The sequence below is a fragment of the Dendrobates tinctorius genome, unplaced genomic scaffold (genome assembly GCF_039654945.1).
Source record: "Dendrobates tinctorius isolate UK_male_01 unplaced genomic scaffold, ASM3965494v1 ptg000353l, whole genome shotgun sequence".
In the NCBI taxonomy this organism is placed as follows: Eukaryota; Metazoa; Chordata; class Amphibia; order Anura; family Dendrobatidae; genus Dendrobates; species Dendrobates tinctorius.
The window spans coordinates 2,538,193-2,682,371 of record NW_027362019.1 but is presented as its reverse complement, the minus strand read 5'-3'; the positions used below and the strand labels follow the sequence as shown (position 1 = coordinate 2,682,371).

At 49.1% G+C, this 144,179-nt stretch overlaps 1 protein-coding gene across 3 annotated transcripts; it reads right to left on the bottom strand.

The window, feature by feature from the left end:
* Positions 1 to 42,813: 42,813 nt before the first annotated feature.
* On the bottom strand, positions 42,814 to 126,290 carry ARHGEF39 (Rho guanine nucleotide exchange factor 39). Of its 3 annotated transcripts, none has more exons than XM_073562501.1 (12): positions 126,114 to 126,290; positions 92,922 to 93,046; positions 92,637 to 92,731; positions 92,414 to 92,534; positions 87,683 to 87,801; positions 74,999 to 75,069; positions 65,606 to 65,734; positions 56,004 to 56,233; positions 48,046 to 48,134; positions 47,469 to 47,583; positions 43,605 to 43,684; positions 42,814 to 43,504 (listed from the first exon to the last, which is right to left on the bottom strand). In XM_073562501.1, exons 2-12 carry the CDS (start codon positions 93,036 to 93,038, stop codon positions 43,435 to 43,437), a joined length of 1,236 nt encoding a protein of 411 aa, XP_073418602.1. In that variant the 5' UTR covers positions 93,039 to 93,046; positions 126,114 to 126,290; the 3' UTR covers positions 42,814 to 43,434. The 3 variants fall into 3 exon arrangements, with proteins under 3 accessions (XP_073418602.1, XP_073418603.1, XP_073418604.1); XM_073562502.1 differs by lacking the exon at positions 126,114 to 126,290 and adding an exon at positions 124,943 to 125,014; XM_073562503.1 differs by lacking the exon at positions 126,114 to 126,290 and adding an exon at positions 124,995 to 125,008.
* Between the last annotated feature and the right edge of the window lie 17,889 nt (positions 126,291 to 144,179).

Below are 144,179 nucleotides of genomic sequence, written 5' to 3'. Positions count from 1 at the left end.
AGCCAGCAGAGGGCGCCCGAGACACGTCACACCGTATACATATATACAGCCAGCAGAGGGCGCCCGAGACATGTCACACCGTATATATATATACAGCCAGCAGATGGCGCCCGAGACACATCACACCGTATACATATATACAGCCAGCAGAGGGCGCTCGAGACACGTCACACCGTATACATATATACAGCCAGCAGAGGGCGCTCGAGACACGTCACACCGTATATATATATACAGCCAGCAGAGGGCGCCCGAGACACGTCACACCGTATATATATATATACAGCCAGTAGAGGGCACTCGAGACACGTCACACCGTGTACATATATACAGCCAGCAGAGGGCGCTCGAGACACGTCACACCGTATATATATACAACCAGCAGTGGGCGCCAGAGTCCTTAGTGGTTGATAACTCCTGACAACGTCTCCGAATTTCCAAGCACTAAATTTTGCATTTATTTTCTGAAAATGAGAAATGGTCAAAATAACAAAACATGCGGATTACTTGTAGACCTCAAATAATGGTAAGAAAACAAGGTCCTAATCATGTAGACACAACAATGCTAATGTTTTACCTCCGGAAGAGTTCAGAGATCAGTTTTCTGTGGAATCCCCATGATTGTTAACCCCGGCTTTCCTGCGTCTCGGCTGCTTTCCTCCAGTCTCTCTCTCGGCTTCTGGGTGACCTTATGCCGCTCCTGGACACATGTCAGGTCTCTTTCACACATCAGTTTTTTGTGTCAGCTAAAATGCGCCAAAATGCCGGATAGAGGATCCGTTGGTAACTGATGTGATCGGATGCCACCGGACCGGTTTTTTTTACGTATCCGCCTAATGAAGAATTTTAAAGGAACCGCTGCCCGAGAAAGAGAGAGAGAGAGAATTTTTTCCGTCCGCCAGAAATGATTTCAGGGTTAAATTTCCGCCTGACTGCCTTCCTCCGGGCATGCGCACTCTAAAATGCGGATCCTGCAGCCAAAAAAACGTTGCAGGGTCCGTCCGGGCATCTCGGCAACGCAAAAAAATTGATGGATCCGCAAAAAAACGGATCCAACGGATAGCCAAGATCTGCCGGTAATGCAAATCAATGGGGAAAAAACAGATCAGCCAAAAAAAACGGCGGATTTTGACTGATGGTCAAAACAGAAGTGTGAAACCGGCCTAAGCAGTTCTTCTGTGTCTGATGGCTTGTGACTCTCCATCTTCCTCCTGATTACATTCCAGAGGTTCTCAGTGGGGTTCAGGTCTGGAGATTGGGCGGCCATGACAGGGGTGTGATGTGGTGCTCCTTCAGCCACACATTGAGTGACCTAGCTGTGTGGCACGGCGCATTGTCCTCAGAGTTGGGGAACATTGCCTGAGCAGAAGGAATCCGCTGTTTCTCCAGGATGACCTTGTATGCGGCTTGATTCATACGTCCTTCACAAAGATTAACCTGCCCAATTCCAGCCTTGCTGAAGCCTCCCCAGATCATCACCGATCCTCCACCAAATTTCACAGTGGGTGCAAGACACTGTGGCTTGTACGCCTCTCCAGGTCTCCGTCTAACCATTAGAGGACCAGGTGTTGGGCAAAGCTGAAAATTAGACTCATCAGAGAAGATTACCTTACTCCAGTCCTCTATGGTCCAATCCTTATGGTCTCTGGTAAACTTCAGCCTGGCTCTCCTTTGCTTCTCATTGATGAAAGGCTTTTTTCTAGCTTTACATGACTTGAGCCCTGCCTCTAGGAGCCTGTTACGGACTGTTCTTGCCGTACACTTCACCCCAGCTGCCATTTGCCATTCCTTTTGTAGGTCACTTGATGTCATCCTGCGGTTGCTGAGTGACATTCGAGAAAGTCTGTAGCTTTGTTGTCTCCAATATCTGCTGCTTGACCTTGTTGTAATGGACTGCCATCATACAAATGTTAAGGATGGAGGCAACATGACGCTCCCTGTATCCCCCCGCTAGTAAAGACAGAATTGAGCCCTTCTTCTCCTCCTCACTCAAGACTTTTCCTTTCAACTCGTTTGCCATAGTTAAAAGTTATTTTTTTCATTAATACTTTTGGGATATTCCTAGCACTTGTTTTGCCGTCCAGCTTGTCCTATTGCAGGAGGATTGTGAACACCACAGCAGGGATTTTATACTTTCCTTCGTTAGATAAGATTTGGTTCAGTTGATCACCGAATCAGAAGCACATTAGGTAGAATGCGGTGGACTCTGGTTGGAATTCAGCTGACACTGGAATGGCCGTCAGACATGGAGAGAAGCGGATCTTTATAGAACACCGCAGTGGGCTCTGGTGCCCTCTGCTGGCTGTATATATACTATATACAGCTCTGGCAAAACTGAAGAGCCCACTGCGGTGTTCTATAAAGATCCGCTTCTCTCCATGTCTGACGGCCATTCCAGTGTCAGCTGAATTCCAACCAGAGTCCACCGCATTCTACCTAATGTATATTAATACACACACAGTATAACATTTCTCTGGTGAATTTATTTCAGTTCTTCACTACAGACAGTGACTCTCCTCTATTCTATAGAGTCATTACACACAGAGGGATCTATGTCATGTGTTTATTCCTGTTAATGTTGATGATTATGACTTACAGCCAATGAGAACCCAAAAGTCATTATCTCAGGAAATTAGAATACTTTATAACACCAGCATGAAGAATGAGTGTAAAATCTGAAATGTTGTCCTCCTGAAATGTGTGATCAGTAAATGCTCTCAATACTTGGTCGGGCTCCTTCTGCATCAATTACTGCATCAATGCGGCATGGCATGGAGGCGATCAGCCTGTGGCACTGCTGAGGGGTTATGGAAGCCCAGGTTGCTTTGATAGCCGCCTTCAGCTCGTCTGCATTGTGGGGTCTGGTGTCTCTCATCTTCCTCTTGACAATACTCCATAGATTCTCTATGGGGTTAAGGTCAGGCGCGTTTGCTGCCAATCAAGCCCAGTGATACTGTTGTGTGTACACCAGGTATTGGTACTTTTGGCAGTGTGGACAGGGGCCAAGTCCTGCTGGAGAATGACATTTCCATCTCCATAAAGCTTGTCGGCAGAGGGAAGCATGAAGGGCTCTAAAATGTCCTGGTAGACGGCTGCGCTGACTTTGGTCTTGATAAATCACAGTGGACCTACACCAGCAGATGACATGGCTCCCCAAACCATCACTGATTGTGGAAACTTCACACTAGACCTCCAGCAGCTTGGATCGTGGCCTCTCCACTCTTCCTCCAGACTCTGGGACCACTGACAACAGTCCAGGTCTCCTTCTCCTTGGCCCAGGTAAGAATCATAGAATCATAGAATTGTAGAGTTGGAAGGGACCTCCTGGGCCATCTGGTCCAACCCCCTGCTCAAAGCAGGATTCGCTAAATCATCCCAGTCAGATGTCTGTCCAGCCTCTGTTTGAAGACTTCCATTGAAGGAGAACTCACCACTTCTCGTGGCAGCCTGTTCCACTCATTGATCACTCTAACTGTCAAAAAGTTTTTTCTAATATCTAATCTGTGTCTCCTCCCCTTCAGTTTCATCCCATTGCTTCTAGTCTTTCCTTTTGCAAATGAGAATAAAGTTGATCCTTCTACAATGTGACAGCCCTTTAGATATTTGTAGACAGCTATTAAGTCTCCTCTCAGTCTTCTCTTTTGCAAACTAAACATTCCCAAATCCTGCAACCTTTCCTCATAAGACAGGGTTTGCAGACCGGTCACCATTCTGGTCGCTCTTTTCTGAACTTGCTCCAGTTTGTTGATGTCTTTTTTAAAATGTGGTGCCCAAAACTGGACACAATATTCCAGATGAGGTCTGACCAAAGAGGAGTAGAGGGAAATAATGACTTCACGTGATCTAGACTGTATGCTTCTGTTAATACATCCTAGAATTGCATTTGCCTTTTTTGCTGCTGCATCACACTGTTGACTCATATTCAGTCTGTGATCTATTAGTATGCCCAAGTCTTCTTCACATGTGCTGTTGCTTAGCCCTATTCCTCCCATTCTGTATATGCTTTTTTCATTTTTATTGCCCAGATGTAGTACTTTGCATTTTCCCTGTTAAAAACCATTCTGTTAGTTGCTGCCCACTGCTCCAGTTTATTTATATCTTTTTGAATCCTCTCTCTCTCTTCTCTAGTATTAGCTATCCCTCCTAGCTTTGTGTCATCAGCAAATTTAATCAGTTTACCCTCAATTCCTTCATCCAAATCGTTGATAAAGATGTTGAACAATACAGGGCCCAGGACAGAGCCCTGTGGTACCCCACTTGAGACATTCTTCCAACTGGATGTGCAGCCATTTACGACCACTCTTTGGGTCCGATCACTAAGCCAGTTATGAATCCACCTAACAGTTGCCTTGTCCATTCCATACTTAGTCATTTTTTCAATAAGGATTGTATGAGAGACTTTGTCAAATGCTTTGCTGAAGTCAAGATATACTATATCTACAGCATTTCCTTGATCCACCCAATCAGTGATTCCGTCATAGAAGGAAATTAAGTTAGTCTGAGATGACTTATTAGTTACAAACCCATGCTGACTCTGTTTAATCACTTCATTCTTATCCAGGTACTGACATACATGTTGTTTAATAATTTGTTCAAAGATCTTTCCTGGTATAGAAGTCAGACTCACCGGCCTATAGTTGCCTGGGTCCACCTTCTTCCCCTTTTTGAAGATAGGAACAACATTTGCTCTTCTCCAGTCTTCTGGGACTTCTCCTGTTCTCCAAGAATTTTCAAAGATTATGGAGAGGGGTTCAAAAATTTCTTCTGCTATCTCCTTCAGTACTCTGGGGTGTAATTCATCTGGACCTGGAGACTTGAATTCATTTAGGTTAGCTAAGTGTTTCCTCACTAGCTTTCTGTTTATAGATATCCTGGATTCTTCTATTCCCTTAATAGGACAGTGAAGAACAGTTGATGTTACATTTCCTTTCTAAGAGAAAACAGATGCAAAATAGGAATTTAAAAGTTTGGCCTTCTCAACATCCTGTCTTACCAGTTCATCATTTTCATCCTGTAAAAATCCTATAGCATCTTTGACTTTTCTTTTACTTTTGACATATCCCCAAAATCCTTTATTATTGCTTTTGACATCTCTTGCAAGCCTCAATTCATTGTCAGCTTTAGATAATCTGATTTGTGCCCTGCAGGTTCTGCAGACAGCATTATATTCTTCTTTAGATATGCCTCCCTCTTTCCATTTTATAAACATTTTTTTCTTCCTTTTTAGCATGTGCTTAAGTTCTGTGTTCACCCATCCTGGTTTCCTTAAATGCTTCCTATTCTTCCCTCTTTTCGGAATTGTTAACAATTGTGCTTTGAGAATTTCATTTTTCAAGATTTCCCATCCTTCCTGGACATTTTTGTCTTTAAGGATATCCAGCCATTGGATCCCTCCAATTCTCTTTCTGAATCCCTTAAAATCTGCCTTTCTGAAATCTAACCTTGACGTCTGAGTCTTCACAGGTCTTCCTCCTCTAGTTATCCAAAATTCTAAAATAGCATGGTCGCTACCTCCTAGGGTCCCAGCCACTTTTACCTCCTCAACCATTTCCTCCCTGTTTATAAGGATTAGATCCAAGGTAGCAGTTCCCCTTGTTTTCTCCTTTACCTTTTGGAAGATAAAGTTGTCAGCAAGAGAGGATAAGAATTTCCTTGACCTGTTAGTTTTGCCTGAGAGAGATTCCCAACAAATGTCTGGATAGTTGAAATCTCCCATGACAACTATGTCATATTTTTTGGAGAACTTGGCCATTTGATGCATAAAGAGTTCATCCATATCTTCAGCTTGCACAGGCGGCCTGTAGTAAATGCCTACAATGGTGTCCTTTCCATTGTTCTGTCCTTGTATTCTTACCCAAACAGTTTCCACAGAACTCCCAGTCTCTGAAGCTTCAATCTCTGTGCAGATATACGCGTTTCTAACATACAATGCGACACCTCCTCCTCGTTTATCAAGTCTGTTTCTTGCAAATAAGTTGTATCCTTCTAGTCTTGTATTCCAATCATGTGTATTGTCCCACCAAGTTTCAGTGATTCCAATGACATCATATTTCTTTTCCTGTGTTAGTAGTTCCAGTTCTCCTTGTTTGTTGCCCATGCTTTGTGCATTAGTATAGAAACATTTTAGTTTGTGATTGGTTTCTCTTTCTCCAATATTTTTATTAATTAGATTCTTTCGTCTTTGTTCTTCCTTTCCACTTCTAATAGCAGAGTTCTCAATAGCATTTGTCAGGTGTATGGCTTTTTCTGGTCTTTTGCTTCCCTTCCCATGTTGTTCTAGTTTAAAGCTCTCCTTACAAGTGTAGCAAGGCGACTTCCAAATACCTGCTTTCCAGTCTTCGTAAGGTGCACCCCATCTCTAGCAAGTAGTCCATCGTAAAGGTAATTCACTCCGTGATCCAGAAATCCAAATCGTTGCTGACGGCACCATCGACGTAGCCAGTTGTTCACCTGCAGAATCTTATTCCACCTCCTTGTTCCATGGCCATCCACTGGGAGGATGGAAGAGAAGACCACCTGCGCTCCCAGTTCTTTCACTTTCTTGCCTAAGTCTTCAAAGTCTCTGCAGATGGTTTCCAGGTCGTTTCTTGCGGTGTCATTTGTCCCCACATGTAGTAGCAGGAATGGGTAGTCATCTGTAGGTCTGAAGAGTCCTGATATCCTGTCAGACACATCTTTAATTTTTGCACCTGGAAGACAGCACATTTCTCTTGAGGTTATATCCGGTCTGCAGATAGCGGCCTCTGTTCCTCTCAGCAGGGAATCCCCCATGACCACCACTCTCCGTTTCTTCTTCACAACATTTTTCTTTCTCCATCCAGGAGGACTCTGAGGGCGTACAAGGTTGCTGTTTGTGGGTAAAGTCTTATCCTGATGTATTTCTTCATCGTTTTCCTGCGTGAGAGCCTGGTACTGGTTCCTGAGCAGTATGGGTGCTGACTGCCTCCCGATCCTCCTGCTTCTCTGGGTCACATGTCTCCATTCCTCTGTTTCTTCAGGTGCACTTCGAATTTCTTCTCTTTCTGTAACATGAAGAGATAATTCTGCTCTGTCCAAGAACTCTTCACCTTCCTTAATGATCTTCAATGTAGCTAACCTCTCTTCGAGACTTTGCAACTTTTCCTCCAACAGGGACACAAGCTTGCATTTGTGGCATGTGAAGTTTGGCTTTTCCACAGGTAAATCTGTGAACATGTAGCAAGAAATGCAGCTCACCAAATGGCTCCTGGCCTCTTCCATCTTGAGATTTCTTAAAAACAATGAAAGATGAGCCAAAATTCGGCGCGCGGTTTTCTGATTTCCTCTTTTCAGCTGCAACGGCCAAAACCCAGTGATCGTTGAGCTCGCGAAGACTCTTCACTTATCCCAGAAGGCACTGGGAATATGCAAATGATCTCCTCAAGACTCCCCATGTCCTGGAGACGTCTGTGTGTGGGGTGAAGCAATGACTCCAGGAGCGTCCACTCCTTGTGAATCTCCCCCACATTACTGAACGGCCTTTTCCTAACAATCCTTTCCAGGCTGCAGTTATCCCGGTGGCTTGTGCACCTTTTTCCACCACACTTTTTCCTTCCACTCCACTTTCCATTAATATTCTTGGATACAGCACTGTGTGAACAGCCGGCTTCTTTAGCAATGACCTTTTGTGGCTTCCCCTCCTTGTGGAGTGTCAGTGACTGCCTTCTGGACATCTGTCAGGTCAGCAGTCTTCCCCATGATTGTGGAGCTACTGAAACAGACTAAGAGGCCTTTATAAACATTTAGGAGCCTTTACAGGTGTTTTTTGCGCAGCCGTCTACCAGGACATGTTAGAGCTCTTCATTCTTCCCTCTGCCGACAAGCTTTATGGAGATGGGAATGTCATTCTCCAGCAGGACTTGGCCCCTGTCCACACTGCCAAAAGCACCAATACCTGGTGTACACACAACAGTATCACTGGGCTTGATTGGCAGCAAACTCGCCTGACCTTAACCCCATAGAGAATCTATGGAGTATTGTCAAGAGGAAGATGAGAGACACCAGACCCAACAATGCAGACGAGCTGAAGGCTGCTATCAAAGCAACCTGGGCTTCCATAACCCCTCAGCAGTGCCACAAGCTGATCGCCTCCATGCCACACCGCATTGATGCAGTAATTGATGCAAAAAGAGCCCCAACCAAGTATTGAGGGCATTTACTGATCATACATTTCAGGAGGAAAACATTTTAGATTTTACAATCATTTTTCCAGCTGGTGTTATAAAGTATTCTAATTTCCTGAGATAATGACTTTTGGGTTCTCATTGGCTGTAAGCCGTAATCATCAACATTACCAGAGATAAACATGTGACATAGATCACTCTGGGTGTAATGACTATTATGTGAGAAGTTCCTGTACCAGATTGGTTCCAACTTGTGAAAGTTTTGTAGATTTTCTCAGATGTCGTTTATCCTCGTACTTTGTTGCTGGTCATTCTGCACATTTACCTTCTGAGGCTCCGACTTCCACAGTAACATTACACGCTTCTAGCAATCATTTTGTTGAATCATTTATACAATTGGCTACAAATTATGTGGAATTACTGAATCAGAATTTTTGCCTAAAATCCAAACATAATTTATCTGCCTTTGACAGAAGACCCCTGATTGATTACAGTGAATAAGGATTGGGCCGACACAGGCCGGACAGTGGTGATTGTGGAGATAAATGATGGATCAGTGCATGAGCAGTCACCTTGTCATCCTTCACCTCATGTACAGTGTGAACTGCAGCCTGTGGTCACACTCCCTACAGTGTGGACTCAGTCACCACGAGCTGGCTGAACGTCTTATGGTTGACTCCCCTATTGTACCTGTATACTCTGCCTAAGATACACAAGAATTTGGACGACCCCGCACAGGGCGCCTGATTGTTTCGGGTAGGGGGTCGATGTTTAGTAAAGCCGCTATTTATCTCGAGCGGCTATTCCGGGCCTTTGCCATTACAGTTTGTCTCTATACTGGGGACACCACTGATTTTCTGAAGATTGGAGATGTCCGGGCTCCTGCTTCCACGGTTCTTGCGGCTTTTGAAGTCGTCCCTTTGTATACAATTATTAAACATGGGAAGGGGCTTCGGGCGGTTGTCTGGTACGCCGTTAGGCTCGGGCATGGCGTCTGTGGGATTGCACTTTTTTTGCAATTTCACCACACTTGGAATTTTTCTCCCGCTTTCCACATGGCAAAACCAATGTCGTTTAAAAGTACAACTCGTCCCGCAAACAACAAGCCCTCACATGGGGCCATATTGATGGAAAAATAAAAAAGATATGGCTCTGTGAAGAAGGGGAGCAAAGAACAAAAACTAAAAAATGGAAAATGGCTCGGGGTGACGGGGTTAATAGATCCGGGGACACGAGCTACTGTTCATAGGCGTCGGAACTGTGACTGTGGTGGTAGATGTGACTTGGTGTTTGTGAAAGGTTCAGAAGCTGCTGTTTGCCTCTTATCAGTCATTGCAGCTTATTGTGCTACCAACTATGGACAACAGAGGGCCTGCCATGCCTGCACAGGAGGAAGAGATAAGGTGTATCAGAAGAACTAGACCACATTTCTAATTGGAGGCATTTGCTAATATTATTATTATGGCGCCTACTACATATTGGGGCAGGATCTTGGTGATGGGCATACCCCTTACATTACTGGGTAGCACCTGAAGGGTTAATAAACTTTAGATTTAGAATGGTGTCACTTTTGGGTATTTATATCATATAGACCCCTCAAAGTGACTTCATATGTGATGTGGTCCCTAAAAATAAAATGGTGTAAAAATGAGAAATCGCTGGTCAACTTTTAACCCTTATAACTTCCTAATAAAAAAAAAATACTTCCAAAATTGTGCTGATGTAAAGTAGACATGTGGGAAATGTTATTTGTCAAAGATGACAGCTGGGCGGGGGTCGCACTGAACCCACCCGCTGATATCTGTCACTAACAGCTCTCTGCTGCCCCCTATCATCAGGACAGTTACAGAGTTGGCCGACAATTAGCGGAGGAGGATTACCACCACTAATAGGCCGCTTACTGGAGAACCAGAAGTGAGTACATGGTATCTACACCTCCGATTCCCACCGATGGACTATAGATACACCCCCGGTACGGCCACTACTCCACGATAACCCCTGACTACTCACTGTCACCACCAGGCGTGTTGTTACAGGATGACTGGATGCCTGGTTCTGATCGCTCATGGATTCGGGGTGCGGCTTACAGAACAAAAGGGTCTGGACTAGAGATGAGCGACTTTGCCCTTTTTCGGGTCGAGTCAGGTTTCATGAAACCCGACTTTCGCAAAAGTCGGGTCGAACTGTTGAGGGAGCTATTTAGGGAGGGCTAAATTAACCCTTCACGGTTGATCCAGTGATATCGAAATTAATTCACAGGGCGTTGCTACCAACTGGGAATGACCACACGGAGACGGGGGTCTCTGTACGGGAGGATCCAGGCAGATCACTAGTCCCCTTTATTTTAGTCACTTCTTTTATAATCTTTTGCTTAATTATGCAAAGTACTCAGCTACCAATAACATCGTCGTAATACATTCACTTTATAAGCCAATAGTATTGCAAGAAAATCGGAATATGTCCCTAGTTACGTGACGTAGAGAATAGAACAATAGCACATTCTTTTAGGGTCTCATATCTCATATCTTGTACAAGCTAGAACAGTCTAGTTTCATAACAGCTGCAAACTTTCACCTAATTACAAAATTTATCTTGTAAACAAAATGGCGTCGCAAGCACAAAAATGGAGTCTGAAGAACAAGATATCCCGTTCATCTGAATACTGTACTTCACAATCCCCCCTAGGTCAATTTTGTTAACACATATGCAGCATCAGAGGTGCTATCCCAAGCAATAAGCTCGAGGGGTACTGGTCTTCACATGACTGATGCCGTGTTATCAGTCATGGCTGTCGCGGCGCACCCGTCCCCCCTGTATACTGCAGTTCACGAATAACAATTTTTGATAACGGTGGTGGTGATCTTTTGTAAGTAGCCATGTGCTTGGCTTCAACATCTTCATTAAGTAGCCTTTTAAGATCGGTGCAGAGAAGAGCAGGGGCAACGACGCCTTTGGTATCATCATTAGCTGTCTTAGTGCAGAATTTCCTAATACATACAGAAATACACCAAAGAACAAGTTTTAGTATCACATATACAACAAGGATACAGGCAGCAATGTGTAACAAGCTCTGTAAGATCCCAGCTATCCAGCCCCCAATTCCCTTAAACCAATTGGCTGGATTGAGAAAGGAGAAGGTGTCTGACCACCAACTGTCCTTAGTACGATCATTGTCTTTATCGTATTGATCTCTGAGTCATTGAATATCTTCTAACTTTAACTTTTAACTTCTAATAATATGGAAAATGCGGAAAACCAAAACATTATGTCCCTTCACTTGCTATTGGCTTGTTGGGTGATGAGGAGGACTTGATAGGGACCGTCATACAAGGGTTCTAGTCCGTGCTTCCTGACATGCCTCTTCACGACTACCAAATCACCAGGCTTCAGGTTATAACAGGTGTCGGTTTCTGCTGAATCTGGAAAAGAAGAGGAACCTAGAGCATGGGTGTTAGCAAGATTTTTACTAATCTGAATACCATATTGAACAGCACGGTCAGTCTCTTCTGATAACTGCTGAGGCTGGAAATTCGCCACTTGTGTCAAAGAAATGGTTAATCTAGCTTCTCTGGGGTTTTTCAAATCATAGATATGAGGTGTAAGGGTTGTCTGCAGCCTTAACATCTGTATAATTCTATACGCCCCATCTCTGGTAGACCCTGGTGATACACCATCAGCCAGGGGTCCCATAGGTGCCAAACACGGGGGAGGACTGATCCCCATGTCTCCACAGATGCAAACCAGCTGACTTGTATATGATGCTTCTCCTCTATACTTATCACCCTTGGGTCGCCACAGGGGTCCACAGACAGTCTCTCCACTCCGGTAAGGAACAGCCCCAAGCAATTCCTACGGAGGGGAGAGATGAGGAAACATTTTACATTACACTTGCAGACAACCCTTACACCTCATAATTATGATTTGAAAAACCCCAGAGAAGCCAGATTTGTAGAAATATGTTACTGACAGGATTGAAGGAAGATCGGAGAACAGAAGTGATGAGAATACGGCCAGAATGTATATACAATCCCTTCACATGTTTAGGGGATAGAGGACCAGATTACCAATAGGAAAGTGAAGAAGCAGCAGAAGCCGACTCCTGTTATGGTGAATTTACATCTGGAGGCATTTAATAATGCTGTGAAAACTGTGGTGCAGGCGGCAGGGTATACATCACAGGGGGAGAGAAGAAAAGGAAAGATAGGATAAGAGACCCAGAGAAGTGGAAACAAGAATAGCGGGTCCCCCACAGGACGGTCCGATCACTAATCACACAATTAAATCTTCCTCCTGGGAAACAATTACAATGCCTGATAGGGGGTGAGCCGTACTATAATATAAGAAAGAGGATATGCCACAACGATCCAGGACAGGGAAGATGGTGCAGGGATTAGGAGCAGGTGGAATGGTTCATCCCTTGTAGGAAACAGAACCCATGAATGTGTGAATAGCGCGTACCACAGACTTGTGGGCCTAATTGTCTCAGATAAATGTCCTATAGTCTTGATAGGTGCTGATATCCTGAGTGCTGTGAATGCAGTTTTTTATTAAGAAGAAAGGCATTACCGTTACTGGCCCGTTGTCTGGAGCAACCCTCTCACAATGATGTTGCTAATTTAGCTAGATGGCGAGAAAAACTGCAACTGACCAAGATGAGGACATTCAGCAAATGTTCGAGCAGATACCACCTGCAGTATGAGTAAAGGCCAAAGCCCCCGTTACACACTGCGATATCACTAGCAATATCGCTGTAAAGTCACCGATTTTGTGACGTTGCAGCGATATCGCTGCATGTGATACTTACCTACGACCCGCTCCCCCGCTGGTTATCGCTGATCACGCGAGAACGTCCAGGACTGTGGAGCCGGGCGGGGGGACGCAGGATCGCCGCGTCTGACAGGTAAGTAGCGATCCCCGTCCCCAGGGATGTCGCTGGTGAGATCTGCCTGTGTGGCAGCTCACTAGCGACCACCTAGCGATGTACCAGTGATCCTGACCGGGTCATATCGCTAGTCGGGATCGCTGGTGCATCGCTAGGTGTAACGGTACCCTAAGACAGGTGTTGGTTTAGCATAGTACCAGTATCCATCAGATTGAAGCCAGGAACTGTACCGGTGCGTACTAGACGATATCCCCTGAGCAGAGATCAAACACTGTATGTCTAATGGAAACTGCTTCCTTGTTAATATTTTTGTGCCATGAAGGATGTAAGTTCTAAAGAGGTAACTGCCAATAGCAGAGGAAAAGGTTGTTTTCTTAGGTCATTGACCTAACACCAGAAGAAAAAGCCATAAGCCAGGCAATGGAGCTCACTTCCATCTGCCACTGAGTATATTCCTGGGGCTGACCAGCTACTGTAGAGAAGCCATGCCAACTGACCCCGGAAGCAAAAGAGGTGTTCAAGGACCTGAAGGAGGCCATTCTCTCAGCCTCGGCTCTAGGAATCCCAAATTATGACCTCCACTTCCATTTGCATTGTCATGAGTTGGGGGGGACATGCTAAGGGTATACTGTATTTTTAACATGGCTACTTGCCAATGTGCAAGAGACACCAATCCCTCATGTAGATCCAGAGTTTTATGTAGATGTGTCACAGATTTACCAAGATGAAGTACCTTATACAGGTTATTTATTCAGTGGTTGATCAACATAAGGTGGTACAACGTAAAGCTTTGCTTTCTAGGATGTGTCCTTGAGAAGCTGAATTGAAAGCACTCGCTGAGGCGTGTGTAATCGCTGAACATTTGACAGCAAATATCTTCACAGATAGCCGCTATGCATTTGGCATCTGCCATGATTATGGTCCCATATGGAAGAGCAGAAAGTTTGTTGGTTCCTCTGGTAAGCCCATTAAAAATTCAGATTTGGTGGCCCAGCTTCCCAGAGCATTGGAGCTGCCTACAGAAAGTTGCTATAGTGAAAGTGCAAGCTCACACTAAGGAGCGCACTAAGGAAGCCGACGGTAATAACCGAGCTGATATTGCAGCCAAGGCTGCTGCTTTGTCCCCTCTTCCCGCAGGAACATACACTGCACAGGTGTCGGGGGAGGTGGATCTTCAATTACTCCAGAGCCTGCAAGAACAGGCCTCTGCACCAGAAAAGGAAGAATGGCAAAGGCACGCAGGTGTGAAGGAAGATGGATTGTGGAGAGCGGACGGTAGGTATTGTTTGCCCAGGGCATTGTTCCCTATGGTGTGCTCCCTCTCCCACGGACTAACACGCCAATCCAAGGATGGAATGGTAAACCAGGTAAAAGCAAGTTGGGTCGCACCAGGGTTCCATTATGCTGCTGCAAAATTTGTACAGGGATGTGTAATCTGCGCATGCCATAATGTGGGGAAAACGGTGAAGGTGCCACCAAAGTGCACCCCCAGGCCATTGCACCCTTTTCAGCGACTGCAGATTGATTTCATTCAGAGTAGGCAACTATGAATGTGCGCTGGTATGTGTGGATCTTTTCTCCAATTGGCCAGAGGCATGGCAAATGCACACACTGTGGTTAAAAAGCTAATGTCAGAAGGGTTTGGAGTGCCAGAGGTAATTGTAAGTGACCGAGGTAGTCACTTCACTTCACAGGTGTGCCAAGGAATCACCCGAGCCTTAGGGATGGAGCAATCATTTCACACTCCCTATCATCCTCAGAGCAGTGGCAGGGTGGAAGGGTTAAATGGTACTCTGAAATTGAAAATTCAGAAAGCAATGGCAGAAACAGGTAAACCATGGACTGAGTGTCTTCCCGCTGCATTGTACACTGTTAGGGTAACTCCCAACAAAAAGACAAGTTTGAGTCCATGTGAGGTATTGTTTGGGAGCCCTCCCAAGACAGGATTGTACTTTCCTCAGCAGATGCAGGCCTCTCATTCAAGTATGACGGCCTATGTGGGCGCATTGCAACAGGTGTTACAGCAAACTCATACGTGTGTTTTCAGTTCCCTTCCAGATCCGTCCTCCTTATCAGGCTCGCATGACATTAAGCCTGGAGACTGGGTGGTGACGCAAAAGCACCTGAGGAAAAGTCTACATCCTCGCTTTGAAGGACCCTACCAGGTCCAGCTGATCACGCCCACATCTGTTAAGCTGGAAGGAAAGTCCACCTGGATTCACGCGTCTCACTGCAAGAGATTTCACAAGAACTAAAGGAGAATGGAATTTGGGAAGTTCTATCCATTCTGGCTTCTCACTGTGATTGTATCTATTCAATGTAAAAAAAGATAATGATCTCTTCAAACCATGGGATAGTGATGTGTCAAAACAGTGGGCTAATAAATTTATCCAGCACCATAATTACATTTGCCAGGCCAGAAATCTATCCAATTGCTGGATTGGTTCACATGCCCCAATTGCTGTAAAAACTATGCAACATTTTGTAACTCCATTGAGAGAGAGAGGCGGTTCATGTAGATGAAGAAACCAGAGAAGGTCAGTATGGAGATGGAGCTGCTGAGATGTCCATAAGTATAAATACTGACCCAGAATGCCAGCCATTACGATATTATAGGGCAGTCACTACAGATTTAGACGACTGTTGGTGTCTTTACACTAGGTTAGAGCCGGTCACCTGGGTATGGAATGAGAATGATTTCCCTTATAAAATGTCCCTGGCCACATGATAGCAAAGCGTCGTGCACCCTCTCCCCAGCCACCCAAGCATTTAATGCACACTCCATGGTATCTTAAAACTAGGATGGTTCTCACTGGTCCTCTGGGAGTTATGTTTGGAACTCTAAGAAATGCTCAGATGATAGAAGAATTGTGTGATATCTTTGATAATGTGACTGAGTATTTGACGCCATCAATGTTGAATCTGCTTATATGAGACCGCTCATTGTTATAACCAACACTCTATGGTGCTCGACTATCTCACAGCATCTCAAGGGGGATTCTGTCAGGTGGTGGGACCCGCCTGCTGCCACTATATCGATCCATCCGGACTGATGAGGGTCACTCATGACATAGAACAAGCTAGGCTGATAAAGGAGGGAATGCGAAAGGTTAATTCCCCGGAGGACCTGCCCCTCCATGATTGGATCGCATGGGTAAATCCTTTGAATTTGTTTAAAGGAATAGGCGGATGAATATCGGGTGTAATTCATTTCCTAATTCAAGCAGTGTTTGTGATATTGATCATTGCAGTGATGATAACGTTATTTGTTATGGTTATAAAGTTCTCGGTTCTAATTGTAAATATTTTCCAGGTAAACGTAAAGCTGGAATCAATACTGACTCTGATATAAAGCAAACCCGAGTGATGACGACCTTCATAACCACTGGTCAGCGTGAATGTATATTCTGCAACAAGCAAACTTCAGTGGACCTGGCTGATTGTCGTCATTGTGGAAAACCGCTGGTCTGAACAAAGACAAAGACAAGAACTTTACAAAGAACTACAACAATGAAGATTTACATGTATTATGGACTTTAAATGATTAACACTAATGAATAAAGATATAAAAAAATACATATATACTAATATATCAAAATATATGTTACAATGTATTACTGTAATGGTCAACGTGTGACTGGACACAGCGCCTCCAGCAGGGTGAATTTATGACACACGTGACCCTGGATACAGCGCCTCCAGCGGGGCGAATTTAAATAATACCGGGACGTGCAGCCGGACACACCGCCTCCAGCTGGCGAATTTAAATAATAAGGGGAAACACAGGAACAATTACAGTGGTGGGCCCTGTAATAGGAAATAGGGAAGTGGAGACCTCCTAAGCTCCCCTGAGGCAGCGTCCCTGCACTCCTTACGTTCCCTATACAGGCTCCTCACCTGTCGCCACACGCGAACCTTATGCCCTGACTCGCCCTGAACCTAGTCCCTCGCTAGGGCATTGGCCGGTGCGGAAACTAATCCCACCACTGCACTAGATCACACATAAGGAAAGTCACAAACAGGGGAAATAGAACTTAGCTCTCTCTGTGCAAATGCTCCAGCACAGAGTCCAGCAACCGACTGCAGCCTTCCTCCTGAATAGCTGCCACCAAGTTCAGTAAGCACTGCAAAGAACTCCCTTCTGTGACTCCTTCCACACCAGGACTCAGACTGAGCTGAGCAATCTCTCCAGCTCCTTCCACCACCAAGGTTGGTTGCAAATGAACAACTATCACCAACCGTGATTGCACCCCCCTAGCACACCTTTATAGGGTGTCACACCAGATACATGATTAAGTGCACAAAAACCTAAAGTGCAATATCAAAACCACCACCGGGGACAGTCAAGACACCTTGGAACTTTCCAAAGTAAAAAAAGTTCACCCAGTGATTTTAATACCGCCAGATCCAAAACTGGATCATGACAGTACCCCCTCCTTAATGAGGGGCCTCTGGACCCTCAAGACCAACCCTCATTAGGGAAACACCTACAGCGGGGACGCCCAGACCCTGAGTTCACCCCACCACTACCTGACACTTCAGGTTTATGACAAACGCACCGCTGGTATTGGCAATAAAGTTCATTTTGGAGGCACCACTCATCTCCACAGCGCCGACCTGGGGAACGAGTTAATGTATGTGTATGTTTGTTTGTTATGAGCTGATCAGGCTCCACAACACACTTCCACAAGATGTTTTTTGGTGGCACACATACACGCTCGTTCACACACAGGTCCGGACCTGAACGTTTATTGCACACATTCGTTTGTCATAAAATAGGTGAACTAATTCTGGACCTGATAACAGAGGCGTCCCCCTGTGTCACCACACTCACACCCCCGCACTACACCATAGGGTACACCACCCTCCAACCCTTTCCACCACGAGGTCTGCCTCTCACAGGGTTTGGTAGCGGCGAGGGCTGAAACTTGCCCCTACTCTCCCGCCGCACAATTGCTGCTCTCACAGGAGAGGAAGGGGTCCCCTGAAGAGAGACGGCAGAGAGGGTAGTCCCAAGGCAGCAGCCCTCACACGACTGCCCCCAGCTAACTACTTCCCTTGCTCGCCAATCTATCCCCGGGTTGTGTTTTTTTAGCCAAGGGAAGCCTAAAACGATAGGTACTGGCATTCCCTCCAAGACGTAGCATGACAAGGACTCCTCATGATGTCCTATACGCAGATGGATGTTTTCTACGACTTGGGTAAGGCTCCCCTGACTCAGTGGAACAGAGTTAATGGCCTGGACGCTTATAGGTTGGGCCAGCGTCCTACACTTCAGGCCATGAGTCTGGACAAAACGAGCATCCACCAGACTAACCCCTGCTCCACTGTCCACAAGCACCGGTACCACCTCCGGTACCCCGCCAGCCAACACTTCCGCTGACATAATACCTTGGGAGGGCAAAATGGAGGAAAATGTACATTCCCTGGTTGTCTTCCTCCAAACGACCAGGGGTCTGCGGCTTCTGAGATGACACCGATATTTTGGCACGTAATGGGCACGCCTTAAGGAAATGACCATTCTGCCCACAGGAAAAACATGCCAACCCCACTCCCTGAACCGTAGGCAGGCCTGAACACAACCCAACACCTCCTACTTGCATCGGTTCGTCCGGAGACTTGGCACGCCCTGGGCAGGCTCCCATGAAATGGCCTGGCTTCCCACAGGAAAAGCATACCCCCCCACCACGGCGAACCCCAGGCAACCCCCTATTTGTACCAACAACCCCGGGCTGCCTGGGTTCCACCAACCGTACCGGGGGGTCCTCCCCCCTGGAGAGGACTACAGGGGGCACATTTTGTGTATGTCTTTCCCTAAGGCGTCTATCCACCCGGATGGCGAGGGACATGGCGGCCTCCAGCGACCTGGGGGCGGCGTACTGCACCAGAGTGTCCTGCAACTTTGGAGACAGACCCTGCACAAATTGACTCCTAAGTGCAGGGTCATTCCACTGAGTGTTAGTGGCCCATCTCCTAAACTCAGAGCAGTACTCCTCAGCAATCCGGGCTCCCTGTTTACACCTACGGAGTCGGGATTCCGCCAGAGAGACGCCATCAGGATCCCCATACACAAGCACCAAAGCCGCAAAAAACTCGTCCACGGACTCTAAAGATGGTGAATCGTCCGGCAGGGAGAAGGCCCAGGACTGGGGATCCCCCTTCAGAAGGGACATAATGATTCCCACCCGTTGCTCTTCGCTCCCTGAAGAACGAGGGCGCAGCCTGAAATATAATTTACAGGCTTGCTGAAATACCAAGAATTGATCTCTCCCTCCAGAAAACCGGTCTGGGAGAGATATCTTGGGTTCTGGCTGAGCCTGTGCCTGAATCAAACCTCCAAAACCCACCAACAGCTGCAGTTGCTGCACCATCTCACCGCGCAGCCCCCTGATCTCTTCAGTAAAGGTCTGCAGTACCTGGGTAAAGGTTTGCATTAGGTCCATGGCTCAGCAGAAGAAAAAAAAAAAAACTTTATTGGTTGGTGATAATGTAATGGTCAACGTGTGACTGGACACAGCGCCTCCAGCAAGGCGAATTTATGACACACGTGACCCTGGATACAGCGCCTCCAGCGGGGCGAATTTAAATAATACCGGGACGTGCAGCCGGACACACCGCCTCCAGCTGGCGAATTTAAATAATAAGGGGAAACACAGGAACAATTACAGTGGTGGGCCCTGCGATAGGAAACAGGGACGTGGAGACCTCCTGAGCTCCCCCGAGGCAGCGTCCCTGCACTCCTTACGTTCCCTATACAGGCTCCTCACCTGTCGCCGCACGCGAACCTTATGCCCTGAATCGCCCTGAACCTAGTCCCTCGCTAGGGCATTGGCCGGTGTGGAAACTAATCCCACCACTGCACTAGATCACACATAAGGAAAGTCACAAACAGGGGAAATAGAAAACTTAGCTCTCTCTGTGCAAATGCTCCAGCACAGAGTCCAGCAACCGACTGCAGCCTTCCTCCTGAATAGCTGCCACCAAGTTCAGTCAGCGCTGCAAAGAACTCCCTTCTGTGACTCCTTCCACACCAGGACTCAGACTGAGCTGAGCAATCTCTCCAGCTCCTTCCACCACCAAGGTTGGTTGCAAATGAACAACTATCACCAACAGTGATTGCACCCCCCTAGCACACCTTTATAGGGTGTCACACCAGATACATGATTAAGTGCACAAAAACCTAAAGTGCAATATCAAAACCACCACCGGGGACAGTCAAGACACCTTGGAACTTTCCAAAGTAAAAAAAAGTTCACCCAGTGATTTTAATACCGCCAGATCCAAAACTGGATCATGACAATTACAGTAATTATGAATTCACCATATATATCTTATTAACATATTACACACAATACAGACATTACTCCCTTAATAAAATCTGCACTCCTCTGAGATAGGGCAAATCAGTAGAAGTGAAACGGAAAGGAGGTCTGATTCACAAGTATATTCTGAATGGATGCACAGCAAAGCTGGTAGCACATGATATACATAGGATAAGCCGTGTATTTTGTGAAGTAGGGATATCTTGCAGGCCTCGGATAAAGGCAAGGAAAGATAGAGGTAGGTAGACCCCCCAGTAGACAGATAATAAAAAGAGGGGAGTTGTCAAAGAAATGGTTAATCTTAGTTCTCTAAAGTATAGAAAAATAACTGAAAAACAACTTATAACCCATGACACCATTTTAATTGTTATCATCTGTCTACGTGGTTAGATAATTCTGCCAGTGGTCAGTTTCCAAATTCCCTTCTCATTCCCTTGAATAATGTCTAAATATGTCAAGGCCAAATATCTATCTGGCCAAAAAGTACTAACAGGATATGGTTCCACAAATTGTTAAATTGACATAAGGGAAATGCCAAAAACTCCCGTCACCTTAAATTAAATATATCTTATAATACATGATACAGTTGACATCTTGTTATATAACTATCATTCTTGCCAATTATTGTGTAAGCTCTCCGCCATTTTTGTCAATTGTTACACAATATTACGGAATTGTCCATATTTGTTCATTTCCTTTTCTGATGAGCTATAAAAGATCTACCCTGGCCCTCCCAATAAATGAGAGTTACTTAATAGACAAGCAACCTGTGTCTCTCGTTTTATGTCTCCCAATCCTAGGTACCTAGGCAAAAGCTCCTCCTGAGCTATACCCAAGGAGACATAGAAATCCCTTCTCCGATACTTGGGGCCTAGCAACAAACCATATCTCATATGGGGACAGGCCATGTTTTGCAATAGGGGTAGTACAAATATGGTATAGTACAATGGGTAGGAGCTCTGGCCATGGAGCCGTAGTCTCCTGCATCATTTTGGTCAATTGTCCTTCAGTGTGCCATTCAGCCTCTCAACTTCCCCACTGGATTGTGGGTGGTACGGAGTATGGAGGGCTACAGTGGATCCAAGCATTATCAGAACTTCTTGGTACACATGAGAAGAAAAGGCCGGGCCTTGGTCACTTTCAACAACTTCTGGAACCCCATATCTGCATATGACTTCCATCACCAGTTTCTTCGCTGTGGTTTTTGTAGTCATGCTGGTAACAGGGAATGCTTCCGGCCAACCCGAGAACCGGGGCCCAGTAGAATTTTTGGCAATAGCAGGGTACATCCGCTTAGGGAGACACATGAGTTGGTCCTTTTTTTCCAGAGACCATATCCATTCGTGCCCCATCAGTCTTCCATTGCTTCACCTCTTCCTTTGGAGACATTCTCTGCATCGTCATTAAGCGGTCTTGCAGGGTCCGACAGAAAACTTCAGTCTGTTGTAGATCATCAGGTTCTTGTAGGGTCAGTGCTTCTTGTAACTGTTTACGCTGAGAGCGTGTGGTCACCATAGTTGGTATGGTTGGTTCAACGGGTAAGAGAGCGGCGGCTTTTGCTTGCATATCCGCAAATGCGGTGCCAACAGTCTGTGGACTGTTCCTAGGACCGTGCGCCTTAATTTTGATAATGGCCACCTGAATAGGTAATTTGATCACATCCATGAGGGTTTTAACAGCTTCAGCATTTTTTACTGGGGTACCGGCAGTAGTAATAAACCCTCGATTGGCCCATAGAGCCCCAAAATCGTGAGCAATACCAAATGCATACCGTGAGTCCGTGTGTATATTAGCCCATCTGTTCTTGGCCAAAGTACATGCAGTAGACAGAGCCTGGAGTTCTGCTTCTTGTGCTGACTGTGAGGGCTGGAGTGCAGCTGCGTGCACTACAGTGTCCTCTGTGGTAACAGCGTATCCCGTGTGGAATCTACCAAACTCGTCAGCATATCTTGAACCATCCGTGTATAACACCAGATCGGGATTTGGGAGTGGATTCTCACTGACATTTGGTGGAGTAGCTGTTTCTTCAGTCAGAAGTTGGGAACAATCATATTGGAGGTAATCCTCATCACTGCCATCTTTCCTTATAGTTCGTTATACCGTCTTTCAAAGCTTTGTAAAGGGGTTGCATTATGCGGAATGCATCCGGTATCCACTGACAACAATAAGTGCATAGTCCAAGAAAATGCTGGAGTTCAGTTTCATATTTTGGGAAAGGAAGGGAGCTGACAGCTATTTTCCTTTCTTCTGCGAGATGTCTGGCACCCTAAAGGAGACAGTGACCCAAGAATATCACTTGACCAAGGCAGAACCGAAGTCTCGAGGCTGAAACCCAACAGTTCAGTGCTGCCAGATACTTAAGGAGGCTAACAATGGCAGCAATGGCAAAAGACACCTGCTCATATTTTTTTTTTTTTTGCAAACTGGTTGGGACTGTTTTGTGCCCCTTGTGGCATCTGTGAGAAAGGCATGCAAAATACAGATTTCCTCACTGTCTTCATCAACATAGGGATTATATAACGTAAGAGCCATCTGACCATCATCTTGGAATTGTATTCTTGAGCGGAACTGTGATACTAAATCTGCTCCTAGTAAATTTACTGGACATGTGGGAGAGATTACAAACTGAGTAGTAACCTCGGGGAAGGGTTTTATGGGGTTTATAAAAGTATATTAATTGGGTCTGCCATCTACTCCGATTAAAATAGCAGGGGAATGACAATCTCTCTGAAAGTGTTCGAGTCGGGCACAGCGCCAGAATTAGCAGGGAGGGGCTGAGGAGCAGGGTTCCCAGTAGCTGAAGTCTGAGGGGGGGCCAGAGTTTGCTGTGTGCTTGAGTGATAAGGAACCAGCTGTGTACTCGCAGCCGTGCTGGGCACAATGGTGGGGGCTGCTGTTATTGGAGGAACTGGAGCTGCTACAGCTGCAGGCTTATTTTTCTGTTTCCCTGCCGCTGCAGAACGGGTTAAATTCTTCTGAAAACTTTTTATGATTTTCAATGCATTGTCCGGAGTGGAATTCTCAATGTCAGGTCTAACTGAAATTATTGCCTCTTGCAATTCGGGTCTGAGGCCGGACATCAAAGCTGCCACAAAAAGATGTGTATGGGCTTCATTATACAGTGAGAATCCCAGATCTCTAAATACTACCATAAGACGCCCATAGAACTTCTCGGCAGTCTCCCCTTTGGCCTGTGTGACATCTGTAAGAGAGAGAGCTTGGTCCGCTAATTTATCTTGTGCCCAAACCTTCAAAGCATTGCAGAAATCAACACCACTCTCATAGGTTTCCCCATCCAGATTCAAATTATACATTATGCCACCCTCAATAATTGGAAAATACCCCTCCCGAACTTTTACTCAAAGTGTGTGTAATAGATCTCTTCGGGGAGTGGAATAAATCTCTCGATTTGCTGCTGTTATGAATGAGTCACCGTAGGAGGCAAAAACAGAAATACTAGCTAAGTCCAGAAAACCAGAGAAGTTGGCAGCTATCGGATTGCAGACCCCTGAACCTATCAACAACAACTAGCAATAGCCGTGGGGGGTTCCTACGGTGCCCTAGACCCCTCGATCACAGCCGGAGAACTACATAGCCTAAAGACAGAAAGGGAAATCTAAACTGCCCCAGAGCAGACCCCAAAGCAATAGGCAGCCCCCAACATATAATGACGGTGAGGCAAGATGAAAAAACACTCACACAGATAGAAAGATAGGCTGAGCAAATGATGGGGCCCAAGCTAACTAGATAGGACAGGATAGGAAGGCTGCTGTCTGCAATCCGCCAAAACCCTATCAAAACAAGAGCCAACAGCTGATAGGGAAAAAAGCCCTGAAGACGCTAGGCTTCAAAAAGACTATATCAGTACTCAGGTATTTTCTGAAGACAGAGCAAAAAGGAATTCAGCTCACCCCAGCAGGGAATGGCAGAAATCAAGAAAAACAATGCAAAACAAAACCAAAACACAAATGCAAAAAGTAGAGCAGAAAACCTAGCTTTTGAGGAGCAGGAATCAGACTGGTCTCCTAGAATCCCTCAGAGAGATCACCAGCAAGGCAGAAGGGCGTCGGCTGCCTTATGTCCAGTCAGTAATTCCTGTTACCCAGTCATCATCATCCTGCCCAGGTGCTTGGTAATCAGCCTCACTACCTTCCTTCACCAGAAGAGGGAGTTCATCAGACCTCAATGGTGAAGGGGAAAATGAACTCACAACATGCTGCCATTTTCCTGTAGAAAGCCATGGGGGAAGTCTCTGGATTGGGTAATTGATTGCAAAGAGTGTCTATTTGTGATGGGGTGAAGGGATTATACTCATAACCACTAGCAATATTAGACATAGCGGGGACTGAGGCTGACAGCGGTGGCTGATAATAGATACCGTGAGCGTTTAACAAAGAAAAGGGGGGGCTACGACTCTCGGTCTCCTTGTACAATTGTCATGAGCAGGGAGACCTCTTCTTTCAAATCATCACTTTTAACTATTTGTCTGCCTGACACATTAGTATCAATCTTGGTTCCTTCTTAATCAATCACTTCCTCACACCACAGTCACTTTCTTGAACCACAATACATCCCATCCCTGTCATAATAGACAATTTTTTCTTCTTCATCATAGCAGTAATAGAAACAATCAGAATTCACTTCCTCTGTTCTTCGTAACACCTTTGACACACAATTCATGTGCCAAGCCACAAAATTCTTTTCCTTCCACGGATTCTCTCATTTAGAGCTAAATATCCTTACTTCAGTTGTGCACAATACTGGAGCGGCCGTCTTAGTTTGTTCCACAGGGTCAACCCCCTGTGGGAAGCCCAAAATTCGCGGTACTCAGTGAAAGGAGGAGGGCGTCTCAGACTATCCCTCCGGACACCTCTGGTTATATATATATAATAGGACCGTGAGGAAGACACATAGTGCTGAAACATGTAGTCCCTTGCTGGAATGCTACTAATTGATTGGAGTTCCTCATACTTTTTATGATATAATGGATTAATAAAGAAGAAGTTTTTACAAATCTGGTGAACTTTCATCCTTTTGCTGGATCCCAATTTCCTCATATTTCTATTTGTTGGGGCATACTCCCTGCCTGGATCCGTGCAAAGTATAGGGTGAACACCGATTACTGCATCAAGAGGAACTCATTTATGGTGAGCTGGCTATATGTTTTTCACATTGTTTGAATATATATATATATATATATATACAGTGGGGAAAAAAAGTATTTAGTCAGTCAGCAATAGTGCAAGTTCCACCACTTAAAAAGATGAGAGGCGTCTGTAATTTACATCATAGGTAGACCTCAACTATGGGAGACAAACTGAGAAAAAAAAACCCAGAAAATCACATTGTCTGTTTTTTTTTCATTTTATTTGCATATTATGGTGGAAAATAAGTGTTTGGTCAGAAACAAGCAATCAAGATTTCTGGCTCTCACAGACCTGTAACTTCTTCTTTAAGAGTCTCCTCTTTCCTCCACTCATTACCTGTAGTAATGGCACCTGTTTAAACTTGTTATCATTATAAAAAGACACCTGTGCACACCCTCAAACAGTCTGACTCCAAACTCCACTATGGTGAAGACCAAAGAGCTGTCAAAGGACACAAGAAACAAAATTGTAGCCCTGCACCAGGCTGGGAAGACTGAATCTGCAATAGCCAACCAGCTTGGAGTGAAGAAATCAACTGTGGGAGCAATAATTAGAAAATGGAAGACATACAAGACCACTGATAATCTCCCTCGATCTGGTGCTCCACGCAAAATCCCACCCCGTGGGGTCAGAATGATCACAAGAACGGTGAGCAAAAATCCCAGAACCACGCGGGGGGACCTAGTGAATGAACTGCAGAGAGCTGGGACCAATGTAACAAGGCCTACCATAGGTAACACACTACGCCACCATGGACTCAGATCCTGCAGTGCCAGACGTGTCCCACTGCTTAAGCCTGTACATGTCCGGGCCCGTCTGAAGTTTGCTAGAGAGCATTTGCATGATCCAGAGGAGTTTTGGGAGAATGTCCTATGGTCTGATGAAACCAAACTGGAACTGTTTGGTAGAAACACAACTTGTCGTGTTTGGAGGAAAAAGAATACTGAGTTGCATCCATCAAACACCATACCTACTGTAAAGCATGGTGGTGGAAACATCATGCTTTGGGGCTGTTTCTCTGCAAAGGGGCCTGGACGACTGATCCGGGTACATGAAAGAATGAATGGGGCCATGTATCGTGAGATTTTGAGTGCAAACCTCCTTCCATCAGCAAGGGCATTGAAGATGAAACGTGGCTGGGTCTTTCAACATGACAATGATCCAAAGCACACCGCCAGGGCAACGAAGGAGTGGCTTCGTAAGAAGCATTTCAAGGTCCTGGAGTGGCCTAGCCAGTCTCCAGATCTCAACCCTATAGAAAACCTTTGGAGGGAGTTGAAAGTCCGTGTTGCCAAGCGAAAAGCCAAAAACATCACTGCTCTAGAGGAGATCTGCATGGAGGAATGGGCCAACATACCAACAACAGTGTGTGGCAACCTTGTGAAGACTTACAGAAAACGTTTGACCTCTGTCATTGCCAACAAAGGATATATCACAAAGTATTGAGATGAAATTTTGTTTCTGACCAAATACTTATTTTCCACCATAATATGCAAATAAAATGAAAAAAAAAACAGACAATGTGATTTTCTGGATTTTTTTTTCTCAGTTTGTCTCCCATAGTTGAGGTCTACCTATGATGTAAATTACAGACGCCTCTCATCTTTTTAAGTGGTGGAACTTGCACTATTGCTGACTGACTAAATACTTTTTTCCCCACTGTATATACCTGAGTTACATATCCTACCCAGTCTTCGATCACTTCACCACGCCTGACTCTAATAATGAATTCAGGATTTCAGGATATTTTGACTATAAAGAGAGTCACAATCACTGGTCAATCTGGGGTGTCCGTCCCTTATGAGGTACGGTTCGAGCACTGGGCCCCCAACGGGACTACACCTCTATATGATTCCACCCATGAATCACCCCACCACGGGGACAAACCTCAGATCCTCTTTGCAGCAACAAGCACAGGAAAACCACACCAACGGTCAGTCTGAACAGTATAACTGCCAACAAACCGTGGTTGTCGTGGGGGATGATCAGTCCCAATTTTCCAGCACCTGTGTCCACTCCGAGGGTCCTTTGTCTTGTTGTCCTCCGGGGGCAGAGGCGTCCTTATTCGGGGGCCCCCCGTTGGGCGCCAAGCTTTTGAGGGAGCTATTTAGGGAGGGCTAAATTAACCCTTCACGGTTGATCCAGTGATTTCCAAATTAATTCACAGGGCGTTGCTAGCAACTGGGAATGACCACACGGAGACGAGGGTCTCTGTACGGGAGGATCTAGGCAGATCACTAGTCCCCTTTATTTTAGTCACTTCTTTTATAATCTTTTGCTTAATTATGCAAAGTACTCAGCTACCAATAACATCGTCGTAATACATTCACTTTATAAGCCAATAGTATTGCAAGAAAATCAGAATATGTCCCTAGTTACGTGACGTAGAGAATAGAACAATAGCACATTCTTTTAGGGTCTCATATCTTGTACAAGCTAGAACAGTCTAGTTTCATAACAGCTGCGAACTTTCACCTAATTACAAAATTTATCTTGCAAACAACAAAATGGCGTCGCAAGCACAAAAATGGAGTCGGAAGAACAAGATATCCCATACATCTGAATACTGTACTTCACAGAACGAAATCGGCCGATTTTTGTGAAAAGTCGAAGGCCGACTGAAACACAAAATCCAATGCAAGTCAAAGGGGAAGCAAAGTCGGCAGGGAGTGGAGGACAGGAAACACACCTACAGTGCCCATTTGAATGCCAAAAACATCAATTCTTATTACTGAAGCATTTCAACCTTAATTTACTTCATAATACTAGTTACGCACTAAAAACTGGGGGTTATTTGGCTAAATTTGTGGGGGGGTAGGGCTGGCTCCAGGTTTTCATGTGCCCTGGGCCCCAAAGAGCGCCCCTTTAACACATAGCACAACTCATGATGCTCTGATACCACAGAGAAATAGCGGCACAGTACAATGAAAAATACTTCACTTTTTACATCTCATGACTGATATCCATTTTAAATTCTCCAATAGCTCCGAAATGGACAGTATATAACTCCATACAGTATTATGGCCACCACATAGTGCGCCATACAGAGTAATGAGGCCCATATATTTCTCCATACAGAATCATTGGTCCCATATAATGTTTGAAACAGTATATGATGAGCTCCACATAATGCTACAGTATATGTTGGTCCCCATGGATGAAGCTCCACTGTCTTATGGGCCCAAATAATGCTCTATATATAATGGATCCCCTTTCTAATGCTCCAGTGTATAATGGGCCCTGTAAATGCTGCTCCAGTGTCTGATGTCCACCTTTGGAATGCTCCAGTGTATGGTGGGCCCCATCTATCATTCTCCAGAGTATAGTGCTCCCCAAAAATTGCTGTCCCAACATTGAAAACAATTAAATAAGTCTCCTCAAATAAGTCTCTTCGCTAGGGAATCCCTGTACTAGTCTAGGCGTACAGACGTGATGTCATTGCGCTCTCTCATCAGAATATCACTGTCAGGAAACGCGGAAGACGTCATGGCGGTGGAGCAGGGAGAGGTATTTCAACTTTGCAAGTGCTGTGATCCTGAGCAAGCAGGGGGGGCCCACTCGTTGGCGACGGCACTGGCACAGGGCCCCTGATAGTACGGTGGTGTGTCTGACGGCGGGTGGGCCGAAACTGCACTTTCATCTGCATCTTCCTCTTTGTCACCGTGTAAGGTGGTACAGTATATGGGAAGGGTAACCTGAGTTTCATCTGAGTCACATTCAGGCTGTGTAGAGTGTGAGGGGAATGTAGTGGTCTGGGTCAATGTACCAGCAGAATCATCTAGCAGTGGCTGGGCATCAGTGCACTTGTGGCGTCCCCAGGAGTGCGGTCGCCAGAGTGGCATTACCTTCCTCCTAGGGAGTGTGTTGTCATGCTTGGGAGCAACGAAGGATCTCTCTAGCAGTTCCACCAACACACAGCACATTTCCCACTCCAGGCCAGCAGGGAGACCTCTGAACCTGACTGCTGAGGAGTTGCTCTCTGTGGTCGGGAGGAGGTAAGTTAGGCCATTCTGTGAAGGGAAGGGGAAGTGTGTGGACGTGAGAAGGGGAGCTGGAGTATGAGCAGAGTTAAGGCTCACTCCTAGCTGGAGCGCATGGTCCGGATTCCGGTCTCCGAGTTTGTAGGGACAGTGATGTTCCTGTAGCAGAAACCAGAGGAAGTAGCAGCTGTAAATGCTCTGTACCCAACTAAGGCTCGGAGGCCCCAGCAGCGACGTGTGGGAGCCAGAAGGAAAAGGCTATGGCTGCCTGCCATACGAGAAAGTTCATAAAGAGAGTCAACAGGGGGAACTTCATTGAACTCAGCACTGCGAGTACCTCAGATAAGCGCTAGAACGTAGGCCACACCACCTATCTGCAGAGAGAGAATTCCATATTGACTTCTAGACTGACCAACTCTTTCTCCATCCGTACTCTGGGTCCTGGACGGCACTTACCAAGTCCAGGTAAAGGAACTGCACGACTGTGTCTGTCCTCTTTCTCCTGCGCCTGGCGCATGGCTCTGCTACATCCTGCACTGCACACCATCTACCAACTCTTTCATCTGCCCTGAAACTACGGCCCTACCTGTGCAGGGCTTCTACATCTTAGCTGCACCACAACATCTGTCCCAGAGAAGCGCCACTGCAGCGCTGGTCAATCTAATCAGAAACCACAGGTGGTGTCACGTATCATTCACCTATAAACGTAATTCACCCCTTTGCCTGGACGCCCAGGGCCACGGAACGGGTCACCACCACCGAGACACATCCCTGTGAGACACAGGCCCGGTACCGATTAACCCCACTGCCCTGGCTGGCCACCCACACTCCATGTCAGATTCATCTTGGACTTGGGAATTCACGATTTGACTTGATAACCCAGGCATGGTATGATAGAAAGAGCTACATGGACTAATGTGAAGTGTGGCCTGCTGCCTCATTCAGTTTGGGTGGGGGTGCAGGACACAAGGAAAGGGGTTCTTCCTGACCAGGAGCCAGCACTTGACAACTCAGTGCTTGCATTTTTTGAAACTTCAGAAGAGGAGGGCATATTTGCTGGAGTCTGTTTCGGCAATGTAAGCCAAAAGCAGTTCCTCATGCTCCGGCTTTAAAAGCGGTTAACCTACTCCCAGAAAAGGTATCATTCCAGGCGTTCCGGAGCCAGACCATGATGCAGGCTCAACACCTCCTGCCTTAGCTGCTATTGTGCTTTTGCCACTACCAGCAGATGCACCACCACCATCAGCACCAGCTGGCCCCCCCACACCCACGTCCGCGGCCACTTCCACCAAACTTCAACATTTAGCACAAAATAACATCACATATATGGTACTGTATCAGAAGCGTACAGCTCTATTCAGTCAAAGGATAATTGTCAATCTCCATATATATTCCATCAGTCACACAGAGACGCTCCCAGGCTCAGTATGGATTAGACAAGAATATAAAAAGTAGACAAAGTGTACAGTATCATCAGATAGCAGGTATATATAGCATAGTTTAAACATTAACAATGTACGTCTATATATCAGGAGTAGTGTTGAGCCACCCCACTAGTGTTTTGGTTCGTCACACAGGAGGCAAGTTCGTCGAATGTTCATCGAACCACACTGAAAACAATGGCAAGCAAACACAAACACATAGAAAACAATTACAAAACACCTTAAAAGGTGTCCCAAAGCCGACAAAATGCTCAGAAGCCAAAAATAACATGGAAAAGGGCAACTACATTTACAAAAGAGGTGGAGGAGTAAAAGGAGGAGGTGGAGGAGACACAGATCTAGGCTTGTCATGCCCTTATGAAGTCAAGAAAGGCTGCACTAAAAATGTAAAAAACAAACCAAAAAGAAAGAAAAAATTAAATTGAACACGATCATATACCGTCGGACTTCCCACCAATAAATTATGCCAACTGGCGATCGGGCGGCGTTATTCCCACGAACCTCCAAACACCGTCCATGAAGGCAAAGTGTTTGCTTTCGGGGGCAGTATGATTGCAAAGCTGAACCTTAAAGGAATGTCCAAAAGGGCACCACCAGGAGTGGAGCCTGCGGCTTAATTGGACTCCACCCGGGAAACCAAAACCATGCCACCTCAAGAAAAGATGCACACATTGAAAGCTTTGTCGATTGTGTGTGTGGTGTGGTATGTCCGTTTGTAGTTGTGCTAGCGATTTGTCAGCTTTATTCCGTTAACGACCGAGACTCCGGCATGCCCCCGCGGTACGCGTCAAGCTTACTAGAGGGATACGCGAGGTTCTGACATGCACGATCGAGCAATAACATGTCTATCATGGCATTACATGTCCGGGGCTGAATGCGCGCTACACTGAAAGGACCAGCTTTTGTCGCTTACAGGTGCAGATAACCCGCTGAACACCGTTAGTGATGGGGATCTGGGATTCCAATTATTCTCCGTGAACGATGATTTCCCAGTAAGTGCAGGTCAACCGCAATTCCTGAATTAGGCTTGACCGGCATTCCAGAAAAAAAGCAAAACATTACGTGTCCAAATCACAGGTGCTGTAGCTTGCTTAACAGCTCGGCAGCCGTTCTCAGGCCCAGTATGGATTCGACAAGATTCTAGAAAGTTGATAAAGGATACAGTTTCACCGGATAACACGTATATATACAGCATAGTTTACACATTTAAAAACCTATGTCTATAGATCAGGAGGCAGAGTCAGACGGTCTCAGGCCCAGTATGGATTTGAACAGCTTGTACAAAGTTGAGATAGGGTACATTATCACTGGATAGCAGGTATATAGAGCATAGTTTATACATTGAAAATTCTCCATGTTCTCAGTATGGATTAGACAACAATCTAAAAAGTCAAAAAAAGGAAATGTATTTGAAGCGTACACCAGTACCAGTCATATATATTTCTGTCTCAGTAAGACAGTCCAGCCTCTCCACAATAGGAAATGAGATGCATACAATTACTGACATAAAGTCTAGTGATTGCAGAAATCTAGGAATTACTAATCACGGGAACAACTTCCGTCACAATTCTCAGAGGCGATGCTGACCCTCAATTAATTAGTGTGTGGACACAGCAAAAACCTTTCTTTGTGAAGAAAGTGTTGCTGTATCGCAGTACCGTTGATCCCATCGCCGTTACTCATATCCATCCAATTTTGATCACAGGGAGAGATGTAAACATGGTGCTCACTGCCTATCATGATCTGTCACGTAACTTTGGAGTGCAAAACACAGAAGCCACAGGCCGTAGGCGATTCTATGGGATTGGCATGAGAGGGCACATTTAAAAACGTGCGCTGGAATGTCACACGTCTGTGTGTAGTAAAACTGTGAAAGCTGATGAGAAACCACCACTGCATGTCATTGTGAGTCGACGTCCATAAGAAATGGAAGCCATTGATCATCTGAAGCTAGATCCCGGCCAGCGGGACAGGGCATAGCTACGTCTTAACCATCAACTTCTATCAGTTCACCAAATTTGTAGTGGCAGTCCCAGTGAAGGATTTGACAGCCCAGACTACACAGCGGAGGAGCAGGGAGAGGTAAACATTGCAAATGCTGGGGCCCTGCCCAAGCAAGGAGGGCACACTCATGGGCATCGGTACTGGCACTGGGCCCCTCATAGTATGGCGATGTGTCTGACGGCGGGTGTGCACCCCCACCGTCAGAGACACTTGATTGCACTATGAGGGACCCTGTGCCAGTGCCCGCACCCAAGAGTCAGCCCACCCACCTGTCCAGGGCAACGGCACTCGCACGGTTGCGTGCGCTAGGTGGTGACCCCGGCCATGGGGAGAGGAGGCAGCCCAGTTAGGGAGGTTTACAAAATGGCATATGTTGATGTGGGACATTCACCTGCTGCTAAAAGTGAAATTGGTCAAGTGCAAGGAAGAGGACAAAAGCAAGCCATTTTTCTGGCAACCTAGGCGTCATCAGGGGAAGGTGGGACAAAATTCTTGGAAAACCATGCATGGTTCATTTTAATGAAGGTTAGATCATCCACATTTTTGGTCAAGAGACGGGTCCTTTTTTCTGTCAGGATTGATCCAGCAGCACTGAAGATTCTTTCCGATAGCACACTTGCAGCTGGGCAAGCGAGCTCCTGTAAGGCATATTGTGCCAATTCAGGCCAGGTGTCCAGTTTAGCAGCCCAATAGTCAAATCGGAATGACCTGTGAGGGAGAACATCGATATGGGATGAGAAGTAGTTTGTAACCATAGTTGACAAGTGCTGTCTCCTGTCACTTTCAATCGATGCAGTATTACCAGTCGTGTGAGCGGGACTTGAAAAATCAGTCCACAACATGGTCATGAAACCCCTGTCACCAACACCACTTCTGATGTGTGCACCACCAACACCTCTTCCAAGTTGCCCCCGGCCCCTACGGCTCGTGTGAGAACCATCACCGCTGCTGTGTGCTGGGAATGCCTCAAGCAACCGATTTACCAGAGTTGCTTGTTTATTAGCCAATATTAGGTCATGGTTCTCCTGTGGCATGTTTTGGAATTTGCCTTTATAGCGTGGATCCAGGATGCTGGCCAACCAGTAGTCATCGTTCATCATTTTGGCAATGCGGGGGTCCCTTTTTAGGATCTGCAAGGCATAATCTGACATGTGGGCCAATGTTCCCGGTGTCAATGATGCACTGCGAGTGCTGGGTGGAGGAGCACTTTCTGGCAAATCCACATCCCTCCAATCATGCACAAAGCCTGTACCTGACCTTGCCACGCCAACATTTTCTCTTGTCCCACCAGAAGCATCCTCCTCCCCTAAATAATCATCCCCATCATCATCATCCTCTTCTTCCTCCACCTTGTCCAGGAGAGGACTCGGAGCAGACAATGGCTGACTGTCAACAAGGCTTCCCTCCTCCTCATCAACCTCGGCTGCAGACGCCTTTTCCTTAATGTGCGTCAAAGTTTGCATGAGCAGACGCATAAGTGGGATGCTCATGCTTATGATGGTGTCGTCTGCGCTTACCAGCCGTGTGCATTCCTCAAAACACTGAAGGACTTTACAGAGGTCTTTCAGCTTCGACCACTGCACACCTGTCAACTCCATGTCTGCCCTCAAAGTGCCTGCCCATGTATCCTCCCACAAATGCATTACAGCCTGCCTCTGTTCGCACAGCCGCTCAACCATGTGCAGGGTGGAGTTCCACCTTGTTGCAACGTCGATAATTAGGCGGTGCTTGGGAAGGTGGAGCAATTGCAGCAGCTTCTGCATATGACTGGAGTGTATCGGCGACCGGTGGATGTGCAAGCACAGTCTTCGCACCTTCTGGAGCAGGCCTGTTAACTCCGGATAATTTTTGAGGAAGCACTGCACCACCAGGTTCAAGGTGTGAGCCAAGCAAGGTTTGTGTCTGAGTTTTGAAAGGGCTATGGCTGCCACAAAATTAGTCCGTTATCACTAACTACCTTGCCTGCCTCAAGATGTAGACTGCCCAGCCATGACTCAGTTTGTCGCTGAAAGTAGTTGGCCAGTACCTCCGCGGTGTGTCTGTCGCCCAAACACATCATCTTCAACACAGCCTGCTGACGCTTTCCACTAGCTGATCGATAGGGGGACACCTCGTGTGCAACACTGGCAGCTGCAGATGGAGTGCTTGTGCGACTTCGCTCTGTGGACAAGCTTTTGCTTCTGGAGGAGGAGGGTCGAACGCCTACAGCCAACTGTTTCCTATACTGTGGGCTAGGCAGCACTGTCCCACCACTGCTCTCCCCTGTATCCACCACATTAACCCAGTGCGCAGTGATGGACAGGTAACGGCCCTGGCCATGCATCAGTTGTGAGGTGCACCTTTCCACTCACTGATTGCTTGAGTGCATGTACAATGCGGTCTTTCACATGAAGGTGGAGGGCTGGGATGGCTTTGCGAGAAAAGTGGCGACTGGGTAGGTCATAGCGTGGTACTGCGTAGGCCATGAGTTCACGGAAAGCTGCGCTTTCAACCAACCGATAGGGCATCATCTCTAACTAGATTAGTTTGACAATGTGGGCGTTCAAACACAGTGTACGTGGATGAGAGAATGAGTACTTTCTTGTCCTTCTCATAGTCTCGGGTAGGGTGAGCTGGACTTGAGAGCTGCATATGGTCGAACTAGCGGTGGACATGCCGGACTGAGAGGCTTGATGATGTTGATGGAGTTGGTGTTCTTTCTGATGGCCTAGATTCAGTCTTTCGTTGCAATAACAGTGTGATTCCCTGACTGATTTACCCTTGTGACGACAACTCAACATTTGCTGCTTGGGGTGTGCTAACCGATGGGCTTACAGTGGGGGAAACAATGTAGTGTTGCTGACTACCTTCTTTGGGAGCAGTTGCACATAAGGTACGTGAGTTTTGGTAGTCCATCCACACTTGCAAGTGCATGGTGGTTAAATGTCTTAGCATGCAACTGGTATTCAAATTTCTCAGATTTTTCCTTCGGCTAAAGGTCTTTGCGCACTTCTTACAGATAACCTTGGCCTGATCATTAGGATTTTGTTCAAAAAAGTGCCACACTGCACTCTTCCTACTATGGAAGACATTTTGAGGCCTTGCACGCTGTGCTATTTTGACCGTCTGGCCAAGCTGTCCTGCAACTCTTTTGGTTTTTGTAACCCGTTTTTGGACTGCTCCGGGCCTGCCAGATAACAGCTGTTGCAATGTCGATGCCTGCTGCGGATGCTCCTCCTCCTCTTCTGAGCTATTGGCAGCGGCACCCTCTTCTCCCAATGGATGCCAGTCTGGGTCAACAACTGGGTCATCCATCACCCCCTCTTCAATGTCATGTGCACCTTCCTGTGTCACCGTGTATGGTGGTATAGTATGCGGGAAGGGGCACTTGAGTTTCATCAGGGTCAGATTCTGGCTCAGTACACTGCGAGGACAATGTAGTGCTCTGAGTGAATGTACTAGCAGATAAATCTAGCAGTGGCTGTGCATCAGTGCACTCCATGTCAGATTCATCTTGGCCTGGGTAATTCACGATTCAACTTGATAACCCAGGCATGGTATGAAAACAGCTCCATGGAGTAGTGTGGCCTGCCACATCCTTCGATTTTGGTTGGGGTGAAGGACACAAGGAAAGGTGTTGTTCCTGACCAGGAGCCTCCTGATGACTCAGTCCTTTTATTTTTTAAAATTTCAGAAGAGGAGGCGATAGAGCTGGAGGCTGAGTCAGCAATGTAAGCCAAAACTTGTTCTTGAAGCTCCGGCTTTAAAAGCGGTTTACCTACTCCCAGAAAAGGGAGCCTTTGAGGCCTTGTTGAGGCAGACGATGACGCAGGCTCAACACCTCCTGCATTAGGTGCTATTTTGCTTTTGCCACTACCAGCAGATCCACCACCAACACCATCATTACCAGCTACCAACCCCCGCCCACTTCCACGGACTCTTCCACCACACTTCCTCATTTTTGGGGAAAATGTACCCAAAAAACCAACAACTGTATGGTCCTGTAAAACAAGGTACAAGGTGTATATAGTAGTGGGGAGAATTGGAATCTCTCTAGACTTCAGGACACTGTTGAATTCTGTCAGGCCCTGTTTATATTACACCACAATGTGACAGTCAGATTCTGAATGGTCTTAGAAAGGTGTATAGAGGACCGTGTAGAATTGGAATCTCTCTAGACTTCAGAACACAGTTGGATACTGTCAGGCCCTGTTTATATTACACCGCAATGTGACAGGCAGATTCTGGATGGTCTTAGAAAGGTGTATAGAGGACTGTTGAGAATTGGAATCTCTCTAGACTTCAGGACACAGTTGGATACTGTCAGGCCCTGTGTATATTACACCGCAATGTGACAGGCAGATTCTGGATGGTATAAGAAAGGTGTATAGAGGACTGGTGAGAATTGGAGTCTCTCTACATTAGACTTCAGGACACAGTTGGATTCTGTCAGGCCCTGTGTATATTACACCGCAATGTGACAGGCAGAAATTGCCTAGTGTATGACAAATTACAAGGTGTATATAGAATTGGGCAGAATTGGAATCTCCCTAGAGTGTAGGTCTGTAAGAATGGACAAACTCCTCGGCTTTTCCTTACAGAGTCACACACGTAAATAGCTTCAATTTGGCCGTGATAACAGCCGTTACATGGTACTGAGAGGAGCGTGCACGTACCCCGCTGTTCGGTGTATGTAAAATTGTCAAGCTCCGTGTTTTTGTATACGGACTGACACACGCTGTTTCTCTAGTTTTGAATAGAGAGACAAACAGCAAATATACTTAAGGTGTAGGTCTGTAAGAACGGACAAACTCCTCGGCTTTTCCTTACAGAGTCACACACAGATAGCTTCAACTTGGCCGTGATAACAGCCGTTACACGGTACTGTGTGAGGAGCGTACACCGCTGTACGGTGTGTGAAAAAATGAACGCTCACTACCTCACCAGGACAAAACAATACAATTAGAATTGTTTTTAAAAAAGCAGTTTGAACACCACTGTGCACACAGCAATGCAGCTAGCCTTAAAAGGCAGGCTAATCAACACCAGCGCTGCTGCACAGAAGCAAAAATCTTCAGCTTTCACTGCACAGTAACTACAGTGAAAAGCGCTATCAGCAGAAGCAGTTTTTTTTTCTTTTTGCCTTCCTAACGCTCTCCCTACAGAATCAGCAGCAGCTCTCACTATTCTGAGATCAGCATGAGTATCATGGCGGTCGGCGTGCACGCCCTTTTATACCCCCTGTGACGCCCCACAAAGCAAGCCAATCACTTGCATGCCCTTCTCCAAGATGGTGGTGACCGCTGCCTATGTCATCACGTTACCCACAGTGTCCGTTCTTCTTGATTGGCTGAAAAAGAGCGCTAAAGCATCTTTTGAAACGCGACTTTGGCGCTAAAGTCGCCGACCTCGTGGCCGACCTCACGCTAAGGTCGGGTTTCGTTTCATGAAACCCGACTTTGGCGAAAGTCGGCAACTTTTGAATTTGTTTGACCCGTTTCGCTCAACTCTAGTCAGGACTATTACATTGTATATTTAATCCAGAACGATAAGTAATGTTAATAAAAAATACAAAAGATTTCACAAAGGGGACAAAACAATACAGTATACACCATTACATAACAAAGAAACTTACTCCGCCGGTCAGAGATGGCTCAGCTAGCGGATGGCAGCTATCCGACTGACAATGTCCGTAAACGTGGATCCTGTCTACACGGTCATGTGTCTCTCTGCAGGAACACACTTCATATATCTCCTTGTCCTTATATCTTATCTGCACCTCCACTACACCCATACACCTCCGCTTGATGACCTCACATGGGGGCTGTGGGATGTGGTGTCAGTTTCAGAAAATTATGATATTCTCAACATTCACGATATTTTTACTCCTAACAATCACAGGCATTCAATATCAAAAGTCATACTTTTTATCTGGATTTTACCTTTTCATAGTTTGGAAACACAGCATGGCTGTTGTCATCCACTATTGATTTGGGGCTTATAGGCAGGTGTCACAGTTATGAAAAAAATGTGTATTCATCCCAGATTAGTCCTAAAGATGAAAATGTACAGTATGTCCCATCAATATCGGATCTATACAAACCCAAATATTCATAACTGGACATTGGAGACACAAAGTCGGGGGGGGGGGGGGGGAAGAGCCCACGTCTCCTCCTTTAATCAAACACCAGACTTGTTCACTTCCACAACAGGTATCCTTGCCATATGCAGTGCCGCCCTTAGGCTGTGTGCCCACGTAGGGATTTTTAAGCGATTTTCGGTGCGAAAACGGTTAAAAATCGTTTACAGATCGCCCCCCATGCATTCCGCACATGCTGTGCTAATGCTGCGCTTTTTTCCGCGGCGGAGTCGCATCGCGGAAATAATCGCATGCTCATTCTTTTGTGCGGAATCGTAAAGAATTGCCACGATTCCGAACCCATAGGAATGCATGAGAATCGCTTACTTCCCGCATGTGGCTATGCCCACCATGCGCGAAGTTAAGCGTCTCATGTGCGGTTGGTACCCATGGTGTGGAGGAGAGGAGACTGTCCTCCAGGCCCTGGGTACCATACCCCTGTAAAAAAAAAGAATAAAAATAAAAAATTGGGGTATATTTACCTTCCGACGTCCCGCGCTGCATTCCCGGCCTAAGCGTTCCCAGTAATGCCTTGCGGCAAGGTCCTGTGATGACGTAGTCTCGCGTGACTCTAGCGGTCTTGTGAGATCGCTATAGCAACGCGAGACCAACGTCATCACAGATCTCGCAAGGCATCGCTGGGAACGGGAGCGTCGCTGAGACTGCGCGGGACTTTGGAAGGTAAATATACCCCGATTTTTTATTTTTTTATCATTTTTAACATTCTTTTACTATTGAGGCCGCATAGCCGGCCTCAATAGTAAAAAGCTGCTCACACTAGTCAAACACTATGTTTGACGAGTGTGACCAACCTGTCAATCACTTTCCAAGCGATGCTTCAAATCGCTTGGAAAGTGCTTGAATATCGCACGCGAAAATCGCGAACGTAATCGCGGTGAAATCGCGCGGAAAAAAACGCTCGATTTCTGGGAAGGAGTCCGGTTTTTAGTGTCCGGAAAAAAAGGCTAAGTGGGCACATAGCCTTAAAGGGGATTAGTTTTATCACTTCCCAATGTTAAACATGTGGTTCTACATCCCTGAGGCTCTTAGACTGCAGTTTTGTCTCCTTGAGCTTCTGTGTGAGAGGAGGGGGGTGAATGCCCCCTCTCTGGAGATGTGTGATGGATTTGACTGCTTTCCAACACAGGATTCACTATTTTGTGCGATATGACTCTCTCATTTAAGGGCACAAAAACTAAAAGTTTGAGAATTGCAAAATTTTCTCCAAATTTCCAACTCATATCGATGAAATTTTACCAATAACATGGAGTACAATAGGTCACAAAAAAAAGTGTCAGAATCACCGGGATCCATGGAAGCTCCAGAGTTATAACATCATAAAGGGACAGTGGTCAGAATTGTGACATTTCGTCTGGCCATGAAGGTGAAAACCGGCTCCGGGAAGGGGGAAAAGTTCTGACACGATTCTTCTTGGTGGGTTTCTTGTTTTTTTTCTACATGTCAGAAGCTGGCCATATTTACAAAGGTGTGCAGACTAGGACTGAGAAGGATACGAGAACTGACTGAAGTCAACTTTTGCAGCGTCGGCTTTTGCTGCACCGAATATTCCTGTATTTTTTGCATCAATCTACTCGCATGTAAACCCCTCCATTACGCCTAGTCCAGACTGTGACATGTTAGCGAGACACGGCCCTCAGTAACCAGTGCTGGCTCAGTGGTTATGTCTGGCATCAGAGAGGCAGTGAGTGGGGGTCTGCATCCCGTGCATCGTCACCCACCAGTAATAATAATAATAAATGATATTTCTATAGCGCCGACATATTCCGCAGCACTTTACATTTCAGAGGGGATTTGTACAGACAATAGACATTACAGCATAACAATAATCACATAGATCATAACAGATACCAAGAGGAGTGAGGGCCCTGCTCGCAAGCTTACAGTCTATGAAGAAAGAGGGAGACACGAAAGGTGGGTGGTAACAGTTGCCCTGATTGTATGGACCAGCCATAATGTTAAGTGTGTGACAGTACAGACACAGAGGGCTAATGGATGCATAAAGCATGTGGGAACATGATGTGGGGAACCTGGTTATGTAAAACTTTTGGCTGTGCCACACAGGGATAGATTAGGTTAATGTTTTGAGGCGATAGGCCAGTCTGAATAAATGCGTTTTCAGGGTACGCTTAAAATTGTGGGGATTGGGGACTAATCGTATTGACCTGGGAAGTGCATTCCAAAGAATTGGCACAGCACGTGTAAAGTCTTGGAGACGGGAGTGGGAGGTTCTGACTATTGAGGATGCTAACCTCAGGTCATCAGCAGAACGGAGGGCACGGGTAGGGTGGTATACTGAAACGAGGGAGGAGATGTAGGGTGGTGCTGAGCCATGGAGGGCTTTGTGGGTGAGGGTAATAAGTTTATACTGAATTCTGGAGTGGATGGGTAGCCAGTGTAATGACTGGCACAAGGTAGAGGCATCGGTGTAACGATTGGTGAGGAATATGATCCTGGATGCAGCATTCAAGACAGATTGGAGGGGGGAGAGTTTGGTAAGAGGGAGACCGATTAGAAGAGAGTTACAATAGTCGAGACGAGAATGAATAAGAGAAACAGTCAGAGTTTCTGCAGAGTCAAAAGTAAGAAAAGGTCGAATTCTAGAAATGTTTTTGAGGTGCAGATGACAAGAGCGAGCCAGTGATCGAATGTGGGGGGCAAAGGAAGCTCGGAATTAAGTATGACCCCAAGACAGCGGGCCTGTTGCTGGGGAGTAATAGTGGCACCACACACAGAAATGGCAACGTCGGGTATAGGTACATTAGTAGAGGGAGGAAACACCAGTAAGACTGTGGCAGGCACCAGCCGTCCGGCTAAGACTGTGGCAGGCACCAGCCGTCTGGCTAAGACCGTGGCAGGCACCAGCCGTCCGGCTAAGACTGTGGCAGGCACCAGCCGTCCGGCTAAGACTGTGGCAGGCACCAGCAGTCCGGCTAAGACCGTGGCAGGAACCAGCCGTCCGGCTAAGACCGTGGCAGGCACCAGCCGTCCGGCTAAGACCGTGGCAGGCACCAGCCGTCCGGCTAAGACCGTGGCAGGCACCAGCCGTCCGGCTAAGACCGTGGCAGGCATCAGCCGTCCGGCTAAGACCGTAGCCGGCACCAGCCGTCCGGCTAAGACCGTGGCAGGCACCAGCCGCCCGGCTAAGACCGTGGCAGGCACCAGCCATCCGGCTAAGACCGTGGCAGACACTGTCTGGCTAAGACCGTGGAAGGCACCAGCTGTCCGGCTAAGACTGTGGCAGGCACCAGCTGTCCGGCTAAGACCGTGGCAGGTGCACTCCACAGCCATATGTTGCCTCCAGGAGTCAGATTCTTAAAAATGTAATGTTTTTAGAAATAAAGAATAATCTTAATAAAAAAAATAATTCAAGTTTCGAAAACAAAGTCTAAGTGCCGTGTGTTATTAACCCATCGGCAGAGGTTACCTGGACATTAGTAAGGCTGTGTCCCTAATAAAGGGGATCTGTCTGCACTTCACCCCCAACCGTTTATATGGGGGAGTCCATCCATAGCTCTGACTAACCAATTCGTTCCTCCATTACTGACAAATCACCATCTGAATTAATGCAAATAAGGCTGAAGTGCTCTGGGCGTACGGTAGATCTTCCTGAGACTTTGTCTTTCCACTCTATTCCTGCCCAGCTTGTCTGACTGATCCTATACTGTGTGACCTCAAGTAAAGGAGCCGTCAGTCAAGCCGCAAAAGGCAGAGCCGAGCACTGTTCATCTCTAATTACTGAAATAACTGATGATGAGATGCGGATATTACAGCTTCGTGTTTATTGAGCAAAGAAGTTGTAACAGCAGCATACATACAGCATAAAAGGTGCACCAAAGTGTAACAGCAGCAGCATACATACAGCATAAAAGGTGCACCAAAGTGTAACAGCAGCAGCATACATACAGCATAAAAGGTGCACCAAAGTGTTATAAAAGTTAGGAGAGACCGTGACTGGCCCATACAATCCCCTAATCCAACACTAGATCAGATCAGAAGCTGAAGACCAAAGAAATGCATGTGATCAGAGCAACAGGAACACATCCAAGAATCAGTCACGGGATCACACACCCGAGGAGCACTCACAGGATCACACTCTGAGGAGATCTCACAGGGTCACAACTTGGAGGAGCACATCTAAAGGAGTTTTCACAGGAGTAAAGCCCAAGGATCACACCCCCAAGGAGAACTCATGGGATTACACCCCTGAGGACACCATGAAGAGTTATCACAGCGTCACAATCTAGAGTAGCACACCTCGAGGAGTTCTCACAGGGTCATAACCTGGAGGAGCACACCCCAACGAGCACTCACGGGATTACAGCCCATAAGAGCACCCCCTCAGAGGAGCGCTCACATAATCGCACCACGGAGGAGCACTCAGAAGATCACACACTTCCATCCGGATCCTTCATTCGACAAGGCAGGTTGTGAAGAGTCTTCTTCAAGTCTGGCAATGGACAAAAACAAAACATTCAAAATTACATTATAGAAACAAGTGAGAAACAACAAACACTTTCCCCCGCTGCTCCAGTGCCAAGACTACGTACAGTTCTGATGTTTTAAGGCGTTTACACAGTGGATCTTCTTGTGAAGCTGAGGGGTGCGCAACATGCACAGGGGAGTCCACCTGGAGGAACCAAAGCGTACATCCAGTCAGACCCACATCCATTAACTCCATCTAATTATCTCGTCTACATCTGTCATGTCCACGTCTCCCTCCTTACATTTGCTCCTTAGTCATGTCCACATTCAGCTCCTCTCTACCTTCATCATCTCCACTCCTGTCATGTTCACGTTCTGCTCTGCTTTACCTCCGCTCCTGTCATGTCCACATTCAGCTCCTCTCTACCTCCATCATCTCCACTCGTCATGTCCACGTTCCGCTCTGCTTTACCTCCGCTCCTGTCATGTCCACATTCAGCTCCTCTCTACCGCCATCATCTCCCCTCGTCATGTCCACGTTCCACTCTGCTTTACCTTCGTTATCTCAGTTCTCTCTACCTCCATCATCTCCGCTCCTGTCATGTCTACGTTCGGCTATTCTCTACCTCCATCATCTCCGCTCCTGTCATGTCTACGTTCGGCTGTTCTCTACCTCCATCATCTCCGGTCCTGTCATGTCTACGTTTGGCTGTTCTCTACCTCCATAATCTCCGCTCCTGTCATGTCTACGTTCGGCTGTTCTCTACCTCCATCATCTCTGCTACTGTCACGTTCACATTCTGAACCACTCTACCTTTGCCATCTCCACTGCGGTCATGTCCACATTCTGCTCCGCTTTATCTTTCTTATCTCTGCTCCTCTCTACCTCGATCATCTACGCTCCTGTCATGTCCACGTTCCACTTCACTCTACCGCCACTCCTGTCATGTTCACGTTCCGCTCCTTTCTACCTCCGCCATCTCCGCTCCTGTCATGCCCACGTTCCGCTCCTTTCTACCACCGCTTTCTTCGCTCCTGTCATGTCCACGTTCTGCTCCTTTCTACCACTATGTTCGCTCCTGTCATGTCCACGTTCCGCTCCTCTCTACCTCCGCCATCTCCGCTCCTGTAATGTCCACGTTCTGCTCCTCTCTACCTCCGCCATCTCCGCTCCTGTAAGGTCCACGTTCCGCTCCTTTCTACCTCCGCTATCTTCGCTCCTGTCATGTCCACGTTCTGCTCCTCTCTACTTCGGTTCCTGTCATGTTCACGTTCTGCTCTCTACCTCAGCCATCTCCGCTCCTGTAAGGTCCACGTTCCACTCCTTTCTACCTCCGCTATCTTCGCTCCTGTCATGCCCACGTTCTGCTTTCTACCTCTGCTATCTTCGCTCCTGTCATGCCCACGTTCCGCTCCTACCTCCGCTCCTGTAATGTCCACGTTAAGGCTCCTCTACCTCCGCCATCTCCGCTCCTGTCATGCCCACGTTCCGCTCCTTTCTACCACCGCTATCTTCGCTCCTGTCATGTCCATGTTCTGCTTCTCTCTACCTCGGTTCCTGTCATGTCCACGTTCTGCTCCTCTCTACCTCGGTTCCTGTCATGTTCACATTCCGCTCCTCTCTACCTCAGCCATCTCCACTCCTGTAATGTCCACGTTCAGCTCCTTTCTACCTCCGCTATCTTCGCTCCTGTCGTATCCACGTTCCGCTCCTCTACCTCCTCCATCTCTGCTCCTGTCATGTCCACGTTCCACTCCATTCTACCTCCGCTATCTTCGCTCCTGTCATGTCCACGTTCTGCTCCTCTCTACCTCGGTTCCTGTCATGTTCACGTTCCGCTCCTCTCTACCTCAGCCATCTCCGCTCCCGTAAGGTCCACGTTCCGCTCCTTTCTACCTCCGCTATTTTCGCTCCGGTCACGTCCACGTTCCACTCCTCTCTACCTCAGCCATCTCCACTCCTGTAATGTCCACGTTCTGCTCCTCTCTACCTCCGCCATCTCCGCTCCTGTCATGCCCACGTTCCTCTCCTTTCTACATCCGCTATCTTTGCTCCTGTCATGTCCATGTTTTGCTCCTCTCTACCTCGGTTCCTGTCATGTTCACGTTCCGCTCCTTTCTACCTTCGCCATCTCCGCTCCTGTCATGCCCACGTTCCGTTCCTTTCTACCTCCGCTATCTTCGCTCCTGTCATGTCCACGTTCTGCTCCTCTCTACCTCCGCCATCTCCGCTCCTGTCATGCCCACGTTCCGCTCCTTTCTACATCCGCTATCTTTGCTCCTGTCATGTCCATGTTTTGCTCCTCTCTACCTCGGTTCCTGTCATGTTCACGTTCCGCTCCTCTCTACCTCAGCCATCTCCGCTCCTGTAAGGTCCACGTTCCGCTTTCTACCACCGCTATCTTCGCTCCTGTCATGCCCACGTTCCGCTCCTTTCTACCACCGCTATCTTCGCTCCTGTCATGTCCACGTTCCGCTCCTTTCTACCTCCGCTATCTTCGCTCCTGTCATGTCCACGTTCTGCTCCTCTCTACCTCGGTTCCTGTCATGTTCACGTTCCGCTCCTTTCTACCTTCGCCATCTCCGCTCCTGTCATGCCCACGTTCCATTCCTTTCTACCTCCGCTATCTTCGCTCCTGTCATGTCCACGTTCTGCTACTCTCTACCTCCGCCATCTCCGCTCCTGTCATGCCCACGTTCCGCTCCTTTCTACATCCGCTATCTTTGCTCCTGTCATGTCCATGTTTTGCTCCTCTCTACCTCGGTTCCTGTCATGTTCACGTTCCGCTCCTCTCTACCTCAGCCATCTCCGCTCCTGTAAGGTCCACGTTCCGCTTTCTACCACCACTATCTTCGCTCCTGTCATGCCCACGTTCCGCTCCTTTCTACCACCGCTATCTTCGCTCCTGTCATGTCCACGTTCCGCTCCTTTCTACCTCCGCTATCTTCGCTCCTGTCATGTCCACGTTCTGCTCCTCTCTACCTCGGTTCCTGTCATGTTCACGTTCCGCTCCTTTCTACCTTCGCCATCTCCGCTCCTGTCATGCCCATGTTCCGTTCTTTTCTACCTCCGCTATCTTCGCTCCTGTCATGTCTACGTTCTGCTCCTCCCTACCTCGGTTCCTCATGTTCACGTTCCGCTCCTCTCTACCTCATCCATCTCCGCTCGTGTAAGGTCCACGTTCCGCTCCTTTCTACCTCCGCTATCTTCGCTCCGGTCATGTTCACGTTCCGCTCCTCTCTACCTCAGCCATCTCCTCTCCTGTAAGGTCCACGTTCCTCTCCTTTCTACCTCCGCTATCTTCCCTTCGGTCATGTTCACGTTCCACTCCTCTCTACCTCAGCCATCTCCGCTCCTGTAAGGTCCACGTTCCGCTCCTTTCTACCTCCGCTATCTTCGCTCTGGTCATGTTCATGTTCCGCTCCTCTCTACCTCAGCCATCTCCGCTCCTGTAAGGTCCACGTTCCACTCCTTTCTACCTCCGCTATCTTCGCTCCGGTCATGTTCACGTTCCGCTCCTCTCTACATCAGCCATCTCCGCTCCTGTAAGGTCCACGTTCCGTTCCTTTCTACCTCAGCCATCTTCGCTCCGGTCATGTTCCGCTCCTCTCTACCTCAGCCATCTCCGCTCCTATCGTGTCCACATTTCACTCCTTTCTACCTTCGCTATCTTCTCTCCGGTCATGTCCACGTTCCACTCCTCTCTACCTCAGCCATCTCCGCTCCTGTAAGGTCCACGTTCCGCTCCTTTCTACCTCTGCTATTTTCGCTCCGGTCATGTCCACGTTCCGCTCCTCTCTACCTCAACCATCTCCACTCCTGTTGTGTCCACATTTCACTCCTCTCTACCTCCGCTTCTACCTGTCATATCAATGTTCTGTTCCTCTCTACCTCCTCCACCTCCTATTTGAACGTTCACCATTCCTATATTTAATATTCCTGGTGTTTTTCTGGATTCCTACCTACCACCACTTTGGTAGTCTCTTACATGGTGTCTCTTTGGAGCTCTTGCAGCCGAAACCTTCTGAATCTCGGTCATTGTTGGCAGGTGTCGCTGCGGAGCTTCTGTCCTCGCTTGTCTGCAGTTCTCTGTGTGAAGCTTCCTACAGAACCAGACCTGGTTGTTAGTAAACTGAACTTTCTGCTGTAGGCCACACAAATGAAGATTCCCTATTCCCTCCATGAAGAAAAATGACAACAAGGATTTGGAAAAATGAGAACTGAAAACAAGAATGTAGGGAAACGAGAAAAAGACTGAGGGTAACTAGGACAGAAAGAAACGGGAACATATAAAGGATAAAGTCTGAGCAGAAAATGAGAAATGACAATGACTGAGGATAAAACAAGGAGCAAGGAAAAGAGAACAAGAACTAATAAGGACAATGAAAAATGGGAACGGATATTAAGAACTGGGGATCACTAACTGAAGACAAGGACTGAGAAAAGAACAAGAACTCACAAACTGAGAAAAACAAGACTGACAAGTACTGAGAAGAAGAGATATCAAGGACTGAAGAAAGTAGGACTGACAGAGGATAGTACAAGACGCGCCTCGGGGCACTGACCTCACCGCCATCACCAGGCTCTCGTACCACCCGTTCATATCCTGCTGATTGCACGACATGAACAGAAGCTTTTCTCTTCTGAATGACAACTGCGGATAGAAAGTGACCCAAAGTGTTGAACAATAAGGAGGACGCCAGGGAGCGGAGAACGATCAGTGATGAGAAAGGCTCTGAATGTTCAGTGGAGACTTTACCGGCCAAGCTACAGAGGGAATTGGACATTTTAATTTTATCTTAGTTTATAAGGCATAAATGAGAAGGCAACAGATGGGGCCACCGGGCGCGAGAGCGAATGAGATCGAACCACCGGGTACGGAAGAGACGGAGCTGCCAACTATGGTAGCAAATGAGTCAGACGAAGCTGCCAGGTATGGGAGCGAACAAGAGACAGAGCTGCCATGTAAGGGAGCGAGCAAGACGGGGCCACCGGGTACGTGAGCAAGCCAGAGAGACGGAGCCACCAGGTATAGGAGCAAGCGAGAGACAGAACTGCCAGGCATGGGAGCAAGTAAAATGGAGATGCCAGGTATAGGAGCAAGCGAGAGACAGAACCGCCAGGTATGGGAGCAAGCGAGAGAGACGGAGCTGCCAGGTATGGGAGCAAACGAGAGACAGACCCGCCAGGTAAGGGAGCAAGCGAGAGAGACGGAGCTGACAGGTATGGGAGCAAACGAGAGACAGACCCGCCAGGTATGGGAGCAAGCGAGGGAGACGAGCTGACAGGTATGGGAGCAAACGAGAGACAGACCCGCCAGGTAAAGTAGCAAGCGAGAGAGACGGAGCTGACAGGTATGGGAGCAAACGAGAGACAGACCCGCCAGGTAAGTGAGCAAGCTAGAGAGACGGAGCTGACAGGTATGGGAGCAAACGAGAGACAGACCTGCCAGGTATGGGACCAAGCGAGAGAGACGAGCTGACAGGTTTAGGAGCAAGTGAGAAAGACGGAGCTGCCAGTTATGGGAGCAAGTGAGAGACGGAGCTGCCAGTTATGGGAGCGAACAAGAGACGGAGCTGCCAGGCATGGCAGCGAGCAAGACGGGGCCACCGGGAACACGAGCAAGCGAGAGAGACTGAGCTGCAAGGTATAGGAGCAAACGAGAGACAGAACCGCCATGTATAGGCGCAAGTGAGAGAGACGGAGCTGCCAGGTATGGGAGCAATCACAATCTCCATTATAATAGGGCTGAGGTCCAGGCTCACAATCTCCATTATAGGTGTCGGAGGGGGCCGAGGCCTGGGCTCACAATCTCCATTATAGGTGTCGGATGGGGCCGAGGCCCGGGCTCACAATCTCCATTATAGGTGTCGGATGGGGCCGAGGTCCGGGCTCACAATCTCCATTATAGGTGTCGGATGGGGCCGAGGTCCGGGCTCACAATCTCCATTATAGGTGTCGGATGGGGCCGAGGTCCGGGCTCACAATCTCCATTATAGGTGTCGGAGGGGGCCGAGGTCCAGGCTCACAATCTCCATTATAGGTGTCGGAGGGGGCCGAGGTCCAGGCTCACAATCTCCATTATAGGTGTCGGAGGGGGCCGAGGTCCAGGCTCACAATCTCCATTATAGGTGTCGGATGGGGCCGAGGTCCAGGCTCACAATCTCCATTATAGGTGTCGGATGGGGCCGAGGCCCGGGCTCACAATCTCCATTATAGGTGTCGGAGGGGGCAGAGGTCCAGGCTCACAATCTCCATTATAGGTGTCGGATGGGGCCGAGGTCCAGGCTCACAATCTCCATTATAGGTGTCGGAGGGGGCCGAGGTCCAGGCTCACAATCTCCATTATAGGTGTCGGATGGGGCCGAGGTCCGGGCTCACAATCTCCATTATAGGTGTCGGAGGGGGCCGAGGTCCAGGCTCACAATCTCCATTATAGGTGTTGGATGGGGCCGAGGTCTGGGCTCACAATCTTTGTGGTGTTAGATGGGGCCGAGGCCCGGGATCACAATCTCCATTATAGGTGTCGGATGGGGCCGAGGTCCAGGCTCACAATCTCCATTATAGGTGTTGGATGGGGCCGAGGTCTGGGCTCACAATCTCCATTATAGGTGTTGGATGGGGCCGAGGTCTGGGCTCACAATCTCCATTATAGGTGTCGGATGGGGCCGAGGTCTGGGCTCACAATCTCCATTATAGGTGTCGGAGGGGGCCGAGGTCCAGGCTCACAATCTCCATTATAGGTGTTGGATGGGGCCGAGGTCTGGGCTCACAATCTTCGTGGTGTTAGATGGGGCCGAGGCCCGGGATCACAATCTCCATTATAGGTGTCGGATGGGGCCGAGGTCCAGGCTCACAATCTCCATTATAGGTGTTGGATGGGGCCGAGGTCCAGGCTCACAATCTCCATTATAGGTGTTGGATGGGGCCGAGGTCTGGGCTCACAATCTTCGTGGTGTTAGATGGGGCCGAGGCCCGGGCTCACAATCTTCGTGTTGTTAGATGGGGCAGAGGCCTGGGCTTACAATCTCCATTATAGGTGTCGGATGGGGCTGAGGTCCAGGCTCACAATATCCATTATAGGATTTGGATGGTCCCGAGGTCTGGGCTCACAATCTCCATTATAGGGGTTGGATGGGGCTGAGGTCCGGGCTCACAATCTCCATTATAGGTGTTGGGATGGGGTCGAGGTCCGGGCTCACAATCTCCATTATAGGTGTCGGATGGGGCCGAGGTCCGGGCTCCCCATCTCCATTATAGCTGTGGGATGGGGTCGAGGTCCGGGCTCCCAATCTCCATTATAGGTGTTGGATGGGGCCGAGGTCCGGGCTCCCAATCTCCATTATAGGTGTCGGATGGGGCTGACGTCCGAGCTCACAATCTTCGTGGTGTTAGATGGGGCTGCGGTCACTCATGTTCTTTCCTCCATGTCTGTATGTTGCTTGTGCACTGGGCACAGTCATGGGGGGCAGATAAGGGTCTTCCCCAAACTGTTCCCACAAAGCTGAAGCTACAACTTAACACAAAGTGTTGTGCTGAAGATTAAGATTTCCTATCACTGGAGCAGAGGCTCTGAGGCTGCCCCGATAACTGCACATAGCATTTTCCCTCTTCATCATCTGTACAGGGGGCACAATGCTGTCAGGGGTTAACATCCTCCTGGAATCACCAAACCCAGACTCGTCCATCTGACGTAGGTACAGAAGTGCGATCGGTCACTGCACAGAACACGTCTCCTCCAGAGTCTAATGGTGGTGGCTTAACTCCACTCCCTATAACAATCAGCATTGTGCTTGGTGATGTACGGATGCAAGTTATGACGGGGCAAAGTTATTACACAATGGGGGAGGAGAGGGGGTGGGGCAGCAGCCATAAATTATAACCGGTGGAGATGGAGGGGCCAGATATTACACACTGGGGGGAGGAGAGGAGGTGTGGCAGCAGCCATAAATTATAACTGGTGGAGATGGAGGGGCCAGATATTACACACTGGGGGGAGGAGAGGAGGTGGGGCAGCAGCCATAAATTATACAGTTGTGGCCAAAAGTATTGACACCCTTGCAATTCTGTCAGATAATACTCAGTTTCTTCCTGAAAATGATTGCAAACACAAATTCTTTGGTATTATTATCTTCATTTGTCTTAAATTAAAAAAACACAAAAATAATTGTCCTAAAGCCAAATTGGATATAATTCCACACCAAACATAAAAAAGAGGGTGGACAAAAGTATTGGCACTGTTCAAAAAATCATGTGATGCTTCTCTAATTTGTGTAATTAACAGCACCTGTAACTTACCTGTGGCACCTAACAGGTGTTGGCAATAACTAAATCACACTTGCAGCCAGTTGACATGGATTAAAGTTGACTCCACCTCTGTCCTGTGTCCTTGTGTGCACCACATTGAGCATGGAGAAAAGAAAGAAGACCAAAGAACTGTCTGAGGACTTGAGAAACCAAATTGTGAGGAAGCATGAGCAATCTCAAGGCTACAAGTCCATCTCCAAAGACCTGAATGTTCCTGTTTCTACCGTGCGCAGTGTCATCAAGAAGTGTAAAGCCCATGGCACTGTGGCTAACCTCTCTAGATGTGGACGGAAAAGAAAAATTGACAAGAGATTTCAACGCAAGATTGTGCGGATGTTGGATAAAGAACCTTGACTAACATCCAAACAAGTTCAAGCTGCCCTGCAGTCCGAGGGTACAACAGTGTCAACCCGAACTATCCGTCGGCGTCTGAATGAAAAAGGACTGTATGGTAGGAGACCCAGGAAGACCCCGCTTCTTACCCCGAGACATAAAAAAGCCAGGCTGGAATTTGCCAAAACTTACCTGAAAAAGCCTAAAACGTTTTGGAAGAATGTTCTTTGGTCAGATGAGACAAAAGTAGAGCCTTTTGGGCAAAGGCATCAACATAGAGTTTACAGGAGAAAAAAAGAGGCATTCAAAGAAAAGAACACGGTCCCTACAGTCAAACATGGCGGAGGTTCCCTGATGTTTTGGGGTTGCTTTGCTGCCTCTGGCACTGGACTGCTTGACCATGTGCATGGCATTATGAAGTCTGAAGACTACCAACAAATTTTGCAGCATAATGTAGGGCCCAGTGTGAGAAAGCTGGGTCTCCCTCAGAGGTCATGGGTCTTCCAGCAGGACAATGACCCAAAACACACTTCAAAAAGCACTAGAAAATGGTTGAGAGAAAGCACTGGTGACTTCTAAGGTTGCCAGCAATGAGTCCAGACCTGAATCCCATAGAACACCTGTGGAGAGATCTAAAAATGGCAGTTTGGAGAAGGCACCCTTCAAATATCAGGGACCTGGAGCAGTTTGCCAAAGTAGAATGGTCTAAAATTCCAGCAGAGCATTGTAAGAAACTCATTGATGGTTACCGGAAGCGGTTGGTTGCAGTTATTTTGGCTAAAGGTTGTGCAACCAAGTATTAGGCTGAGGGTGCCAATACTTTTGTCTGGCCCATTTTTGGAGTTTTGTGTGAAATGATCAATGTTTTGCTTTTTGCTTCATTCTCTTTTGTGTTTTTTCATTTAAGAAAAATTAAATGAAGATAATAATACCAAAGAATTTGTGTTTGCAATCATTTTCAGGAAGAAACTGATTATTATCTGACAGAATTGCAGGGGTGTCAATACTTTTGGCCACAACTGTAGCTGGTGGAGATGGAGGGCACAGATATTACACACTGGGGGAGGAGAGGAGGTGGGGCAGTAGCCATAAATTATAACTGGTGGAGATGGAGGGGACAGATATAATACACTGGGGGGAGAGGAGGTGAGGCAGCAGCCATAAATTATAACTGGTGGAGATGGAGGGGACAGATATTATACACTGGGGGAGGAGAGGAGGTGGGGCAGCAGCCACAAATTATAACCGGTGGAGATGGAGGGGATAGATATTATACACTGGGGGGAGAGGAGGTGAGGCAGCAGCCATAAATTATAACCGGTGGAGTTGGAGGGGACAGATATTACACACTGGGGGGAGAGGAGGTGGGGCAGCAGCCATAAATTATAACCGGTGGAGATGGAGGGGCCAGATATTATACACTGGGGGAAGGAGAGGAGGTGGGGCAGCAGCCACAAATTATAACCGGTGGAGATGGAGGGGACAGATATTATACACTGGGGGGAGAGGAGGTGAGGCAGCAGCCATAAATTATAACCGGTGGAGTTGGAGGGGACAGATATTACACACTGGGGGGAGAGGAGGTGAGGCAGCAGCCATAAATTATAACCGGTGGAGTTGGAGGGGACAGATATTACACACTGGGGGGAGAGGAGGTGGGGCAGCAGCCATAAATTATAACCGGTGGAGATGGAGGGGCCAGATATTATACACTGGGGGAAGGAGAGGAGGTGGGGCAGCAGCCATAAATTATAACCGGTGGAGATGGAGGGGCCAGATATTATACACTGGGGGGAGAGGAGGTGAGGCAGCAGCCATAAATTATAACCGGTGGAGATGGAGGGGCCAGATATTATACACTGGGGGGAAGGAGAGGAGGTGGGGCAGCAGCCATAAATTATAACCGGTGGGAATGGAGGGGACAGATATTATACACTGTGGGGAGAGGAAGTGGGGCAGCAGCCATAAATTATAACCGGTGGGAATGGAGGGGACAGATATTATACACTGGGGAGAGGAAAGGGGGTGGGGCAGCAGCCATAAATTATAACCGGTGGAGATGGAGGGGCCAGATATTATACACTGGGGGGAGGAGACAGGGTGGGGCAGGGGTCATATATTATACATTGGTGGACATTGAGGGGCCACCGGGGTTGAAAGAGAAGCCTTAAAGGGGTTGTCCGGGCTTTTCACATAATCTCAGTACATATCTGGGCTGCAGAATTATGACAATAAGTAATTTACTTTCTGTCACTAGTTTGCACGGTTTCCTAGATATTCTGAAGAGAACGTCCAGTGTTATGGCATTGAAATGAGAACTAGTCGTAACCTCCTACTCTACTCCAAACATGCCCTCTATAACAACAACCCCACCCTCCATAGCTACAGGCCCTCCCCATCCACATGAAGAAGCCCTCCTCACACAGTAACAAATCCTCCCCCTCTAGCAGCCTCAGTGCAGAGAGCAGCTGCTCCTCCCCCAGACACACGCTGAACAGTGATCTATGCAAAGTGAAACTAGTGAGGAGGGAAAATCATCCTGTATTCTGGGCCACTCCATGATTACAATACATAACTCATTATCAATAATTCCTTCCCTCACTGTCCCAGGCTGCTGGCAGTGATGGGGCTCGGCTGCTGGCAGTGATGGGACTTGGGCTGGCAGTGATGGGGCTCGGCTGCTGGCAGCAGTGAGAACAGACTGTGTGATGGCCAGTGATGGGGGTCTGCAGCTTCTAATCTGCACAGGGGATGACAGTCACTGATGTAATCTGTTGTGTGACAAAGCCTCTGCTGTGTGAATGAGACAGCTCTGTGTCACTGATGTCTTCACACAGCAGCATATTTGGTGCAGTGTATGTGCGAAGCTCCACCAAATACCCAGCAAGCTCCAGTGACCAGCACCACCCACTGCCCACTCATTGGCTGGCAGTAAACTGCACCAGCACTCATCTTTATTATCATTCCAGCATTGGAAAGAACACAGCAGTGATCCTGTATTTGTGAAAGCAGCACAATACATACATACATACATCCCCCAACACTTCACACTGTTACAGCTGCTGATTGGACAGGCTGCTCCCATCAGTATTTGTGTCATTAGAGACACAGTGCTCACACATACACTGCACCAAATCTGCTGCTGTGTGAAGACATCAGTGACACAGAGCTGTCTCATTCACACAGCAGAGGCTTTGTCACACAACAGATTACATCAGTGACTGCCATCCCCTGTGCAGATTAGAAGCTGCAGACCCACATCACTGGCCATCACACAGTCTGTTCTCACTGCTGCCAGCAGCCTGGGACAGTGAGGGAAGGAATCACTGATAATGAGTTATGTATTGTAATCATGGAGTGGCCCAGAATACAGGACGATTTTCCCTCCTCACTGGTTTCACTTTCCATAGATCACTGTTCAGTGTGTGTCTGGGGGAGGAGCAGCTCTCTACACTGAGGCTGCTGGAGGGGAAGAATTCCTTACTGTGTGATGAGGGCTGCTTCATGTGGACGGGGAGGGCCTGTAGCTATGCAGGGTGGGGTTGTTGCTATAGAGGGCATGTTTGGAGTAGAGTAGGAGGTTACGACTAGTTCTCATTTCAATGCCATAACACCCCCCCCTTTGGACGTTCTGTTCAGAATATCTAGAAAACCGTGCAAACTATTGACAGAAAGTAAACTACTTATTGTCATAATTCTGCAGCCCAGATATGTACTGAGATTGTGAAAAGCCCGGACAACCCCTTTAATTAAGTGACTAAAATGTGCGGCCCTATGCTTTTCTCCATACGGTGCGGCCCTTTGCTCTTTTCCCCAGATATATTCTAACTATGAATGTATGTGATCAGGGCCGTGTTCGCCTCTGTAGAAGACAAGTACATACGCTGATGAGACCTCCTTGGCTCTGCGTGTGTCCCAGCACCTTCTCCACTTGGCATTCCTTCAAGGGGTAGACAGCACGGCAGCAAAACTTGTGAGCATTAACGGGGTGCAGGGGGTGACACTGGGCCGTGACCAGAAGGACATCAGAGAAGAGGAAGAGCATGCGATGTTTAAGGTCTTCTCCACTGGGTGGGACAAGAGACAACCACCCATCTCTGATGAAATGCCTCCCTACAAGAGACAGTCAAGCATTACAACAAGCTCATCTGCAAGAGCAGCACCGACAAAGGATGGATGACTCCCAGAACCGCCACGTCAGCCATAACTGGACCGATGCATGTGCTCATGGCTCCCCTATGTGACCCCACGTAATGGTGACTGCAGCCACATGTGAGACTAGACCCCCAATATACCAAAATGTAAGCGTGACACCATCTGTCAGTCTGTGTGCAGAGTAGCTGGGACGGTCGCCAGCAGTGAACATCTAGTAAGAGCTTCATACACTGGGAGGAAGGAGTTGCGGCCTCCATCACCATTTCAGTTTTGGAGCACAATCCTGACCTGAACACATCAGAGCGGTCTGCACCGGAAAGGCTCAGTCCATTAGTTGGTTCTCTGCTCCTCAGTCCCCGGTATCAGTCGGTTCTCTCCTCCTCAGTCCCAGGTATCAGTCGGTTCTCTGCTCCTCAGTCCCCGGTATCAGTCGGTTCTCTCCTCCTCAGCCCCCAGTATCAGTCGGTACTCTGCTCCTCGGTCCCCGGTATCAGTCGGTTCTCTGCTCCTCGGTCCCCGGTATCAGTCGGTTCTCTGCTCCTCAGTCCCCGGTATCAGTCGGTTCTCTGCTCCTCAGTCCCCGGTATCAGTCGGTTCTCTCCTCCTCAGCCCCCGGTATCAGTCGGTACTCTGCTCCTCAGTCCCCGGTATAAGTCGGTTCTCCGCTCCTCAGTCCCCGGTATCAGTCGGTTCTCTCCTCCTCAGGCCCCGGAATCAGTCGGTTCTCTGCTCCTCAGTCCCCGGTATCAGTCGGTTCTCTGCTCCTCAGTCCCCGGTATCAGTCGGTTCTCTGCTCCTCCGTCCCCGGTATCAGTCGGTTCTCTCCTCCTCAGCCCCCGGTATCAGTCGGTTCTCCGCTCCTCAGTCCCCGGTATCAGTCGGTTCTCTCCTCCTCAGTCCCCAGTATCAGTCGGTTCTCTCCTCCTCAGTCCCCAGTATCAGTCGGTTCTCTGCTCCTCAGTCACCGGTATCAGTCGGTTCTCTCCTCCTCAGAACCCGGTATCAGTCGGTTCTCTGATCCTCAGTCCCCGGTATCAGTCGGTACTCTGCTTCTCAGTCCCCGGTATCAGTCAGTTCTCCGCTCCTCAGTCCCCGGTATCAGTCGGTTCTCTCCTCCTCAGTCCCCAGTATCAGTCGGTTTTCTCCTACTCAGTCCCTCGTAACAGTCGGTTCTCTGCTTCTCAGTCCCCGGTATCAGTCGGTTCTCTGCTCCTCAGTCCCCGGTATCAGTCGGTTCTCTCCTCCTCAGTCCCCAGTATCAGTCAGTTCTCTCCTCAGTCTCTGGCATTAGTCGGTTCTCCTCCTCAGTCCCCGGTATCAGCGAGTTCTCTCCTCCCCAGTCCCAGTATCACTCGGTTCTCTCCTACTCAGTCCCAGTCTCAGTTGATTCTCTGCTCCTCAGTCCCCGGTATCAGTTGGTTCTCTCCTCCTCAGTCCCCGGTATCAGTCGGTTCTCTCCTCCTCAGTCCCCGGTATCAGTCGGTTCTCTCCTACTCAGTCCCTGGTATCAGTCGGTTCTCTGCTCCTCAGTCCCCGGTATCAGTCGGTTCTCTGCTCCTCAGTCCCCGGTATCAGTCGGTTCTCTGCTCCTTAGGCCACGGTATTGGTATGTTCTCTGCACCTCAGGCCCCGGTATCAGTCTGTTCTCTCCTCCTCAGTCCCGTGCATCAGTCGGTTATCTGCTCCTCAGTCCCGTGTATCAGTCGGTTCTCTGCTCCTCAGTCCCGGGTATCAGTCGGTTCTCTGCTCCTCAGTCCCGGGTATCAGTCTGTTCTCTGCTCCTCAGTCCCCGGTATCAGTCGGTTCTCTCCTCCTCAGTCCCCGGTATCAGTCGGTTCTCTCCTCCTCAGTCTCGTGCATCAGTCAGTTCTTTGCTCCTCAGTCCCGGGTATCAGTCTGTTCTCTGCTCCTCAGGCCCCGGTATCAGTCTGTTCTCTCCATCTCAGTCCCTGGTATCAGTCTGTTCTCTCCTCCTCAGTCCCGGGTATCAGTCGGTTCTCTGCTCCTAAGTCCCCGGTATCAGTCTGCTCTCTCCTCCTCAGTCCTGTGTATCAGTCGGTTCTGTGCTCCTCAGTCCCGGGTATCAGTCGGTTCTCTGCTCCTCAGTCCTGTGTATCAGTCGGTTCTGTGCTCCTCAGTCCCGGGTAGCAGTCGGTTCTCTGCTCCTTAGTCCCCGGTATCAGACTGTTCTCTCCTCCTCAGTCCCCGGTATCAGTCTGTTCTCTCCTCCTCAGTCCCCGGCATCAGTCGGTTCTCTCCTCCTCAGTCCCCGGTATCAGTCGGTTCTCTGCTACTCAGTCCCCGGTATCAGTCTGCTCTCTCCTCCTCAGTCCTGTGTATCAGTCGGTTCTGTGCTCCTCAGTCCCGGGTATCAGTCGGTTCTCTGCTCCTCAGTCCCCGGTATCAGTCTGTTCTCTCCTCCTCAGTCCCCGGTATCAGTCTGTTCTCTCCTCCTCAGTCCCCGGTATCAGTCTGTTCTCTCCTCCTCAGTCCCGGGTATCAGTATGTTCTCTCCTCCTCAGAGAACAGACTGATACCAGGGACTAAATAAAAATTATTATTATTATTATTAGTCCCTGGTATCAGTCTGTTCTCTCCTCCTCAGTCCCGGGTATCAGTCGGTTCTCTGCTCCTCAGTCCCCGGTATCAGTCTGCTCTCTCCTCCTCAGTCCTGTGTATCAGTCGGTTCTGTGCTCCTCAGTCCCGGGTATCAGTCGGTTCTCTGCTCCTTAGTCCCCGGTATCAGTCTGTTCTCTCTTCCTCAGTCCTGTGTATCAGTCGGTTATGTGCTCCTCAGTCCCTGGCATCAGTCTGCTCTCTCCTCCTCAGTCCTGTGTATCAGTCGGTTCTGTGCTCCTCAGTCCCGGGTATCAGTCGGTTCTCTGCTCCTTAGTCCCCGGTATCAGTCGGTTCTCTGCTCCTCCGTCCCCGGTATCAGTCGGTTCTCTCCTCCTCAGCCCCCGGTATCAGTCGGTTCTCCGCTCCTCAGTCCCCGGTATCAGTCGGTTCTCTCCTCCTCAGTCCCCAGTATCAGTCGGTTCTCTCCTCCTCAGTCCCCAGTATCAGTCGGTTCTCTGCTCCTCAGTCACCGGTATCAGTCGGTTCTCTCCTCCTCAGAACCCGGTATCAGTCGGTTCTCTGATCCTCAGTCCCCGGTATCAGTTGGTTCTCTGCTCCTCAATCCCCGGTATCAGTTGGTTCTCTCCTCCTCAGTCCTCGATATTAGTCGCTTCTCTTTTCCTCAGTCTCCGGCATCAGTCGGTTCTCTGCTCCTCGGTCCCCGGTATCAGTCGGTTCTCTGCTCCTCGGTCCCCGGTATCAGTCGGTTCTCTGCTCCTCGGTCCCCGGTATCAGTCGGTTCTCTGCTCATCGGTCCCCGGTATCAGTCGGTTCTCTGCTCCTCAGTCCCCGGGATCAGTCGGTTCTCTGCTCCTCAGGCACAGTATCAGTTGGTTCTCTGTTCCTCAGTTCCCGGTATCAGTCGGTTCTCTGCTCCTCAGTCCCCCGGTATCAGTTGGTTCGGTATCAGTCGGTTCTCTGCTCCTCAGTCCCAGTATCAGTTGGTTCTCTGTTCCTCAGTCCCCGGTATCAGTCGGTTCTCTGCTCCTCAGGCCCCGGTATCAGTCGGTTTTCTGCTCCTCGGTCCCCGGTATCAGTCGGTTCTCTCCTCCTCAGTCCCCGGTATCAGTCGGTTCTCTCCTCCTCAGTCCCTGGTATCAGTTGGTTCTCTGCTCCTCAGTCCCCGGTATCAGTCGGTACTCTGCTTCTCAGTCCCCGGTATCAGTCGGTTCTCCGCTCCTCAGTCCCCGGTATCAGTCGGTTCTCTCCTCCTCAGTCTCCAGTATCAGTCAGTTATCTCCTCAGTCCCTGGCATTAGTCAGCTATCCGCTCCTCAGTCCCCGGTATCAGTCAGTTCTCTCCTCCTCAGTCCCAGTATCACTCGGTTCTCTCCTACTCAGTCCCAGTCTCAGTTGGTTCTCTGCTCCTCAGTCCCCGGTATCAGTCGGTTCTAAGCTCCTCAGTCCCCGGTATCAGTCGGTTCTCTCCTACTCAGTCCCTGGTATCAGTCGGTTCTCTCCTCCTCAGTCCCCAGTATCAGTCGGTTCTCTCCTTCTCAGTCCCCAGTATCAGTCGGTTCTCTCCTTCTCAGTCCCCAGTATCAGTCGGTTCTCTCCTCCTCAGTCCCAGTATCACTCGGTTCTCTCCTCCTCAGTCCCAGTCTCAGTTGGTTCTCTGCTCCTCAGTCCCCGGCATCAGTTGGTTCTAAGCTCCTCAGTGCCCGGTATCAGTCCGTTCTCTCCTACTCAGTCCCTGGTATCAGTCGGTTCTCTCCTCCTCAGTCCCCAGTATCAGTCGGTTCTCTCCTTCTCAGTCCCCAGTATCAGTCGGTTCTCTCCTTCTCAGTCCCCAGTATCAGTCGGTTCTCTCCTTCTCAGTCCCCAGTATCAGTCGGTTCTCTCCTCCTCAGTCCCAGTATCACTCGGTTCTCTCCTCCTCAGTCCCAGTCTCAGTTGGTTCTCTGCTCCTCAGTCCCCGGTATCAGTCGGTTCTAAGCTCCTCAGTCCCCGGTATCAGTCGGTTCTCTCCTACTCAGTCCCCGGTATCAGTTGGTTCTCTCCTCCTCAGTCCCCAGTATCAGTCGGTTCTAAGCTCCTCAGTCCCCGGTATCAGTCGGTTTTCTCCTACTCAGTCCCTCGTAACAGTCGGTTCTCTGCTTCTCAGTCCCCGGTATCAGTCGGTTCTCTGCTCCTCAGTCCCCGGTATCAGTCGGTTCTCTGCTCCTTAGACCACGGTATCAGTCGGTTCTCTGCACCTCAGGCCCCGGTATCAGTCGGTTCTCTCCTCCTCAGTCCCCAGTATCAGTCAGTTCTCTCCTCAGTCCCTGGCATTAGTCGTTTCTCCGCTCCTCAGTCCCCGGTATCAGTGAGTTCTCTCCTCCCCAGTCCCAGTATCACTCGGTTCTCTCCTCCTCAGTCCCCAGTATCAGTCGGTTCTCTGCTCCTCAGTCCCCGGTATCAGTCGGTTCTCTGCTCCTCAGTCCCCGGTATCAGTCGGTTCTCTGCTCCTCAGTCCCCCGGTATCAGTCGGTTCTCTCCTACTCAGTCCCCGGTATCAGTCGGTTCTCTCCTCCTCAGTCCCCGGTATCAGTCGGTTCTCTCCTCCTCAGTCCCCGGTATCAGTCGGTTCTCTCCTCCTCAGTCCCCGGTATCAGTCGGTTCTCTCCTCCTCAGTCCCTGGTATCAGTCGGTTCTCTGCTCCTCAGTCCCCGGTATCAGTCGGTTCTCTGCTCCTCAGTCCCCGGTATCAGTCGGTACTCTGCTTCTCAGTCCCCGGTATCAGTCGGTACTCTGCTTCTCAGTCCCCGGTATCAGTCGGTTCTCCGCTCCTCAGTCCCCGGTATCAGTCGGTTCTCTCCTCCTCAGTCCCCAGTATCAGTCAGTTCTCTCCTCAGTCTCTGGCATTAGTCGGTTCTCCTCCTCAGTCCCCGGTATCAGCGAGTTCTCTCCTCCCCAGTCCCAGTATCACTCGGTTCTCTCCTACTCAGTCCCAGTCTCAGTTGATTCTCTGCTCCTCAGTCCCCGGTATCAGTTGGTTCTCTCCTCCTCAGTCCCCGGTATCAGTCGGTTCTCTGCTCCTCAGTCCCCGGTATCAGTCGGTTCTCTCCTACTCAGTCCCTGGTATCAGTCGGTTCTCTGCTCCTCAGTCCCCGGTATCAGTCGGTTCTCTGCTCCTCAGTCCCCGGTATCAGTCGGTTCTCTGCTCCTTAGGCCACGGTATTGGTATGTTCTCTGCACCTCAGGCCCCGGTATCAGTCTGTTCTCTCCTCCTCAGTCCCGTGCATCAGTCGGTTATCTGCTCCTCAGTTCCGTGTATCAGTCGGTTCTCTGCTCCTCAGTCCCGGTTATCAGTCGGTTCTCTGCTCCTCAGTCCCGGGTATCAGTCTGTTCTCTGCTCCTCAGTCCCCGGTATCAGTCGGTTCTCTCCTCCTCAGTCCCCGGTATCAGTCGGTTCTCTCCTCCTCAGTCTCGTGCATCAGTCAGTTCTTTGCTCCTCAGTCCCGGGTATCAGTCTGTTCTCTGCTCCTCAGGCCCCGGTATCAGTCTGTTCTCTCCTCCTCAGTCCCTGGTATCAGTCTGTTCTCTCCTCCTCAGTCCCGGGTATCAGTCGGTTCTCTGCTCCTCAGTCCCCGGTATCAGTCTGCTCTCTCCTCCTCAGTCCTGTGTATCAGTCGGTTCTGTGCTCCTCAGTCCCGGGTATCAGTCGGTTCTCTGCTCCTCAGTCCTGTGTATCAGTCGGTTCTGTGCTCCTCAGTCCCGGGTAGCAGTCGGTTCTCTGCTCCTTAGTCCCCGGTATCAGACTGTTCTCTCCTCCTCAGTCCCCGGTATCAGTCTGTTCTCTCCTCCTCAGTCCCCGGTATCAGTCGGTTCTCTCCTCCTCAGTCCCGGGTATCAGTCGGTTCTCTGCTACTCAGTCCCCGGTATCAGTCTGCTCTCTCCTCCTCAGTCCTGTGTATCAGTCGGTTCTGTGCTCCTCAGTCCCGGGTATCAGTCGGTTCTCTGCTCCTCAGTCCCCGGTATCAGTCTGTTCTCTCCTCCTCAGTCCCCGGTATCAGTCTGTTCTCTCCTCCTCAGTCCCCGGTATCAGTCTGTTCTCTCCTCCTCAGTCCCGGGTATCAGTATGTTCTCTCCTCCTCAGTCCCTGGTATCAGTCTGTTCTCTCCTCCTCAGTCCCGGGTATCAGTCGGTTCTCTGCTCCTCAGTCCCCGGTATCAGTCTGCTCTCTCCTCCTCAGTCCTGTGTATCAGTCGGTTCTCTGCTCCTTAGTCCCCGGTATCAGTCTGTTCTCTCCTCCTCAGTCCTGTGTATCAGTCGGTTCTGTGCTCCTCAGTCCCTGGTATCAGTCTGCTCTCTCCTCCTCAGTCCTGTGTATCAGTCGGTTCTGTGCTCCTCAGTCCCGGGTATCAGTCGGTTCTCTGCTCCTTAGTCCCCGGTATCAGTCTGTTCTCTCCTCCTCAGTCCCCGGTATCAGTCTGTTCTCTCCTCCTCAGTCCCCGGTATCAGTCTGTTCTCTCCTCCTCAGTCCCGGGTATCAGTCTGTTCTCTCCTCCTCAGTCCCGGGTATCAGTCTGTTCTCTCCTCCTCAGTCCCGGGTATCAGTCTGTTCTCTCCTCCTCAGTCCCCGGTATCAGTCGGTTCTCTCCTCCTCAGTCCCCGGTATCAGTCGGTTCTCTCCTCCTCAGTCCCGTGCATCAGTCGGTTCTCTGCTCCTCAGTCCCGGGTATCAGTCTGTTCTCTCCTCCTCAGTCCCGGGTATCAGTCTGTTCTCTCCTCCTCAGTCCCCGGTATCAGTCTGTTCTCTCCTCCTCAGTCCCGGGTATCAGTCTGTTCTCTCCTCCTCAGTCCCCGGTATCAGTCTCTTCTCTCCTCCTCAGTCCCGTGCATCAGTCGGTTCTCTGCTCCTCAGTCCCGGGTATCAGTCTGTTCTCTGCTCCTCAGTCCCGGGTATCAGTCTGTTCTCTCCTCCTCAGTCCCCGGTATCAGTCTGTTCTCTCCTCCTCAGTCCCCGGTATCAGTCTCTTCTCTCCTCCTCAGTCCCCGGTATCAGTCTCTTCTCTCCTCCTCAGTCCCGGCTATCAGTCTCTTCTCTCCTCCTCAGTCCCGGCTATCAGTCTCTTCTCTCCTCCTCAGTCCCTGGTATCAGTCGGTTCTCTGATCCTCAGTCCCGGGTATCAGTCGGTTCTCTGCTCCTCATTCCCCGGTATCAGTCTGTTCTCTCCTCCTCAGTCCCTGGTATCAGTCTGTTCTCTCCTCCTCAGTCCCGGGTATCAGTCGGTTCTCTGCTCCTCAGGCCCCGGTATCAGTCGGCTCTCTCATCAGTCCCCGGTATCAGTCTGCTCTCTCATCAGTCCCCGGTATCAGTCGGTTTTCTGCTCCTCAGTCCCCAGTATCAGTCGATTCTCTCCTCATCAGTCCCCGGTATCTGTTGGTTCTCCTCCTCCTCAGTCCCCGGTATCAGTCGGTTCTCCTCCTCCTCAGTCCTCGGTATCAGTCGGTTCTCCTCCTCCTCAGTCCCCGGTATCAGTCTGTTCTCTCCTCCTCAGTCCCCGGTATCAGTCTGTTCTCTCCTCCTCAGTCCCCGGTATCAGTCGGTTCTCTGCTCCTCAGTCCCTGGTATCAATCGGTTCCCTCCTCCTCAGTCCCCGGTCTCAGTCAGTTCTCCACCTCCTCAGGCCCCGGTATCAGTCGGTTCTCTGCTCCTCAGTCCCCGGTATCAGTCTGTTCTCTCCTCCTCAGTCCCCGGTATCAGTCTGTTCTCTCCTCCTCAGTCCCCGGTATCAGTCTGTTCTCTCCTCCTCAGTCCCCGGTATCAGTCTGTTCTCTCCTCCTCAGTCCCCGGTATCAGTCTGTTCTCTCCTCCTCAGTCCCCGGTATCAGTCTGTTCTCTCCTCCTCAGTCCCCGGTATCAGTCTGTTCTCTCCTCCTCAGTCCCCGGTATCAGTCTGTTCTCTCCTCCTCAGTCCCCGGTATCAGTCTGTTCTCTCCTCCTCAGTCCCCGGTATCAGTCTGTTCTCTCCTCCTCAGTCCCCGGTATCAGTCTGTTCTCTCCTCCTCAGTCCCCGGTATCAGTCTGTTCTCTCCTCCTCAGTCCCCGGTATCAGTCTGTTCTCTCCTCCTCAGTCCCCGGTATCAGTCTGTTCTCTCCTCATCAGTCCCCGGTATCAGTCTGTTCTCTCCTCATCAGTCCACGGTATCAGTCTGTTCTCTACTCCTCAGTCCCCGGTATCAGTCTGTTCTCTCCTCATCAGGCCCCGGTATCAGTCTGTTCTCTCCTCATCAGTCCCCGGTATCAGTCTGTTCTCTCCTCCTCAGTCCCCGGTATCAGTCTGTTCTCTCCTCCTCAGTCCCCGGTATCAGTCTGTTCTCTCCTCATCAGTCCCCGGTATCAGTCTGTTCTCTCCTCATCAGGCCCCGGTATCAGTCTGTTCTCTCCTCATCAGTCCCCGGTATCAGTCTGTTCTCTCCTCCTCAGTCCCCGGTATCAGTCTGTTCTCTCCTCATCAGGCCCCGGTATCAGTCTGTTCTCTCCTCATCAGGCCCCGGTATCAGTCTGTTCTCTCCTCCTCAGTCCTCGCTCAGTCACTTCTCTCCTCCTCAGTACTCGCTGCCGGTTGTCCTTCCCTACTCCTCAGTTTCAATTGAACAGGTACATTTTTTGTTATTTCCGTGATGATTGTCCGGCCTGATGTAGCAGAGTTGAGCCGCTATGTTTGTCACAGCTCATGTTGACGGTTTCTCTCCCTCTACGCGGATGACTGTTTCCTACACGCACCTGGTGACACAATACGGATCTTTCGACCTTTCAGTAGCCTTTGAACTCTTCTCAGCTGTTGATCGTTTTCTTGGACCTGCTGCAAGTTCTCTATGTGATCACACACTTCAGTCACAGCGAGCAGCGCTCCTGAGGGAAGAGTCACACTGAATGAGGAAAGGTCAGTCACAGCGAGCAGCGCTCCTGAGGGAAGAGTCACACTGAATGAGGAAAGGTCAGACACAGAGAGCAGTGCTCCTGTGGGAAGAGTCACACTGAATGAGGAAAGGTCAGTCACAGCGAGCAGCGCTCCTGAGGGAAGAGTCACACTGAATGAGGAAAGGTCAGTCACAGAGAGCAGCGGTCCTGAGGTTAGAGTCACACTGAATGAGGAAAGGTCAGTCACAGAGAGCAGCGCTCCTGAGGGAAGAGTCACACTGAATGAGGAAAGGTCAGTCACAGCGAGCAGCGCTCCTGCGGGAAGAGTCACACTGAATGAGGAAAGGTCAGACACAGCGAGCAGCGCTCCTGAGGGAAGAGTCACACTGAATGAGGAAAGGTCAGACACAGCGAGCAGCGCTCATGAGGGAAGAGTTACACTGAATGAGGAAAGGTCAGTCACAGCGAGCAGCGCTCCTGTGGGAAGAGTCACACTGAATGAGGAAAGGTCAGTCACAGCGAGCAGCGCTCCTGAGGGAAGAGTCACACTGAATGAGGAAAGGTCAGTCACAGCGAGCAGCGCTCCTGAGGGAAGAGTCACACTGAATGATGAAAGGTCAGTCACAGCGAGCAGCGCTCCTGAGGGAAGAGTCACAGTGAATGAGGAAAGGTCAGTCACAGAGAGCAGCGCTCCTGAGGGAAGAGTCACACCGAATGAGGAAAGGTCAGTCACAGCGAGCAGTGCACCTGAGGGAAGAGTCACACTGAATGAGGAAAGGTCAGTCACAGCGAGCAGCGCTCCTGAGGGAAGAGTCACACTGAATGATGAAAGGTCAGTCACAGCGAGCAGTGCTCCTGAGGGAAGAGTCACACTGAATGAGGAAAGGTCAGTCACAGAGAGCAGCGCTCCTGAGGGAAGAGTCACACTGAATGAGGAAAGGTCAGACACAGCGAGCAGTGCACCTGAGGGAAGAGTCACACTGAATAAGGAAAGGTCAGTCACAGCGAGCAGCGCTCCTGAGGGAAGAGTCACACTGAATGATGAAAGGTCAGTCACAGCGAGCAGCGCTCCTGAGGGAAGAGTCACAGTGAATGAGGAAAGGTCAGTCACAGAGAGCAGCGCTCCTGAGGGAAGAGTCACACTGAATGAGGAAAGGTCAGTCACAGCGAGCAGCGCTCCTGAGGGAAGAGTCACAGAGAATGAGGAAAGGTCAGTCACAGCGAGCAGCGCTCCTGAGGGAAGAGTCACACAGAATGAGGAAAGGTCAGACACAGCGAGCAGTGCTCCTGAGGGAAGAGTCACAGAGAATGAGGAAAGGTCAGTCACAGCGAGCAGCGCTCCTGAGGGAAGAATCACACTGAATGAGGAAAGGTCAGTCACAGAGAGCAGCGCTCCTGAGGAAAGAGTAACACTGAATGAGGAAAGATCAGTCACAGAGAGCAGCGCTCCTGAGAGAAGAGTCACACTGAATGAGGAAAGGTCAGACACAGCGAGCAGCGCTCCTGAGGGAAGAGTCACACTGAATGAGGAAAGGTCAGTCACAGCGAGCAGCGCTCCTGAGGGAAGAGTCACACTGAATGAGGAAAGGTCAGTCACAGCGAGCAGCGCTCCTGAGGGAAGAGTCACACTGAATGATGAAAGGTCAGTCACAGCGAGCAGCGCTCCTGAGGGAAGAGTCACAGTGAATGAGGAAAGGTCAGTCACAGAGAGCAGCGCTCCTGAGGGAAGAGTCACACCGAATGAGGAAAGGTCAGTCACAGCGAGCAGTGCACCTGAGGGAAGAGTCACACTGAATGAGGAAAGGTCAGTCACAGCGAGCAGCGCTCCTGAGGGAAGAGTCACACTGAATGATGAAAGGTCAGTCACAGCGAGCAGTGCTCCTGAGGGAAGAGTCACACTGAATGAGGAAAGGTCAGTCACAGAGAGCAGCGCTCCTGAGGGAAGAGTCACACTGAATGAGGAAAGGTCAGACACAGCGAGCAGTGCACCTGAGGGAAGAGTCACACTGAATGAGGAAAGGTCAGTCACAGCGAGCAGCGCTCCTGAGGGAAGAGTCACACTGAATGATGAAAGGTCAGTCACAGCGAGCAGCGCTCCTGAGGGAAGAGTCACAGTGAATAAGGAAAGGTCAGTCACAGAGAGCAGCGCTCCTGAGGGAAGAGTCACACTGAATGAGGAAAGGTCAGTCACAGCGAGCAGCGCTCCTGAGGGAAGAGTCACAGAGAATGAGGAAAGGTCAGTCACAGCGAGCAGCGCTCCTGAGGGAAGAGTCACACAGAATGAGGAAAGGTCAGACACAGCGAGCAGTGCTCCTGAGGGAAGAGTCACAGAGAATGAGGAAAGGTCAGTCACAGCGAGCAGCGCTCCTGAGGGAAGAATCACACTGAATGAGGAAAGGTCAGTCACAGAGAGCAGCGCTCCTGAGGAAAGAGTAACACTGAATGAGGAAAGATCAGTCACAGAGAGCAGCGCTCCTGAGGGAAGAGTCACACTGAATGAGGAAAGGTCAGACACAGCGAGCAGCGCTCCTGAGGGAAGAGTCACACTGAATGAGGAAAGGTCAGTCACAGCGAGCAGCGCTCCTGAGGGAAGAGTCACACTGAATGAGGAAAGGTCAGTCACAGAGAGCAGTGCTCCTGTGGGAAGAGTCACACTGAATGAGGAAAGGTCAGTCACAGCGAGCAGCGCTCCTGAGGGAAGTGTCACACTGAATGAGGAAAGGTCAGACACAGCGAGCAGCGCTCCTGAGGGAAGAGTCACACTGAATGAGGAAAGGTCAGTCACAGCGAGCAGCGCTCCTGAGGGAAGAGTCACACTGAATGAGGAAAGGTCAGTCACAGAGAGCAGCGCTCCTGAGGGAAGACTCACACTGAATGAGGAAAGGTCAGACACAGCGAGCAGCGCTCCTGAGGGAAGAGTCACACTGAATGAGGAAAGGTCAGTCACAGCGAGCAGCGCTCCTGAGGGAAGAGTAACACTGAATGAGGAAAGGTCAGACACAGCGAGCAGCGCTCCTGAGGGAAGAGTCACACTGAATGAGGAAAGGTCAGACACAGCGAGCAGTGCTCCTGAGGGAAGAGTCATACTGAATGAGGAAAGGTCAGTCACAGACAGCAGCGCTCCTGAGGAAAGAGTCACACTGAATGAGGAAAGATCAGTCACAGAGAGCAGTGCTCCTGAGGGAAGAGTCACACTGAATGAGGAAAGGTCAGTCACAGCGAGCAGCGCTCCTGAGGGAAGAGTCACACTGAATGAGGAAAGGTCAGTCACAGAGAGCAGCGCTCCTGAGGGAAGAGTCACACTGAATGAGGAAAGATCAGTCACAGAGAGCAGTGCTCCTGAGGGAAGAGTCACACTGAATGAGGAAAGGTCAGTCACAGAGAGCAGTGCTCCTGTGGGAAGAGTCACACTGAATGAGGAAAGGTCAGTCACAGCGAGCAGCGCTCCTGAGGGAAGAGTCACACTGAATGAGGAAAGGTCAGTCACAGCGAGCAGCGCTCCTGAGGGAAGAGTCACACTGAATGAGGAAAGGTCAGACACAGCGAGCAGCGCTCCTGAGGGAAGAGTCACACTGAATGAGGAAAGGTCAGACACAGCGAGCAGTGCTCCTGAGGGAAGAGTCACACTGAATGAGGAAAGGTCAGTCACAGCGAGCAGAGCTCCTGAGGGAAGAGTCACACTGAATGAGGAAAGGTCAGACACAGTGAGCAGTGCTCCTGAGGGAAGAATCACACTGAATGAGGAAAGGTCAGACACAGCGAGCAGTGCACCTGAGGGAAGAGTCACAGAGAATGAGGAAAGGACAGTCACAGAGAGCAGCGCTCCTGAGGGAAGAGTCACACTGAATAAGGAAAGGTCAGTCACAGACAGCAGCGCTCCTGAGGGAAGAGTCACAGTGAATGAGGAAAGGTCAGTCACAGAGAGCAGCGCTCCTGAGGGAAGAGTCACACTGAATGAGGAAATCAGTCACAGAGAGCAGTGCACCTGAGGGAAGAGTCACACTGAATGAGGAAAGGTCTGTCACAGAGAGCAGCGCTCCTGAGGGAAGAGTCACACTGAATGAGGAAAGGTCAGTCACAGCGAGCAGCGCTCCTGAGGGAAGAGTCACACTGAATGAGGAAAGGTCAGACATAGAGAGCAGCGCTCCTGAGGGAAGAGTCACACTGAATGAGGAAAGGTCAGTCACAGAGAGCAGTGCACCTGAGGGAAGAGTCACACTGAATGATGAAAGGTCAGTCACAGCGAGCAGCGCTCCTGAGGGAAGAGTCACAGTGAATGAGGAAAGGTCAGTCACAGAGAGCAGCGCTCCTGAGGAAAGAGTCACAGTGAATGAGGAAAGGTCAGTCACAGAGAGCAGCGCTCCTGAGGGAAGAGTCACACTGAATGAGGAAATCAGTCACAGAGAGCAGTGCACCTGAGGGAAGAGTCACACTGAATGAGGAAAGGTCTGTCACAGAGAGCAGCGCTCCTGAGGGAAGAGTCACACTGAATGAGGAAAGGTCAGTCACAGCGAGCAGCGCTCCTGAGGGAAGAGTCACACTGAATGAGGAAAGGTCAGACATAGAGAGCAGCGCTCCTGAGGGAAGAGTCACACTGAATGAGGAAAGGTCAGTCACAGAGAGCAGTGCACCTGAGGGAAGAGTCACACTGAATGATGAAAGGTCAGTCACAGCGAGCAGCGCTCCTGAGGGAAGAGTCACAGTGAATGAGGAAAGGTCAGTCACAGAGAGCAGTGCTCCTGAGGGAAGAGTCACACTGAATGAGGAAAGGTCAGTCACAGAGAGCAGCGCTCCTGAGGGAAGAGTCACACTGAATGAGGAAAGGTCAGTCATAGAGAGCAGCGCTCCTGAGGGAAGAGTCACACTGAATGAGGAAAGGTCAGTCACGGAGAGCAGCGCTCCTGAGGGAAGAGTCACACTGAATGAGGAAAGGTCAGTCACAGCGAGCAGCGCTCCTGAGGGAAGAGTCACACTGAATGAGGAAAGGTCAGTCACAGCGAGCAGCGCTCCTGAGGGAAGAGTCACACTGAATGAGGAAAGGTCAGACACAGCGAGCAGCGCTCCTGAGGGAAGAGTCACACTGAATGAGGAAAGGTCAGTCACAGCGAGCAGCGCTCCTGAGGGAAGAGTCACACTGAATGAGGAAAGGTCAGACACAGCGAGCAGCGCTCCTGAGGGAAGAGTCACACTGAATGAGGAAAGGTCAGTCACAGCGAGCAGTGCACCTGAGGGAAGAGTCACACTGAATGAGGAAAGGTCAGTCACAGAGAGCAGCGCTCCTGAGGGAAGAGTCACACTGAATGAGGAAAGGTCAGTCACAGCGAGCAGCGCTCCTGAGGGAAGAGTCACACTGAATGAGGAAAGGTCAGACATAGAGAGCAGCGCTCCTGAGGGAAGAGTCACACTGAATGAGGAAAGGTCAGTCACAGAGAGCAGTGCACCTGAGGGAAGAGTCACACTGAATGATGAAAGGTCAGTCACAGCGAGCAGCGCTCCTGAGGGAAGAGTCACAGTGAATGAGGAAAGGTCAGTCACAGAGAGCAGCGCTCCTGAGGGAAGAGTCACACTGAATGAGGAAAGGTCAGTCACAGCGAGCAGCGCTCCTGAGGGAAGAGTCACAGAGAATGAGGAAAGGTCAGTCACAGCGAGCAGCGCTCCTGAGGGAAGAGTCACACAGAATGAGGAAAGGTCAGACACAGCGAGCAGTGCTCCTGAGGGAAGAGTCACAGAGAATGAGGAAAGGTCAGTCACAGCGAGCAGCGCTCCTGAGGGAAGAATCACACTGAATGAGGAAAGGTCAGTCACAGAGAGCAGCGCTCCTGAGGAAAGAGTCACACTGAATGAGGAAAGATCAGTCACAGAGAGCAGCGCTCCTGAGGGAAGAGTCACAGAGAATGAGGAAAGGTCAGTCACAGAGAGCAGCACTCCTGAGGAAAGAGTCACACTGAATGAGGAAAGGTCAGTCACAGAGAGCAGCGCTCTTGAGGGAAGAGTCACACTGAATGAGGAAAGGTCAGACACAGCGAGCAGCGCTCCTGAGGGAAATGTCACACTGAATGAGGAAAGGTCAGTCACAGAGAGCAGCGCTCCTGAGAGAAGAGTCACACTGAATGAGGAAAGGTCAGACACAGCGAGCAGCGCTCCTGAGGGAAGAGTCACACTGAATGAGGAAAGGTCAGTCACAGCGAGCAGCGCTCCTGAGGGAAGAGTCACACTGAATGAGGAAAGGTCAGACACAGCGAGCAGCGCTCCTGAGGGAAGAGTCACACTGAATGAGGAAAGGTCAGTCACAGCGAGCAGCGCTCCTGAGGGAAGAGTAACACTGAATGAGGAAAGGTCAGACACAGCGAGCAGCGCTCCTGAGGGAAGAGTCACACTGAATGAGGAAAGGTCAGACACAGCGAGCAGTGCTCCTGAGGGAAGAGTCATACTGAATGAGGAAAGGTCAGTCACAGACAGCAGCGCTCCTGAGGAAAGAGTCACACTGAATGAGGAAAGATCAGTCACAGCGAGCAGCGCTCCTGAGCGAAGAGTCACACTGAATGAGGAAAGGTCAGTCACAGCGAGCAGCGCTCCTGAGGGAAGAGTCACACTGAATGAGGAAAAATCAGTCACAGAGAGCAGCGCTCCTGAGGGAAGAGTCACACTGAATGAGGAAAGGTCAGACACAGCGAGCAGCGCTCCTGAGGGAAGAGTCACACTGAATGAGGAAAGGTCAGTCACAGCGAGCAGCGCTCCTGAGGGAAGAGAAACACTGAATGAGGAAAGGTCAGACACAGCGAGCAGCACTCCTGAGGGAAGAGTCACACTGAATGAGGAAAGGTCAGACACAGCGAGCAGTGCTCCTGAGGGAAGAGTCACACTGAATGAGGAAAGGTCAGACACAGCGAGCAGCGCTCCTGAGGGAAGAATCACACTGAATGAGAAAAGGTCAGACACAGCGAGCAGTGCTCCTGAGGGAAGAATCACACTGAATGAGGAAAGGTCAGACACAGCGAGCAGTGCACCTGAGGGAAGAGTCACAGAGAATGAGGAAAGGACAGTCACAGAGAGCAGCGCTCCTGAGGGAAGAGTCACACTGAATGAGGAAAGGTCAGTCACAGAGAGCAGCGCTCCTGAGGAAAGAGTCACACTGAATGAGGAAAGGTCAGACACAGCGAGCAGCGCTCCTGAGGGAAGAGTCACACTGAATGAGGAAAGGTCAGTCACAGAGAGCAGCGCTCCTGAGGGAAGAGTCACACTGAATGAGGAAAGGTCAGTCACAGCGAGCAGCGCTCCTGAGGGAAGAGTCACACTGAATGAGGAAAGGTCAGTCACAGCGAGCAGCGCTCCTGAGGGAAGAGTCACACTGAATGAGGAAAGGTCAGGCACAGCGAGCAGCGCTCCTGAGGGAAGAGTCACACTGAATAAGGAAAGGTCAGTCATAGAGAGCAGCGCTCCTGAGGGAAGAGTCACACTGAATGAGGAAAGGTCAGTCACAGAGAGCAGCGCTCCTGAGGGAAGAGTCACACTGAATGAGGAAAGGTCAGTCACAGCGAGCAGCGCTCCTGAGGGAAGAGTCACACTGAATGAGGAAAGGTCAGTCACAGCGAGCAGTGCACCTGAGGGAAGAGTCACACTGAATGAGGAAAGGTCAGTCACAGAGAGCAGCGCTCCTGAGGGAAGAGTCACACTGAATGAGGAAAGGTCAGTCACAGCGAGCAGCGCTCCTGAGGGAAGAGTCACACTGAATAAGGAAAGGTCAGTCACAGACAGCAGCGCTCCTGAGGAAAGAGTCACAGTGAATGAGGAAAGGTCAGTCACAGAGAGCAGCGCTCCTGAGGGAAGAGTCACACTGAATGAGGAAAGGTCAGTCACAGCGAGCAGCGCTCCTGAGGGAAGAGTCACACTGAATGAGGAAAGGTCAGTCACAGAGAGCAGCGCTCTTGAGGGAAGAGTCACACTGAATGAGGAAAGGTCAGACACAGCGAGCAGCGCTCCTGAGGGAAGAGTCACACTGAATGAGGAAATCAGTCACAGAGAGCAGTGCACCTGAGGGAAGAGTCACACTGAATGAGGAAAGGTCAGGCACAGCGAGCAGCGCTCCTGAGGGAAGAGTCACACTGAATGAGGAAAGGTCAGTCACAGAGAGCAGTGCACCTGAGGGAAGAGTCACACTGAATGAGGAAAGGTCAGGCACAGCGAGCAGCGCTCCTGAGGGAAGAGTCACACTGAATGAGGAAAGGTCAGTCATAGAGAGCAGCGCTCCTGAGGGAAGAGTCACACTGAATGAGGAAAGGTCAGTCACAGAGAGCAGCGCTCCTGAGGGAAGAGTCACACTGAATGAGGAAAGGTCAGTCACAGCAAGCAGCGCTCCTGAGGGAAGAGTCACACTAAATGAGGAAAGGTCAGTCACAGCGAGCAGCGCTCCTGAGGGAAGAGTCACACTGAATGAGGAAAGGTCAGTCACAGCGAGCAGTGCACCTGAGGGAAGTCACACTGAATGAGGAAAGGTCAGTCACAGAGAGCAGCGCTCCTGAGGGAAGAGTCACACTGAATGAGGAAAGGTCAGTCACAGCGAGCAGCACTCCTGAGGGAAGAGACACACTGAATGAGGAAAGGTCAGTCACAGAGAGCAGTGCACCTGAGGGAAGAGTCACACTGAATGAGGAAAGGTCAGTCACAGAGAGCAGCGCTCCTGAGGGAAGAGTCACACTGAATGAGGAAAGGTCAGACACAGAGAGCAGCGCTCCTGAGGGAAGAGTCACACTGAATGAGGAAAGGTCAGTCACAGAGAGCAGCGCTCCTGAGGGAAGAGTCACACTGAATGAGGAAAGGTCAGTCACAGAGAGCAGTGCACCTGAGGGAAGAGTCACACTGAATGAGGAAAGGTCAGGCACAGCGAGCAGCGCTCCTGAGGGAAGAGTCACACTGAATAAGGATACATTACTAGTCACACACAAGACCACACAGCAGGAGAGTGCAGTCACTCAGGAGAGACCACACAGTAGGAGACTGCAGTCACACAGGAGGCCACGCATCAGGAGAGCACAGTCACACAGGAGAGACCACACAGCAGGAGAATGCAGTCACACAGGAGAGACTACACAGCAGGAGAATGCAGTCACACAGGAGAGACCACACAGCAGGAGAATGCAGTCACACAGGAGGCCACGCATCAGGAGAGCACAGTCACACAGGAGAGACCACACAACCATGTCGAGCCCCCACTCTTACCACGCTATCACTACTACTCCCCTCGGACGTCATCATTACCATTCAGATGGGCAGAGTCAGAACTGCCGGGAAACGTATTCTCCAGAACGTCCTGGAGGTAATGCCTGTACCTGAAATGACAATGACCGCACATGTGTTATTAGACAGAGCCCAAATTAGAGCCCCAGAGATGGAAGAAATATAAAATGTTCTGGATTGTAAAAAATGTGTGGATTATTGTATGTCCGATTACATGAGTACTTCATTCCTTGGTGCAGTAAACGCTTTGCCGTTTTGGATTATGGTTTGGGGGGGGGGGTAAACTTTTTTCTATCCAGGGTCATTTGGTAATGTATAATGTCATTTGCGGGCGTACAGAATTATCTATGTATAATTGGTCTTGCGATATGTGGTCAGACATTTAATGATCTCCCCCTGATGTGAAGATGTTCCTGTCTGGTGCTATGTGATGGTAGGATGGATGATGATGATGATGCTTACAGCTGTTCCTCCAGGTATTCATAGCTCTGGATCTCTGCGATCTGTTACTGTACAAAACTTAACATCTCACAGCAGAAACTTGTTCCAAACACAGATGAATATTACACTTCAGGTCTCCTCACAGCGAAGAAATCATCACTGCTCGCGTTAACAGAGCTCACCAGTGGGAAATATGCTGCATATACATCACATAGGAGACACTGAGCCTGCTCTATATACATCACATAGGAGACACAGCCTCATGTATGTACATCACATAGGAGACACAGCCTCATGTATGTACATCACATAACAGACATTGAGCCTAATGTACATACATCAAATAAAACACTGAAAATGCTCTATATACATCATAAAGGAGACAGTGGATGCTGTACATACATAGAATCCTAGAATGTTAGAGTTGGAAGGGACCGCAAGGGTCATTGTATCCATCCACTGCTCAATGCAGCAAAGGATTCACTAAACCATCTCAGATTTCCCTTAAAGGAGAACGCACCACTTCTCGTGGCAGCCTGTTCCACACATTGATCACTCTCACTGTCAAAACAATTTTTTTAATATCTAATCTGAATCTTCTCCCTCTCATTTTCATTCTATTGCGTCTCCTGTTTACATGTGCAAATGAGAATAAAGATGATCCCTCTACAATGTGACAGCCCTTGAGATATTTGTAGACAGCTATTGAGTCTCCTCTCAGTCTTCTTTTTTACAAGGTAAACATTCCCATATCCTGTAACTGTTCCTCATAGGACATACTTTGCAGTCCGCTCACCATCCTGGAAGCTCTTCTATGAACTTGCTCCAGTTTTTCAATGTCTTTTTTAAAATGTGGTGCCGAGAACTGGACACAGTATCCAGATGAGGCCTGACCAAGGTGGAGTAGAGGGCAACAATGACTTCACGTGATCTAGACTGTATACGTCTCTTAAACCCTTTCTGACATATGATGTACTATCCCACCCATGTGCCCTGGGCCTTAATGCCCATGGACGGTATAATACGTCTTACCCGATCAGCCGCGCTCACGGGGGGGGGGGGGGGGGAGAGCGTGGCCGGGTGTCACCTGATTCTCACAGCTGACACCCGGCACTAAGAGCCAGGAGCGGTCATGAACCGCTCCCGGCACTTTAAGACCCGGATCATTGCGATCAAACATGATTGCAGAGTTCCGGGAGCAGGCAGAGGGGCTGTCAGCTGTGACAGCCCCTCTGCCTTTGGATCGGAGACCCGCGGCATGACGCAGAGTCCCAATCGCTGCCATGGAGACCCGTTGTCATCATGATGACATCTGGGTTACCAGAGCTCAGAGACTTCCTGTCGTGCGCAGTGCATGTCAGGAAGTCTCACAGGTCAGTGCAGATCTGCACGCTATATAAGCGATCACCCTGCACAAAATGAGTGTCCCAAAGTGGGACAAAGTGTAAAACTAAAAATTAAAAAAATGTTTTAAAGAATTGTAAAAATATTTTTTAAAAATAAAAACTTATTTAAAGAAAATCAATATTTATTCCATCATCTAAACAATAAAAGTACACATATTTAGTATTGCCGCGTCCGTAACGACCCGACCTACAAATGCCCCACTAGTTAACCCCTTTAGTGAACACCATAAAAAAAAAAACAAGGCAAAAAAAATGTTTTACCATCATTACGCCAAACAAAAAGTGGAATAGAATGCAATCAAAAAGACTAAAACAAAACGAGCCGCTATACAGCGTCATCACCGGAAAAACAAAAAAAAAAGTTATAGCTCGCAAAATAAAGCGATGCAAAAATAATTACTTTTTATATAAAATAGTTTTTACTATATAAAAACGCCAAAACATAAAAAAGACATAAATGAGGTATCACTGTAATCGTACTGACTAGAAAAATAAAACCGCTTTATCAATTTTACCACACGCAGAACGCCACCCCCCCCCCCAAAAAAAAAAGAAATTATATGAACTGCTCGTTTTTGTTCATTTGGCCTCCCAAAAATCGGAATAAAAACCGTGCAAAAAATGTCACGCGCCCGAAAATGGTACCAATAAAAACGTCAACTCGTCCCGCAAAAAATAAGACCTCACATGACTCAGTGGGCCAAAATGTGGAAAAGTAATAGCTCTCAATATGTGGTGATGCAAAAACTATGTTTACAATAAAAAGCGTCTTTTAGCGTGCGACAGCTGCCAAAAATAAAAACCGCCATAAATAGTAATGTATTTATTTCCATTTTCCCATGAGGGCTAGGGGTGTGTTGGGGTTAGGGCTAGGGCTGAGATTAGGGTTAGGGGGTGTGTTGGGGTTAGGATTAGGGTTGGAGTTATAATTGGGGGGTTTCCACTGTTTAGGCACATCAGGGGCTCTCCAAACGCGACATGGTTTACAATCTAAATTCCAGCCAATTTTGCTTTGAAAAGTCAAACGGCGCTCCTTCCCTTCCGAGCTCTGCCATGCGCCGAAACAGTGGTTTACCTCTACATATGGGGTATCCGCATACTCAGGAGAAATTGGACCCCAAAAGTTGTTGTACAATTTGTCCGGTTACCCTTGGGAAAAAAATTGGGGGCGATAAGATCATTTTTGTGAAAAAATACGATTTTTTATTTTTACGGCTCTACATTATAAACTTCTGTGAAGCACTTGTGGGTTCAAAGTGCTCACCATACATCAAGATAAGTTCCTTATGGGGTCTACTATCCAAAATGGTGTCACTTGTGGGGGTTTTCCACTGTTTGGGCACATCAGGGGCTCTGCAAACGCGACATGGTGTACAATGTCAATTCCAGCCAATTTTGCATTTAAAAGTCAAACAGCGCTCCTTCCCTTCCGAGCTCTGCCATGCGCCCAAACAGTGGTTTACCCCCACATATCAGATATCAGCGTACTCAGGACAAATTGCACAATAACGATTGGGGTCCAATTTCTCCTGTTACCCGTGGTAAAATAAAACAAATTGGATCTGAAGTAAATTTTTTGTGAAAAAAAAGTTAAATGTTCATTTTTTTAAAACATTCCAAAAACTTCTTGAATGCGGTTTTGAGCACCTTGAGGGGCGCAGTTTTTAGAATATGATGTGGTCCCTAGAAAAAAAATGGTTTTGTAAATTTTGATATAAAAATGAGAAATCGCTGGTAAACTTTTAACTTCATAACAAAAATACATTTTGGTTTCAATATTGTGCTGATGTAAAGTAAACATGTAAGAAATGTTACTTATTAGGTACCGTATTTTTCGCTTTATAAGATGCTCCGGATTATAAGACGCACCCTAAATTTTGAGGAGAAAAATAGTAAAAAACTTTTTTTTAATAAAATGGTGGTGCTTCTTATAATCCAGGCATCTTATTCCTTACCGGGGGTGGTGGGAAGTGGGGTCCCAGGGTTGCTGCTGGAAGAGGCAAGAGTGGAACGTTGCTGCTGGGATGAGGGGGTGTTTTGATGTGCGGGTGTCCGATGTTGCCGCTGTGCTATGTCCCCAGTGTTGCCAGGTGTTGTTGTCACCGCCCTCTGTACCTGATGTTGCCGGGTGCTGCCGCCACTCTCTGTACCTTGTGGTGCCGCCCGCTCTGTCCCCCGATGCTGCCGCAACACTCTATACCTGGTGCTGCCGCCTGCTCTGTCCCCCGCTGTTGCCGCCGCACTCTGTCCCGTGCTGCGTGGGGGGGCTCTACCGTTCCATCCATGCTTGCTTGCCCTGTACGGTGGATTGCTTCCAGGAAAATTGCCGCCGTGCAAGCGCAGATGGAGACCTCGGCACTATCTGCGCTTGCCCGGCGGCCATTTTCCCGGAAGCAATCCACCGCACAGGGCAAGCAAGCATGGATGGAATGGCAGAACCCTCCCACACAGCATAGGACAGAGTGTGGCGGCAAGCACCGGGGAACAGAGCGCAGCGGCGGCAAGCACTGGACACCCGCAGCGGCAGCACAAAAAAGGTATATTCGCATGGTAAGATGCACCCCTATTTTTCCCCCCAAATTTTTGGGGAAAAAAAGTGCGTCTTACAAAGCGAAAAATACAGGTATTTTATGTGACATATGTAATGTAAGATAAAGGATGGAATCTCCAGCGCTGGACTTCAGTTAAAAATACATCATTTATTGTAAATTCTTAAAATCGAACAGAAAAAAGTGTGGATAAGGACATACAGGCAGATGGGGTCTCTGGTGGTCTCCAACCAACGCGTTGGTTGGAGACCACCAGAGACCCCATCTGCCTGTATGTCCTTATCCACACTTTTTTCTGTTCGATTTTAAGAATTTACAATAAATGATGTATTTTTAACTGAAGTCCAGCGCTGGAGATTCCATCCTTTATTTTGCTTCAGTCAACACCCCTGATCAAGGTGACTCCGTGCGCAGGAGGATTATGGATCGCAACCGAGACTGGTGAGCTGACTTCCCTTCATTTTCCCTATCCTTCTATAATTATATGTAATGTAAGGGCATGAAAATTTAAAGTTGGAAAATTGCGAAATTTTCGCCAAATTTCTGCTTTTTTTCACAAATAAACGCAAGTCATATCAAAGAAATTTTACCAATAACATGAAGCACAGTATGTCAGGAGAAAACAATGTCAGAATAACCGGGATCCATGAAATTGTTCCGGAGTTATTACCTCATAAAGGGACAGTGGTCAGAATTGTAAAAATTGGCCTATTAACATGCAAACCACCCTTGGAGGTAAAGGGGTTAATACATCATAGAACTGTGTTTGCCTATTTTGCTGAATTTCCTATTTTGCTGCTGCATCACACTGTTGACTCATGTGCAGTCTGTGATCTATTAGTATACCCAAGTCTTTTTCACATGTGCTGTTGCTTGGTTCTATTCCTCCCACTGTGAAGATGTAATTTTTGTTTTTCTTTCCCAGATGTAGAATCTTGCATTTCTCCCTGTTAAATACCATTCTATTAGTCGCTGTCCATTTTTCAAGCTTATCTAGATCCTTCTGAATCCTTTCTCTGTCTTCTCTAGTGTTAGCTATCCCTTCTAACTTTGCATCATCTACAAATGTGATTAGTTTACCTTCAGTTCCCTTATCTAGATAATTTATGAAAAACTGTTGAAAACCACTGGGGCTAGGACAGAGCCATGTGGTACCCCACTTGTACCATTGGGGCCAGGATTGAGCCTTGTGGTACCCCACTTGTAACACTGGGGCCAGCAAAGAGCCTTGTGGCACCCCACTTGTAACACTGGGGCCAGGACAGAGCCTTGTGGTACCCCACTTGTAACATTGGGGCCAGGATTGAGCCTTGTGGTTCCCCACTAGTAACACTGGGGCCAGGACAGAGCCTTGTGGTACCCCACTTGTAAAACTGAGGCCAGGACAGAGCCTTGTGGTACCCCACTAGTAACACTGGGGCCAGGATTGAGCCTTCTGGTACCCCACTAGTAACACTGGGGCCAGGACAGAGCCTTGTGGCACCCCACTTGTAACACTGGGGCCAGGACAGAGCCTTGTGGTACCCCACTTGTAACACTGGGGCCAGGATAGAGCCTTGTGGTACCCCACTAGTAACACTGGGGCCAGGATTGAGCCTTCTGGTACCCCACTAGTAACACTGGGGCCAGGACAGAGCCTTCTGGTACCCCACTAGTAACACTGGGGCCAGGACTTAGCCTTGTGGTACTCCACTAGCAACACTGGGGCCAGGACAGAGCCTTGTGGTACCCCACTTGTAACACTGGGGCCAGGATAGAGCCTTGTGGTACCCCACTAGTAACACTGGGGCCAGGACAGAGCCTTGTGGTACCCCACTAGTAACACTGGGGCCAGGATTGAGCCTTGTGGTCCCCCACTAGTAACACTGGGGCCAGGACTGAGCCTTGTGGTACCCCACTTGTAACACTGGGGCCAGGACAGAGCCTTGTGGTACCCCACTAGTAACACTGGGGCCAGGATAGAGCCTTGTGATACCCCACTAGTAACACTGGGGCCAGGATTGAGCCTTCTGGTACCCCACTAGTAACACTGGGGCCAGGACAGAGCCTTGTAGTACCCCACTTGTAACACTGGGGCCAGGACTGAGCCTTGTGGTACTCCACTAGCAACACTGGGGCCAGGACAGAGCCTTGTGGTACCCCACTTGTAACACTGGGGCCAGGATAGAGCCTTGTGGTACCCCACTAGTAACACTGGGGCCAGGACAGAGCCTTGTGGTACCCCACTTGTAACACTGGGGCCAGGATTGAGCCTTGTGGTCCCCCACTAGTAACACTGGGGCCAGGACTGAGCCTTGTGGTACCCCACTAGTAACCCTAGGGCCAGTACAGAGCCTTGTGGTACCCCACTAGTAACACTGGGGCCAGGACAGAGCCTTGTGGTACCCCACTTGTAACACTGGGACCAGGATAGAGCCTTGTGGTACCCCACTAGTAACACTGGGGCCAGGACAGAGCCTTGTGGTACCCCACTAGTAACCCTAGGGCCGGTACAGAGCCTTGTGGTACCCCACTAGTAACACTAAGGCCAGTAGAGCCTTGTGGTACCCCACTAGTAACCCTGGGGCCAGGACAGAGCCTTGTGGTACCCCACTTGTAACACTGGGGCCAGGATTGAGCCTTGTGGTCCCCCACTAGTAACACTGGGGCCAGGACAGAGCCTTGTGGTACCCCACTTGTAACACTGGGGCCAGGATTGAGCCTTGTGGTCCCCCACTAGTAACACTGGGGCCAGGACAGAGCCTTGTGGTACCCCACTTGTAACACTGGGGCCAGGATAGAGCCTTGTGGTACCCCACTAGTAACACTGGGGCCAGGACAGAGCCTTGTGGTACCCCACTAGTAACCCTAGGGCCGGTACAGAGCCTTGTGGTACCCCACTAGTAACACTAAGGCCAGTAGAGCCTTGTGGTACCCCACTAGTAACACTGGGGCCAGGACAGAGCCTTGTGGTACCCCACTAGTAACACAGGGGCCAGGATTGAGCCTTGTGGTACCCCACTAGTAACCCTAGGGCCGGTACAGAGCCTTGTGGTACCCCACTAGTAACACTGGGGCCAGGACAGAGCTTTGTGGTACCCCACTAGTAACACTGGGGCCAGGACAGAGCTTTGTGGTACCCCACTAGTAACACTGGGGCCAGGATAGAGCCTTGTGGTACCCCACTAGTAACACTGGGGCCATGACAGAGCCTTGTGGTACCCCACTTGTAACACTGGGGCCAGGACAGAGCCTTGTGGTACTCCACTAGTAACACTGGGGCCAGGACAGAGCCTTGTGGTACCCCACTAGTAACACTGGGGCCAGAACAGAGCCTTGTGGTACCCCACTTGTAACACTGGGGCCAGGATAGAGCCTTGTGGTACCCCACTTGTAACACTGGGACCAGGACAGAGCCTTGTGGTACCCCACTTGTAACACTGGGGCCAGGACAGAGCCTTGTGGTACCCTACTTGTAACACTGGAGTCAGGATAGAGCCTTGTGGTACCCCACTTGTAACACTGGGGCCAGGACAGAGCCTTGTGGTACCCCACTTGTAACACTGGGCCCAGGACAGAGCCTTGTGGTACCCCACTTGTAACACTGGGGCCAGGACAGAGCCTTGTGGTACCCCACTTGTAACACTGGGGCCAGGATTGAGCCTTGTGGTCCCCCACTAGTAACACTGGGGCCAGGATTGAGCCTTGTGGTACCCCACTAGTAACCCTAGGGCCGGTACAGAGCCTTGTGGTACCCCACTAGTAACACTGGGGCCAGGACAGAGCTTTGTGGTACCCCACTTGTAACACTGGGGCCAGGATAGAGCCTTGTGGTACCCCACTAGTAACACTGTGGCCATGACAGAGCCTTGTGGTACCCCACTTGTAACACTGGGGCCAGGACAGAGCCTTGTGGTACTCCACTAGTAACACTGGGGCCAGGACAGAGCCTTGTGGTACCCCACTTGTAACACTGGGGCCAGAACAGAGCCTTGTGGTACCCCACTTGTAACACTGGGGCCAGGATAGAGCCTTGTGGTACCCCACTTGTAACACTGGGACCAGGACAGAGCCTTGTGGTACCCCACTTGTAACACTGGGGCCAGGACAGAGCCTTGCGGTACCCTACTTGTAACACTGGAGTCAGGATAGAGCCTTGTGGTACCCCACTTGTAACACTGGGGCCAGGACAGAGCCTTGTGGTACCCCACTTGTAACACTGGGCCCAGGACAGAGCCTTGTGGTACCCCACTTGTAACACTGGGGCCAGGATAGAGCCTTGTGGTACCCCACTTTTAACACCCTTCCAATTGGATGTGCAACCTTTTATCACTCTGAGTACTATCACTGAGCCAGTTATGAATCCACCTAACTGTAGCTTGGTCAGTCCCATACTTGGTCATTTAAGAGATACTTCATCAAATGCTTTGCTGAAGTCGCGATATAGTATATCTACCGCATTTCCCGATCCACATAGTCAGCGATTCCATCATAGAAGGAAATTAGATTAGTCTGGCATGACTTGTGTACAAACCTATGCATGCTCCGGTTAATTACTGTATTGTTATCCAAGTCCCTACATACATACTGTTTAATAAATTGTTCACAGACCTTTCCTGGTATAGAAGGCTCAGTGGCCTGTAATTTCCTCTCTCCGACTACTTTCCTTTTTTGAAGATAAGGACATTTGCCCTTCTCTAATCTTCTAGGACTTCTTTTGTTCTCCAGGACTTTTCCAAGATTCTGGCTAGTGGTTCTGCAAATTTCTCTGTTAACTCTTTCAGTACCCTAGGATCTAAGGAGTAATGTTTCTCCTTGTGGAAAGTGAGAAACTGGCCCTGGCATGTCAATGTAAGGATTATTCACCGCACAATGCTCCTCTGGGAAATTAAATATACAAATTGCATCTTCAGAGAGGAAGAGGACTGGAACTCTATAGTGCCACCTGTTGGAAGCAGCAATCCTACTAGTTACTGACTCTTTCAACCATTAACCCAATACACTAGGTTGTCATTCATCTAGACCAGGAGATGTAAATTCATCTAAATTAGCTGTGTTCCATCACCATCTCTCTGTTTATGGATGGTGTGGATTCTTTTATTCCTTTGATGGCACCGTGACGATCAGTTGATGTTGCATACACTTTCTTAGAGAACACAGATGGAATATAGGAATGTAAAACTTCGGCTTCTCAACATCATTTTTGACCGTTTCACCTTTTTTATCCTGTAAAAATTCTATAGTATCCATGACTTTTCTTTTGCTTTTTACACCCCCCAAAATCCTTTTTTACTGCTTTTGGTCTCCCTTGCGAGCCTCTCTTCATTACTGGCTTTAGCTCTTCTAACACTTGCCCTGCATTCCCTGCAGTCAGCATGATATTCTTCTTTAGATACGCTCCCCTCTTTCCATTTAACATAACATTTAACATGTTTGCCTTTTTAACATAGGAGACAATGAGCCTGCTGCACATACATCATACAGGAGACACTGAGCCTGCTGTTTATACATCACATAGGAGACACTGAGGATGCTGTATATACATTGCATAAGATACACTGAGACTGCTGTTTACATATTGCATAAGAGAAACAGATTGCTGTACACATTATTTAAGGTATACTGAGACTGCTGTATTTACATCACATACGAAAAACTGAGACTGCTGTATATATACTGTATATACAGTGCCTTGCGAAAGTATTCGGCCCCCTGGAACTTTTCAACCTTTTCCCACATATCATGCTTCACAAATAAAGATACCAAATGTAAATGTTTGAAGAATCAACAAGTGGGACACAATTGTGAAGTTGAACGAAATTTATTGGTTATTTAAAATTTTTGTGGAAAGTCAAAAACTGAAAAGTGGGGCATGCAATATTATTCAGCCCCTTTACTTTCAGTGCAGCAAACTCACTCCAGAAGTTCATTGTGGATCTCTGAATGATCCAATGTTGTCCTAAATGACTAATGATGATAAATATAATCCACCTGTGTGTAATCAAGTCTCTGTATAAATGGCCCTGCTCTGTGATAGTCTCAGGGTTCTGTTTGATGCACAGAGAGCATCATGAAGACCAAGGAACACAACAGGCAGGTCCGTGATACTGTTGTGGAGAAGTTTAAAGCCGCATTTGGATACAAAAAGATTTCCAAAACTTTAAACATCCCAATGAGCACTGTGCAAGCGATCATATTGAAATGGAAGGAGTATCGTACCACTGCAAATCTACCAACACCCGGCCGTCCGTCTAAACTTTCAGCTCAAACAAGGAGAAGACTGATCAGAGATGCAGCCAAGAGGCCCATGATCACTCTGGATGAACTGCAGAGATCTACAGCTGAGGTGGAACAGTCTGTCCATAGGACAGCAATCAGTCGTACACTGCACAAATCTGGCCTTTATGGAAGAGTGGCAAGAAGAAAGCCATTTCTCAAAGATATCCATAAAAAGTGTTGTATAAAGTTTGCAACAAGCCACCTGGGAGACACCAAACATGTGGTAGAAGGTGCTCTGGTCAGATGAAACCAATATCGAACTTTTTGGCAACAATGCCAAATGATATGTTTGGCGTAAAGGCAACACAGCTCATCACCCTGAACACACAATCCCCACTGTCAAACATGGTGGAGGCAGCATCATGGTTTGGGCCTGCTTTTCTTCAGCAGAGACAGGGAAGATGGTTAAAATTGATGGGAAGATGGATGGAGCCAAATACAGGACCATTCTTGAAGAAAACCTGTTGGAGTCTGCAAAAGACCTGAGGCCGGGGCGGAGATTTGTCTTCCAACAAGACAATGATCCCAAACATAAAGTAAAATCTACAATGGAATGGTTCACAAATAAACGTATCCAGGTGTTAGAATGGCCAAGTCACAGTCCAGACCTGAATCCCATCGAGAATCTGTAGAAAGAGCTGAAAACTGCTGTTCACAAACTGTTAAGGGGAGAATATATGGCACATGAATATATACAAGAATCAAAACTGTACCACTATATAGACGCTTTGCTGAATATTAGGATCATGTTGCTTTAAGATACTTCTGATTTTCTGCTAAATTGTTTCTGTGTATGACCCACCTAGGCTTCATGTAATACCGCAATACTGGGTGGACTAGGGTGGATCGGGCTAAAGAACAATACTTATGTACACGGTGATTGTGTAGCATATGGGAACAGTAAACAGTAACTTGGAAACGTACATAGTGATATGTAGCGATATGGGAACAGTAAATAGTAACTTAGAAATGTACCCATGATGTAACACGATGAGATAGCACAATATCTGTATAAAAGCTGCTCACTTTGGATTAAAGACAGAGAAGAATCATACTGACATGATACACCTTGTCTTGTGTATTCTTTTCTCCGTGCACGTATAATTCCTACCAAAGATCCAATTTGGCCACAGACAATTAAGACGGGCCACACCCTAGTGCGGCAGAATCAACAAAACGATCTCCATCCAACCTCACGGAGCTCGAGCTGTTTGCCGAGGAAGAATGGGCGAGAATTTCAGTCTCTCGATGTACAAAACTGATAAGAGACAAACCCCAAGACACTGCAGCTGTAATCGCAGCAAAAGGAGGCGCAACAAAGTATTAAGTTACAGGGGCTGAATAATATTGCACGCCCCACTTTTCAGTTTTTGAATTTCCACAAAAATTTAAAATAACCAATAAATTTCGTTCAACTTCACAATTGTGTCCCATTTGTAGATTCTTCACCAAAAATTTACATTTTGTATCTTTATGTGTGAAGCATGATATGTGGGAAAAGGTTGAAAAGTTCCAGGGGGCCAAATACTTTTGCAAGGCACTTAATATATCACATTGGATACACAGACTGCTGAGCATATCACAATGAGGATGACAAAAGCGCAGTGCACGCTAACACAGCCCACAAATAACATGCTGGTGCTGCTGAGCGTCAGGCCGTCATGCCGGGCATGCTGTGTGCGCGTGCTCACATTATTGGAAAAAATTAAAAGGGCCAAAAGCCCGACCACTGCGACCCACAGCTATTCCCAGAGGACCAAATTACATTATGCCAACAGCCCATGGGATAAAGGTTCCTCACCCCTGGATTATTGGCTGCCAGATTACAGAAGAATTTACTTCATAACTTTGTAAATGTGCAGCTACGAGGCTGTGGAACATCAGATGCTTAGATTACAGCAGCACTAATCTCATGACTCGGTGCAGGAGTCCAAGGTTCTGGATCATTAGATGCTGGACTATAGGTGCACTCCCTGAGGGACACAAGGCAGGTGATGCTCAAGGGTTATGGATTATTGGATTATGAGATGTCGGACTGCGGGCGTACTGACCTCATAACTCTGTGCAGGGGGAGCTCCAGCAGCTTCTCCAGGGTTCGGCCCTGAAGTTCGGGACGCGATTCTTGCAACTTCATGAAACGAGAAAAAGATTTCTTCTTTTTGATTTGAATCTGGAAGAATCAAGAAGTCGAGAGAAGAAGCTGCAAAACTGAAAAAGTGAAGTTACCGACAGGGCGGAGCTACAAAACTGAAAGAGTGATGTCACCGACAGAGGCGGAGCTACATAACTGAAAGAGTGATGTCACCAACAGAGGCGGAGCTACAAAACTGAAAAAGTGAAGTTACCGACAGGGCGGAGCTACAAAACTGAAAGAGTGATGTCACTGACAGAGGCGGAGCTACATAACTGAAAGAGTGATGTCACCGACAGAGGCGGAGCTGCAAAACTGAAAGAGTGATGTCACCGACAGAGGCGGAGCTACATAACTGAAAGAGTGATGTCACCGACAGAGGCGGAGCTACAAAACTGAAAGAGTGATGTCACCGACAGAGGAGGAGCTACACAACTGAAAGAGTGATGTCACCGACAGAGGCGGAGCTACACAACTGAATGAGTGATGTCACCGACAGGGGTGGAGCTACACAACTGAAAGAGTGATGTCACCGACAGAGGCGGAGCTGCATAACTGAAAGAGTGATGTCACCAACAGAGGCGGAGCTGCATAACTAAAAGAGTGATGTCACCGACAGGGGTGGAGCTACACAACTGAATGAGTGATGTCACCAACAGAGGCGGAGCTACATAACTGAATGAGTGATGTCATCAACAGAGGTGGAGCTACATAACTAAAAGAGTGATGTCACCGACAGGGGCGGAGCTACACAACTGAATGAGCGATGTCACCAACAGGGGCGGAGCTACACAACTGAATGAGTGAGGTCACAGACAGAGGCCGAGCTACATAACTAAAAGAGTGATGTCACCTACAGGGGCTGAGCTACACAACTGAATGAGTGATGTCACCAACAGGGACGGAGCTACAAAACTGAAAGAGTGATGTCACTGACAGGAGAGAGGCTACACACGGTGAACAGTGATGTCACTGACAGGAGAGAGGCTACACACGGGGAACAGCGATGTCACTGACAGGAGAGAGGCTACACACGGGGAACAGCGATGTCACTGACAGGAGAGAGGCTACACACGGGGAACAGCGATGTCACTGACAGGAGAGAGGCTACACACGGGGAACAGCGATGTCACTGACAGGAGAGAGGCTACACACGGGGAACAGCGATGTCACTGACAGGAGAGAGGCTACACACGGGGAACAGCGATGTCACTGACAGGGGAGAGGCTACACACGGGGAACAGCGATGTCACTGACAGGAGAGAGGCTACACACGGGGAACAGTGATGTCACTGACAGGAGAGAGGCTACACACGGGGAACAGTGATGTCACTGACAGGAGAGAGGCTACACACGGGGAACAGCGATGTCACTGACAGGAGAGAGGCTACACACGGGGAACAGCGATGTCACTGACAGGAGAGAGGCTACACACGGGGAACAGCGATGTCACTGACAGGGGAGAGGCTACACACGGGGAACAGCGATGTCACTGACAGGAGAGAGGCTACACACGGGGAACAGCGATGTCACTGACAGGGGAGAGGCTACACACGGGGAACAGTGATGTCACTGACAGGAGAGAGGCTACACACGGGGAACAGCGATGTCACTGACAGGAGAGAGGCTACACACGGGGAACAGCGATGTCACTGACAGGGGAGAGGCTACACACGGGGAACAGCGATGTCACTGACAGGAGAGAGGCTACACACGGGGAACAGCGATGTCACTGACAGGGGAGAGGCTACACACGGGGAACAGCGATGTCACTGACAGGAGAGAGGCTACAAACGGGGAACAGCGATGTCACTGACAGGAGAGAGGCTACACACGGGGAACAGCGATGTCACTGACAGGGGAGAGGCTACACACTGGGAACAGCGATGTCACTGACAGGGGAGAGGCTACACACGGGGAACAGCGATGTCACTGACAGGAGAGAGGCTACACACGGGGAACAGCGATGTCACTGACAGGAGAGAGGCTACACACGGGGAACAGCGATGTCACTGACAGGAGAGAGGCTACACACGGGGAACAGCGATGTCACTGACAGGAGAGAGGCTACACACGGGGAACAGCGATGTCACTGACAGGAGAGAGGCTACACACGGGGAACAGCCATGTCACTGACAGGGGAGAGGCTACACACGGGGAACAGCGATGTCACTGACAGGAGAGAGGCTACACACGGGGAACAGCGATGTCACTGACAGGAGAGAGGCTACACACGGGGAACAGCGATGTCACTGACAGGAGAGAGGCTACACACGGGGAACAGCGATGTCACTGACAGGAGAGAGGCTACACACGGGGAACAGCGATGTCACTGACAGGAGAGAGGCTACACACGGGGAACAGCGATGTCACTGACAGGGGAGAGGCTACACACGGGGAACAGCGATGTCACTGACAGGGGAGAGGCTACACACGGGGAACAGCGATGTCACTGACAGGAGAGAGGCTACACACGGGGAACAGCGATGTCACTGACAGGAGAGAGGCTACACACGGGGAACAGCGATGTCACTGACAGGGGAGAGGCTACACACGGGGAACAGCGATGTCACTGACAGGAGAGAGGCTACACACGGGGAACAGCGATGTCACTGACAGGAGAGAGGCTACACATGGGGAACAGCGATGTCACTGACAGGAGAGAGGCTACACACGGGGAACAGCGATGTCACTGACAGGAGAGAGGCTACACACGGGGAACAGCGATGTCACTGACAGGAGAGAGGCTACACACGGGGAACAGCGATGTCACTGACAGGAGAGAGGCTACACACGGGGAACAGCGATGTCACTGACAGGGGAGAGGCTACACACGGGGAACAGCGATGTCACTGACAGGAGAGAGGCTACAAACGGGGAACAGCGATGTCACTGACAGGAGAGAGGCTACACACGGGGAACAGCGATGTCACTGACAGGGGAGAGGCTACACACGGGGAACAGCGATGTCACTGACAGGGGAGAGGCTACACACGGGGAACAGCGATGTCACTGACAGGAGAGAGGCTACACACGGGGAACAGCGATGTCACTGACAGGAGAGAGGCTACACACGGGGAACAGCGATGTCACTGACAGGAGAGAGGCTACACACGGGGAACAGCGATGTCACTGACAGGAGAGAGGCTACACACGGGGAACAGCGATGTCACTGACAGGAGAGAGGCTACACACGGGGAACAGCCATGTCACTGACAGGGGAGAGGCTACACACGGGGAACAGCGATGTCACTGACAGGAGAGAGGCTACACACGGGGAACAGCGATGTCACTGACAGGAGAGAGGCTACACACGGGGAACAGCGATGTCACTGACAGGAGAGAGGCTACACATGGGGAACAGCGATGTCACTGACAGGGGAGAGGCTACACACGGGGAACAGCGATGTCACTGACAGGAGAGAGGCTACACACGGGGAACAGCGATGTCACTGACAGGGGAGAGGCTACACACGGGGAACAGCGATGTCACTGACAGGAGAGAGGCTACACACGGGGAACAGCGATGTCACTGACAGGAGAGAGGCTACACACGGGGAACAGCGATGTCACTGACAGGAGAGAGGCTACACATGGGGAACAGCGATGTCACTGACAGGGGAGAGGCTACACACGGGGAACAGCGATGTCACTGACAGGAGAGAGGCTACACACGGGGAACAGCGATGTCACTGACAGGGGAGAGGCTACACATGGGGAACAGCGATGTCACTGACAGGGGAGAGGCTACACACGGGGAACAGCGATGTCACTGACAGGAGAGAGGCTACACACGGGGAACAGCGATGTCACTGACAGGGGAGAGGCTACACACAGGGAACAGCGATGTCACTGACAGGAGAGAGGCTACACACGGGGAACAGCGATGTCACTGACAGGGGAGAGGCTACACACGGGGAACAGCGATGTCACTGACAGGAGAGAGGCTACACACGGGGAACAGCGATGTCACTGACAGGAGAGAGGCTACACACGGGGAACAGCGATGTCACTGACAGGAGAGAGGCTACACACGGGGAACAGCGATGTCACTGACAGGGGAGAGGCTACACACGGGGAACAGCGATGTCACTGACAGGAGAGAGGCTACACACGGGGAACAGCGATGTCACTGACAGGAGAGAGGCTACACATGGGGAACAGCGATGTCACTGACAGGAGAGAGGCTACACACGGGGAACAGCGATGTCACTGACAGGAGAGAGGCTACACACGGGGAACAGCGATGTCACTGACAGGAGAGAGGCTACACACGGGGAACAGCGATGTCACTGACAGGAGAGAGGCTACACACGGGGAACAGCGATGTCACTGACAGGGGAGAGGCTACACATGGGGAACAGCGATGTCACTGACAGGAGAGAGGCTACACACGGGGAACAGCGATGTCACTGACAGGAGAGAGGCTACACACGGGGAACAGCGATGTCACTGACAGGAGAGAGGCTACACACGGGGAACAGCGATGTCACTGACAGGAGAGAGGCTACACACGGGGAACAGTGATGTCACTGACAGGAGAGAGGCTACACACGGGGAACAGCGATGTCACTGACAGGAGAGAGGCTACACACGGGGAACAGCCATGTCACTGACAGGGGAGAGGCTACACACGGTGTGACGGAGGCACCTGTACTGCCTGCTTTGTGGCTCCTATGCAGTCGGCGTGTTTCTTGTAGAGGTGCAGGTAATGGGAGAAGTTACGGAATCCGGCAGACATCATATTATGCTCCAGAGACATAAGTAGAGACCTGGAAAACACGATGGCCATCACCAGGCTGGTCCAATGGTCCTAGTGGTGCACTACACAAGCTCTTCACCCGCACAAGTCACAGCTCCCATCCTCAGCTCACCTGTTCACCTTCACTATAGTGGGGATGGTGCCGCAGATTCCCTCCTGAGCGAGCTTAATATTACCGCAGCGCGCTCTGAAGACTTCATCGTAGAACTGGTGGAGACAAGACGGTTATAAGACTGCGGAAACGCTAAGAGGAGCAGATCTGAGCCACACATGGTGTAATGTCTGGAGGCTGTCAGCGTCATAAGAGGCTGATATCGGTCACATACGTGATACATGGGGTTAGCCTCTCCTTCGTGTGGACCGTGAGGTGACTGGTGAGACAGCAGTACCACGATACCTTGGTGATGAGCTCCAGCTCCTCCACGTACGCTCGCTCAGTCTCCAGCAGCTCCCGCGCCGTGCGTCCTCTCTTCCGCTCCCAGCGACGTCTTTGATCCCGAACTGGCGATTCCATTGTTCCAGCTGTAAGCAGAGAGTGAAGCCGTCAGATAATAACTCGTGCATAACCGGAGATGATAGCTGCTGCCCCGTGTAATAATGAAGGAGGATTCACAAAGGGTCCACGTTGTATTACACAGGAAAGTAACAATGCGGAATAGAAGCGACGTCCACACAAGAGCCAGAAACGTGCAGGGTGAGGACACATACCATGGAGATATAGACAGAGCCTAATAGATTTGGCCACTGACGCATTTTGGCATTTTTGCCATTTACCAAAACATTTCAGATCCTGTTCAATAAATCTGGCCTTAAAGTACCGACTGAGCTTTAATCTGAGGGATTCACATCCTAATCAGAGGATCGTGCGATGACACAGCGTTTATTCTTAATTATGCTAGACGTATTATTCAGTAGGTCAAGGGACACGGGCGATTGTTCATATGAGCCTGTATGTTGACTCTTGTATGTTAATTTGTGGAATGCCTGCTGATTACATACTGTATCAGCCCCTTGAAGGACAAATATGCAGGTAATTAAACAATCGTACAATGAGGGACTACCTCCCCCCAATCCTGTGGGAGAATGTCCTGAATGAGAGCTGTGGAATATAAAAAGAGGGATGCTTCTATCTCCAGAGACTATACAAGACATCAGCCGAGGATCCATGGCTCCAGCTTGTAGAATACAGATCTCCTCCACTGCCCATCACTGAACCCTCAAAGACGTTTGGAGAACCCAGGCTGGGACAATCAGGTCATATACCTCACTGTGCTCGGTCAACTTCCTAAACTTGCTGTTATCTCCTCTCTGTGGGTTGGGGAAGTTGGCCTGGGATGCACCAACATTGTAGATGCTCTAATTCCTGGTGAGCCAGTGAAAGAGTGAGACTGTCATTTGCTCCATGTTGTTTGTTTGCTGGGGCTGTACTATATGTTGCTGACTGTTGGTGATCCAATAAAGTATTACGGCAGTGTGGTACGGTGACCATGTGTTGTCTCACTAGTATTATGCCCACAGGGAAGGCGTATGGGCATTCAGTGAGATGAGCCCTGGCCCATGTGGTCTTTCTAAAGACAGGCAGGCCAGCAGATGAGAGAACTCACTGACCCTCGTGTCTCCACAGACGGGTTTAGGAATTGAAGCTCTTTAATATGGAGTTGCCTCTTATTAAAAAGACCCAAAGTAACCGGACAATTATCTCATAAGCTCATTAATGGGCGGCATGGGCTATTTCTTCATTACTCCATCATCAGTTAAGCAGGACGTCCACAACACCAGTGGTGGATGATCGCAGAATCCTTCCCATGGTGAAGAAAACCCCTTCACAACATCGACCCAAGTGAAGACCACTCTCCAGGAAGTAGGTGTTTCTGTATCCAAGTCCACCATAAAGAGAAGACTTCATGAGAGTAAATACCAAGTGTTCACCGCAAGCTGCAAACAATTAATTAGTCTTAACCCTTTCATCCACAAGTCTGTTATGAATGAGTCACCGTAGGAGGCAAAAACAGAAATACTAGCTAAGTTCAGAAAACCAGAGAAGTTGGCAGCTATCGGACTGCAGACCCCTGAACCGAACAACAACAACTAGCAGTAGCCGTGGGGGGTTCCTACGGTGCCCTAGACCCCTCGATCACAGCCGGAGAACTACATAGCCTAAAGACAGAAAGGGAAATCTAAACTGCCCCAGAGCAGAACCCAAAGCAATAGGCAGCCCCCAACATATAATGACGGTGAAGCAAGAAGAAAAAACACTCACACAGATAGAAAGATAGGCTGAGCAAATGATGGGGCCCAAGCTAACTAAATAGGACAGAATAGAAAAGCTGCTGTCTGCAATCCGCCAAAACCCTCTCAAAAACAAGAGCCAACAGACTGATAGGGAAAAAAGCCCTGAAGACGCTAGGCTTCAAAAAGACTATATCAGTACTCAGGTATTTTCTGAAGACAGAGCAAAAAGGAATTCAGCTCACCCAGCAGGGAAAGGCAGAAATCCAGAAAAACAAGGCAAAACAAAACCAAAACACAAATGCAAAAAGTAGAGCAGAAAACTTAGCTTTTGAGGAGCAGGAATCAGACCGGTCTCCAAGAATCCCTCAGAGTAATCACCCGCAAGGCAGAAGGGCGTTGGCTGCCTTATATCCAGTCAGCAATTCTAGTCACCCAGTCATCATCATTCTGCTCAGGTGCTTTGTAATCAGCCTCACTACCTTCCTTCACCAGAAGAGGGAGTTCATCAGACCTCAACGGTGAAGGGGAAAATGAACTCACAACAATACCTCCCCCTTGAGGAGGGGTCACCGAACCCTCATCCACGCCACCAGGGCGATCAGGGTGAGCCCGATGAAAGGCACGCACCATTCTTTTGGCATGAATATCAGAGGCAGAGACCCAGGAATTATCCTCCTGACCATAACCCTTCCACTTAACCAAATACTGGAGTCTCCGTCTAGCCAGACGGGAATCCAGTATCTTCTCTACCTCATATTCCATGTTACCTTCAACTAATACAGGGTCCGGAGGTGCCACCCCAGGAACAACTGGTTCAACAAACTTCTTCAACAAGGACTTATGAAACACATTATGAATTTTAAATGTGACAGGAAGAGCCAAATGAAAAGAGACTTGATTAATAATCTCCAAAATCTTGTAAGGTCCAATAAATCTAGGCTTAAACTTAGGAGAAGCCACCTTCATAGCGATATTTTTTGATGATAACCAAACCATATCACCAACCTTAAACTGGGGACCAATGGTCCTATGTCGGTTGGAAAACCGCTGGGCCTTTTCCTGGGAGAGAGATAACTTATCCACCACTTGGTCCCAGATCTGGTGCATTCTCTCCACCACAGTGTCAACACCTGGGCAGGCAGAAGGCTCCACCTGCCCTTTAGAAAATCGAGGATGAAACCCAAAGTTACAAAAAAAAGGTGACATCAAAGTGGCAGAACTAGCTCTATTATTTAAAGCAAATTCGGCCAAGGGCAAAAATGAAACCCAATCATCCTGGTCAGCGGAAATAAAACATCTCAAATACGACTCCAAGGTCTGGTTTGTTCTCTCCGTCTGCCCATTGGTCTGAGGGTGAAAAGCAGAGGAGAAGGACAACTGAATTCCCAGCTTGAAACAGAAAGTCCTCCAAAATCTAGACACAAATTGAACTCCTTTGTCAGATACAATGTTCTCAGGAATCCCGTGCAAGCGAACCACCTGTTGCAAAAACAGGGGCACCAACTCAGAGGAAGATGGCAACTTAGGGAGTGGTACAAGATGAACCATCTTAGAGAACCTATCACAAATCACCCAAATAACAGTCATTCTCTGAGAGACAGGCATATCAGAGATGAAATCCATTGAAATATGGGTCCATTGCCTCCTGGGGACCGGCAAAGGCATCAACAACCCACTAGAGCGAGAACAAGGTTTAGACTGGGAGCAAGTCCCACAGGACTGCACAAAATTCCTGACATCACGAGACAAGGCGGGCCACCAAAAAGACCGACTCACCAGATCTCTAGTACCAAAAATGCCTGGATGACCAGCCAATGCAGAGCAATGAACTTCAGACATCACTCTCTTCTTCCACTGGTCAGGAACATACAACTTTCCACTGGGACAACGCTCAGGTTTGTCCTCCTGGAACTCTTCCAGAGCACGTCTCAAATCGGGCAAGATGGCAGAAAGAACTACCCCTTCGCCTAAGATGGTAGCAGGCTTGGTCACCACAGGAGAATCAGCAAAGAAGCTCCTAGAGAGGGCGTCTGCCTTGACATTCTTAGTGCCAGGAAAAGAGACCACAAAATCAAAACGTGTAAAAAACAAGGCCCACCTAGCCTGTCTAGGGTTCAAGCGTTTGGCCGACTCCAGGTAAATCAAATTCTTGTGGTCAGTGAGGACCACGACTTGGTGTTTAGCTCCCTCCAACCAATGTCTCCACTCCTCAAATGCCCATTTCATGGCTAACAGTTCCCGATTCCCCACATCATAGTTACGTTCAGATGGAGAGAACTTTCGGGAAAAGAAAGCACAGGGATTCATTTTAGATGTTACAGGATCCTTTTGGGACAAAACAGCTCCTGCACCAATCTCAGAAGCGCCCACCTCTACCTGGAACAGGAGTGAGACATCAGGTTGCCGCAAAACCGGGGCAGAAGTGAATCTTCGCTTCAGCTCCTGAAAGGAAGAAACAGCCTCCGGAGACCAATTCAACACATCAGCACCCTTCTTAGTCAGATCAATGGCTTGGCAATACTAGAAAATTTTGCTATAAATTTCCGATAAAAATTAGCAAAACCCAAAAACTTCTGGAGGGCCTTCAAAGAAGTGGGCTGAACCCAATCATAAATGGCCTGTACCTTGGCCGGGTCCATTTCAATAGTTGACGGAGACAAAATAAATCCCAAAAATGAGATCCTCTGTACCCCAAAAAGGCATTTTGATCCTTTGGCATACAGGGAATTCTCCCTCAAGATCCAGAACACAGTCCGAACATGTTCCACATGAGAATCCCAATCCTTGGAGAAGATCAAAATATCATCCAGATAGATAATCAAAAATTTATCCACAAAGTCTCGGAAAATGTCGTTCATGAAGCACTGGAAGACAGAAGGGGCATTAGTGAGCCCAAAAGGCATCACCAGGTACTCAAAATGTCCCTCCGGAGTATTAAACGCCGTCTTCCATTCATCCCCATGCTTAATGCGGATAAGATTATACGCCCCCCTGAGGTCAAGCTTGGTAAACCAGCAAGCACCTTTAACTCTGGAGAATAGATCCGAAATCAGGGGTAACGGATACTGATATTTAATAGTAATTTTGTTGAGGGCACGATAATCAATACAAGGCCTTAATGAACCATCCTTTTTGGCCATGAAAAAAAAAAACGGCACCTAAGGGTGAAGAGGATGGTCTAATATGACCCTTCTCCAACGCCTCCTTAATATAGGATCGCATAGCCTCGTGTTCGGGTACAGATAAATTGAAGAGCCGACCCTTAGGAAATTTACACCCCGGGCTCAGTTCAATTGCACAGTCATAACTCCTATGAGGAGGCAAAGACGCAGACTCATTCTCACTAAATACATCATAAAAGTCCGCCAAATAGTTAGGAACATCATGCGACTGAGGAGTGGTGGAAAAAACCGGAGCCTCACTAAGGGCACACCGACAACCCCAACTCACCACAGACACAGATTTCCAATCCAAAACTGGATTATGAATTTGCAACCAGGGAAACCCCAGAACAATGGTATCATGCAAATTATGCAACATCAAAAATCTGCAATTTTCTTGATGGTCTGGGGCGACCCGCATTACCACCTGGGTCCAAAACTGAGGTTTATTTTTCGCCAAAGGAGTAGCATCAATCCCCCTCAAAGGGATAGGCATCTGCAGAGGTGTCATCGGAAATCCACAACGTTTAGCAAAATCCAAGTCCATTAGGTTCAGGGCTGCTCCCGAATCCACAAAAGCCTTGGCGGAAAATGTGGACAGGGAGCAGATCAGAGTAATTGCCAGAAGAAACTTAGGTTGTACACCACCCACAGAAAATGTGTGTGCAAAACGTTTCTCTCGTTTAGGACAGACAGAAATAACATGCGAGGCATCTCCACAAAAAAAACACAGCTTATTACGCCTTCTGAACTCCTGACATTGCTCCCTGGACAAAACTCTATCACATTGCATAGGTTCAGACACTTGTTCAACAGGTGGCAACACCTCTCGTGCAGTCCTGCGTTCACGTAAATGCCGATCAACCTGAATGGCTAATGACATAGAATCGTCAAGACCAGAGGGGACAGGAAATCCCACCATAGTATCTTTTACGGCTTCTGACAAACCCTTCCGAAAGAGAGCTGCCAAGGCATTATCATTCCAGGTAGTAAGGACCGCCCACTTTTGGAATTTTTGACAGTACAGTTCTGCAGAATCTTGACCCTGGCTCAATGCCAACAGGGTCTTTTCAGCCTGATCAATAGCATTAGGTTCGTCATACAACAACCCCAAGGCTTGAAAAAATGCGTTCACATTAGTCAGAATAGGATCATCTGGTTTCAAAGAAAATGCCCAATCCTGGGGATCTCACCACGCAGCAAAGAGATGATAATTTTAACCTGCTGCGCGGAGCTCCCTGACGAGTTAGGCTTCAAGGCAAAAAATAATTTACAATTATTTTTGAAATTCAAAAATTTAGACCGATCCACAAAAAACACATCAGGAGTAGGGATCTTTGGTTCAGCAGCATGTGAATGAGCAAGGTAGGCGGAAATTCCCCGCACTTCCGCAGCGAGCTGCTCCACACGATCAGACAATTGCTTTATCTCCATTGAGAGAAAAAAAAATTCCCCCTACGGCCTCAGAGATAGAGGAAAAAATACACACTTTTTTTTTCTTACAATTCTTTCCTGCTATTGAGTACCCTAGGATCTGCGGTATGGCGGGTGATTCTGTTATGAATGAGTCACCGTAGGAGGCAAAAACAGAAATACTAGCTAAGTCCAGAAAACCAGAGAAGTTGGCAGCTATCGGATTGCAGACCCCTGAACCTAACAACTAGCAGTAGCCGTGGGGGGTTCCTACGGAGCCCTAGACCCCTCGATCACAGCCAGAGAACTACATAGCCTAAAGACAGAAAGGGAAATCTAAACTGCCCCAGAGCAGACCCCAACATATAATGATGGTGAAGCAAGAAGAAAAAACACTCACACAGATAGAAAGATAGGCTGAGCAAATGATGGGGCCAAAGCAAACTAAATAGGACAGAATAGAAAAGCTGCTGTCTGCAATCCGCCAAAACCCTCTCAAAAACAAAAGCCAACAGACTGATAGGGAAAAAAGCCCTGAAGACGCTAGGCTTCAAAAAGACTATATCAGTACTCAGGTATTTTCTGAAGACAGAGCAAAAAGGAATTCAGCTCACCCAGCAGGGAAAGGCAGAAATCCAGAAAAACAATGTAAAACAAAACCAAAACACAAAAAGTAGAGCAGAACACTTAGCTTTTGAGGAGCAGGAATCAGACTGGTCTCCTAGAATCCCTCAGAGTAATCACCCGCAAGGCAGAAGGGCGTCGGCTGCCTTATATCCAGTCAGCAATTCTAGTCACCCAGTCATCATCATTCTGCTCAGGTGCTTTGTAATCAGCCTCACTACCTTCCTTTACCAGAAGAGGGAGTTCATCAGACCTCAATGGTGAAGGGGAAAATGAACTCACAACACAAGCCTGTTTTAACCTTCCTTTACTGAACAAGCCAATTTTTTCCATTCTGACCAGGGTCACTGTCACTGGTGTTAACTCTGAAGCTTCAACATATCTCAGTGATTCTAAGACATCAATCAATCAATCAATCAAATTTATTATCGCCAAGTACATATTACATATATACAAGGAATTCTTTGTGGCAAAGAGGCAACATAATATATAACAACAGATACAACAAGTAACATCTAACAAGACAGATACAGTATATAGTCTACACATGACGATTTAATTGTTGAACAGAGAGTGGATAGAAGCTGTTCATATGGCGGTTGGTACTGCATTTGGGGACTCTGAAGCGACGTCCTGAAGGGAGTAGTTGGAATGAGGAGTGTCCCGGGTGAGAGGGATGGGATGAAATTTTCAATGCGTGGGATCGAATACTCTTATCATAAAGATCCTGGATTTTAGGCAGGGGGGAGCCTATAATTCTCTCTGCTGTTCTGAAAGTCCTTTGTAAGCGGAGTTTGTCATGCGCAGTGGCTCCCCCATACCAGACTATCAGAGAGGAACAAATCACAGATCTGATGACAGCATTAAAGAATAAGATCAGCAGATTCTTAGACAAACCATATCTTTACAGCTGACGCAGGAAGAACATCCTCTGTTGTGCTTTTCTTATAACAGCATCCACGTTTTTCCCCCATTTAAGATCATGAGAGATGATAACACCAAGGAATTTGGTCTCTGTGACCCTAAGAACCACTTCGTCATGGATGAAGATTGGAAGTATCTCATGTTGATCTTTCCTAAAATCCACAACCATCTCAGCAGTTTTTTTAGTGTTGAGTACAAGATTATTGGCTTTACACCAGTCACATATTCTTTCCACCTCACTCCGATACAAGTCTTCAGCATTTCCCCTGATGAGACCAATCAGTGTCATATCATCGGCAAATTTCAAGATTTTTACTGAGTCTGCTGAAGAGATGCAATCATTCGTATAGAGAGAAAACAGTAACGGGGACAAAACACACCCCTGAGGTGCCCCGATGTTTGTGACCAAGGTGTCCGAAGTGAATGGTCCAACTTTTACACTCTGTATCCTGGCTGTCAGGAAGTTATAAATCCACAAGCATAAGTTGAGAGGGACTCCAAGAGCTACCATTTTCTTATGAAGTAAATTCGGATCAATGGTATTGAACGCTGAGCTAAAGTCCATGAAAAGAATCCGGACATATGAGTGCCATTCATCTGTATGATCCAAAATGTACTTCAGTGCCAGATTGACAGTGTCGTTTGCCGAACGATTCTCCTTATAGGCAAACTGAAGCGGGTCCCATAGCTTCTGCGTGAATTTTATCAGGTGGGACATCATAATTCTTTCGAAGACTTTCATAGCTACAGATGTGAGTGCTACTGGTCTATAGTCGTTCAACTCAGAGGATCCCACTTTCTTGGGGACAGGGATAATTGTGGAATTTTTCCAACACTGAGGTACAACGCACTCTTTCAGTGACACATTGTATATATTTGTCAGTATAGGGGCAAGCTGGGTAGCACATACTTTCAGACACATTGGAGATACACCATCAGGGCCAGGTGCCTTTTTGACCTTAAGTCCCTTCAGGATGCGTATCACCTCTGCCTCGGAGATCACTACTTGGGTGTTGCACAATGAATGATCTTTATATGAACAGACTGAGGAGCTTAGAGATGAATAGCCACTGTGTGTAGAGCTTGCCTCAAATCTGCAGTAGAATTCATTTAACTCTGCTGCCAGACTTCTGCTGGGGTTCACTATAGTGGGGTGGCTTTTATAATTGGTGACCTCTCTTAATCCTCTCCATGCAGATCTAGTATCTTTTGATGAGAACCTGATTTGTAGTTATGAAAATACCAAAAAAATTTGCAGTTTTCAAACTTTGAATTTTTATGATGAGACATGATTTGTAGTTATGAAAATACCAAAAAATTTTGCAGTTTTCAAACTTTGAATTTTTATGCTCAACCCATACACAACCTTTGACGTACTTGTATCTCAAAAGTCGTGTCCTTGCCTTTAATGTGGGCTCATATGCAGTGCCCGCTTCTTTTTCTGCACCTGATGGCTGATTTAACCATAGAACTTGTTGTGCAACTTATCCTGAATACCCAGAAACCCGATGTGGGGGAAAACTAGTTTTTGCGCACGGCAGGGCTCAGAAGGGAAGGAGCACCGTTTGAGCCTTGGCTGGAATCGATAGCTGATGTCCCGTCATGTTTGCCGGCTCCCTGATGTGTCTAATCAGTGGAGATCCACTATTAATGACTGTCACGATCCCACCGCTGCCACCAAATGTGACGAACCTGCCGCTGACACGGGTATGTCAGCGGATGGAGGGGAATGCGACGCACTGCCGGCACACGGCTATCACAGGCACAGTGGGGGCTTATCTTAAGTTATCCCACCACTGGCACCATGTGACAAAAATACAGCAAGCTAGTCTTGCCCTAACAATTTATTGCAGGGGGGTTATTTTGGATGCCCCACCACTGCTAACCACCTTCCAAGAACTGCGGGGATTTATGGATATCCCACTTTGGAACTCGCAGCTCTCCGGCACCTCCCTTACCCTCAGGTCAGTCAGGGAACTACACCTGGGATAATTGGTCACCGGCCGGCTGCTTCAATGAGGTCTGGCTACCCGGCACGCTGCAGTGAGGGAATTATAAACGCTCTGGCCGCAGCCACCCAATTAGCTTATAAAGTCCCTTTACGTCACAGCCAGCAGTACCCGGGGTCCAAATCACACTTCGTTGCCACCAGCTACGATTCACTTAATCAATGTTAATTAAGAGGGTCCGTAGCAAACCCCCAAATTAGTAGCGATTATCTTAAAGGCGCTTAAGTTCATTTCATAGAGCATGGAGGCAGACTGATAATTTTACGATTTATTCCCCAAAGTCGGGCAGTGATTACATAGATAAAAAGTTGTTACAAAGTTGAGACATTAAATATGTACATTGCAAATATAAAATAACAAGGATTAAAAACAGAGATTAACACTTACATGTGCTTAGTTGGTATTAGGCAAACCATGTGGGGAAAGAAGGCAGAGCCACACGTCCCCCTGCATCTGGGGTTCTTGTCAGCACAGACTCTGCAGCTTAACTGAATGGTTTGAACCTTGGCATGTCTTATGGCCTCTGCTGTGTGACCTCATAGAAGGGGCCGGGCTGGAGACATTCAGTCCCCCTTTCTCTAAGTTGCAATTTAACTAAAAAACTTATACTAACTATATCTCAACGAGAAAAGCTCGTATAAACACACCGATGGCATCATTTTTCCCAGTTTACCGAATCCAATAATTAAAACCTCAACATGCAGTAGTTCGGACACACCATTTGGGAATAATCCATATCTCAGTTCCTGGAGGGGTTAGAACCGTGAAAATTAGGGGTTAGAAAGCTGGTTTCATATCCTACACAGGGATGTGATTATTATATCTCTGTGGTGTATGGTTCTTGCGATAGAGCTTCTTAGTATTACTCATACTTGGATTGGCTCCATGGCCAGGACAAAGAGATTCCTTTCACGTAGCTAATCCACATTCCTTAGCTGTCCAGAGAATGGACAGGAAATAGCCGGTGTCCTATTTCAGATGCAGGCAGAGCAGATACACAAACTCAGCTGCTAAGGAGTGAAGGCGGGTTGAGGGGGGCTGACAAGCAGCATCTCCTCTGGAGTGTAATGCTCAGAGAACCTTACGTCATATCATACAGTAATATCTTACTTAACATTACAGTGACCACATTTTGGAAAATACACCCGGAGGAATTAATTTAGGGTTGTATCGAACATTTATAACCCTCAGTTGATTCACAGAAATGTATGATTTTCACTAGAATGTTGCTTTAGCCCAAAATTTTTCAATTCCGTTCCGTGTATGGTAAAATTGATAAGGCAGCTTTATTCTTCAGGTCAGTGCGATCACAGCGATACATCATTTATACCATTTTATTCTGCTTTGCTGCTTCTACAGAACAATTAAGGGTGCCTTCACATTGTATTTTGCCAGCCGTTCATTGGCCCCATTGGGGCTGATATCTGAACCAACCACAAAATGGGATTTGGGCGTTATGTGGCGACGGGCCCTAGACTAATGGTGCTGGCAGAGCGAACGTGCGCTGTGACGTGCATAATTATCAGGCATATGCGCCTACTGGAGGCGAACACTCACGCAGTTTATATATCACTACAGTCTATGGCCCCATTGTGGAAAAAGAGGACTTTTCAGAAATACCATTTTTATTTACCTTCGAGTTTTTGATCAAAAACAGATTCTGCAGATTTGTTGTTATGGTGTTCCCTGAGGGGGGTAACTAGTGGGACAGTTTTATAGATCAGGTTGTTCTGGATGCGGCGATACCAAATATGTACTATTAGTTTAGTCTTGTTGTCACATAAATGTATTTATTGGTGTAATGTTTTTCTTCTTATATGGGACTTTAACTTTTATTACTCTGATCGCTGATATAACGCATTGAACTCGTCGATCCTGCTCCTGGCATGGTCTACAGGACACCGTAGCGGACAGTCCAGGAAGCCATTATTTGTCCTCCTGCTGTCATGGCCACTATCTGGCCACCGTGGTCACGTCTCAGGGGTGCCAATCTGGTGACAGAGGGAAACACCAACATCTCCTAGCTTTCTAAAAGCGGATTGCTGTAGATTGTGGCATTTAGGGGGTTAAACCGCTGGGGCCAGTGTGGCCGGCAGCCGGAGCTCGGCTATCAGCTAAGCAGAGCTCCTAATGTAGGTTGTGCAGGCACAGCTCCTACGCCCTCCTCACGATCGCCATGATAGAATCATAGAATCGTAGAGTTGGAAGGGACCTCCTGGGCCATCTGGTCCAACCCCCTGCTCAAAGCAGGATTCGCTAAATCATCCCAGTCAGATGTCTGTCCAGCCTCTGTTTGAAGACTTCCATTGAAGGAGAACTCACCACTTCTCGTGGCAGCTTGTTCCACTCATTGATCACTCTGTCAAAAAGTTTTATCTAATATCTAATCTGTGTCTCCTCCCATTCAGTTTCATCCCATTGCTTCTAGTCTTTCCTTGTGCAAATGAGAATAAAGTTGATCCTTCTACAATGTGACAGCCCTTCAGATATTTGTAGACAGCTATTAAGTCTCCTCTCAGTCTTCTCTTTTGCAAACTAAACATTCCCAAATCCTGCAACCTTTCCTCATAAGACAGGGTTTGCAGACCGGTCACCATTCTGGTCGCTCTTTTCTGAACTTGCTCCAGTTTGTTGATGTCTTTTTTAAAATGTGGTGCCCAAAACTGGACACAATATTCCAGATGAGGTCTGACCAAAGAGGAGTAGAGGGAAATAATGACTTCACGTGATCTAGACTGTATGCTTCTGTTAATACATCCTAGAATTGCATTTGCCTTTTTTGCTGCTGCATCACACTGTTGACTCATATTCAGTCTGTGATCTATTAGTATACCCAAGTCTTTTTCACATGTGCTGTTGCTTAGCAATATTCCTCCCATTCTGTATATGCTTTTTTCATTTTTATTGCCCAGATGTAGTACTTTGCATTTTTCCCTGTTAAAAACCATTCTGTTAGTTGCTGCCCACTTCTCCAGTTTATTTATATCTTTTTGAATCCTCTCTCTCTTCTCTAGTATTAGCTATCCCTCCTAGCTTTGTGTCATCAGCAAATTTAATCAGTTTACCCTCAATTCCTTCATCTAAATCATTGATAAAGATGTTGAACAATACAGGGCCCAGGACAGAGCCCTGTGGTACCCCACTTGAGACATTCCCGGTACGTCCATTTACGGGAAGCACCTGGAAAATATGACGTACTGGTACATCATATGCTGGGAAGGCGTTAAAAATAGAAAAGTCAAATTAGACTTTGCCAAAAAATATCTGAAGAAGCCGCCTAGTTCTGGAAAAGGAAAATTAAGATCAACCTGTACCAGAATGATGGAAGAAAGTCTGGAGAAGGCTCGGAGCGGCTCCTGATCCTTGTGGTGGCGGTGTGATGGTACGGGCATGCATGGCTTCCAATGGCACCGGGTCATCCGGCTGTTTCTGTCCTCAGTCACTCCAATAACCTCTAGTGACTTTGTGCCATTGGCAGCCTGCGCATGTCCGCGCCATCACACTACCTCCACCATGTGTACACGGGATGTGCCGAGGATCAGGAGCCACTCCAGTCTTCTCATCACTTATTAGCTCTGCTGTCAGGCAGCCGGTAGTACAGTATCCATCTGTCCATGTGACGGTGACTCTTGTGCTCCATCTGTCCCGAGTGTCTCTTCTTCCCTTTCCCTCTGGACCTTTGTCCATTTTGTTCCGTTCCCTTCCCTTCCCCTCTGGACCTTTCTGTCCATTTTGTTCCGTTCCCTTCCCCTCTGGACCTTTCTGTCCATTTTGTTCCGTTCCCTTCCCCTCTGGACCTTTCTGTCCATTTTGTTCCGTTCCCTTCCCTTTCCCTCTGGACCTTTGTCCATTTTGTTCCGTTCACTTTCCCTCTGGACCTTTCTGTCCATTTTGTTCCGTTCCCTTCCCTTTCCCTCTGGACCTTTCTGTCCATTTTGTTCCGTTCCCTTCCCCTTCACTTGTGTTTTATGTACAATTATTTGTTACTTTGTTATAACTTTATCCTATTATTGAAAACCTATTAAGAAAAAGACAAGTAAAGTCTGAGATTTTCTCTGCTCTCCTCAAACATGGCGGTAACAGGCGAGACGCTGCTTGGACGGGAGCGTCTGAGAACAATTCCGAGTTCATCACAATGATTAGTTCACAACCTCACAATCAATCACAAACCACGGCATCCAATCACGAAGCTGCAGGTACGGCCAATATTTATGGCGCGGTCCACGTGTACACTGCAGGGGGTATTATTCAGCCCTTTCACACGGCGTTCTTCCCAAGCTCAGCGGTCTTGTTGGGGTAATGTCTGAACCCCCAGCACTACACATGCCGCCTCCCTACCCTTGATGTATGCTCACACACACTGAGCACGCATCTGTCCCTGGATATGACTGACACCATGACAGCTTTCACCTGCTTTAACCCCTTCCCGAAATGCACCGTACATGTACTGCTCTGCAGGAGCTGCATTCCCGCAAACCGCAGTATAGGTACAGTGCATGGATCGCGCGGCCTCACGCTGAGCGCTGCGGCGATCGGGTGCAGGTGTCAGCCATGTATGAGAGATGACACCTCCCACCAATGCCCACGATCGATGCTAGCACCGATCGCGGGCGTTTAACCCCTCTGATGCCACTGTCAATAGTGAAAGCGACATCGAGGAGCATCGCACAGGGAGGGGGCTCCCTGCGTGCTTCCATCAAAACATCCCAAAGATGGCCGCGGGCTCCTACAGGGTCCTGCATACGTGGCTTGTGAGCGCCGGCCCAGAGCAGGACCTGACGATTACAGAACATCAGATCAGCGACCTGACACGATACAGTGATGTCCTAGGATGGGACAATGGAAAAAGTTTAAAAAAAAAAAAAAAATAAGTGTAAAAATATTTTTTTTTGAAATCCCCCAAAAAAACAAATATTCTTCCAATACATGTAAAAAAAAAAAAAAAAAAATAATAAAAGTACACATATTTGGTATCACCGTGTCCGTAACGACCCGACCTATAAAATTGTCCCACTAGTTAACCCCTTCAGTGAACACCGTAAAAAAAAAAAAGTGAAACAAAAAAAAAAAAAAAGCCCTCACACGACTCGGACGGCCGAAATATGGAAAAATTATAGCTCTCAAAATATAGTGATGCAAAATCAGCTTTCACAATAAAAAGCGTCTTTTAGTGCGTGACAGCAGCCAAATAAAAGAAAACAATATTCCGTATTTTTCAGATTATAAGACGCGTCATATAATGCGGATATACCTTACCGGTCGCAGTGGAGCAGGGTCGCTGCAGGCTTGGATGAGGGGGTGTTTGGATGACATTTTGTGAAAGGCCAGAGCCCCCGCAGTTGCATGGTTTCCTATGCAGTGGACTCCGGGAAAATGGCTGCCGGGGGGCTTCGCATGAGCAGATGGAGATCTCAGCGCTGGGATCTCATCTCCCGAGATCTTCATCTGCGAATGCAAAGCCCCCGGCAGCCATTTTCCCAGAGTCCACGAAACTGCGGGGGCTCTGGCCTTTCACAAAAAGCCCCCGCAACACCGAACACCCGCAGCACCCAGGGCTGTGGAGTCGGTATAAAATGGACTCCTCAAATATATAATAAATTGGGAACAGTAGTTCAATGCAGTTTGTGGGGAATATTTTTTCATGAGTTTGGGACAGTTATGAAGTGTCCTCTAAATGTCCGTCGTATTCCTGATCTAAGGGCCCCGTCACACATAGCGAACACGGTGACTACCCGGGTTATGTTATATTCCCAGGGTACTCCTCTGGCTAGATTGTTCTCGTCTAGCCACCACTCAAGGGATTTCAAAGTCTGTTGGGACAGAGTCAACCGGCCTTCTAGATACCCGCCCAGGATTTTTTGGTGGCGTAAAACCTCGCTCTGTAGCCCCCTTGTATGGAACTGGGCCCACCGGACCTCGGGGATGCAGGATGAGAGAGAGCCCAGGAGGGACATTGCCTTCCTGAGAGACATGGAAGGGCTATTGGAGGCGTTCAAGACCTCCTGACGTAGGCGGACCAATTTCTTGGGAGGAAGACGACATTCCTGATTCTGCGAATCAAGGATTAAGCCCAAGAACTGCTGGACCTTCATGGGCTGTAGATGGGACTTCTTGATGTTTAATAGCCACCATAACCTTTCTAAGGCCAATTTTGCTTTCTGCAATTGATCCAGACAACGGACTGCTGTTTTTCCTACAATAAGGAAGTCATCCAGGTAGGGGATTACTAGGATGTCTGCCTCCCGCAGATGGGCCATAACCTCCGCTATAACTTTAGTGAACACCCGGGGGGCGACTGCTATACCAAAGGGAAGGGCGACATATTGGAAATGCTACAACGACCCCTCCAAATGAACTGCCACTCTAAGGAAACGCTGGTGAGACGCATAGATGGGTATATGGTAATAAGCGTCCTTTAAATCCAATACCACCATAAAACAATTTTCAAACAGCAACTTTATTGTGGAGGTGATCGTTTCCATTTTGAAAGGTCGAATGACTAGGTATCTGTTAAGCGCCTTCAGATTAATTATGGTCCTGTAGGAATTATCAGGTTTACGGACCAAAAATAGGGGGGAGTAGAAGCCTTCGCCCTTCTCTGCCTCTGGTACCTTTATCAGTACCCCCTTCTGGCATAGTTCAATAACTTTGGTTTCTAGGGCAGTCTGTTCCGCCAAGGAAGACATAAGCGGAGTGGCTCTAAAGCTGCTCTGGGGGACACAGGCAAATTCGAGCTTTAGGCCTGCGGCCACCAACACCAGGATCCAGTTACTGTTCGAGATCCGTGACCAGGCTGAGTAGAAGGCCGATAGCCTACCTCCCACCGGGGCCTCTAGTCATTGGGGAGGTTTCTTGGACTCACGGGATGCTTCTTGGTGTCCCCCTCCAAACATAAAACCGGTACCTTTTCTTTTATCTTCCCATCTGCCCCGGTCCCTGGACAACCTCCTCCGAAAAAATCTCTTCCTAGCAAAGGGACGCCTATAGAAAGTGGTGGGTAGGGAAGGGAATTTCTATTTATCATCGCCAGCCTTCTCCAGGAGTTCATCTAGGACTGGTCCGAATAGATATTCTCCCTCACATGGGATGGAGCAAAGCCGGGATTTGGCCTGGATATCCCCGGGCCAGCATTTCAGCCATTTAGCCGGTCGGGCTGCATTCGATAGCCCTGCGGCCTTGGCCGCCATTCTCGCAGAGTCTGCTGAAGCGTCGGCTAAAAAGGCTGCCGCATCCCGGATGGTCCACTAGCTGTGTTTCTAATTGGTCCAGCCAGACCATCATACACCTGGCCGTGCAGGTAGCTGCGACCGCCAGTCTCAGGGCGCCAGCCGACATTTCCCATGCGCCTTTCAAGTAGGAGTCCGCCTTTTTGTCCAGCGGATCCTTCAAAGAGACCATGTCATCAAAGGGAATAGTGGATTTTTTGGACGCCTTAGCCACTGCTGCATCCAATTTCGGGGCTTTGTCCCATTTATTCACCACAGGGTCCTCAAAGGGATATCGCCGTTTAAAGGCTGGTGGTAGGGAGCCTTTTCTTTCCGGTTTCCTCCATTCTCTATTAATCAAATTTTGGACCTTGTCGTTTAACGGGAACGACTTACGTTTCCTGGGGTCTAAACCCCCGAACATTAGGTCCTGTGCTGACCGTTCAGGTCTGGCGTCTGTTACCCCCATGGTAGCCCTAACTGCCTTGACTAGTTTGTCCACTTGGTCAAGACCTAGGCAGAAACGGATGGCGTCTTCCTCTGAAGAGAATGCGGATGCGGAGGGTTCTGAGAAGTCTTCGTTCCCTCTAGGGTCTGCTGAAGAGCCTGACTCTGAGAAGCTCGCTCTTTTTCTCTTCCTAAACGACTCCCCCTGGGGTACGGTTTTTAGGGCTTTAACCTCCGATCTGATTATTTCTCTTAGACTTGTAGTGAAGTCAGGGGTCTCTTCTGCCACCTACAGGAGGGGGGACAGAGCAAGGAAGTATGCTTGTAACTTTTTGGGACTACGCCCCCCCTTTTTTTTTTTTTTTTACCGTCTGCCGTATGCATGACTGGCACAGCCTCTTAGGGTAGGCATCCGGCAAGGGGCATTTAGAAAGGGCGCATTCCCTGTTTTTTGCCTTGTCAGTACATTTCTTCCCCTGTAGGAGGAAAAACATGAGGGGGATACTGCGGCAGGGCACATTCACGAAGATCTCTTACCCTGAGCAGAAGGCGTAGGTACCGGATCACGGGGGGGGGGGGGGGGGCGAGCTGGATCCTTCGGCCCGGAGGAACTTCTGTGGCCGGATTGTCCAGTTTGTTTCTTCTTTTGCTGGGAGCTGGTTTGGGACCTCTCTGATGTACGTTCCTGCTCTATGTCCAGCTGTGGCACGGGAGCTTCCGGCTCGTCCATCCTGCGTCTGAGCTTGAAGCCGCTCGGCAGTGCATCTGTGCCCTTTTTCTCCCCCCCGGAAATCCGGGTTCGCAGGTGACGTGGCCAGGGGCTGATTTTCGCCCCCCCATTTTCCCCGACGTCACACGGGGAGAGAGAAAAGCCGGCATCTGATTTCCGATCCAGCGCCACCAGCTCCGCCACTTCCGGCCCGGGGACGCGCAGGCCATCCACGCCACCGACCCCGCCGCGCCACTTTCGGTCCAGGCGCGTGCGAGGACGTGCAGGCCACCGGCCCCGCCCCCCGTCGCGTCACATCCGGTCCGGGTGCGCGCGAGGACACACAGACCACCGGCGCCGCATCTCACCAGCGCCACCCCGGGCCCGGCGCGCACGAGGATGCGCAAGGCCACCAGCGCCGCCGCCGCAAAGCGCCCCCCAGACGCTACCAAAGCGCAGTCGCACGACCCCAACCGCGATCCAGGCGAGGGGAGCCGCACCAGCCGGAACAAGGACCGGGATCCTGGGGGAGAAGGCCCTACTTACCTGCCGGCGCCGGCCCAGGAGACGGGCATCCACCAGACCCCGCTCCCACCTGCCCCGCACACTGCCGTGAAACCCTGCGCGGGTCACCGTGGCGCTTCCAGGGGACTCCGCACTGCCCGAGGTAGGACAGCACCCCCCGCTACCTGAGTTGGACAGCCGGCCTGGGGTTTCCTTCGTCCATGATAGCATGATCTGTAGGGAATCCTGTCCTCCAGGAACGGGAAACCAACTGATGCGTGGGAGAGGTGCCGCCCTTATGTATCTGTAGGATTTCCTGTTCCTGGAGGGTGGATCCCCTCTCTCAGGTGGTGCTGTCATGGACGACCGAATAAAATGGTGTTATATTCACCTTCCGGCACCCCGTGCAGCGTCCTCAGGCCTCAGCGATGCTCCCGTTCCCAGTAGTGCCTTGCGAGACCTTTTGATGACGTCGCAGTCTCTCGAGGAATAGGGACCGCTACAGTATCGCAAGACCACGACATCATCAAAGGTCTCGCAAGACATTACTGGGAACGGGAGCATCGCTGAGGCCCAGGAAGGCTGCGCGGGACGCCGGACGGTGAATATTACCCGATTTTTTTTCTATTTTTTACAGGGATATGGTACCAAGGGCCCGGAGGACAGTCTCCTCTCCTCCGGACCGTGGGTACCATCCGCACATGATCTGCTCACTTTGCGCATGGTGGGCACAGCCACATGCAGGAAGTAAGCGGATCTCATGCATTCCTATGGGTGCGGAATCACGGCAATTCTTTTCGGAATTGCAGCAATTCCGCAAAAAGAATGAGCATGCTGCGTTTTTTCCACGAAGCGATTCCACCAAAAAAAATCGCAGCACTAGCACAGCATGTGCGGAATGCCATAGGAATGCATGGAGTGCATTTAAGTATGTTTTTTAAGCGTTTTCGTGGCAAAAATCACGGCAAAAACGCTTAGAAATCGCAACGTGTGCACACAGCCTTATAGTGACTAAAAAGTTTCAAGCTGAGAACTTAACTCTTGGCATTTTTATAAAGGAGTGGAAGAACTTGCTGTTTTGCCTGTCCCAAAGAGGAGGTTTAATTGCAGATGGCATTGCTGCTTCAACGGAGAGAGACCCAGCTATTGGAAAATAAAATTCTTCTGGCAGCTGTTTATGTGGACCCAAGTCGCATTGTATGTTAGAAATGCGTATATCTGCACAGAGATTGAAGCTTCAGAGACTGGGAGTTCTGTGGAAACTGTTTGGGTAAGAATACAAGGACAGAACAATGGAAAGGACACCATTGTAGGCATTTACTACAGGCCGCCTGTGCAAGCTGAAGATATGGATGAACTCTTTATGCATCAAATGGCCAAGTTCTCCAAAAAATATGACATAGTTGTCATGGGAGATTTCAACTATCCAGACATTTGTTGGGAATCTCTCTCAGGCAAAACTAACAGGTCAAGGAAATTCTTATCCTCTCTTGCTGACAACTTTATCTTCCAAAAGGTAAAGGAGAAAACAAGGGGAACTGCTACCTTGGATCTAATCCTTATAAACAGGGAGGAAATGGTTGAGGAGGTAAAAGTGGCTGGGACCCTAGGAAGTAGCGACCATGCTATTTTAGAATTTTGGATAACTAGAGGCGGAAGACCTGTGAAGACTCAGACGTCAAGGTTAGATTTCAGAAAGGCAGATTTTAAGGGATTCAGAAAGAGAATTGGAGGGATCCAATGGCTGGATATCCTTAAAGACAAAAATGTCCAGGAAGGATGGGAAATCTTGAAAAATGAAATTCTCAAAGCACAGTTGTTAACAATTCCGAAAAGAGGGAAGAATAGGAAGCATTTAAGGAAACCAGGATGGATGAACACAGAACTTAAGCACATGCTAAAAAGGAAGAAAAAAATGTTTATAAAATGGAAAGAGGGAGGCATATCTAAAGAAGAATATAATGCTTTCTGCAGAACCTGCAGGGCACAAATCAGATTAGCGAAAGCTGAAAATGAATTGAGGCTTGCAAGAGATGTCAAAAGCAATAATAAAGGATTTTGGGGATATGTCAAAAGTAAAAGAAAAGTCAAAGATGCTATAGGATTTTTACAGGATGATGGTAAGACAGGATGTTGAGAAGGCTGAACTTTTAAATTCCTATTTTGCATCTGTTTTCTCTCAGAAAGGAAATGTAACATCAACTGTTATTCACTGTCCTATTAAGGGAATAGAAGAATCCAGGATATCTATAAACAGAAAGATAGTGAGGAAACACTTAGCTAACCTAAATGAATTCAAGTCTCCAGGTCCAGATGAATTACACCCCAGAGTACTGAAGGAGATAGCAGAAGAAATTTTTGAACCCCTCTCCATAATCTTTGAAAATTCTTGGAGAACAGGAGAAGTGCCAGAAGACTGGAGAAGAGCAAATGTTGTTCCTATCTTCAAAAAGGGGAAGAAGGTGGACCCAGGCAACTATAGGCCGGTGAGTCTGACTTCTATACCAGGAAAGATCTTTGAACAAATTATTAAACATGTATGTCACTACCTGGATAAGAATGAAGTGATTAAACAGAGTCAGCATGGGTTTGTAACTAATAAGTCATGTCAGACTAATTTAATTTCCTTCTATGACGGTATTCCTGATTGGGTGGATCAAGGAAATGCTGTAGATATAGTATATCTTGACTTCAGCAAAGCATTTGACAAAGTCTCTCATACAATCCTTATTGAAAAAATGACTAAGTATGGAATGGACAAGGCAACTGTTAGGTGGATTCATAACTGGCTTAGTGATCGGACCCAAAGAGTGGTCGTAAATGGCTGCACATCCAGTTGGAAGAATGTCTCAAGTGGGGTACCACAGGGCTCTGTCCTGGGCCCTGTATTGTTCAACATCTTTATCAACGATTTAGATGAAGGAATTGAGGGTAAACTGATTAAATTTGCTGATGACACAAAGCTAGGAGGGATAGCTAATACTAGAGAAGAGAGAGAGAGGATTCAAAAAGATATAAATAAACTGGAGAAGAGGGCAGCAACTAACAGAATGGTTTTTAACAGGGAGAAATGCAAAGTACTACATCTGGGCAATAAAAATGAAAAAAGCATATACAGAATGGGAGGAATAGGGCTAAGCAACAGCACATGTGAAAAAGACTTGGGTATACTAATAGATCACAGACTGAATATGAGTCAACAGTGTGATGCAGCAGCAAAAAAGGCAAATGCAATTCTAGGATGTATTAACAGAAGCATACAGTCTAGATCACGTGAAGTAATTATTTCCCTCTACTCCTCTTTGGTCAGACCTCATCTGGAATATTGTGTCCAATTTTGGGCACCACATTTTAAAAAAGACATCAACAAACTGGAGCAAGTTCAGAAAAGAGCGACCAGAATGGTGACCGGTCTGCAAACCCTGTCTTATGAGGAAAGGTTGCAGGATTTGGGAATGTTTAGTTTGCAAAAGAGAAGACTGAGAGGAGACTTAACCGCTGTCTACAAATATCTAAAGGGCTGTCACATTGTAGAAGGATCAACTTTATTCTCATTTGCACAAGGAAAGACTAGAAGCAATGGGATGAAGCTGAATGGGAGGAGACACAGATTAGATATTAGAAAAAACTTTTTGACAGTTAGAGTGATCAATGACTGGAACAGGCTTCCACGAGAAGTGGTGAGTTCTCCTTCAATGGAAGTCTTCAAACAGAGGCTGGACAGACATCTAACTGGGATGATTTAGCGAATCCTGCTTTGAGCAGGGGGTTGGACCAGATGGCCCAGGAGGTCCCTTCCAACTCTACGATTCTATGATTCTAAGTCATCGTATACTGCTTGATGATCAACATCTTACTAAAGGAAAAGAAGCTCTGACTGAGGTAGCAGTTAGGATGAGCGGCCTACAGGGCGGCCAAGAGCAGGAGGACTCGGGTCCTGCCAGTGCTGCTGCTGCCGCTCCTTCGTCCTCATCAGATGAGGAGTTTGATTTCGACAAGTATTTGAACGACATGGAGCAGGCAAAGCGTTGCTGCAGGGAAAAAGATTCCACTCCCATAGAAAACAGATTGACCAGATTTCAGCAACATTTTTCACTTGCTCTCAAAGAAGAAGAGATCAATCATTCATCAAAACTGACTGCACGAGGCAATTCATTTACACCCCGACATTGTTAGAGATGTTGACCATGTGGTTACGGCTTTACCACCAACCCAAGTTACTGTAGAGAGGTTGTTCTCTGGCCTTAGAATATTGAGGTCAGATGTGAGGTCATCTACGAAGGAGGATCTGATGGAGGCGATACTATTCCTCAGAACAAATGCATAGACTGCACACACGCTATTCACAACGCTTTTGTTGAAAATTGTTTTTTTTCCACTTACTGCAGTGTATAATAAATTGTAAATATGCAAAAGTTTTTTTGTTCTAAAGTTGTATTCCAATAAATATATTTTATGTTCTATCGATAGGAATAGAGTACACGTCACTCAGTCTTCGAGGTGCATGGAAAAGGACACCACTCCTCAAAACGTATAGAGTGCCGGAGTTTCTTACACTATACGAATAGAAGCCTGATGTCACCATTTTACTACAGTACATTTATCACTTAAGTACGAGCCACGTACGAGGGAGTTGGAGTCATGGAGTCGGTGACATGGGAATTGAGGTGTCGGAGGTTTTGCTTACCAACTCCACAGTTCTGGCAGCACTGAACACCCGCAGCGGCGCGCCTCACATCCGAACGGACCGTCATCCCAGTCTGCAGCATCACCCCACTCATGCCTCCTCCAGCAGCGACACTGGGACTCCGCCCCACCGCAGCCACCACCCCCGGTAAGCAATAAGACGCATGGATTATAAGAACCATTTTATTATAAAAAAAAAATTTCCCTATTTTTCTCCTCAAAATTTGTGGTGCGTCTTATAATCCAGAACATCTTGTTATCCGCAAAATACGGTAAATCTAGTATCGCTGTAATCGCACCGACCTGAAGAAGAAAGTCACCTAATCACTTATACTGCACGAGGGACGGCGTAAAAAATAAAACTAATTCTTCACATACTGTTGATTTTTTTTTTCATCCCAAAGATCCCAGTAAGGCTCGGCTCACATTTATCCTGCGCTCTATGCTGAGCGCTTACACCGGAGTTTCTGTGTAAATCTCTGAAATAAGGGATTCAGATGGAATCTCGGGCAGAAGATTCCCTATAATGAGGCAGACGGAGGCACTGTGGACGTCATAGGACCTGTGATGTCCATCATTTTTAGTATTACATAAAAGTGCCATCGGCCACAGTTTTGTGCACTACTGAAAAGATGGACACCACTGAACAGAGGCCAGATGGAATCCAGAGTAACTCTCCTGCCTCATTATAGTGAATGGATCCCTCGGGGGTTTCATCTGAATCAAGTCACTCAGATTTAGATGGAAACCCCAGAGTAAGTGCTCAGCATGGAGCGCCGGATAACTGTGATCCCAAACATTATGGAAAATGTTCCCAATAAAAGCTTCAACTCAATCCACAAAAAAAAAAGCAAATGCCCTCTGTGATCTGTCAAAGGAAATATCGGGGGCTTCCACGTTACTGGTAGCACAAAGGTTCTGGAAAAGCGAAATGGCTCCTCACCTGCTAAAAGATATTCAGCAAGTTCTCCGCTCCCAATTGCAAATCCCCCCTCCCTTCTGAGCCCCAGTGTACCTAAACCACATATAGCTTCCACGTTTGGGATTTCTGTAGTGATAAGAGCCTGCCTAATTTACAGGTGTGCGTCTCCAGAAGCACGGGCTGGGCATAATGTACTGGTGACAGCAGCGTCCTGGTCACTGTAATGGCAGCTTGCAATTTTCACTCAGCAACTGCTGCCTGTTCCTGGAAAACACTTATGGAGTCAAAATCGTGACTACTTCTGTAGATAAATTCCCAAGGGGGTATAATTTCCAAAATGGGGCCACTTGAGGGGGATTCTGGTTTTCTAGCACTTAGAGGCTCTGTATATAGAGTCCGCAAACTCTTCTAGGAAAACCTGCGCTCCAGGAGGCAAATAGCGCTCCATCCCTCCCGAGTCTCCCCGTATGGCTAAGCAGTACTGTACAGCCTAATATGGGGTATTTCTACATTCAGCAGAAATTGTGGGACTAATTCTGGGGCCATTTTTACCCATTTCCCAGTGTGAAAATGTAAAATCTGGGGCTAACACACAATCTTGATGGTAAGAATGTAAATGATTTTATCTTCATTGCCCAATGGTATAACAGTCTGTGCCCCACCTGTGGTGTGAATATAATCACTGCACCACGAGATGAATTCATTGAGAGGTTTAATTGGTAAAATGGGGGGTCACTTATGGGGAGTCTGCTGTTCTGGCACCTTGGGGGCTCTGTCAATGTGACATGGCGCCCTCAAACAAGTGAAGCAAAATCTGCGCTGTAATATGGCGCTCCTTCCCTTCTGAGCTTTGCACTGGGCCTCAAAAACAGTTTTCCCCACATATGGGGTATCGATGAACTCGGGAGAAATTGCACACCAAATTGTATGGAGCAATTTCTCCTGTTACCCTTATGAAAATATCAAAATTTGGAACTAAAAAAAAGGTTTATCTGGGAAAAATAAGATTTTTTTTATTTTTACGGTTCTACGTTATAAACTTCTGTGAAGCACCTGGGGGCTCAATGCACAGCTAATAAGTTCTATAAGGGGGTCTAGATAAAATGGGTCACTTGTGGGGGGTTTCCACTGTTTAGATACATCAGGGGCTCTCCAAATGCGACATGGCATCCGCTAATCATTCCATCAAATTTTACATTCGACAAGTGAAATATGGCGCTCCTTCCCTTCCGAGCCCTGCCGTGCGCCCAAACAGTCGATTTCCCCCAGATATGGGGCATCGGCATGCTTAGGAGAAACTGCACAACAAATTGTATGGTCCATTTTCTCCCGTTACTGTAACGGGGTCTACCCAAGCTGGGGTACCTCTTTCAGTACCACCCCGTGTTTTCGGAGGTCCACTCTGCATTGGCTGGAGTCTGAATGAAGGACGCTGGCTGTAATTCCCTGTTTACATGGGCGCATATAAAAGATCACTGCTTCTCCATGTATTTCCAGTCTGACAACACTTTACTCACAGGACACAGAATATATCACACAGATACAGAGGGCAGGCCAATAGAAAAGCGGCAGGCCAGACATACATTACAAAAGCCGCAGGTGGCCGGAGCCTGCCGATGTTTACTGTGGAAATTACAAAGGTGGGGGGAGGGCGGACAAAAGGGGAATGCTGATGCATTAGGGACATGCATCTCACATAGAACCTATTATACATCCATATAACTGCACAACATATTCTGGGTGCTGAGTGGTTCTGTAACACGGCTCCCCTTTTCAGCGATGCGATCAACATACACAGTCTGATCCTCAACGGATCGGTTTGGGGATGACCGAAGTTTATGGGGTTGGTACAAGTACCGTTTGTCGACTTAGTCCATCGGCGTTACCGTTTTGTTTGCCAGGTCTGTGGTGGATGGTGAAGTCCAGAGGTTGTAGGGCTAAACTCCACCGCAGCAATCTGGCGTTGTCTCTGGAGACCCGATTAAGCCAGACTAGGGGATTATGGTCCGTTAGGAGGGAAAACTGTCGTCCATACAAATATGGTTGCAACTTCCTGAGTGCCCATACTACCGCCAGGCACTCCTTCTCGATGGCCGCATAGCTTACTTCACGGGGCAGTAGTTTCCGACTCAGGTAAGCTACCGGGTGTTCTTGGCCGTCCGGCCCGACTTGGCTCAGTACTGCCCCCAATCCAAACATAGAAGCGTCTGTGTGAACCAGGAAACGTTTAGATGGATCGGATGCGGCCAATACAGGGGTATTGGTGAGGGCGTCCTATAGTTGGCGGATGGCTTCCTCACACTCTGAGGTCCAGGTTACCTGGCGGGGTTGGTTCTTACGGGTCAAATCAGTGAGGGGCTTGGCTACGCTGCTGTAAATGGGAACGAATTTCCTGTAATACCCCGCTGTCCCTAGAAACGCCAGGACCTGGATTTTAGTGCGTGGGATGGGCCATTTGGCTATGGCCTCAATCTTGGCAGGTTCTGGTCGCTGTTTCCCACTCAATGCCCTAAATACTGAACCTCTGCTTTGCCCACGTGACACTTGTTTGGGTTCAGGGTGATTCCGGCCTGGTGGATCCTGTCCAATACTGTCTCTAGGTGATTTAGATGCTCTTCCCATGTCGCACTGTAGATGGCGATGACGTCCAGGTAGGCACAAGCATAGTCCTGGTGACCATCCAGAAGCCGGTCAGCCAGCCTTTGAAAGGTCGCCGGGGCATTCTTCATCCCGAATGGCATAACTCGAAACTGGAATAAGCCGAACGGGGTGACAAATGCCGACTTGGGAATAGCGTCAGGACTAAGGGGAATCTGCCAGTAGCCTTTGCATAGATCGATGGTGGTCAAATACTTTGCCCCCGCCAGCCGGTCTAACAACTCATCCACACGCGGCATGGGGTATGAATCCGTCACTGTTTTCTCATTAAGCTAGCGTTAGTCTACACAAAACCGTGTAGTCCCATCCTTATTGGGCACTAACACTACGGGGGATGCCCAGGGACTGACTCTTCAATGACCCCTAAATGCAACATCTCTTGTCGCATCCCCTCTCGTACAGACTCAGGGACGCGGAAGGGGTTTTGTCGCAGGGGGGTCTGATCCTGGGTCTCAACCTTGTGTTGTGCCAGGCGAGTGTACCCCGATCTCTTTGAAAACATCCTCTGTCACAGCCTCAACAACGTCTCCACCTGCTGTCTCTCCCGGGGGCCTAGGTCTTCACCCAAGTGTACCTGGTCCCATGTCTTAGACTGAGTCCTTTCCCCTAAGACATCCGGCAAGGGAAGTCCGGCTAAATCCTCTGCTTCAGGTGCACAGATAGCCACTACCGCTTCAGGGCGCTCCCGATAGGGCTTCAGCATATTCAAGTGGAACATGCGGATAACCCTGGGGTCATCACAGTCGGCGACATTATAGGTTGTGTCGGCTATTTTTCCCACTACCTGGTAGGGCCCCTGCCATACAGCTTGAAACTTATTCTGCTTAGTGGGCTCTAACACCAGGACCTTCTGTCCTATTTCCAAAGTGAGCTCTCTGGCCCGCCGATCGTACCATATGCGCTGGGTCGCCTGCATGTTCTCACGTACAGCCTGAGTCAGCTCCTGTAGGCGGTCCCGGAATTCCAGCACATAGGGTACAATAGGTACCCCTTCTATGAGGCCCTCCCCTTCCCAGTGTTCCAGCACTAAGTCTAGGGGTCCCCTTACCAGTCTCCCGTATACCAGCTCGAACGGGGAGAACCCCGTGGATTCTTGGGGCACCTCCCGATAGGTAAACAGGAGGTGTGGCAAGAATTTCTCCCAGTCCCTGTAGGTCCTGGTAAAAGTCCCAATGAGCTGTTTTAATGTCCCATTAAAGCGTTCACACAACCCATTGGTTTGCGGGTGGTACGGGGTGCTTCTAATGGACTTTACGCCGCACAGCTTCCACAGTTGGTTGGTCACCTCTGCTGTAAACAGGGTACCCTGGTCCGAGATAATCTCCCGGGGAAATCCAACCCGTGAGAACACCTGGAGCAGGGCGGCCGCCACCGTCTCTGCCAGTATGTTAGGTAACGGAACCGCCTCTGGATACCGTGTGGCATAATCTACCACTGTCAATATATACTTTTTCTTGGACGGACTGGGTTTGACTAACGGCCCTATCAGATCGACCGCTACTCAGCTAAATGGTCCCTCCACAATGGGGAGGGGGCGTAATTTGGCCTTGCATCGATCCCCCCTCTTGCCAATGCGCTGACAACTGTCACAGTTCTGGCAGTACTGACGAATATCATACGTTACCCCCGGCCAAAAGAAGTTTTGTGTCAGACGATGCCTGGTGCGACTGACGCCTAAGTGCCCTGCCAAGGGTATATCATGAGAGATTCGCAGTAGCTCCTGCCTATACTTCTTGGGAACTACCAGCTGTAGTTTTATAGTGGGGCTCGTCCCTGTGTGGTGCTGCTCTGTGATCCGGTAGAGGAGTCCCTGCTTCCATACAAACTGTTCCCCTTCCAGTACTCCTCTCCCCTCCTGTGCCTTCCCACAATATCCCTCTGATGAAGGATCCTTAAGTAACTCCCTCTTAAATTCATCTGGGGTGGCCCAAGAAATGTCTGACTATGGGAATACGTGTAGGGCTGGGATGTCTTACCTGGGCCTCCTCTGAGTGTGATTCCGCCTCGGCAGCTCGAGCTTGTCTCCGGGTGGTCACAGGATAGGTCTCAGCCAGAGGGGCCACCGAGAATGCAGACAACATGGGCCCCAAGTCATTTCCCAGCAAGACATCTGCAGGCAAATCCTCCATCAAGCCGACCTCAAAAAGGCCATCCCCGACTCCCCAGTTCAGGTGAATCCTGGCAGTGGGTAGTCGATGTATAGCTCCCCCTGCTACACGGACTGCCACTGTCCAGTCCGTCTTCTCTTGGTCCCGGACGAGATGAGGCTTCACAAGGGTCAAAGTTGCCCCGGAATCTCTTAGTCCGTGCATACGTTTCCCATTAACCCACATGACCTGTCGATGCTGTTGTCGATTATCTGCCCGGGCTGCCTGCACGGGGTCTACTTCATGCAGCACTTCCTCCATCTCTTCCACCCCTTGGTTAGTCGCAGCCCCCAATGCCGGGTCAGCTTCACCTTGGTAGCAGTGTACAGCAGCCCGGCTGAAGGTAGCTGTTCCCGCCTTTGGCCACTGGGTATGCTGAGTCCAGTTGGGGCATTGTCTTTGCAGGTGGCCCAGCTGACAGCAGGTGTGGCCTCGCGCCCCAGGGGGACTGTGGTAGGCCGAGTTTCTAGCTGGTCCCCCTACAATCTTCGGTGGTTTGGGGCTCTCCAGGTCCATGGGCGGGCCCCTAGTGACCACCTTTGATCCGGAGAACTGCGGCCTCCTGGCATCATGATGTTCATCGGCCAGACGAGCGGCTTCCTCAAGAGTCGCTGGCCGCCTGTCCCGAAGCCATTCCTGTGTCTCGGGGTTTAGTCCATTAAAGAATCCTTCTAACAGGAAGAGCTGGAGGACGTCCTCCTTAGTGGTTGCTTGGCTCCCTTGTACCCACTGTAGCAGTGACCGCCATAATTTACAGGCCCATTCAGCGTGGGTATCGGTTACGCGTTTTATAAGTCCGCTGAACTTTTGGCGGTATGCCTCTGGTGTCAGCGCATACCGGGCCAAGATCACTTCTTTGATCCGCTCATAGTCCATGCAGTTCTCATCAGGTACCGTGCGATAGGCGTCCGCTGCCCGGCCTGTCAGCTTGCTGGCCAGAATCTGAACCCGTTCCTCCAGCTTCACTTGATGAAGGGCACACTGCCGCTCAAAGTCCTGCAGAAAGCCATCAATGTCTTCCTCTGCCTCCCCCAACTGTCGGAAGGCATTATACTGGATCTTTTTGTGGCTTACTGTTGAAGGTACCTGGTCGAAGGCCAGAGCTCCCCCTGCTCACTGACTCTCCTCTCTCCCATCTCCATCTTGGCTAGCTCTATCCTGGTCCGCTCGGCCATCTTTTCCTTCAGATCAGTACGCACATCAGCCATCACCTCTCGTATGATCTCTACTGCAGGGTTAGGCCATAGAATGCCAGTCTGTTCTTTACCTCCCTCTGGAATTCGGTCTCCTCCACGTTCACATTGGGGGGCGCTGCTCTGTCGTGTTCCATGATGGCTGCTATCAAATCCGCTTTTGTTTTGTTGCTGGCGATCAACCCTCGGGCTTCCACCAGATCTTTTAAAGTAGTCCTCTTTAACTTCTGGTAGTTATTTTCCATTCATTCCTTTCCTCCTGTAGAAGGCGTATCAAATCCCGCTGTCTGCCACCAGTGTAACGGGGTCTACCCAAGCTGGGGTACCTCTTTCAGTACCACCCCGTGTTTTCGGAGGTCCACTCTGCGTTGGCTGGAGTCTGAATGAATGACGCTGGCTGTAATTCCCTGTTTACATGGGCGCATATAAAAGATCACTGCTTCTCCATGTATTTCCAGTCTGACAACACTTTACTCACAGGACACAGAATATATCACACAGATACAGAGGGCAGGCCAATAGAAAAGCGGCAGGCCAGACATGCATTACAAAAGCCGCAGGTGGCCGGAGCCTGCCGATGTTTACTGTGGAAATTACAAAGGTGGGGGGAGGGCGGACAAAAGGGGAATGCTGGTGCATTAGGGACATGCATCTCACATGGAACCTATTATCCATACATATAACTGCACAACATATTCTGGGTGCTGAGTGGTTCTGTAACATGTAACAGTTACCCTTGTGAAAGTAAAGGAAAATTTTGGGGAAAGAAAAGTAAATGTTTTTTTTTTCCTTCTATGTTGCTTTAGTTCCTGTGAAGCACCTAAAGGGTTAATAATCTTCTTGAATGTGGTGTTGAGCACCTTGAGGGGTGCAGTTTTTAGAATGGTGTCACTTTTGGGCATTTTCTACCATATAGACCCCCCAAAGTGATATAAAAATTAAGTTGGAAAATTGCTAAATTTTCAAAATTTTCGCCAAATTTCCGTTTTTTTCACCAATAAACGCAAGTTATAGGAATGAAATGTTCCCACGATCATGAAGGACAATATGTCAGGAGAGAACAATGTCAGAATCACCGGGATCCATGGAAGCTCCAGAGGTATCACCTCATAAAGGGACAGTGGTCAGGAAGGTGATTACCGGCTCCGAGGTGAAGGGGTTAAACACGCACTGAGAGCGCCTACGTCATTCTATGCTTGCATTGACGTGATCGCGGGGCTCCGATGTGTTGTCATGACAGTGGGGGGTCTGGAGATGACCCCCTGTGCCCGTCATTACGAGCCTGCTGTGACTGTGGGCTCGAGGCCGGCGTTCATAGGAGAGTGTGAGATGCTGAAGCCCTGCTGTAGAGAGCACCGGCGATCGCATGATCGCAGCCTCAGTCTCTAGATCAATGGTCCCCAAACTGTCTGACCTAGAGAGCCACATCCAGCTCCCCCCCCCCCCCCCACAGCAGTGGCAACCAGAGCCCCCATAACGGGTATAATGATAACCAAAGCTTTTCCACAGAAATCCCCCCCCGAAGCCAAAAACCAAGATCCAGCGATCCACACAATCCCGCCCGTCAGTATTCTCCCAACACACTGTCACATCTTCAGGCATCTCCTCCGACAGGTAGTATCATCCACCAGCGTACCATGCGAGACACGGGACCGCGGAGCCGCAAGGCACGGGACCGCGGAGCCGCAAGGCACGGGACCGCGGAGCCGCAAGGCACGGGACCGCGGAGCCGCAAGGCACGGGACCGCGGAGCCGCAAGGCACGGGACCGCGGAGCCGCAAGGCACGGGACTCCTGTTGTAAAAGGACTTAAATAAAGCGCGAACAATAAAATACCTCCTCCCCCCGGTATATCGCCCCCGTCCTCCTCCTCCCCCCGGTATATCGCCCCCGTCCTCCTCCTCCCCCCGGTATATTGCCCTCGTCCTCCTCCTCCCCCCAGTATATCGCCCCCGTCCTCCCCCCGGTATATTGCCCCCGTCCTCCTCCTCCCCCCAGTATATCGCCCCCGTCCTCCCCCCGGTATATCGCCCCCATCCTCCTCCTCCTCCCCCGGTATATCGCCCCCATCCTCCTCCTCCTCCCCCGGTATATCGCCCCCATCCTCCTCCTCCTCCTCCTCGTCCCCCGGTATATCGCCCCCATCCTCCTCCTCGTCCCCCGGTATATCGCCCCCATCCTCCTCCTCCTCCCCCGGTATATCGCCCCCATCCTCCTCCTCCTCCTCCTCCCCCGGTATATCGCCCCCATCCTCCTCCCCCGGTATATCGCCCCCATCCTCCTCCCCCGGTATATCGCCCCCATCCTCCTCCCCCGGTATATCGCCCCCATCCTCCTCCTCCTCCCCCGGTATATCGCCCCCATCCTCCTCCTCCTCCTCCTCCCCCGGTATATCGCCCCCATCCTCCTCCTCCTCGTCCCCCGGTATATCGCCCCCATCCTCCTCCTCCTCCTCCTCGTCCCCCGGTATATCGCCCCCATCCTCCTCCTCCTCCTCCTCCTCCCCCGGTATATCGCCCCCATCCTCCTCCTCCTCCTCCTCGTCCCCCGGTATATCGCCCCCATCCTCCTCCTCCTCCTCCTCCTCCTCCTCCCCCGGTATATCGCCCCCATCCTCCTCCTCCTCCTCCTCCTCCCCCGGTATATCGCCCCCATCCTCCTCCTCCTCCTCCTCCTCCTCGTCCCCCGGTATATCGCCCCCATCCTCCTCCTCCCCCGGTATATCGCCCCCATCCTCCTCCTCCGCTGTTTCTCACCTGACTGAAAATTCTTTTCGCGGTGAATTCAAATCCACTTCCGGAACTCGTGATCACGTGACCAGTGACAGATGCGGCCGAGAGCAGGAACTGCAGCCGGAACCCCAGCAAGGAGCGGCAGGGAGGGGAGAGGCTGAAGTGTAGGCGCTCCTGGTTGGTATGACGTCACCTGTCACGTGTCTCTATGGGGACGTGTAGTTGAAGACGGGTTTATTATGGGAGGGTTGTGGAGCGCCCTCTGTCTGCTGCTGCCCTTCACTGCATGAGGAGCGGATGGCGCGGTGTATGAAGCGTTGTGGGGGGGATTTCAGGCAGAGTCACGGGGTGTAATGAGGGGGGTGTAATGAGGGAGTGTAATGAGAGGGGGTGTAATGAGGGGGGTGTAATGAGGGAGTGTAATGAGAGGGGGTGTAATGAGAGGGGTGTAATGAGTGGGGTGTAATGAGGGAGTGTAATGAGAGGGGGTGTAATGAGGGGGGTGTAATGAGGGGGGTGTAATGAGGGGGGGTGTAATGAGGGGGGTGTAATGAGAGGGGGTGTAATGAGAGGGGTGTAATGAGAGGGGGTGTAATGAGAGGGGGGGTGTAATGAGAGGGGGTGTAATGAGAGGGGGTGTAATGAGGGGGGTGTAATGAGGGGGGTGTAATGAGGGGGGGTGTAATGAGGGGGGGTGTGTAATGAGGGGGGGTGTAATGAGAGGGGTGTAATGAGAGGGGGTGTAATGAGAGGGGGGTGTAATGAGAGGGGGTGTAATGAGAGGGGGTGTAATGAGGGGGGTGTAATGAGGGGGGTGTAATGAGGGAGTGTAATGAGGGGGGGGTGTAATGAGAGGGGGTGTAATGAGAGGGGGTGTAATGAGAGGGGGTGTAATGAGGGAGTGTAATGAGGGGGGGTGTAATGAGGGGGTGTAATGAGGGGGGTGTAATGAGGGAGTGTAATGAGGGGGGGTGTAATGAGAGGGGGTGTAATGAGAGGGGTGTAATGAGAGGGGGTGTAATGAGAGGGGGGTGTAATGAGAGGGGGTGTAATGAGAGGGGTGTAATGAGGGGGGTGTAATGAGGGAGTGTAATGAGGGGGGGTGTAATGAGTGGGGTGTAATGAGAGGGGTGTAATGAGAGGGGGTGTAATGAGAGGGGGGTGTAATGAGTGGGGTGTAATGAGAGGGGTGTAATGAGAGGGGGTGTAATGAGAGGGGGTGTAATGAGAGGGGGTGTAATGAGAGGGGGTGTAATGAGGGGGTGTAATGAGGGGGTGTAATGAGGAGTGTAATGAGGGGGGGTGTAATGAGAGGGGGGTGTAATGAGAGGGGGTGTAATGAGAGGGGGTGTAATGAGGGGGTGTAATGAGGGAGTGTAATGAGGGGGGGTGTAATGAGGGGGGGTGTAATGAGAGGGGGTGTAATGAGAGGGGGTGTAATGAGTGGGGTGTAATGAGAGGGGTGTAATGAGGGGGGGTGTAATGAGAGGGGGTGGTAATGAGAGGGGGGGTGTAATGAGAGGGGGTGTAATGAGAGGGGGGGTGTAATGAGAGGGGGTGTAATGAGGGGGGTGTAATGAGAGGGGGTGTAATGAGTGGGGTGTAATGAGGAGGGGGTGTAATGAGGGGGTGTAATGAGAGGGGGTGTAATGAGGGGGTGTAATGAGGGGGGTGTAATGAGGGGGTGTAATGAGGGGGTGTAATGAGGGAGTGTAATGAGGGGGTGTAATGAGGGAGTGTAATGAGAGGGGGTGTAATGAGAGGGGTGTAATGAGAGGGGGTGTAATGAGGGGGGTGTAATGAGGGGAGTGTAATGAGGGGGGTGTAATGAGGGGAGTGTAATGAGGGGAGTGTAATGAGAGGGGTGTAATGAGAGGGGGTGTAATGAGAGGGGGTGTAATGAGGGGGGTGTAATGAGGGGGGGTGTAATGAGAAGGTGTAAGAGAAGGGTGTAATGAGGGGGTGTAATGAGGGGGTGTAATGAGGGGGTGTAATGAGGGGTGTAATGAGGGGTGTAATGAGAGGGGTGTAATGAGGGGGGTGTAATGGGGGGTGTAATGAGGGGGGTGTAATGAGGGGGGTGTAATGAGAGGGGGGTGTAATGAGGGGTGTAATGAGTGGGGTGTAATGAGTGGGGTGTAATGAGTGGGGTGTAATGAGGGGGTGTAATGAGAGGGGTGTAATGAGTGGGGTGTAATGAGGGGTGTAATGAGGGGGTGTAATGAGAGGGGGGTGTAATGAGTGGGGGTGTAATGATGAGGGGGTGTAATGAGAGGGGAGTAAAGGGGGGTGTAATGAGAAGGGTGTAATGAGAGGGTGTAATGAGTAGGGGGGGTGTAATGAGTGGGGGGGTGTATGAGAGGGGGTGTAATGAGAGGGGGTGTAATGAGGGGGGTGTAATGAGAGGGGTGTAATGAGAAGGGTGTAATGAGTAGGGTGGGGTGTAATGAGAGGGAGAGGGTGTAATGAGTAGGGGGGTGTAATGAGAGGGGTGTAATGAGGGGGTGTAATGAGAAGGGTGGGGTGTAATGAGAGGGGGTGTAATGGGGGGGTGTAATGAGAGGGGTGTAATGAGGAGAGGGGTGTAATGAGAGGGGTGTAATGAGAAGGGTGTAATGAGAAGGGTGTAATGAGAGGGGTGTAATGAGAAGGGTGTAATGAGAGGGGTGTAATGAGAAGGGTGTAATGAGAGGGGTGTAATGAGAAGGGTGTAATGAGAGGGGTGTAATGAGGGAGTGTAATGAGAGGGGTGTAATGAGAGGGGTGTAACGAGGTGGTGTAATGGGGGGAGTACTGAGGGGATGTAATGAGGGGATGTAATGAGGGGGTATAATGAGAGGGGTGTAATGAGAGGGGTGTAATGAGGGGCTTGTAATGAGAGGGGTTGTAATGAGGGGGGTTGTAATGAGGGGGGGGTGTAATGAGGGGGTTAATGAGGGGTGTAATGAGGTGGTGTAATGAGGTGGTGTAATGAGGGAGTATAATGAGAGAGTGTAATGAGGGGGGTGTAATGAGAGGGTGTAATGAAGGGGGTATAATGAGAGGGGTGTAATGAGAGGGGTATAATGAGGGGGTATAATGAGAGTGTAATGAGGGGGTATTATGAAAGGGGTGTAATGGGCTGTAATGAGGGGGGTGTAATGAGAGGGTGTAGTGAGAGGGGGGTGTAATGAGAGGGCGTAATGAGGGGGGTGTAATGAGGGGGGGTAATGAGAGGGGGTGTAATGAAGGGCTGTAATGAGAGGGGGGTGTAATGAGGGGTGTAATGAGAGTGGTATAATGAGGGGCTATTATGAAAGGGGTGTAATCAGGGGCTGTAATGAGAGGGTGTAATGAGAGGGGGGTGTAATGAGGGGGGTGTAATGAGGGGGGTGTAATGAGAGGGGGGGTGTAATGAGAGGCTATTATGAAAGGGGTGTAATCAGGGGCTGTAATGAGGGGGGTGTAATGAGAGGGGTGTTGTTATGCTGTGAGGCTGCAAACCTCCGGAAGCTGAACCCTCAGGACCGCGACGACGAACCTCCCCTAGGCGAGCTGACCAGGTGGACCACCCCCTATACAGGGAGTGTTAGGGGCAGACCCAAGGGAGACTATCGCCGCGGAAGTTGTTACCGGGGACAACCGGAGGATGACGTAGGCAGGGGACGGACTGGAGAACCGATGGGGAATGAAGGCGACCACAGGGGAGACTGCTGTTGCCGCGAGGATGGAGGTGACCACCAGGAGGGATGCTGGAACAGGTAGCAGGACAGGAACGGAGCACACCTGGAAAGGAACACGAGAGGGTAACTAATAGGCAGACTAGCGGGAAGTCAGGAGGAGTGTAAGGCACAGAGACAGACAGAGCGCTAGGAAGCGTGGACCCGATATCAGAGCGCGAAGCACAATTGATAATCAGGCAGGGAACCTAGGGAGAGGCTGCCTGACATAGGGCACGCAGGTGGACTTCCGGGTTAGGGAGAGGCGGAGAGCCGGGTTAGGGAGAGGCGGAGCCTAGGATCCGAGGGATAGGACGCCTTGTCTTGGGGGGGCGTGCGCCTGCGTACCTGGGGAGGAGCAGAGGAGGCGGGACGAGGTGACCGGAAGTGCTTGGTCAGCGTGGAGCCACGGGGGGAGCGCGGAAACCGCCGGCGTCATGGCGACAGGGGACGCAGCAGAGGTGGGCGGCGCGGCGGTGTCAGGAGCAAGGTCAGGACGCGCTGTGGCGGCAGCGGTCCGAGCGGCGGCTACAGAAGCCGCAGGACGCGCCGGAGCCGGGGAGGTGAGCGTGACAGTACCCCCCTCCTTACGCCCCCTCCTCTTAAGGCCAGAAAGGAATCGGGCTAGGATACGAGGAGCCTGAATATTCTCGCGGGACTCCCAAGATCTCTCCTCGGGGCCGAATCCCTTCCAGTCAATTAAGAAGAGGGTCCTACCTCTGGATCTTTTCATCGCAAGAATGTCTTTAACTTCAAAGACATCCTGTGCGGACACAGGCAGGGGTGAGCGGCCAGTGGAAGGGTGAAAACGGTTCAAAATAACAGGCTTCAAGAGAGAAGCATGGAACGAATTAGGAATTCTCAGCGAGGCGGGAAGTTTTAACTTGTAGGCCACATCATTGATACGAGCCAAGACTTAAAACGGACCTATATACCGAGGACCCAGTTTGTACGAGGGTTGTTTTAGACGGACAAATTTTGAAGACAGCCATACTTTATCTCCGGGTTGGTACAGTGGAGAATCCAGGCGTCTTTTATCCGCATGTTTCTTGATCCTACCCTGAGCCTGATCAAGCGCGGTTTTGGTCTCCTGCCAGACCCTGGAGAACTCCTCGGTCAGAAGATCGGCCGCCGGCACACCCGAGACAGGAAGTAGCGGCAGAGGAACACCTGGATGTTGTCCATAGACAATGAAGAAGGGTGATTTGGAGGAGGATTCACTGGTATGGCTGTTGTAGGTGAATTCAGCCCAAGGGAGTAGGTTGGACCAATCATTCTTGTGGGCGTTGGAAAAATGCCGGAGATAAGATACAAGGATTTGATTCGTGCGTTCAGCCTGGCCGTTGGTCTGGGGATGGTAGGAAGAGAAGTCCAACGTTACCTCCATCATGCTGCACAGGGCCCTCCAAAACCGTGAAGTGAACTGAACCCCTCTGTCGGAAACAATATGTTTGGGGAAGCCGTGAATCCGGAACACATGGGTGATGAAAATCTTCGCCAATTCAGGGGCGGAGGGTAAGCCGGGCAGAGCAATAAAATGGGCCATCTTAGAAAACCGATCCACCACGACCAAGATGACGGTGTGACCAGAAGACCGGGGCAGATCAGTAATAAAGTCCATTGCGACGTGCTGCCAGGGGGCCGAAGGAATCGGAAGCGGGTGTAAGAGTCCGGAGGGTAGGTGCCGTGGGACTTTGTTTTTGGCACACGATGGGCACGAGGCGATAAAGTTTCGGACATCTTGACGAGATGGCCACCAATAAAAACGAGAAATGAGAAGGAGTGTTTTCTTGAGGTCTACATGGCCGGCTAGTTTGGAGGCATGGCCCCAACGTAGTACTCGTTTCCTCTCGCTTTCCTGCACGAAGGTCTTAGGCTAGTTTCACACTTGCTTTTTTTTTGCAGCGCGTCTTTCCCGCAAAAAAACGCATAAAAAAAACGCATACAAACGCTGCGTTTTTTTCAAGCATTTTTGTGCGCATGCAGGAAAAAAACGCAGCGTTTTTGCGCGTTTGTATGCGTTTTTTGTGCGTTTGCGTTTTTTTACAGATTTTGGAAAAACCCCACAAAAAAGAAAAAACAACCATTCAACAACACACAAGACCAATGGGACTTCATTGTGGGTGTGGTATGTTAATATATATAGACCCTGTCTACAGTATTCTTCACATTTGCTTGATTCTTCTCGTGACCATGGATCTGCGCTGGAAGAGTTTTCACTTCAACTTGGATTTGGACATCGCGATGGCTCAGGCGTATGCAGTTGCTTGCCATGAACAAAGGAAGAGAGAGAGGCAGCGAAGACGGCGGCGTATGTGGATACATCCAATTGTTGAACTCCGGGAGAGCCGTGGGGCATACCACACCCTCTACAGCGAGCTACAGGCAAACCCGGAGAAATTTACAGATTATATCAGGATGTCCCACGAAAGTTTCATGGATTTGCTTGCTCGTGTCTAACAATCCATCCGGAGACAGGACACACAGCTCCGTCGTGCGATTCCTCCTGAGGAACGGCTACTGGTGACATTACGGTATGTTTTAAAAACCAAGGGGTGCGGTCTGATGTTTTTTTTTTTAAATTTAGTATTCAAAACCTTGGGTAATTAGTTTTCGTGAATGTACTAATATTTTATTTTATAGTTTTTTAAAATAATATACATAAATATTAATTTTACTTCTTTGTTCACAGATTCCTGGCGACTGGAGAAACCCTATCTTCACTACACTTCCAGTACCGTATTGGAATCTCTACCTTGTCTGGAATTGTTGCGGAGACCTGCCGGGCTCTCTGGAATGTTCTTTGTCCAGAATTTATGCCCCTGCCCACCGCTGAAAAGTGGATGGAAATTGCTGACAAATTCTGGACAGTATGCAATTTTCCCAACTGTTTGGGAGCTGTTGATGGTAAACACATACGGATCATCAAACCCCAAAGAACGGGATCTGAGTACTATAATTACAAAAAGTACTTTTCAATAGTACTCATGGCGATTGCGGATGCCGGATGTATGTTTGTAGCAGTGGACATTGGAGCATTTGGCCGTGGTAATGACTCACAGGCTTTTAAAAACTCAGACATGGGCCGGAGGTTGTATGGCAACCAATTTAATTTCCCTATGCCACGGCCTCTTCCTCACACCGAAGCTCCGCCACTGCCCTTTGTAATGGTTGGCGATGAGGCTTTTCAAATGTGCGGAAACTTACTGAAACCCTACTCCAGCCGGGACTTGGACCACACCAAAAAAATATTTAATTACAGGCTGACCAGGGCCAGAAGAACTGTCGAGTGTGCTTTTGGGATTCTTGTCTCCAGATGGCGAATTCTGGGCACGGCCATTAATCTTAAACTTGAAAAAGTCGATGAGGTGGTGAAGGCCTGTGTGGTTCTACATAACTTTGTGATGGCTAAAGAGCACCCGACCTTTGAACTGGACGATGATGCTCCTAACCAATTGCCTGAATTCACTCAGCACACTCTCAGGTCATCCGTTGAAGTTGGCCAAATGAGGGACCAATTTGCGGCCTACTTTATTTCTGATGTAGGACGGGTGCACTGGCAAGATGAAATGGTGTAATGTTTTTGTTTGTTTATGGTAATAAAAAACCTTATTTGATACCATTACTGAGTGCACTATATTTTTTAAACTCCAATTAAATAAAAAACTTCCCATGTATAACTGAATTTTTTGATGTTCACACACCTGGGCAGGTAAATACACATATGAGTTAAAATGCAGCATTGCTAGTCTGCGTGAAATATATTGGAACGAGCAAAGCTGCAGGCCATGAATCAGGAAACCATTTTTTTTCAAGAGAAAATTGTGCAACTAGTTGAAAAAAAAGTATGTGATTTTCTCAAAACACAACCCTCAAAACCCAACCCCAATGAAAGTCCATGGGGAATACAAGTCAGCATTGAGTGGATGAATGTAATCTGCTCCATTCCAACTTACAAGTTATTACACTAGGCCTTGGAATGACTATACTAGGCCGTGGTATTTCAAATATGAGTATAGTAGGCCTTGGGCCTACTAGTATAGTCATATGTGAAATACCACGGCCTAGTATAGTCATAACAAGGCCTACTCGATTTTTGCCAACTAGGATCTTGTTTCACGAAAAACAAACGGGTGAAACTTGACAAGTTTCAAAAGTTTGTTTTTCATGAAACCAGATTCTAGTTGGTAAAACTAGAGTTATTACACTAGGCCTTGGAATGACTACACTAGGCCGTGGTATTTCAAATAAGTATAGTAGGCCTTGGGGCTAGTAGTATAGTAATATGTGAAATACCACGGCCTAGTATAGTCATACCAAGGCCTACTGTAATAACTCGATTTTTAACAACTAGCATCTTGTTTCACAAAAAACAAACTGGTGAAACTAGAAAGAAACTTATTTTTAAGACAAGTTTCAACAGTTTGTTTTTCATGAAACCAGATCCAAGTTGGTAAAACTCGAGTTATTACACTAGACCTTGGTATGACTATACTAGTCCGTGTTATTTCACATATGACTATACTAGGCCTTGGGTTGGTTTTTAACATGTATTTACCCATCAGTGTGAGCGGCGCAAACAACATTAATGAAACTTAGTAATGGTGAACCACAAATGTAAATTTATTTTTAATCACAAAAATAAACCAAAAAATTATTTTTTCCGGCGTTTGGGGGCAGATGGTTTCAATTTGGGGGTGTGCAGGGAATATGCAACACTTGCAGTTGAAGACGGTGTTTGAGGGGAAGGGGCAACAAAACTTGTGGGGGAAGGTAGTCCAGTTAAGGGAATTAAACTAGGAACACTTGGAGGAGAGGAAATCTGTTCAGGTACATTAGTTGTAATGGCATGTCGCCGTAGGCTTGTGTGCCTGGACCGACTTTGGCCCAATGCCCGCCTTGATAGATTTCGCCTTGAACTAGGGGCAAATATTGAATGTAGGTCCCCCGTCTGCAGGTGTGGCTGCTGCTGCTGAGGTGGCTGCTGCTGCTGCTGAGGTGGCTGCTGCTGCTGCTCTTCGTTGGCAGTGCTCGTCCTTGCAGGAGGACTGGTGGCGGCAGTGATGGTCCAGGTTTGCAGAGTGGTGGTGGCAGGGCTACTACATGTTGTTGTAGCGGCAGGGCTGTTCCATGTTTGCCTAGTGGTGGCTGAGCTCCACGCATGCATGGGAGTGGCGGTGGTGCTCCAGACAGGAGCAGCGCTTGCCATGGTGGTGTCGGTGAAGTGACCAGCTGCACTCAGACTTGTGGTGGTGTAACAGTGGGTGTCCTGGCTTTGAATAGAGGTGTCCGTGCAGTGGTATGCAGCACAAGTCGGTAGTGAGGTGAAGCGAGTCAATGGTGGCACAGGTGGAAATTACACCACTGACTGCTGACCGTACCGATTATGCTGCATAGCCTGCAAGAAAGCATTGTTGCAGGCCTGCAGCACATTCAGCTGTTGCTCAGGACTAAGGTGTTCCGCCATGCCCTTTTCAATCTTACTAAAAAAATGGTGTGCTGGTCTGTTGAGGTCGGCCTCCAGACGGTCAAGGCGCTGTTCTACAGAATTGAAGCGGTGTTCAAAGTGGTTAAAACCACGTTCCATGAGTGCAAAACCGCTTTCAACTCTGTCGGACAGTGACTTGAGGCTGGAATTAAAGGCCTCGCTCAAATGCATAAACTCGGGCAAGACATTCCTGTCCAAGGCCCTCTGCCGCTGGCGGGTAGTGCCCGCATAACCAGTGGCAGAGACCTGGGACAGGGGAACACCTGATGGCCCAGCTTCCTGGTCACCAGCTGTGTGTGTGGTTGACCTGCAAGGTGCTTTCTGGCTGTCGGATGGCTGGGACGGGTCAGAGGACGTCCGAGGAAGGACCACTCCAGGGCCAGGTTGCAGGGTGCTGCTCCAGGTGCTGTGGAAGAAAGGAAAATCATTACTACCATGCCTTTACAAGAAGCATCAGCTGTGGATTAGAAAAACACAGATTAATAAAAATAAAAACCCAAAATTTATAATACTTACGATCTCGTGGCAAGGACCGGTCTTAGGAACTGCAACGCGTGATAGTGACGGTATCTAGTTCTGGTCCTTGACGAAGATCCACTGCGAACCTGGCCCTCAGCACGAACATCACTGTTGAAGCGGTCCTTGATCGAACGCCAACGTGTTCGGACTTTGTCCACTGTTGGTAAAAAAAAAAACAGTGCCGTCAAGGACAACAGTCACTGCGGCACAATATAGCAATACAATACTCAAAGCAGTCACTGTAGAGCCCGATGACACTGTTGGGTTTCCTGCTAGAATATACCTAGCACAAAACCCAACAGTGCCGTCAAGGACAACAGTCACTGCGGCACAATGTAGCAATACAATACTCAAAGCAGTCACTGTAGACCCCGATGACACTGTTGGGTTTCCTGCTAGAATATGCCTAGCACGAAACCCAACAGTGCCGTCAAGGACAACAGTCACTGCGGCACAATGTAGCAATACAATACTCAAAGCAGTCACTGTAGACCCCGATGATACTGTTGGGTTTCCTGCTAGAATACACCTAGCACGAAACCCAACAGTGCCGTCAAGGACAACAGTCACTGCGGCACAATGTAGCAATACAATACTCAAAGCAGTCACTGTAGACCCCGATGACACTGTTGGGTTTCCTGCTAGAATACGCCTAGCACGAAACCCAACAGTGCCGTCAAGGACAACAGTCACTGCGGCACAATGTAGCAATACAATACTCAAAGCAGTCACTGTAGAGCCTGATGACACTGTTGGGTTTCCTGCTAGAATACGCCTAGCACGAAACCCAACAGTGCCGTCAAGGACAACAGTCACTGCGGCACAATGTAGCAATACAATACTCAAAGCAGTCACTGTAGAGCCTGATGACACTGTTGGGTTTCCTGCTAGAATACGCCTAGCACGAAACCCAACAGTGCCGTCAAGGACAACAGTCACTGCGGCACAATGTAGCAATACAATACTCAAAGCAGTCACTGTAGAGCCTGATGACACTGTTGGGTTTCCTGCTAGAATATACCTAGCACGAAACCCAACAGTGCCGTCAAGGACAACAGTCACTGCGGCACAATACAGAGCAGGGAAATACTCACTAAACGCCTTTTTGGAGGATGCTGTGGCGCTGTCCCAGCCATCCATCAACGCTGCGGCCACCTCATTCCATAGCCGCCGGGTCACCACAATGTCCTTGTACAGCCGGTCACGGCTGTCCCACAACGGGGCACGCTCCTGGACCAGGCTGATGAGCTGCTCATTATCCAGGTAGACGTCTTCATCCCGTTGTGGAACCTAGACAAAACACATTCATTAGAATAATCAAATTTAAATTGAATAAAAAGTTACAAAAAAAGAAACATAAAAAAGAGTAAAAATAGAAGATAAAAAATAAAGAACATTACAAATCATTTGATACATACATTCCGTATCACCACCGGGACTTGGCTTCGCTGCTCCTGCTCTTCGCCCTCACTAGTCCCGTCCGCAGAAGATGATGATGACGATGTCTTAAAAAAGTTGAAAAAAACGTAAGAGATTTGGAGAAGCAGCAGATATACTTACCAGATGCACGAAAATAATCACCTCACGGTCTGCTTGCGCCAATTCCTGCCGCGATGGGGAATACTCGGATTCTGAAGACATACTGCATGTAAAAATAATAAAAATCATTAGTACATACATAATTTAAAAGGACAGGCATATAATGTAATATACTCACATTCTTCGCTGATAGAAGATGGGTTCCTTGTTGACTGTCTGCTCTCCAATCTGTCAGTGTAGTAGTGGCAGAGTTTTGGCAGGCACCTCCTTTATATAGACTTTTTTTTTGACTTTAGAAGATTATAACTAGGACAACAAGTGGACACCACCAAAAAAACGCAGCGCTAAAAAAACGCATACATAAGCATGCCAGTGCGCACGTATGCGCATCCATAGGCTATAATGGCCATTTTTAGCGCAAAACGTGCGCATACGTGCGCATGCGCTTTTTTGCAGGGCCAAAAAATGCAACATGCTGCGTCTGGAAAATACCAACGCACACCCCAAAAAAACGCAGCGCATGAAAATCGCATACGTGCGCATGCCAGCGCGCAGGTATGCGCACCCATGTTAAATATAGGGGAAAAAACGCATGCGCACGTATGCGTTTTTTTCCAGCGCAAAAAAACGCAAATGTGAAACCAGCCTTACCCAACGGTAATGAAGTCAAGCTAACGGGTGCGACCGTGATGACCTTACTGGGATCCATGATGTGCGATGGTTCCGCTTCATGATCCGAGACCAGAAAGGACCTGGATAAGGCATCTGCTTTGAGATTCTTGTCCCCAGGACGGAAATGCAGTTCAAAGTCGAAGCGGGCAAAGAATAGCGACCACCTGGCTTGCCGGGGATTAAGTCTTTGTGCTGACTGAATGTATGCCAGGTTCTTGTGGTCGGTGTAGATTTTGAACGGATGCACAGCTCCCTCCAAAAGGTACCGCCACTCCTCCAGGGCCAATTTGATGGCAAGCAACTCTGTCACCAATGGCGTAGTTTCTCTCCGCGGTGGAGAACATCTTCGAGAAAAAACTGCAGGTGAGCAGACGACCGGAGGGAGATCTCTGGGAAAGAACCGAGCCTGCTCCGATGGCTGATGTGTCTACTTCGAGAATAAAAGGTTTGTTGACCTCAGGACGATGGAGGATGGGAGCCGTAGCGAAGGCTTGTCTCAAGGCCTGAAAAGCATCCTCAGCTTCCGAGGACCAGAGGTGAGGATTGGCTCCCTTTCGGGTTAGGGCGGAGATTGGAGCGGTCAAGGTAGAAAAGTGTGGAATAAACTGCCGATAATAATTGGCAAAACCAAGGAAACGGATCGCCTTGATTCCCTGGGGACGCGGCCATTTGAGCACGGCGGACACTTTTCCCGGGTCCATACGTAGGCCTGAGTCCGAAATGATATAACCCAGGAACGGCAGAGAAGATTGCTCAAAGGCGCATTTCTCGAGTTTGGCGTAGAGACTATGCTCTCTTAATCGTAGTAAGACTTGACGGACGCCTTTTCGGTGGACAGCCAGGTCCGGGGAAAATACAAGGATATCGTCCAAATATACCACCACACAAGAGTAGAGAAGGTCTCGAAACACGTCGTTGACAAACTCCTGAAACACTGCGGGAGCATTGCACAGGCCAAAAGGCATAACCAAATACTCGTAGTGGCCTTCTCGGGTATTGAAAGCGGTCTTCCACTCGTCTCCGGAGCGAATGCGGACTAGATTATAGGCCCCTCGGAGATCCAATTTCGTGAAGACTCGTGCTCCCCGTAGACGGTCAAATAGCTCCGGAATGAGAGGCAGCAGGTATTTGTTTTTGATGGTGATATTATTGAGACCCCGATAATCAGTGCAGGGACGAAGAGATCCATCCTATTTCTTGACGAAAAAGAACCCTGCTCCTGCAGGTGACGACGACTTGCGAATAAAGCCTCTGGCCAAGTTTTCCTGGATATATTCGGTCATGGCCAGTGTCTCGGGAAGGGATAAAGGATAGATCCGACCTCGAGGTGGAGTCGACCCAGGGACCAGATCGATTGGGCAATCGTAGGGTCGATGCGGGGGCAGAACCTCCGCCTCCTTCTTATCGAAGACGTCCGAAAAAGCCCAATAGGCTGATGGAAGATCAGAGGAGGCTACAGTAAGAGGCGTGAAGTTCTTCGGTAGAACGGCAGACAGACATCTATCTTGACAAGACTGTCCCCAGCGCAGGATGTCCCCGGAGCGCCAGTTCAAGGTAGGCTCGTGAGTTCTCAACCAGGGTAGGCCCAAGAGGATGGTATGGGATAGCGCGGGCAGTACATAAAAGACAATCTTCTCCCGGTGTAAGGCTCCAATCTGAAGTTCCACTTCTTCGGTGACCTGAGTAACGGACATCCGCAAGGGTCGGCCGTCGACTGAAGCAATCTGCCGAGGAGTCTACAGGGATCGCACAGGGATCCGAAGTCTCTTAACCGCCTTGAACTGAATAAAGTTGCCCACTGCGCCTGAATCAAGGTAAGCCCACTCAGAGAAACGTTTGGAGCCTATGTGCAGAAGGACGGAGAGAATCAAAGGTAGAGAGGAATCATGATCACCTAGGGAGGCCTCTCTTACCTGTCCTAGGCGGAGGCGTTTCCCGGGCGAATAGGACAGGAACGGAGGAAGTGGGAAGCACTCCCACAATAGAAGCAGAGCCTCTGTTCGATCCTCTCTTTCCGGCGCTCCTCCACAGGTTTTAGACGATCGACTTGCATGGGCTCCGGTGCAGAAACCGCAGAAGACGACGCAGGACGGAAGCGGGGAGGGCTGCGAGCGACCGGAAGGACGCGAGGTCTTCTCTCTCTAGCGGCCTCGCGGGATCGCTCCTGGAATCGTAGGTCGATGCGGGTGGCCAGGGAGATCAAGTCCTCCAGGGAGGCTGGAGTATCACGTCCTGCTAACTCGTCTTTAATTCGGGCAGAGAGTCCCCGCCAAAAGGCTCCCACCAAGGCCTCATTGTTCCACCCCAACTCAGAGGATAGGGTACGGAACCGAATGGCGTACTGACCTACCGAGAGTGCCCCCTGGTGGAGATTAAACAGTGCGCCGGTAGTGGAGACTAAACGACCTGGTTCATCGAACACCTTCCGAAAGGTGTCCAGAAAAATAGACAGCTGGGAGACAATGGGATCATCTCGTTCCCAGAGCGGGTTTACCCAAGCCAGGGCCTCCCCCTCCAAGTGGGACACGACAAAAGCAACCTTGGCCCGGTCAGTGGGATACTGCAGAGGGGACAGCTCAAAGTGTAGCTGACATTGATTTAGGAACCCTCTGCATAATTTGGGATCGCCATTATAGCGTGGGGGCTTTGCTAGACGGGGTGGTGGGTGGGAAGCTGCTGCCTGGGGTGGCGCGGAGGCTGCGGACTGGAGAGCCAGAAGATGGTTATCCACTGAGGCCATGTAGTTTAAAATGTGGGCCTGAGTGTCACGCTGCTGTGCGAGCTCCTGCTGAAGATCCGCCATCTGAGGGGCGCTAGTGGGATCAGAGGTCTGTATGGATGACAGACGGGACTCCATGGACTTTTGAGTCGGGGTCGGGGTACCAGCGGGGTCCATGGCCTGATTATACTGTTATGCTGTGAGGCTGAAAACCTCCGGAAGCTGAACCCTCTGGACTGCGACGACGAACCTCCCCTAGGCGAGCTGACCAGGTGGACCACCCCCTATACAGGGAGTGTTAGGGGCAGACCCAAGGGAGACTATCGCCGCGGAAGTTGATACCCGGGGACAACCGGAGGATGACGTAGGCAGGGGAAGGACTGGAGAACCGATGGGGAATGAAGGCGACCACAGGGGAGACTGCTGTTGCCGCGAGGATGGGGGTGACCACCAGGAGGGATGCTGGAACAGGTAGCAGGACAGGAACGGAGCACACCTGGAAAGGAACACGAGAGGGTAACTAATAGGCAGACTAGCGGGAAGTCAGGAGGAGTGTAAGGCACAGAGACAGACAGAGCGCTAGGAAGCGTGGACCCGATATCAGAGTGCGAAGTACAATTGATAATCAGGCAGGGAACCTAGGGAGAGGATGCCTGATATAGGGCACGCAGGTGGACTTCCGGGTTAGGGAGAGGCGGAGAGCCGGGTTAGGGAGAGGCGGAGCCTAGGATCCGAGGGATAGGACGCCTGGTCTGGGGTGGCGTGCGCCTGCGTACCTGGGGAGGAGCAGAGGAGGCGGGACGAGGTGACCGGAAGTGCTTGGCCAGCGTGGAGCCACGGGGGAGAGCGGAGACCGCCGGCGTCATGGCGACAGGGGAAGCAGCAGAGGCGGGCGGCGCGGCGGTGGCAGGAGCAAGGTCAGGACACGCTGTGGCGGCAGCGGTCCGAGCAGCGGCTACAGAAGCCGCAGGACGCGCCGGAGCTGGGGAGGTGAGCGCGACAGGTGTAATGAGGGGGGTATAATGACAGTGTAATGAGGGGTGTATAATGAGAGGGGTGTAATGAGGGGGTGTAATGAGAGGGGGGTGTAATGAGAGGGGGGTGTAATGAGGGGTGTAATGAGAGGGGGTGTAATGAGAAGGATGCAATGAGTGGGTGTAATGAGAGAGTAATGAGGGGGGTGTAATGAGAGAGGTGTAATGAGGGTATAATTGGGGGGGTGTAGTGAGAGGGGTGTAATGAGGGTATAATTAGGGGGGTGTAATGAGGGGTGTAATGAGAGGGTATAATTAGGGGGGTATAATGAGAGGGGTATAATTAGGGGTGTGTAATGAGGGTGTGTAATGAGGGGTGTAATGAGGGGGGTATAATGAGAGGGTATAATTATGGGGGTGTAATGAGGGGGGTATAAGAGGGGTGTAATGAGGGTATAATAAGGGGGGTGTAATGAGGGGTATAATAGGGGGGCGTAATGAGACGGGCGTAATGGGGGGTGTAATGAGAAGGGTGTAATGAGAAGGGTGTAATGAGGGGGTTATAAGGTGGATGTAATGAGGGGGGGTGTAATGAGGGTATAATAAGGGGGGTGTAATGAGGGGGGGCGTAATGAGACGGGTGTAATGGGGGGATGTAATGAGGGGGTGTAATGAGAAGGGTGTAATGAGAAGGGTATAATGAGAAGGGTATAATGAGAAGGGTATAATGAGAAGGGTATAATGACGGGTGGAATGAGTGGGTTATAAGGGGGGGTTGTCATGAGTGGGGTGTAATGAGTGGGGTGTAATGAGATGGGTGTAATGATGGGGTTATAAGGGGGGGTGTAGTGAGACGGGTGTAATGAGACGGGTGTAATGAGACGGGTGTAATGAGACGGGTGTAATGAGACGGGTGTAATGAGACGGGTGTAATGAGGGGGTTATAAGGGGGGGTGTAAAGGGAGGGTGTAAAGGGAGGGTTGTAATGAGAAGGGGGTATAATATGAGGGGGTGTTATGAGACGGGTGTAATGATGGGGTTATAGGGGGGGTGTAATGAGGGGGGTGTAATGAGGGGGTATTATGAAAGGGTGTAATGAGGGGGTTGTAACGAGAGGGTGTAAAGGGGGGGTTGTAATGAGAATGGGGTATAATATGAGGGGGTGTAATGAGACGGGTATAATGAGACGGGTGTAATGAGACTAGTTGTAACGGTCAACGTGTGACTGGACACAGCGCCTCCAGCAGGGCGAATTTAGGACACACGTGACCCTGGATACCCCGCCTCCAGCTGGCGAATTTAAACAATAAGGGGAAACACAGGAACAATTACAGTGGTGGGCCCTGTAATAGGAAATAGGGACATGGAGACCTGCTGAGCTCCCCTGAGGCAGCGTCCCTGCACTCCTTACATTCCCTATACAGGCTCCTCACCTGTCGCCGCACGCGAACCTTATGCCCTGACTCGCCCTGAACCTAGTCCCTCGCTAGGGCATTGGCCGGTGCGGAAACTAATCCCACCACTGCACTAGATCACACATAAGGAAAGTCACAAACAGGGGAAATAGAAAACTTAGCTCTCTCTGTGCAAATGCTCCAGCACAGAGTCCAGCAACCGACTGCAGCCTTCCTCCTGAATAGCTGCCACCAAGTTCAGTCAGCGCTGCAAAGAACTCCCTTCTGTGACTCCTTCCACACCAGGACTCAGACTGAGCTGAGCAATCTCTCCAGCTCCTTCCACCACCAAGGTTGGTTGCCAATGAACAACTATCACCAACAATGATTGCACACACTGAGACTAATTTATAGAGCCTCGCACCTGAATTATAATTAAGTGCACATTAACCTAAAACTAAGGTGCGATACCACTCACCACCACCGGGGCAACTCAGAATGAATGACACCACGTGTGATAATTCTAATGGCCACCGGGGGCAATCACGTCACACTTTGCACCTGACAAAGTAAAAAAAATTCACTTTGTCAAGTTTAAAACTGTCAGATCATGACACTAGTGTAATGAGGGGGTTATAAGGGGGGTGTAATGAGTGGTGTTATGAGAGGGGTGTACTGAGAGGGTGTAATGAGGGGTATAATGAGAGGGGTATAATGAGGGGTGTAATGAGAGGGTGTAATGTAATGAGTGGTGTTATGAGAGGGGTGTAATGAGGAGTGTGATGAGAGGGGTATAATGAGGGGTGTTATGAGAGGGTGTAATGAGTGGTGTTATGAGAGGGGTGTAATGAGAGGGGTATAATGAGGGGGTGTAATGAGAGGGAGTAATGAGGGGGTTATAAGGGGGGTGTAATGAGGGGGTTATAAGGGGGGTTGTAATGAGTGGGTGTAATGAGACAGGTGTAATGAGTGGGTATAATGAGGGGGATGTAATGAGGGGGGTGTAATGAGGGGTGTAACCCTGACTTCCCTCATCCAGCAACATGAAGACAGCAGAGTCCTGCAGACACGGAGGCCCCGATCATGT

Excerpts from the sequence above, each read along its gene's own strand:
- ARHGEF39 (XM_073562501.1), bottom strand. The coding sequence starts at position 93,038 with ATGGAATCGCCAGTTCGGGATCAAAGACGTCGCTGGGAGCGGAAGAGA. Across the intron at positions 92,535-92,636 it reads ACTATAGTGAAGGTGAACAG|GTCTCTACTTATGTCTCTGG; the intron begins GTGAGCTGAGGA and ends CGTGTTTTCCAG. Across the intron at positions 43,505-43,604 it reads CGCCTTAAAACATCAGAACT|ACTTGAAGAAGACTCTTCAC; the intron begins GTACGTAGTCTT and ends GTCCATTGCCAG.